The following is a 144179-nucleotide window of genomic DNA, read 5'->3' as shown; positions in this document are numbered from 1 at the left end:
TTTTAAATGACCCTCTTTATCCCTGGTAATTTTCTTTTCTCTGAGATCTACTTTTTTGGATACTATTATAGCTACTATATGTCACTTTTAAATAGTGTTATTAAAGTATAGTATAGCTTTTTCATTCTCTTATGTTTATGTCTTTATATCTAAAGTAGACTTCTTATAGACCATTCACATTTAATATCAGTACTAAATTGATTGCATTTAACTTTATTGTCTTGTTTTATTTTTACTTGGCCTACCTGCTCTTTGTACTCTTACTCATCTTTTTCTGCCTTTTATAATTTTGGGGATGAGTTTTATGATTACATTTTATCTCCTTGATGTCACATTAGATATAATTCTTTGTTCATGTGTGTGTGTGTGTGTGTGTGTGTAGATGGTTATTTTAGGATTTACTTATCACAGTCTATTGTTGTTGTTGTTGTTGTTTAATCACCAGGTCATGTCCGACTCTGCAACCCCATGGACTGCAGCATGCCAGGTTTCCCTGCCCTTGACTATCTTCCGGAGTTTGCTCAAATTCATGTCCATTGAGTTGGTGAAGCTATCCACCATCTCATCCTCTAGTGCCCCATTCTCCTTTTGCCTTCAATCTTTCCCAGCATCAGAGTCTTTTCCAATGAGTTGGTTCTTCGCATTAGGTAGCCAAAGTATTGGAACTTCAGCTTCAGCATCAGTCCTTCCAATGAGTATACAGGGTTGATTTCCTTTAGGAAAAGTCTACCATCAAGTAATATTATATCACTTCATATTAGTATGCGGCTAATACAACAATATACTTCTATTTCTCTCCTCCTGGTTTTTGTGCTATTGTTTTCATACATTTTATTTCTGCATATGTTATATGTTATATATATATGTATGTTATGCCCACAATATGTTATTATGTCTGCTTTAAATAACATTAAATTTAATGACATATTTGGACTGCAAGGAGATTAAACCAGTCAATGCTAAAGGAAATCAGTCCTGAATATTCATTGGTAGGACTGATGCTGAAGCTGAAGCTCCAATACTTTGGCCACCTGATGCAAAGAACTGACTCATTAGAAAAGACCCTGATGCTGGGAAAGATTGAAGGCAGGAGGAGAAGGGGACGACAGAGGATGAGATGGTTGGATGGCATCACCGACTTGATGGACATAAGTTTGAGCAAGCTCTAGGAGTTGGTGATGAACTTGTTAGCCTGGTGTGCTGAAGTCCGTGGGGTCGAAAAGAGTCAGACACAACTGAGCAACTGAACTGAACTGAACTGAACTGATGTCCGCTTTAAACAGTCAGTTATTTCTTAAAGAGATTTTCTAATAATAAAAAAATGTCTTCTATGTTTACTCAAATATCTACCATTTCCAGTGTTCCTCATTCCTTTGTGTAAATTCAGATTTCCAGTCAATATCATTTTCTCTTTAACATTTCCTAAAATGTAGGTCTGTTAGTGATTAATTATTTCAACTTTTATTTACCTGAAATATATTTTGCTTTCATTTCGGGAAAATATTTTCACTTGGTATAGAATTATAAGTTGATAGTTTCTTTTTTTCTGCTGCTCCACTATGTTCTGGCTTGCATTGTTCCAATTAGAAATCTTATGTCATTGTCATAAGGACATAAAATGTCACTGACATTCATTATGTCAATTGTGTTTGCTTAGTTGCTCAGTTGTGTCTGAGTCTTTGCGACCCCATGGACTGTAGCCCATCAGGCTCCTCTGTCTGTAGAATTCTCCAGGCAAGAATAGTGGAGCGGGTTGACATTCCCTTCTCCAGGGGATCTTCCTGACCCAGGGATCCAATCTGAGTCTTTATGTCAATAAAGAATTCCTTTTTTCTTCTGGACATATGTGTCTTTTTCTTACTGGATGACTTTAGGATTTTTATCACTGGTTTAATATTTTCTTGTGCTTATAATCTGTTGATCTTCTTGAATCTCTAGGTTTATTATTCTCAGTTATTATTTTTTTATTCCTTCCTCTCATTCCTCTTCTTTAGAGATTCCAAGCACATAATATATTAAACTGCTTAAATTTTCCCTGTTTGCTGAATCACTGCTGATTTTTTTTCAGGCTTTTTTTCTACCTGTGTGTATGTTTCCTAACACTACATTCCCGCAGACTGGGGCTTAAAACAACAAAAATCTGTTCTCTTATAGTTCAGGAGGTCAGAAGTCCAAAATCAAGATGTTGGCATAGTTGATTTCCTCTGGGGAGTCTGATGGAGAAACAGTCCTTTGCTTCTCTCCTCCCTCCTGGTAATTTCAGCAAATTTTGGCATCTCTTGGCTCGTAGATAGATGCATCACTGTGATCTCCACCTTGATCTTGATGTGGTCTTCTTGCCTTCTCAGGGCTTTCTTCATTTGTTTCCTTCTCTCAGTGATCATTATGCTTCACTACCTGATGTTCATTGTCTGAAAACTATATTCTCAGAGATTTTATTGTTTCTTAGTTGTTTCATCCAGGAGAGTGAATAGAAAGAGAGTGTGTTCTGTTCTCCATCTTGAGCAGAGGAAGGTGTCTTCTGCTAATCTTAGGAAGAGTTGGCCTCTGTATCCTTGGGTTCATCATCTGAGGATATGGAGAACCAACTGTACCGGCCATTTTATATAAGGGGCTTGAGATCCATGGATTTGGCTATTTGTAAGGGTCCTAGAACCAATCTTCCTCAGATACCGAGGGCGAACTATAGTATATAACTGGTGTAAATAAATACTCTCTCCATGAAATCTGGTATTTCTCCTGAAAATTACACGTATGTCTCACAAATTCAGTATCTCTTATATAATTAGATTGCTAAAGAAAAAGTCAGCACCGTTTATAATGATAAATAATTTGGATGATTATAGACTTATTCCTCTTTTGGACAATCTAATTTCAAATCATTGAGTTGTTAGAATGCACACCAACAATTTTATTCTAGGGACTTTACTCTATGGAATCCAATATACATAACTTCTCAGTCCCTTTAAAAATGAGGGGTGGGGGGAGCAGAAATTGGGTCCAAACAGTTATGTGTATTTTATCTTTAAACTCTTCCATTTTGCAAAATTTTCATTAGTGGTTTGTTTAGTTTCTCAAAGGCCCATGTGTCAGGACAACATGAAATTTGATACTAATAAATTCTGTGAAGTAGATATGAATTTCTGCTAAGGCACACTGGTAGCTGCCAACAGCAAGACCTTTTAAAGTCTAGTAAATGACAGAAAATCTTCTCTTAGGGCATGCCCTAAGCCCATCTCATCACAGTCTCTGTACTCTCCAAAGCCCCACCCCCCTAAAGTGTCCACTGAAGTGATTTATAAGAAAGGAATGGTATCATTTACTCTGATTTTCTTTTTCCTTCACAACATTTGTTGAGTGGTTTACCCAATGAGAAAACTAGATGCTAAGTTTGAATACTACAGATTTCCTGTTGGGGCGTTCAGTCAAGGAATACAAGGAGCAAGATTCTAGGTGTAAGAAAGCTCTGAAAGACGAATAATTCAGCATTTAATTCTAAATGATGTAACCAGACACCAGCAGGAGAGTCCTTACAACTCTACCCACACATGGTAAGCCTCCAGAGTATCTGTCCCTGCAAGCGCGAACATTCCTTCAGTTCCAGCTGCTTCAGGTAGTGAGACTGCTTGACTTGCCATGTCAGGGTTCTGTGTATTTGAATGGACATGGAGAAGGCAATGGCAACCCACTCCAGTACTCTTGCCTGGAAAATCCCATGGATGGAGGAGCCTGGTAGGCTTCAGTCCATGGGGTCGCTGAGTTGGATACGACTGAGCAACTTCACTTTCACTTTTCACTTTCATGCATTGGAGAAGGCAACCCACTCCAGTGTTCTTGCCTGGAGAATCCCAGTGACAGGGGAGCCTGGTAGGCTGCTGTCTATGGGGTCGCACAGAATCAGACACGACTGATGTGACTTAGCAGAAGCAGAACCATATATTATGCCCTGTCCACTAGGACTGGTCAGAGTAAAGACAGCGACAGAGCTTGTGGTGCAAACCATCACTGAATACCCTGCTTCTTCACCATGTTGGGAAAAGACTGTCAACTGGCACATGCAGCCTTTGCTAAGATTTGTGCAGTGAATGCCGAAAATGGAAATAGTGATATTCTGAGTCACCCTTATGTCAGGTACTAGACATTTAATCCTTCAGGAAATAAATTTTTCACTAGAAATTACTTCTAATTCCAAAGCCAAGGCTCAACCCTGTAGAAAAGTTTTCCCTCAAACCCAAGATATTTCTACTTCCAGCAACACTTTCAGGTTATTCAGGGAAGACAGTCTCTGACTTTTGTTATTATTTACATATTTGGGCTTCCCTGGTAGCTCAGTGGTAAAGAAATCACCTGCAGTGCAGGAGGTACAGGAGACCTGAGTTCAATCCCTGGGTCAGGAAGATCCCCTGGGGGTGGGCATGGCAACCCGCTTCCAGTATTCCTGCCTGGGGAATCCCATGGACAGCGAGCCTAGCGGGCTATAGTCCGTAGGGTCACAAAGAACTGGACACAACTGAAGCAACTTAGCATGCATGCATGAGATGATATTTACCTGCTGATGTGCTACAAAGGACATCTCCTGTTTATTTTGTTCTCAAAGAAAAACATTTTTCACCTTAGGTCTCTATTTTGAGTCAGTCTTTTGAGTTTGGTTGCCTGATAAAATTAGAAAAGCAATTCCTATTAGCACCTGAAGTTAGCCTCTCAACGTTTCCAATATAATTTTGAAGGTTTTGCATACTGGATCTCATTTGTTTCCTTATCTATTACATTTGATTAGAAATGGTGATACAGGTGATACTATATTTCAGTCTTTGAGAGGGACATATTTGTTTAATACTGTAAGACCTGGGGCTTAGCACCTTTTATCTAGAAAACAATATGAATAAAGCAATTATTAATAGCTATAATAACACTGACAATCAGATCCCATTTTTGACAGTGTTCATACTTACTTTGTCATTTTGAACAAATATGAATATGCTGGGCAAGTGCTATAATTTATCAAATCTATTGCAAAATGAAAATGTGGATCCATTGTTCAAAAATTCTTAAAATTTCACAACAGAGCATTAAGCCAAGCACAAGACCTTTTGAGGGCTTCCCAGGTGGCTCAGTGGTAAAGAATCCACCTGCCAATGCAGGAGACAGCTTTGATCCCTGGGTCAGGAAGATCCTCTGGAGAAGGAAATGGCAACCCACTCCAGTATTCTTGCCTGGGAAATCCCACAGACAGAGGAACTTGGGAGGCTACAGTCCCCAGGGTCTCAAGAGTCAGACACAACTTAGCAACTGAACAATGACCCCAAAGACCTTTTGAGTGCAGGGCCCTCTGTGACTGCACACTTCACACACACACTGAGCCAAAATCACTGTGAAGACCCCCTCACATTCTTTTGCTAAATTTTTCATCAATTCAGGTGATTGCATGAATCATTTTATGATGTTTTAATACCAATGCAAAGTTCACAGTCATTCTATTAAGGAAGAGGCAAAATAGATGTTTGTGATAAGGAAATTAAAACATTTCTACATATTTTACAAATTAGATAATAATCATTATTTGATCATTGAGTTTAATGGTATTTTGGGTCAGACTATTCAAAATGGGTTTTAATGTTTAATCCATGGTCCCCAACTGTTAAACTGTTTTATGAGTCTTAGAATTCCTCCATCTGAAATCAGTTAATCAACACTGAAACCAGCTTTAATAATGGGAAGCAAAGGAGCTGAGGTGGAACAGGTGAGAGAAGGCAATGAACTGAGGACATTAGCATTTTGATTTCTTATGACTGCAGACAGCAAAGACACTGTAACACCTCTTGTCTCAGTTTGGATGGCTACAGCAAAATACCATGGGCTGGGTAGCTTATCAAAACCAAAAATTTATTTCTCACAGTTCTGGAAGCTGAAAGTCCAAAATCAAGGTTCCGGCAGATTGGGTGTCCAGTGAGGAGGGACTGGTTCACAGAGGGCTGTCTTCTCACTGTGTCCTCACATGGCAGAAAGAGCCAGAGGGCTCCTGGGGTCACTTTTATGACAGCACTAATTCCATTCTGGGGACTTCACCATCATGACCTAATCACCCCGCAAAGGGCCCACCTCCAGTACTGAAACTGCTGTTCCTCAGGCCACACTTAGAAAACCATTGATTTCATCTAAACAAGTCAACCTCTTTGGACAGAAAGCAGCATAGAGAAGGGTGGAGAGTGCAGTTGGACAATATCCAGTACAGAAACAATGGAAGCAGGTTTGAAGACAACAGACTTGTTTGCTGTCAAGAAAACAATTGCCTCTGATGGTAGTTCTCCTGTTTGCTATCTCGTTTGTTTGTTTTGTTTTGCATGAACGCTAAAAGATTTATTTTGTTGCCTTGGTGCAAGCAAACAGAAGCTTGAAATATTTTCAGTATACCTCCCAAACAGCCCCTTTAAAGCCTTCAAACTTCAGACAATGACTAGTTTAGACTACCTCTCGTCAATCATAATTGGTGCCTGCAAAGAGGCTGTTGATGGGCAGAGCAGTAAAGATCCCTTGTTTTTTCTTTGTACCTGCGTTCAAGAGCCTAGGGTGCTCTCTGGAAAGGAAAATCTAGAAATTGACAGCTTCGATGCTAAATCTGTGACAGATGCTTACAAATTTCCTGACTATAAGAGATCATTATTAGGTTTTTGGTGAGTCAATCAAGACATGTAACAAAATATGGGCTGAAGTGCATGATCAGTTGTATATCAGTTGTAACTCAGGCTTGGCCATTACAGGTCTTTACTGTGTTTTCATTAAGAGTAAACAAAGAGATTGTGCTAAAGACAATGGGACAGAAACCTGAAAAAACTAAATAAAGACTATGGACTCCTTCCTATCAAAGCAGAAATAGGATATAAAACTCAAATCTTACTCTGTAATAAGTAAACAAAGAAGAGTATGTCAGAGTAATGAATGACCTACTTGGAAATACTTTAAGGGTTTAATCTGTTTGATAGTAGAAAGCTTGCATCTATTTCCAACAGAGATCTCAAAACACCTATTTTACATGAAAAATGAAAAGCTCTCAAAAACATGACAAGTCATTTATCCCCTCGGAGGCTTAACATTAGTTTTAGTTATCTACTCAATATGCACAGCATTTCTTTGTTTATTTTGTGTGGGATTCTAAAAATCTTGAAGATGTGCACAGTTTTCTTTCAACTTGACCTGGGGAGAAGCTGATGAGATGTCAGAGACAGATTAGGTTTAGCTCAGTTATTTAAGTCAAAACCCTAGTTGCTGGACCACATCCCCTTTAGGGGATCCTGGAGTCTTTTAGCAGGGAGCTCCATAGGGCATCCTATACCGTGGCCCTCTGCTATGGTGCACACACTTGAATTTTAGGAGAATAGATAGTTTTTGTAGCTTTTTTTTTTTTAATTTGGCAAGTAGCTGTTAAAGAAGATGGTTACCAGTACCCTGAAAAAGGGAATCTAACGCTGAAATTGTAAAATGATTTACTCCAAGATAAAGAACAGCACTTCTCACCCTTTCTCCCCACAAAAATCCTACATGTGCTACACTACTGGGGAGAAAGGAAGTAGTAATTATTAACCCGCATATGCTCTTTTTGTTTACTTATTTTATAGGCAAATTTCTAAGGTTACAACCACCTTAGCACTTTAATTTCAAATACCAGTTTAAGAATCAAACCAAAGAGTTATTCCAATCAGAAAGTTATCAAGTTCTATCAGTTTTTTTTTTTTTTGCTTGTTTGTTTTTTTACTGTTCACCGAGTTCATCTATGAAATTAGGCTTCCTTAACATTGTGTTCTCTAAAAGTTGGATAATAATCAAAATGATGCTCTGTTAAATGGAAAAAGAACATGTGCTGTGCTAAGTCGCTTCCATCGTGTCTGACTCTGCTCTCCAGGCTACTCCGTCCATGGGATTCTCCAGCCAAGAATACTGGAGTGGGTTGCCATTTCCACCTCCAGGGGATCTTCCCAACTCAGAGATCAAACCTGCATCTCTTATGTCTCCTGCATTGGCAGGTGGGATGGATGCACCCATACCCTCTAAAGAACACACGGAGTTGTATTATTTGGCCAAGTAACAGACATTAAGCTGGCCCAAAGATGAGTAATTGTAAGCGATTCTGTCCACAATGTTAGTTACCTCTTTCTCTGAAAACAGCTGCTTTGCTCTCATTGCACAGAAGCAGCACAGCCCGAACCACTGTCTTGGCCACTGTGAACCCGAGACATATTGGGGCCTCCACAGTGGGGTGGAATCTCAGACAGAATTGAGGCAAAGCGGGTGATGCAAATCTGGTCAACAGTCTCAATACCAGTGCCTGGGATCAGGGGGCTAACTCTGGGCTGTTGTCTTCTTCTAAGAGGGTTGAATAAGTAGAAGTGGCACAAAATGAGAGTTTCCAAACAGCTGGAGAAAAATGGTCATCAGTTGGTCAAATAGCAGTATCATTTTTAGAAACAAATAAAGTTAATTCTACTTGCCATAAATATGTCAAACAGTAATGAAGGGTATAAAGTGAAAAGTAAAAGTACCCTTATCCTTTATACTAGATAATTTTATGTAGCAACTGGCTTGAGTCACAGGGTGCCCTGATATTTGCTTAAACACTATGGGTGGGATTTCCCTAGTGGTCCAGTGGCTAAGACTCCATGCTCCTAATGCAGGGGGCCTAAGTTCAATCCCTAGTCAGGGAACTAGATCCCATATGCAAGCAACTAAGAGTTCCCATGCCACAGCTAAGATCCTGCATGCTGCAGTGAAGACTCAAGATTCTGTGTGCCACAATCAAGATCCAGCACAGCCAAATAAATAAATAAAAATAAACATTAAAAAAAAAAAAAACTATAGGTGTATCTGTGAAGGTGTTTCCAGATGAGACTGGCATTTTAATTAGAAGACTGAGTGAAGCAAAATGCCCTCCCTAATATGGGTGGGTATCATTCAATCAGTTGAGAGCCTGACTAATACAGAAATGTGGAAAAAGGGAGAAATCCCCCTTTCTGCCTGAGAACTTCAGCTGGGATATCAGTCTTCTCCTGCCCTTAGGCTGGGATTTATACCAATGGTGCCCCTGGTGCACAGGTCTTCAAACTCAGATGAAAAACTTCACTGAATTTCCAGGACCAATTTGCAGATAGCAGATTTGGGGACTTCTATCCCTGGTTGGGCTTCCCCGATGGCTCATCCAGTAAAGAATTCACCTGCAGTGCAGGAGACACAGGAGATGTGGATTCAATCCCTGGGTCAGGAAGATCCCCTGGAGGAGGAAATGGCAACCCACTCCAGTATTCTTGCCTGGAAAATCCCATTGACAGAGGAGACTGGTGGGCTACAGTCTAATGGGTCACAAAGAGTTGGATGCAACTGAGCGTGAGGGTGGCTAAAAAAAAAACAGCCTCCATAATCACCTGGGTAAATTCCTTATACCAAATATATATATTTATTCTCCTATTGGTTCTGTTTGGATAACCCTGATTAATATACCTGCTGCAGTGCCTAATCACATTTCCCAGAATGTTTTTCATTTGTAGACTTCCAGGCATTTTTCTACAAAAATTCAAAAATATAAATATAAATATTCTTTGTATATAAATGAAACCAAACTCTATACATTGATTTGCAAATTGTTTTTTCATTTAATGTATCTTACAGATTTTGTGTAGTGGTACATATAGATATAGCCTCTGGGTCTACATAAATGGCCTAGCCCTTTCAGTAAAAAGCTAGCCTTCTACCCCACCACCCTTGCTTGGAGATAAGGCATGCCCTCCCAACCTCTTCTCCCAAGATCAAACTCCTCTTTTCCTCATAACCATCACCAATAACTAAGGTCAAGCCTCAGTATAACCCAGAAAAGGAAGTGCCAGGCCTGCAAAAGAGGTGAGGTACTATAAGCTGAAGGAGCCAGAAGACCTAGCCAACACGTATCAGTAGGAGCTAGGAAATCATGTGTAGGATTGAATTCTGAAGGAATGGATCAGTGGAAACGGACTGCCCCATGTCCATTTGTCCTAGGAGCACTCTCCCAGGACTTAGCAACTTGGCATAAACTCAGCAGACAATGCTACCATGCTGACAGGATAACTCTTAGAGGCAGAAAAATCAGTGGCCTACATTAAAGTGGAAATGTCAGAACTTTCTTGGAGTATGTTGTAAGAGGTGCCTGAAATACTCAAAGGCCAGAATGAATATATCATGCAAAACCAGAAACTCAGAGCTAAATATGTTCCATGTGAGAGCCCAGAGGGGAACTTCTTTTCCAAAGTTGATGGGTGAAGCACCAGGGTTGACTATCCTCTACAGGCTAAAGCTGAGAGTAGGAGAGACAGTGTTACAGAACTAGTCCTAATGATGGCAACAGGGATGCTCAGTTCAGTTCAGTTCAGTCACTCAGTCATGTCTGACTTTGTGACCCCATGGACTGCAGGATACCAGGCTTCTCTGTCCATCACCAACTCCCAGAGTTTGCTCAGACTCATGTCCATCGAGTCAGTGATGCCATACAACCATCTCATCCTCTGTCATCCCCTTCTGCCTTCATTCTTTCCCAGCATTAGAGCCTTTCCAATGAGTCAGTTCTTCACATCAGGTGGCCAAAGTACTGGAGCTTCAGCTTCAGCATCAGTCCTACCTAATGAACATTCAGGACTGATTCCCTTTACAATTAACTGGTTTGATGTCCTTATGGTCCAAAGGACTCTCAAGAGTCTTCTCCAACACCACAGTTCAAAGGCATCGATTCTTCAGCACTCAGCTTTCTTTATGGTCCAACTCACATACATACATGACTACTGGAAAAACCATAGCTTTGACTAGACAGACCTTTGTCAGCAAAGTAATATCTCTGCTTTTTAATATGCTGTTTAGGTTGGTCATAGCTTTTCTTCCAAGGAGCAAGCATCTTTTAATTTCATGGCTGCAGTCACCATCTGCAGTGATTTGGGAACCCCCCAAATAAAGTCTGTCACTGTTTCCCCATCTATTTACCATGAAGTGATGGGACTGGATGCCATGATCTTAGTTTTTTGAATATTGAGTTTTAAGCCAGGCCCCCAAATTACAGAGGCCAACTGATGAAGCTAAGCTAGTAGAAGCAAGGTGAACACAGTTATCATAAGGAACAGCAAGTTCATTGAGGAAGTTGGCAGGTAGGGGGAGGTCTGAACCACAGAAATATATAGTTTTTTAATAGGGCACAGTACATGTGGGGCCAGATAAATGTGCAGGCAAGAAAAGTATTGCTTAATCTCAATGATGAAAAGAAATCAAAGATGGATGAAACAAGAGACTGAGAGTAACTACACCATTAAAAAAGATACAACCCCTTGGTTGATTCTAATAACTGAGCCGGTTCTCAGAACCAGAACTCACTGGTAAAAGGAGAAGCTAGGGTCCTGAGGATCCTAAAGCACCACAGCAAGTATACACAGGATACTTGTATTCAAGTATACACATGATTCTCTTGTTCTTTCCCAAAGACTAGAAACAATATAGGGCTTCTCTTATAGCTCAGTTGGTAAAGAATCCACCTGCAATGCAGGAGACCCTGCTTTAACTCCTGGGTTGGGAAGATCCGCTGGAGAAGGGCTAGGTAACCCACTCCAGTATTATTGGGCTTCCCTTGTGGCTCAGCTGGTAAAGAATTTGCCTGCGATGCGGAAGACCTGGGTTTGATCCCTGGGTTGGGAAGATCCCCTGGAGAAGGGAAAGGCTACCCACTCAAGTATTCTGGCCTGGAGAATTCCATGGACTGTATAGTCCATGGGTCACAAAGAGTTGGACACAACTGAGCAAATTTCACTTTCACTTTCAGAAGCAAAATAAATATTACTCAATATGGAACTAGCTGTGAAAAAGAATGAGGCATCTCTCTTTATATTTTTATGTAGAGATCTCCAGAAAATATCAGTAAATTAAAAGCAAGGTGCAAATCACTGTATATAGTGTGTTAACTTTTGTGTGAAAGGAAAGAATACTAAAATATACACACACTTGCTTTCATTTTCAACACGAATTAATGAAACGCTAAACTAAGGAGGAAAGTGTTATACTGCTCAGTCATGTCCTGATTCTTCCTGACTCAGGAATCAAACCCAGGTCTCCCAAAATTGCAGGTAGATTCTTTATCATCTGAGGTGGCTCAGGCGGTAAAGAATAGGAGACCTGAGTTCAATCACTGGGTGGGGAAGATCCCCTGGAGGGAATGGCTACCCACTCCAGCATTTTTGCCTGGAGGATCCCATGGACAGAGGACCCTGGTGGGCTACAGTCCATGGGGTCGCAAAGAGTAGGACACGACTGAGTGACTAACACAAACTATGAACAAATATAAAAGACATTCTGGGGATGGACAGGTTTTTTGCAACACAAGTCAAGCTTTATTGAAAGCTGCAGTATTAAAACAAATTATTTTTATAATAAACATGCTTTAAAATTTTTTAAATCTGAGCTCATCCACTCATCAGATTGAATAAAAAATTAAAATAGCATCAATTTGTGCACATTGGAATTGGTTCAGGATAGATGTCCATTCTTTTGTAATGAAAGGGCATGGGAACAGAATTTCTCTGTACTTTATTTTACAGCATCAAAAGGAAAAGGAGTCATTCTGAAGAGTTTTCACTGGACAAAGGACATTTTGAGCATGAAAAAATAATATTGTCTCCAACCAATTAAAGTCCAACAAATATATATAAATCCATCATTTCATAATTAAACTAATTTTAAAAACATCATTTGTTACCATTAGAGGTTTGCTAAGGCACACAAACTTATTATTTGAAAAAAAAAATCATGAATAAAAGGAAAGAACCAAGCACTTACCCTGCTTCCATACATAAATTCTATTTTAGAGAACCAAAAAATTGATAAGGGAAAGCTTTTCTTTATAGAATTCCAGCTAATCCATCACCATTTTGGAACCCTAGTGAAATAATGGATGTAAGCAACAACCATCAATGGGTGCTAACCTAAACCCTAGGTTAAAAGCTAATGGAAGTTTTCTAGTGGGTGGATCAGGCAAGCAGCACTAACAATAGGACAATTGTTAGTTATCTCCAGATGTGACGTAATAGGAAGCAAAAGACACCACCCAAGAAACATCCTCAGTTCAGTTCAGTTCAGTTGCTCAGTCTTCTCCGACTCTTTGTGACCCCATGAATTGCAGCATGCCAGGCCTCCCTGTCCACCACCATCTCCCAGAGTTTACCCAAACTCATGTCCACTGAGTCGGTGATGCCATCCAGCCATTTCATCCTCTGTCGTCCCCTTCTCCTCCTGCCCTCAATCCTTCCCAGCATCAGGGTCTTTTCAAATGAGTCAACTCTTCGCATGAGGTGGCCGAAGTACTGGAGTTTCAGCCTCAGCATCAGTCCTTCCAATGAACACCCAAGACTGATCTCCTTTAGGATGGACTGGTTGGATCTCCTTGCAGTCCAAGGGACTCTCAAGAGTCTTCTCCAACACCACAGTTCAAAACCATCAATTCTTCGGCTCTCAGCTTTCTTCACAGTCAAACTCTCACATCCATACATGACCACTGGAAAAACTATAGCCTTGACTAGATGGACCTTTGTTGGCAAAGTAAAGTCTCTGCTTTTGAATATGCTATCTAGGTTGATCATAACTTTCCTTCCAAGGAGTAAGCGTCTTTTAATTTCATAGCTGCAGTCACCATCTGCTGTGATTTTGGAGCCCCAAAAAATAAAGTCTGACACTGTTTCTACTGTTTCCCCATCTATTTCCCATGAAGTGATGGAACCAGATGCCATGATCTTCGTTTTCTGAATGTTGAGCTTTAAGCAAACTTTTTCACTCTCTTCTTTCACCTTCATCAAGAGGCTTTTTAGTTCCTCTTCACTTTCTGCCATAAGGGTGGTATCATCCGCAATATCTGAGGTTATTGATATTTCTCCCGGCAATCTTGATTCCAGCTTGTGCTTCTTCCAGCCCAGCGTTTGTCATTATGTACTCTGCATAGAAATTAAATAAACAGGGTGACAATATACAGCCTTGACGTACTCCTTTTCCTATTTGGAACCAGTCTGTTGTTCCATGTCCAGTTCTAACTGTTGCTTCCTGACCTGCATATAGGTTTCTCAGGAGGCAGGTCAGGTGGTCTGATATTCCCATCTCTTTCAGAATTTTCCACAGTTTATTGTGATCCACACAGTCAAAGGCTTTGGCATAGTCAATAAAGCAGAAATAGATGTTTTTCTGGAACTCTCTTGCTTTTTCGATGATCCAGTGGATGTTGGCAATCAAACCTGATTGTAAACAAGTCTCTATAACTTAATACCAGTGTTTAGGAAGTGCAGGATATAGAAGAACAAGTTAAATGACACCAGTAGGTAAAAATGTGCTGAATGCAGAAGATTCCACGGAGGAATGAACCGGTTTGTCCTACTAATCAGAAAAGACAAAGAAGTAGGACGATTACAGATTAAAAGAAACTTGGGAAATATAACCACCTGACGCAATACATAAACTTTGGATCCTGTTTTCCTATTGCTGCTGTAACAAATTAACTGAAATATAGTGGTTTTAAAACAACACAAACTGATTAGATTGGGCTTCCCAGGTGACTCAGTGGTAAAGAATCTGCCTGCCAATGCAGGAGATGCAGTTTCAATCCCTGGGTCAGGAAGATGCCCTGGAGAAGGAAATGGTAACTCACTCAAGTATTCTTGCTTGGGAAATGCCATGGACAGAGGAGTCTAGCAGGCTACAGTCCATAGTGTTACAAAAGAGTTGAACATGACTTAGCGACTGAACAATAACAACAACCAATTATCTTATAAATTTATTATCTTCTGAAGGTCAGAAGGCCAAACATGGGCCTCTCATGGTAAAACATCAAAGTGTTGGGACTGTGTTCCTTCTGGAGACTTTAGTGGAAAACCAGTCCCTTGCCTTTTCTAGCTTCTGAGGGCTGTCTACATTCTCTGCTCACTGGTACCCTTCCAGCAATGACATCACCCCAACATTTACTTCTGCCATCATCTCCTTCTGTGACTCTGACCTCTTACCTCTCTCAATAAGGACCCTGTGATTACATTGAGCACCCAGATAATCCAGGATAATGTTCTCATCTCAAGATCCTTAAGTTAATGATATCTGCAAAGCCCCTAGTGCCATGTAACACAGGCTCCGGGGTTTAGGATGTGCACATTTGATGGGGTGGGTGGCGGGGGGAGGGGGGGGTTGATAAAAAGGCACTATTCTGTCTACCACAGATTCTGATTCAAACAAAGAAACTGTTTAAAAAGGCACTTTTCACAGAATTGGAAAATATGACCATAGGTTGGGTACCATATATAGGAACTGTTAATTTTTAGGTATGATCATGGCATTTTGGTTATGTTTTTAGTGTAAGCAAACTGTTGGAGATGCTTACTGAATTATTTATAAATGAGATAACATGATATCTGATATTTGCAATAAAATGCATTCTAAAAGAATAAGAAATAAATGAAAACAGAAAAATGCAAAAAATTGTTAGAGTTGAACTTTGATGACATAGGATTCAGAATATTTTTCTCTCTACTATTGTATATATTTGAAAATGCCCACAATTTAAAAGGTTTTTCTTTTAATCAAAGATAATTTAATGCAGTCTAAAAGAAAAGGAATAGACAGAAAAAGGGAGAATTAAATGCTCCAGTGAAGAGTTTTTGTCTATATATCTTTGCATACCAGTGTGAATATATGGCAGGATAAATTCTTAGGCACAGAACCGCATTTAAGATGTTGATAGTAACCTCTTTACATGTATACTGAAGTTGAACAATTAAGCCACCAGAATGTGGATGAGCCAGGTTTCTCACTGTCAGAGATGGAAGAGGCAGATAAACAAGAAGGGAAGGATGGAATGAACCCTGTGGTGCTGGATCAGAGTCTGAGACATCAGTAGGAACTCATGTTTCAATTAATTTATGTACAGAGAGATAGATACAGACCAATTATAAGTGTATGTGCATACATGGGTTAGTAGGCATACGTATTAATATATTACCCAGCTCAGTCTACTAAGAGGACCGAGAAACAATCACACCTCCGCAGCAAAGAGCAAATGCAGAACCCACTTCTTGGTTTCCAAATACCATTTTCCAATACAAGGAACTAGGGATCCTTGGAAAAATGGTTAATTCTAGAGTGGGGGCAGGAAAAGAAAATAAAAGAGAAGTCTGGAGTACCTTGTAATAACAGAAAGTAAGGAAGCTGACAAAAAACAAGACTGGGGCATGTCAAAGCAACACAGGAGCCAACCTGAAATAGGTCCCATTGGCCAAAGCTGGAACTATTTGAGCACCAAAATAAATAACTCAGTGTTGGATTGTAATCCCAAACTATAAAATAAATATACATGAGTCACTACTAACATACATAAATGGTTAAATAAACACAGTGAATGCGGACACAAGACAAATTGTACTTATTGTGCATAAGTTTTTCCTCAATGAAGTTGAAAAGGAAAACGTAATTGCTGAGTCAATTTACCAGTAGTGTTTACAGCTTAAGTAAAACTCTTTAGACAGTTTGTATAAATTATATATTCAAATATTAACCCCAGGATATTGGAAAAATAGAGTTTTTACCTTTTTCTGTCTCAAGGAGTTCAGAGTGCTATTCTCCATGTATCTAGTGTGTGGACCTTTACTTAGCGGACATTAAATAGGAGTTTTGAAATCAGCCGGCTCAAGCAAAAATCAGGAACCTTTGCTCAAGCACAACTATAAAAAGAGAAATTGTGCTTGTGTGTAGGTTCCATTCTATAGTCCATGTCAACACTGTGGCCACCATGTTACAGAGGACTGCTAGTAGTAACATGAATACCAAACTCTGGTCTAAAAGCTACAGGATTATCAATCCTAAAATATCAAGTAAAAGTGATTTTGAAATTGTTAATTCCTCCAAAAACAGCTTTTTCACACAACTGAAGATATGTGCACTTATTTTTTAAAATGAAGTTGCAACATCATAGAGAAAGTCTACAGACACAACAGAATAATGTGTTTCACAATTAAGCTCAGATCAGTTACATTTGGTAAATTGAACAAAGAGGCAATAATACACATCCCCCAGTGTGTTACAGTCCTCTTTTTAACCAACAAAGAATTGAGCACTTTGTATTAAGCAAAACACTGAAATTCGAGTAAAGAGGCTAGCTGATTATTCACTATTTTTATATAGAGTTTCTAACATTTACAATGGAAGATGAAATTTTTATACCTTTAGACATGAAAGGAATAGGAATAATGAAATCATAAAATATGCCCTGTATTTACTGAAGTACACCTCGGTAAATGACAGAAAAGGGGGATCATGCAAAAAAAAAAAAAATCTAGAGATATGAATGACAGTAAGAAAACGGCTTGAAACTTCAAATTACACAGCTAGAAAATAGAAACTTTGATTAGTAATATCAATTACTGTCTTTTGCATTGAAGAGATGAAGTCTTTAAGTAGTCCCGTCCTCCTTTTCCCCTTCTCAGCTATAGCTTGCTCAGTGATCTGATATGCATACCGTCCTCATTCTCCAAGGAATAACATGAAAGTGATTGTTTGAAAATAAAATGAGGGTTTGAAACCTTATACTTCAGAAGACAGAATCAGTTACCTGACATTTAATCCCAGTCCTCACTGTGTTAAGCATGTCAGTGTTTCACATGCCCTGTTCAGGAAAAAGAGTTGTTTCAGTACACGCTTCTGTGGTTTCATTCAGTTTGGTTACACCTCAGGGAGTTTAATTTCATGCAAAGCTTTCAGATAGTGCTTTCCAGTGATAGGAGCAAACACAGTATTATTAGGCAGCAGTTGGAAGTTTAGAAAAAAGCGAAAGCAACCCAGACTGCTAATGCTTGATGAGAACTTTGGCCTTGTCCTGGAATTAGCCTTCAAGAACTGAGGAAGATGCGGAGCGTCGGCAATTTCAGAGATAATAAAAAGTGTAAACATAATGGAAAGAAAGACAACCTGGTTGTATGTGGGGCTTATCTTACGGCTGTAACGAGAAATGGCAGTGAGAAGTGGATGTCAGAGATTTGACTTTACTGATTTCATGCGAGGCTTAAGAATCAGCCTGACTGGAAAAAGAGCCGTAAAACACCTGCGCTACTAGTCCACACACGAACAATGCGTTTATTTTCAAACAAAGAGCAGATAATGCTCAAGCTTTCGAAGGGGAGATCCATTCTTCAGAGAAAGTGTGGACACCTGAAAGAAACACAAGGAGCATTGTGTTTAGGAATGAAACATGTGATCTAGGGAAATGCCAGTTTATCCAAGCTTTGGCTGGGTTACTGCTTTGTTAAGAGAAGGGACCTATTTTTGAAACAACGGTGATTAACTGAGTTTTAATGTGCCTTCTTGTAATTACCTATAATTTTCAAAGATTACATTGCAGCTTGTAAGCCTGGTTAAAGAACAAATCAGGTGATGTTTTCTTAAAAATACTTCATATGTGTTTATTGTCTAGAATTTATCCCCAAACACAGAGGAACTCTTATGTTTTGCCATTACTAATTTTATTAATACAGTAATTTTGTTGATTCAATCTGGTTTCTCTCTCTGCCTTTGGTTTCTTAATATGGTCATATTGCCATCAGTTATTCCATATTTCTCCAAGTTTATTAATCATGCTACTGCTGCTGCTGCTGCATCGCTTCAGTCGTGTTTGACTCTGTGCGACCCCATAGATGGCAGCCCACCAGGCTCCCCTGTCGCTGGGATTCTCCAGGAAAGAACACTGGAGTGGGTTGCCATTTCCTTCTCCAATTACTAAAAAAATCATTCTGCACGATTGTGATTTCAAGTAAAATAAACTTTCACAATTTATCTTGAGTGGGTCTTTTTAAAATTTATTATTATTTTTTCCTGGCTGCCCTGGGTCTTCATTGCTGCTTGCAGACTTTCATTGCGGTGAGTGGCATCTTCTCATTGTGGTGGCTTTCCTTGTTGCAAAGCACGGGCTACAGGACATGTGGGCCTCAGTAGCTGTGGCACACAGCTCAATAGTTGCAGTGAACGGAGTTTAATCGCCCCAAAGCATATATAATCTTCCCAGACCAGGGATCGAACCTTTGTCCCCTACAATGACAGGCAGATTCTTAACCACTGGACCACTGGGGAAGTCCTAGTGGGTCTTCTTGCTCCATGTTCTCCTTAATTCAAAGGATAACACCTGAGTGAGTTTTTCTTATACATTCTAGAGCTCATAGACACAAGAACTCTCTGAGTCACAACTTAACTCAAAGCCTGAACATAGACTGCTAGCACTGCTTTTTAGATCTCATGCTATTTGTGGACAAGGGAGTGCTCTTCTGGCTCTAGTCTTCTGCAGCTGTGTGACTTCATGCAAGTGTGATACCTCACCTCTCCTCCCCTCCTTTCTCCAGCTGTAAAAATGGAGAGCCAACTATCATACAGGAGTATTCTTAATATTATATTTTTACAGTTAGCACTTATAAAAATTTGCCAATACATTTCACTCTTTTCTTCTGCATTCAGTTGTCTTCTGACTGAAGTACATTGCTCAGTGTTCTGTCACCCATGCATATCCCATGGGACTGAAAGATCTCTGCTTTAACCTAGTCCTATTCTTGTTCCAAACCACCTGATATTTGTCAAAGATGTGTTTCAATTACAACTCTAAAGGAAACAGTCCACTGCCTTGAACCAGTTCTAGCCTAACTTGCAAGAGCAGCCCCAGTGCAGAGGAATCCTAGAAATGTCCAAAAGTTGCCTTTGCTTCATTACCCTGCTAAGATCTCTGCCCAAGGCCTTGTATCTTGCTAGGCATGGTATCTTCCTTGCACATTAGTGCCATATGCAATGGAGCCTGAGGGACTTCATGTGGCCCAGCTATTTCTGGAAATCTCTACTCTCTCCCTCAATTTCTTATGACACATCTGCCTTTTACCCCATAAAATACCCCACTTTTCTCCCTTCTGGGAGAAAGGGTCTTTAGAGCATTAGCTCTCCCTTCTCCATTCCTTGATCAATGAATAAAGCTTCTGCTCTGCTTTGCCAAACCTGGTCTTGTTCAATTGGCTCAACTGGCACCAGGCAAGAGAAGGACCAGTTGGGGTCCACCTGGTCTGAGACAGTTGATAACACTTTCAAAAATGATCTGTAACTATACATGATGATGGATGTTAACCAGACATATGGCAATCATTTTGCGATATATATAAATATCAAATCACCATATTGTATACCTGAAGGTCATATAATGTTATATCTCAATTATACTCCAATTGAAAAAAAAAAAAGCAGTACATGGTTCACAAAAGATGCTCAATAAAATATCTGCTGAATGAAAAAACTTAAATCTAATCAACAAACCTCTGCCAAGTTCTCACTAAGTATAGAATTGCTAATACTATGAGAAAAAGAACATACAAGACTAACTTGCCAGAGTTAACCTCACTCACTGAATAATACTTGCAGAGGACTGTCTAGAAAGAAATGTGATGGATGTCTAAGTTTCAACTTGATGTCAAAAAAATTTTTAATAAAAACAAGAGAGATCTCTAATCAACAACCTGTGTACAACTTACTGAACTAGAAAAAGAACAAACTAAATCCAAAGCTAGAAGAATGAACAAAATAATAAAGATTAGAGCAAATATAAATAAAATAGAGACTAGAAGCACCATACAGAAAATCAATGAAACCTAAAGTTGGTTCTTCAGAACAATCAACATGACTGACAATCTTTTAGCTAGATAGACTAAAATTCAATTAATAAAATGAGAAATGAAAATGCGGATATTATTACCAATTCCACAGAAACAAAAAAGATTATAAGAGAGTACTATGAACAAGTTCATAGCAGTATTATTCATGCTAAGACTCAGAAGCAATCCAAATGTCCATCGACAGACAAAGAGATAAGCAAAAGTGGATAAGTGTACAATGGAATGTTATTCAACCTAAAAGAGGAAGGAAATTCTGCAATATGCTACAACATGGATGAACTTTGGAGGCATTACACCAAGTGAAACAAGCCAGTCACAAAAGGACAAATGCTCTATGATTTCACTTCTATGAGATACTTGGACAGCAAGCAAGGAAATGGGGACTTCAGTCATACGACCACAAGAAACTGAATTCTGCCACAGCCATATGAGCTTGAAAAAGGATCTCAGCTCTGGATGAACAGATAGTCCAGCCAACACCTGGATCTTTAAACTTGTAAGGCCTTGAGTAAAAGAACAAACAAGAGAATGTGGCCTATAGACAAGAACAAAACTAAACAGTCAATATAAATCAATTTTTTTAATATAAGTCAATTTTGAGATGGACCAGATGTTGGATTTAATGAAGATTCTCAGAAGCTATTGTAAACATATTCAGTGATGTATAGGAAAATATATTTAAAGGGAATATGGACTTAATATGTGACTAGATAATAAATCTTAGAAGAAAATATAAGCTATAAAAAAAATAAAATCTATCCTTAGATTAGGCAATGGATTCTTAGACATGGCACCAAAATCATGAGCAACAAAAGAAAATTAGACAAACTAGGAATGCTGCTAAGTCACTTCAGTTGTGTCCGACTCTGTGCGACCCCATAGACAGCAGCCCACCAGGCTCCCCCGTCCCTGGGATTCTCAGGGCAAGAACACCGGAGTGGGTTGCCATTTCCTTCTCCAATGCATGAAAGTGAAAAGTGAAAGTGAAGCTGCTCAGTCGTGTCCAAATAATCAAAAATAAAAAATGTTTGTGCTTCAAAGGACCCTATTAAGAAAATAAAAGATCATCTGCAGAACAGCAAGGTATAGGATTTATGAATCACATATCACTTTTAAAGTTTTTGTTTTATATTGGAATATGGTTGATTTATAGCTCTGCATTAGTTTCAGGTATACAGCAAAGTGATTCAGTTATTCATATACACCCATCTACTCTTTTCCTGTATAAGTACAGAATATTGAGTATAGTTACCTGTACAAATCATATATCTGATAAAGGATTTATATCTAGAATATATAAATATCTTACAACTCAATAGTAATGACAAATATCCCAAGTAAAAAATGGGCAAGGATCAGAACAGAAGATAAACAAAAAACCAACAAGCATTTGAAAAGATGCTCAACATCATTAGCCATCAGGCAAATGGAAATCAAAACCACAATGAGATATCACTCCACATCCACTAGCATGACTTGAAAAGTCAAAAAATTACTACAAGTGTTGGTGCGAATGTGGAGAAATCTGAACCCTCCCGTGCTACTGGTGGGAATATGAAATAATGTACCTGCCTTGGAAAACATACTTCCTCAAAAGGGTAAACATAGAGTTAGCATATGACCTAGTAAACGTAGAGTTAGCATATGACCTAGTAAACTTAGAGTTAGCATATGACCTGGTAATTCCACTCCTAGGTTTCTACCCAATAGAAATGAAAATATATATTCACCCAAAAACTTGTCCACAAATGTTTTAGCAATATATTCTTAATAGCCAAAAGGTAGAAACAATTCAAATGTCCATCAGCAAACAAATGAGAACACAAAATGGGGTATATTTATATACTGGAATACTATTTGGCAATATAGAGAAATGAAGTTCTGATAAACATTGCACCATGTTCAGACCTTAAAAAAAGAAACAAAAAACCATTTTGTGTTTCAATTTGTGAAATGTCCAGAATAGGCAAATCCATAGAGACAGAAAGTAACTTAATGGTCTAGGCTTTAGTGGGGTGGGGTGCTGGGGGTAATAGTTAAAGGATACAGGACTTCTTTTTGAGGTTTCAAAAATGATTGTGGTGATTAATGCACATAGTTTTGGTGTCATATCTAAAATCCATTGAGAGACTTCCCTGGTGCACAATGGATAAGAATCTGCCTGGCAATGTAGGGGACACAGGTTTGATTCCTGGTCCTGGAAGATTCCACATGCCTCGGAGCAACTAAGCCCGGGGCCACAACTACTGAAGCCCACGCACCTAGAGCCTATTTTCTGTGACCGGAGAAGCCATCACAGTGAGAAGCCTGTGCACCACATTGGAGAGTAGCCCACTCTATCTGCAACTACGAAAAGCCTGTGCAAAGCAACAAAAGCCCAGCACAGTCAAATATAAATAAATAAACAAAATTAAAATCCATTGAGTTGTACACTTTAAATGAGTGAGTTGCATTTTGTGAATTATTTCTCAGTAAAGCTATTGTTTTTTAATGGATTAAATAAAAAGTTCACAAAATGAGCATAACAGCACACTGGATAGGACAACTGAAAGAGTCAGTGAACATAAAGACAAATCAACAGCAATTATACACTGAGAAGAACAAATATAAAAATGATGTAAATACACAAAGTGGTTGAAAGTAAAAGAAGAGAAAATAAATGCTATGCAAATAGGAAATGGAAGAAAGCTGGTATGGCTATATTAATGTCAGACAAATTAAGATTCAAAGAATATTACAAGGGATAAAGTGGGAAATTTCCTGATGATAAAAGGACAGTTCAGGGGGACTTCCCTGGCTGTCCAGTGGTTAGGACTCTGCTCTCACTGCTAAGGGCCCAGGTTCAATCACGGGTCAAGGAACTAAGATCTCACAAGTCATGTGGTGCAGCCAAAATAAAAGGACGGTTCATTAGGAAGACCTATCAATCTAAATAAGTACATACCTACTAAGAGCTTCAAAATCCATTAAACAAAAATTAACAGAAATTTTTTAAAAAATTTGTTAAAGAAATAGACAAATCCACAAACAGTATTAGACATTTTTAATAACAGTCTCTCAGTAACTGATTAGCCAAGTAAACAAAAAACTCAAAAGGAAGTAACTGGTAACCTATGATTTACCAGTTACTTCCTTTTGAGTTTTTTGTTTACTAATTAACCTAATCAATGTTGATAAAACACTCTAGTCAATAACTACAGAATGCATATTTTATTCAAGTGTACATGGAAAGTACACTAAGGTAAGATATATAATAGGCTATAAATAAATCCTCAACATTTTCCAAAAGTTTAAAATCTTACACAATTAAATTAGAAATTAACTATAATAAGATATCTAGGAGACCCACAAACATTTTTAAATTAAATAACACAATTTTATGTAATATTAAAGTCAAAGAAAAAACTCACAGGGTAAATTTAAAACATTTTTGGTGTGCTCTGTGACACCCTTCTGCTGCCTTTTCCAGGGGCAAGGAAACAGTGGAGATAGGCTGATGAGGGTCTAATCTAAATTATCTTTTGCATTCTTTTAACCTTTCTTTTTAAATAATCACAGATTCACAAAAAAGTTGCAAAGGTAGTACTGCTGCTGCTGCTGCTAAATCACTTCAGTCGTGTCTGACTCTGTGTGACCCCATAGATGGCAGGCCACCAGGCTCCCCCATCCCTGGGATTCTCCAGGCAAGAACACTGGAGTGGGTTGCCATTTCCTTCTCCAATGCATGAAAGTGAAAAGTGAAGACGCTCAGTCGTGTCCAACTCTTAGCAACCCCATGGAGTGCAGCCTATCAGGCTCCTCCGTCCATGAGATTTTCCAGGCAAGAGTACTGGAGTGGGATGCCATTGTCTTCTCCTCCCTGAACCCTGGCAATCACTAATTTGTTATCTCTATCTCACAATTTTGTCATTTCCAGAATTTTATATAGCTGAAATTCTATAGTATGTGGCCTTTTAAGACTGATGCTTTTTCACTCAGCATAATGCACTTGAAATCCATCCAAGCTATTGTATGTGTCAATAATTCATTCTTTTTTATTGCTAGCTAGTATTCCCTGGTACAGATACACCACCATTTGCTTAACTCATCACCTATTGTAGGACATTTTGATTGTTTGGAGCGCTTACAAATAGAGAGCACTGTGAACATTTATGTAAAGTTTTTTGTGTGAAGATAAGTTTTCATTTCTCTGGGATAAATGCCAGGAGTGTGACTGCTGGGTTACATGTTAAATATATGTTTAGCTGGGTAAACACAAGGTGGATATTGAGCCGGGCAGGATTTGGATAGGCAAGTAGCAAGGAAAAGCATTTTGAGCATATAGTGTTCTATGTACTCTATTATTAACAAACTTTAAGGAGAAAAAGGAAAAAAAGAAATTTTAAGGAATGCAGCTTCTTTCTTAGTCAAAAATGTATAACCAAAATAAAAGATAAGGAGATATGAAGGACAGGCCACACAAATTTCACATAGAAAACCCCCTGAAAAGGTCCTTTATTAATCTATTTCTCCCAAAACTCACTCCCTCTAGTAATTGCCATATCTTTTCAAGCTCTACTCCTTCTCTTCTTCTCTGTAGCCCTTACACATCAATCTCTCTTCTCCTTTATAAAAAGGAGAGTGTTACTTCCCTAACTCCTCCCAAACTCTTCTAACATCAGTTTACAAAAAGCAAAAGGATTATATCATAACTTTCACCCTTAAATGTTAGGAGAGGAAACAAGTTGTGTATGATATGCGAGGTAACCTGAGGGAGGAGCAGAAGTTTTACAGACAGAAAGAGATTTTTTTTTAACTAGATTTCAGTATGCTGCTGCTGCTGCTGCTGCTAAGTCACTTCAGTCGCCATAGACGGCAGCCCACCAGGCTCCTCTGTCCCTGGGATTCTCCAGGCAAGAGTACTGGAGTGGGTTGCCATTTCCTTCTCCAATGCATGAAAGTGAAAAGTGAAAGTGAAGTCGCTCACTTGTGTCTGACTCTTTGAGACCCCATGGACTGTAGCCTACCAGGCTCCTCCATCCATGGGATGTTCCAGGCAAGAGTACTGGAGTGGGTTGCCATTGCCTTCTCCATATTTCCGTCTATACATGCCTAATTGAGCGCATTTATGGATTACTAAACATAACCCTCAAATGATGGCTTTTAAAGGCAAAGGAAAGGCAAAATGAAGATAACACTAACAAAGCAAACACAAAACCAAACAAGGAAGCAGATAAGTCTCTTCTTCATCAGCCTCAGTTCAGTTCAGTTTAGTCGCTCAGTCGTGTCCGACTCTTTGTGACCCCATGAATCGCAGCACTCCAGGCCTCCCTGTCCATCACCAACTCCCAGAGTTCACCCAGACTCACGTCCATCGAGTCAGTGATGCCATCCAGCCATCTCATCCTCTGTCATCCCCTTCTCCTCTTGCCCCCAATCCCTCCCAGCATCAGAGTCTTTTCCAATGAGTCAACTCTTCGCATGAGGTGGCCAAAGTACTGGAGTTTCAGCTTTAGCATCATTCCTTCCAAAGAAACTGCAGGGCTGATCTCCTTCAAAATGGACTGGTTGGATCTCCTTGCAGTCCAAGGGACCCTCAAGAGTCTTCTCCAACACCACAGTTTAAAAGCATAGATTCTTCAGCGCTCAGCCTTTTTCACAGTCCAATTCTCATGTCCATACATGACCACAGGAAAAACCATAGCCTTGACTAGACGGACCTTTGTTGGCAAAGTAATGTCTCTGCTTTTGAATATGCTATCTAGGTTGGTCATAACTTTCCTTCCAAGGAGTAAGCGTCTTAATTTCATGGCTGCAGTCACCATCTGCAGTGATTTTGGAGCCCAGAAAAATAAAGTCTGACACTGTTTCCCCATCTATTTCCCATGAAGTGATGGGACCGGATGCCATGATCTTCATTTTCTGAATGTTGAACTTTAAGCCAACTTTTCCACCCTCCTCTTTCACTTTCATCAAGAGGCTTTTGAGTTCCTCTTCACTTTCTGCCATAAGGGTGGTGTCATCTGCAATATCTGAGGTTATTGATATTTCTCCCGGCAATCTTGAGTCCAGCTTGTGCTTCTTCCAGTCCAGCATTTCTCATGATGTACTCTGCATATAAGTTAAACAAACAGGGTGACAATATACAGCCTTGACGAACTCCTTTTCCTATTTGGAACCAGTCTGTTGTTCCATGTCCAGTTCTAACTGTTGCTTCCTGACCTGCATACAGATTTCTCAAGAGGCAGACCAGGTGGTCTGGTGTTTCCATCTCTTTCCGAATTTTCCACAGTTTATTGTGATCCACACAGTCAAAGGCTTTGGCATAGTCAATAAAGCAGAAATAGATGTTTTTCTGGAACTCTCTTGCTTTTTCCATGATCCAGCAGATGTTGGCAATTTGATCTCTGGTTCCTCTGCCTTTTCTAAAACCAGCTTGAACATCAGGAAGTTCACGGTTCACATATTGCTGAAGCCTGGCTTGGAGAATTTTGAGCATTACTTTCCTAGAGTGTGAGATGAGTGCAATTGTGCAGTAGTTTGAGCACTCTTTGGCATTGCCTTTCTTTGGGATTGGAATGAAAACTGACCTTTTCCAGTCCTACCTTCATTTAAAAACAAAACAGTATAATCAAATCTCGCAAGAGGCCAGCCAAAATAATTTTTAAATTACTTCTTCAATTATTTAAATAATTCCAATTATCATTAACAATGAATTTTATTATGCACTGAGATTTTACTAGTAATACAGCTACATGTATATAGTTTATGAATAAATAAAGACTCTGATGGTGGAAAAAATTGAAGGCAAGAGGAGAAGGGGGCAACAAAGGATGAGATGTTTGGATGGCATCACCGACTTGATGGCCATGAACTTGAACAGACTCTGGGAGATGGTAAAGGACAGGGAAGTCTGGCATGCTGCAATCCATGCGGTCGCAAAGAGTCAGGCACAACTCAGTGGCTGAACAGCAACAACAAAGATCAACAATCAGAAAGGTTTAGAGACCACTGTGCTAGCACCATTCTCTCCAGCTCTCTTACCCTACCCTACTCCCACATTAGATTCATTAGAAGCTTTCAAAGATCCTTTGTTGTTGTTCAGTTGCTCAGTCATGTCCGACTCTTTGTGACTGCAGCACACCCTGTGCTTCACCATCTCCCAGAGCTTGCTCAAACTCATGTCCATTGAGTCAGTGATGCCGTCCAACCATCTCATCCTCTGTCGTCCCCCTGCCTTCAGTCTTTCCCAGAATCAGGGTCCTCTCCAATGAGTCAGCTCTTCACCTCAGGTGGCAGAAGTATTGGAGCTTCAGTCTCAGAAAGATCCATTGATTTCCTAAGTTTCTCTATTCCCTCTTCCCACAAGGTGCCTGGAGGAAGTCTGGCGTTGGGTACCAACTGAACAATCTGACATCTGTTTGTCTTTGCCTCAATTCTAGATAGGTTGCCTGAGCTTCCTTCTCACATTCTAGCTCAACTTCCAAAGCTGGGACCAGAGCCAATCTTTTAAGTTTATATGGTTCATTATTTTGATACCCACCTGGCCATCCTCTCCCTGGTACCTAGGAAAGAGCCTGGCAGCCTGTGCGGCTGGGACAGATCTCGGAACAGGGCAAAGAAGGACAACACCTATAGTTCTAATGAGTCATTTACGATAATTTACTCTTGGGATAAAGTTCTTAAAATCTAAAGATAAGAATAAACTTTATTTACAGGTGCTTTTAAAAATAATCATGTAGCCTTAATGGGAAAACTAAGAACCAACTGTCAAGTACCAAACACCTTCCCTATATAAAGATACATTTACACTGATACTTTCAGAGTCTCCAACTCTGTTGGTCTGTGTTCCTTCAAGATGGGGACTGTGCTTCATGCATCTTTGTTTCCCCAGGACTAGCACTGAAAATAATAATTAGTATTATTTGTAACTCTTGCTACTACTTTTAAAACATTGACCTCATGCCAGACTCTTGCTAAACACATTGCAAATATCCCATTTAAGCTTTTTAATAATCTTATTATCCCTCTTCATGGGTGATGTGACTAATCTCAGAAGCCCAATAATTTACCTAAGAATTAAACAACTAACACAGGGTTGAACAGGGATTTGAACCCAAGCCTTTCTCATTTTGAAGCCCAGATTCCTAACAACTGCACTATAAGGCCAAGGAGGAAGGACCTGAAGTCGTAGGAAGAGAGAAGTTTGCCACTGCCGTCTAAGCCAGAAATAAAAGCATGGTGCTGCTTAGAAATGTTACCTCCAGCCATGTTTCCAAACTAATTATAACTTCTCTGGCAGTAAAGACACTTGGTCAATATACTCTCAGACGTTGGAAATCTCTTTCTAATATGTGTCACAGCAAAAAATACACAGGCATAAAGTAAAAAATATATATATATATGATATATGAACTTTTATAAAGGTGGCTGAGGTTACCTTTCCTTGGTGAGTCTAGTAATTACTGCTGGCACGTAAAGTGAAGCTATTTGCAAATTCATATCTCTTAATTTGGCACAAGGTAGCAATTTAAAGGAAAAAACTATGGGTGGAAAAAAAAAAAATCACTGCTTACAGCAGCATTTAGAACCACAGTGATGCAATTTTCATTGCATGTCTCCTCAAGTTGGAGAATTCATTAGCACCTATGTAGTACTTAGGTAATTTTGTACAAACCAAGTTGCAATATTTAGCCATAAGTTCATCTTGCTTTGTAGTTTCATGACTTCACATTAGAAGTTTAAGTACACCAATTACATCAACATTAAATACAGATATAAAATACCCAGTTCACATTCTTTCTCTTTTAAGTCTTGATCAATCATAAAATGTTCTCACTAATAAATTCTCAAGGGTTTGTTCTATTATTTAAGTTAGTTTTAGTCATAAAAATTGGAACATATACAATATTGCCCTTTTCAATTCCAAGTACATTTTAATTTACACTATTTATGCTGGTTTTTAATGGTTTTGTTGTTGTTCAGTCTCTAAATCATGTCTGACTCTTTGCAACCCTGTGGACAGAAGCACACCAGGTTCCTCTCTCCTCCACTGTCTCCTGGAATTTGCTCAAATTCACGTCCATTAAGTCCATGATGCTATCTAACCACTTTATCCTCTGCCACCTCCTTCTCCGTTTGCCTTCAGTCTTTGCCACAAACCACAGTCATTCAGGTAGGCAATGTTTTCACATCTCTTATATCTTGTGTTTTTTAAATTTTTAAGACTTTATTGAATGTGTTACAATATTGCTTCTGTTCTGTGTTTTGGTTTTTTGGCTGCAAGGCATGTGAAATCTTAGCTTCCCAACCAGAGATAGAACCCACACCCCCTGCATTGGAAGGCAGATTTTGGACCACCAGGGAAGTCCCCCTTGCCTTCAGTCTTCCCCAGCATCATAGTCTTTTCCAATGAGTCAGCTCTTCACATCAGGTGGCTAAAGTATTGGAGCTCCAGCTTCAGTGTCAGTCCTTCCAATGAATATCCAGGGTTGATTTCTTTTAGGATTGACTTGTTTAATGGTAGATAATGTTTAAGGAGACTGTCTGCTGCTGCTGCTGCTGCTAAGTCACTTCAGTCATGTCCGACTCTGTGCGACCCCATAGACAGCAGCCCACCAGGCTTCCCCGTCCCTGGGATTCTCCAGGCAGGAACACTGGAGTGGGTTGCCATTTCCTTCTCCAACGCATGAAAGTGAAAAGTGAAAGTGAAGTCGCTCAGTTGTGTCCGACTCTTAGCAACCCCATGGACTGCAGTGTACCAGGCTCCTTTGGCTCCTAACTATTCTCACTTTGCTGGTCTCATTGGTCTCTGGTCACCCACGATGGGCCCCATCAGCCTGATTTGTACTAAATAATCTCATGCTGGTCAATGCTGACTGATCATGGATGGATATGTTCATAATCTCACTTCTGTCAATCTGATCCTCGGGATTTAGAATTGGAACCCAATTCCAATCAGATAAAGCTGTTGTTTAAACTGACTTCCTATAAGCAGGACTTTTTCCCCCAATAAATGCTAAGAAGCAAAAGTAACAAAGGTAGAAATTATACTATTTTAGAGACAAATACCAGTGCTATGAGCTGATTTGAGTCCCCTACCCCATGAGCTCAAACTCGTGTGTTGAAATCATAATTCTCTGTACCTCAGAATGTAACTGTATTTGGAGACAGATCTTTAAAAAAGCAGTTAAGTTAAAATGAAGTCATTAGGGTGGGCCCTAATCCAATATTATGGGTGTCCTCATAAAACCACGAAATATGGAAAGAGATACGTACAAAAGGAAGGTGTGGGGAGAAGATATCCATCTACTAGCAAAGGAGAGAGTCCTGGAACAGATTCTTCCCTCATGGCCCTCAGAAGAAACCAAGCCTGCCTACAGACTGAGAATAGAAATGTCTGTTTTTTAACTCACCTAGTCTGTGCTATCTATTATGGCAGCCCTTGTTGTTCAGTCGCTAAGCTGTATCCAACTCTTTGTGACCCCATGGACTGTGGCCCACCAGGCTCCCCTGTCCTTCACTGTCTCCTGGAGCTTGCTCAGATTCATGCCCATTGAGTCGGTGATGCTCTCTCACCATCTCATCCTAGCAAACTAATAAAACCATAAAGGAATGTGTCTTTGTTTGAGTGGCTTAGGACAGAGCATAAAACCCTGGAACTTCCCTGGTGGTCCATTGGTTAAGAATCCACCTTGCAGTGTAGGGGATCCCTAGTTCGGGCACTAAGATGCTATGTGCCCCCAGAGCAACTAAGCCCACACACCACAACTACTGAACCCACACGCCACAACTAGGCAGTCCACAACCAAAGATCCTGCAAGACGGAATGTGTCGGCTACAACTGGGACCCGACACAGCCAAACAAATACATGTTTTTTAAGAACCCTGAGGGAGTAAGTATCAGAAGAGACAGAAACAAAAGAAATAGTAAAGCTACTAGGCCTGACATCAGAAAAAATTACTGCCTCCTGAAAAGAGATGGAGAAAGAATTCAGCAGCGGAAGTTTGAAGTGGAAGGACTATGGTGAGTGAAGGGCCAAAGGAAATTTCTGCAGGAGTGGTTCAAGGTAGGTATTCTGAGCAAACAGTACTGATGATATTGCTGTGATGTAAGCCACCCCCCAGTCTTCAACAGAGTCTATGACATGTGGAAACAGGGGCCCAGAGCCAGGGGTCACCAGGAGAGCATCAGTCTGACATTCCCCAGCCCCTTATCTCACTGCCCCTCACTCAGAAATCGATAGAAGTCACATGGAGGCCTCCAGAGTCTCCACTGGTGCGGAATGTGGTTCATGCCAACAGTATCTAAATCTCAGATCCTGGGATACTCTAGCTGACATTTGGATCTGCGAAGAAAGAAAAATGAGGCAGATAAGTGAAGAAATGAAAGATCATGTGCTCCAAAGAGGGAGAAAATGAGAGTCATGAGGCTTTCTATTTCCTGGTTCAAATTCCTCATTTGACCAGACTGACTCCCTGCTTTTGAAATATCTACGTTTCTTTATTCTTCTTAGGATACCTTTATAACCTCAAAATAAATCTCTGCTTTTTTTTTTTTTTGGCTTAAAGTATCTCTAGTTAGTTTCACTTACAACAAAAGAATTTTAACTAAGATCTGTAAAATCTTAGGGCCATGAAAAATATACAGCAAAACCAGGTAGGTAATCATGGGAGATTTAAATCATGCCTGCTGCTATTCCAGGGAGAATATTTGATGTTACAGCAATACAATGAGTAATGGTGCTGTCTCATTTTTCCAAACTAGTGCCCCACAGACTACTTCACACAGTGGTGGGTAGGAGGTTAACAAGTATGATAGTATGCTATAAAAAAAGTATTCTGAGGTCAAATATGTTTGGGAAATACTAACACAGAATAAATAGCATGTAAGCAGTAGAAGAGACTTTTTTTTTTTTTGAAGGGGGTGAATATAAAACCTTTCATTCCTACTAATTGAGTGGCAGAAAAAAAGAAGGTATGTTATTGAAAGGAACTTTAAAAGTAATTATCTCCTTAACAATAACAAATATAAATAAAAGTAGCTAAATAATAGAAAAATCAATTTGAGGACCAAAATCTAGTTCACCTCTAAGGCAGTAAAGTGTAATGATTAAACACATGCGTTCTGGCAATAAGCTGCCAAATTTCTCTATTTCCTCATTCTAAGTAACATGTTTGCATGCTAAGTCAGTTCAGTTGTGTCCAACTCTTTGTGACCCTGTGGACTGTAGCCTGCCAGGTTCCTCTGTCCATGGGATTTCCTGGGGAAGAATACTGGAGTTGGTTGCCATTCCCTTCTCCAGGGGATCTTCCCAATCCGGGGATCAAACCCAGGTCTCCTGCATTGCAGGCAGATTCTTTACTATCTGAGCCACCAGTGAGGCACTCCAAATAATGACTAATTTAAAATGTTTTACGTTAATTACTGAGTTACTATATAAAAATTGCTTAGAAATGGCAAACATCCTAAAATATTAGTTGTGATTATGAAAAATTTATAGTCCCAATACAACATCGAAGGAGAACGAAGTTGGAAGACTGACACTTTGTTGTCGCTGTTGCCCAGTTGCTAAGTCGTGGTCAACTCTTTGCGACTCAGTGGATTGCAGCAGGCCACGCTCCTTTGTCCATGGGATTCTAAAGGCAAGACTACTGGGGTGGGTTGCCATTTCCTTCTCCAGGGAATGTGGGATCTTCCCGGACCAGGGATCAAACCCATGTACCCTGAATTGCAAGGTGGATTCTTAACCACTGGACCACCAAGGAAGTCCCATGGTAGTTTCTTAATGATTCTTAGGATTTGTTAGTTTTAATGTTTCCTTTTTCACTTCTGATTTTGAGTGGTCTCTTCTTTTCTTAGTCTAGCTAAGGGTCAGTCAATTTTTTTTAATCTTAAGAAAAAATAGCTCCTAGTTTCATTGATCTTTTATATTGCCCTTTTAGTTTCTATTTGCTTTATTCCTGCTTTGATATTTATTATTTTCTTCCTTTTGTTAACTTTGGGCTTTTTATAGTTCCTTAATATATAAAGTTAGGTTGTTTTATTTGAGCTTTTTCTTTTTCCTTAATATAAGTGTTTGTCCCTATAAACTTCCCTCGTAGAACTCCTTTTACCACGTCCTGTAAATTTTGGTATTCTGTGTTTCCATTTTCATTTGCTTTATGATTTTATAAGTTCCCTTTTGAGTTATTCTTTGAGCTGGAATGATTGTGGGACTCATTTGTTTACTCTCTCTCCAGAGATAGCTGTTTTCTGTTGACTGATGTACAATGTCTTGAAAACCATTGTTTTATACATTTTACCTCTTTTTTTTATTTTAGATAGTAAGGGTAATTCTGATTCCTATAACTCCATCTTGGTTGGAAGCAGAAATCTTAATCCTTCACTTTTAATGTTTTAGCACCTACAACCTTCTTCAAAGGCATATTCTCAGGTTACTAGAACCACTTCTAGTGGAGAAATAAAAGTGCCTGGAAGTCTACAAATTTCTGGAGCACCCAGGACCCGGTGACTGGTTCAGGGGTATGAAAGCCTGTTCCTTTGCCTCTAGGTAGGATAAACTCTTTCTTTACAATTTATGCTACAGAATTCCCTGGGCCCAGGCTGATGCTGAAATCATACACTTGCTTTTCTTATTCTCCTTTCTGGTCCTGCCTTCCTGTCTCCCTAACTAGCTTCATATCGGAGCACATTTCTAATAAATCACTTGTACGTGAGTACATACTTAAGTGTCAACGTTTGGAGAAAACATCCTAAAATTAAACTGCATTTTTAAATTGCTCTTCTGTAAAATGTCTCCTTGATCGGTCTATCTTGCTTTTGCTCTCACACTTTGTGGATTGTTCACTTGCCCCAAAGAACTTTAGAATAAAAGTGTTGAGTTGAATAGATACCTAGAATATATCCAATCAAACTCGCTCTTTTAATAAACAAAGCAACTGAGGCTCAGGATGTGAAATAAATAACTAACCCATGTTTCCATACTCTAAGGACAATTGAGGCAAGTTTCAAAATCGGGTTTCCTGATTTGGTCTTATACAAGTAAAACATGCTCTTAATTTCACTGTGATCAGGTTTTACTAGCTGTTGAATAGTATGTTGCAAGCCTTTACTTATGAATATTGGCAGATATGAATGTTTGTGCAAACTTTTTCTGCAGGTGCAGGTTTGTACTTGTACCAGTTTGCCTGCTTTCCTCATTTTATGATCTGTGAATATTAACCCTTCGTAAAATGTAAAGTGACTACTTGCATTTAAAGAAATCTTTTACATTTAAATCTATAACCGAACACTAATCCTCAGATCTCTTTCTCTCCTCTTCTCCCTCCCTCTCTCTGTCTGTCTCTCTCCCTCTGGCCCTCTTCCCTTTTCTTCCCTCAATCATAGGCAATGTGAATTTGAAGTGAAAGTCATGGAACCTTCACACTTCAAACTTACTAGTGTGCTGTGGTCTTAGAACTGGTAGTTGGCCATGTTGAACTTTAAGCAAAGAGAAGAAATGGAGCTACTTCCAGATTCCATATTTTCACTTTTTCCAATTTATTATTTTGTGACACATCTTTCAGTACCTTCTTAATTTTACTTTCTGGTAGATTTCCTTAACTGTATCTTCCAACTCGTGTGGACTTAATTTCTGCCATCATATTTTTACTTTCCAGTATCTCTTTTTTAGCAGTCTATTATTTTTTTTTAAATTGGATCATAATTGCTTTACAATGTTGTGTTAGTTTCTGTTGTACAACAATGTGAACCAGCTGTATGTTTATATACCCCCTTCCTTTGTGAGCCTCCCTCCCACCCCCATCAACTGACTCCTCTAGGTCATCCAATATCTCTTTTTTATCCTCCAGAAGTTCTACTTTTAGATAAGATTCTGTTCTTATTTCATGTAATCAATAGCTCCTCTTATTTCTTTGAAGAAATTAATATAGTAGATATTTAAAATTATTACTATTCTATTCCCTACATTGACTATTTTCTGTAAGTTCTTTTTATCTACAGGTTTCTTTTTGTCTCCTTCCTGTTAGATACTCTCTATATCTTAGAATGAGGCACAAAAATGCTGATTTGCAAATTTGTGTGCCAAGGCAGGACTTACTTGTTTATATTAGGGTGGTGTTGACTGGTAGGCTTAACATTAGAGTAGAGTTTCTCACCTTTGGCACCACTGACATTTTGGATCAGATAATCACGTGAGGAGGTAGTGAGGGAGGTGGAGGATATGCTGTCCTGTGCATTGTAAGATGTTTAGTAGCATCCCTGGCCCCCATCAGATAGATGCCAGTATCATACACCTCCCCTACGTCCCCTGTTGTTGACAATAACAAATTTCTCCAGATATTGCCAAATGGCACTTGGGGGCAAGATCATCCCAGGTTAATGACCCCTGGCTTAGGGTGATGAATTCTTAGGCAAGAATACACAGAAGAACTGTACAAAAAAGATCTTCACGACCCAGATAATCACGATGGTGTGATCACTGACCTAGAGCCAGACATCCTGGAATGTGAAGTCAAGTGGGCCTTAGAAAGCATCACTATGAACAAAGCTAGTGGAGGTGATAGAATTCCAGTTCAGCTATTCCAAATCCTGAAAGATGATGCTGTGAAAGTGCTGCACTCAATATGCCAGCAAATTTGGAAAACTCAGCAGTGGCCACAGGACTGGAAAAGGTCAGTTTTCATTCCAATCCCAAAGAAAGGCAATGCCAAAGAATGCTCAAACTACCGCACAATTGCACTCATCTCACACGCTAGTAAAATAATGCTCAAAATTCTCCAAGCCAGGCTTCAGCAATATGTGAACCGTGAACTTCCTGATGTTCAAGCTGGTTTTAGAAAAAGCGGAGGAACCAGAGATCAAATTGCCAACATCTGCTGGATCATGGAAAAAGCAAGAGAGTTCCAGGAAAACATCTATTTCTGCTTTATTGACTATGCCAAAACCCTTGACTGTGTGGATCACAAAAAACTGTGGAAAATTCTGAAAGAGATGGGAATACCAGACCACTTGACCTGCCTCTTGAGAAATTTGTATGCAGGTCAGGAAGCAACAGTTAGAACTGGACATGGAACAACAGATTGGTTCCAAATAGAAAAAGGAGTACATCAAGGCTGTATATTGTCACCTGTTTATTTAACTTCTATGCAGAGTACATCATGAGAAACTCTGGACTGGAAGAAACACGAGCTGGAATCAAGATTGCTGGGAGAAATATCAATAACCTCAGATATGCAGATGACACCACCCTTATGGCAGAAAGTGAAGAGGAACTCAAAAGCCTCTTGATGAAAGTGAAAGTGGAGAGTGAAAAAGTTGGCTTAAAGCTCAACATTCAGAAAACGAAGATCATGGCATCCGGTCCCATGACTTCATGGGAAATAGATGGGGAAACAGTGGAAACAGTGTCAAACTTTATTTTTCTGGACTCCAAAATCACTGCAGATGGTGACTGCAGCCGTGAAATTAAAAGACGCTTACTCCTTGGAAGGAAAGTTATGACCAACCTAGATAGCATATTCAAAAGCAGAGACATGACTTTGCCAACAAAGGTTCATCTAGTCAAGGCTATGGTTTTTCCTGTGGTCATGTATGGATGTGAGAGTTGGACTGTGAAGAAGGCTGAGCGCCAAAGAATTGATGCTTTTGAACCGTGGTGTTGGAGAAGACTCTTGAGAGTCTCTTGGACTGCAAGGAGATCCAACCAGTCCATTCTGAAGGAGATCAGCCCTGGGATTTCTTTGGAAGGAATGATGCTAAAGCTGAAACTCCAGTACTTTGGCCACCTCATGCGAAGAGTTGACTCATTGGAAAAGACTCTGATGCTGGGAGGGATTGGGGGCAAGAGGAGAAGGGGACGACAGAGGATGAGATGGCTGGATGGCATCACTGACTCGATGGACGTGAGTCTGAGTGAACTCCGGGAGTTGGTGATGGACAGGGAGGCCTGGAGTGCTGCGATTCATGGGGTCGCAAAGAGTCGGACACGACTGAGCGACGCATCTGATCTGATCTGATTTAGGGTGATGAGAGTTTTGATTTTTGGAGGGAAATTCTCCAGTTTTCTGCTTTCGGAGTGAGGAACATGAACCTGGTCATCAGCATTCAGAAGCCAAGCGGAGGAATGGATCTGGGCATCTCACCACTCAATAGAGAAACTTTGACCTAATCTCTAAGGGAGGCAGAAAAATGGTCTCTCAAAGATGTCCACATCCTCATCCTGGAACCTGTGAATATGTTCTATCACACAGTAGAGGAGAATTAAGATTGCAGATGAAATTAAGATTGATAATCAGTTTACCTTAAAATGGGGAGAATACACCAGAATATACAATTGGATTTAAACATGAAAGAGGAAGGCAGCAGAACAAATGTCAGAATGATGCAATGTAAGAAAGACTGGACTGGCCATTGCTAACTTTGAAGATAGAAAAAGGCCATGAACCAAAAGCACAGGCAGCCTTTAGGAGTTGGAGAAGACAAGAAAACAGATTCTCCCCTGGAGCCTCCAGAAGAGAACTCAACCTCGCTGACTCACTATACCTTAGAATGTCAACCCTGCTGACTTCAACCCAGTGAGACCCATTGTGGACTTCCAACCCCCAGCATTGTAAGATAATAAATTTGGGTCCATTTAAACCACTAAATTTCTGGCAATTTGTTACAGCAGCCATAGGAAACAGATACAATCTCATTACCATTCACCCTCAGCTCTGTCTGCTACTCTTAAGTCCAAAACCAACCTGAGACAATCTCTTCCAGCATGATTCAACAAATGCCGCCTATTGTTCATCAAGGTTGAAGAGGGGCAGTCTCCAGGCTTCTGGACTGGGAATGGATCTAGGGAGCAAACTGTTCTTTAAGTATATTTTCAACTAATCCTCCATTTGGAGTGTGCCCCCCCCCACCTATACCCCAAACTGTTTAGAAGTACCTGTATCTCCAACTCCTGAAGGTTTCCACGATTTTGCAGAGGAGACGGACTTGCTTTTATTATTGCAAGTAGACTTCCTCTTTCTCTATCCTATTATATCAATGACCACTCATCTTCATTCCTTCATTCAAAATTTATGGACACTTCTTGCCTGTTACTTCTCTCATTCTTCTTGATCCTTAAGAGTTTATGCTGCTTTTCTATGTGTGGTGTTTTTTTTCTACTGCCCTGGGTCTGTCTTTGTTGGGATATTTGCACAGGCTTTCTCTAGTTGAGGCGAGCAGGGGCAACTCTTCATTGCAGCTTTCGGGCTTCTCATTGCGGTGGCTTCTCTTGTTGTGGAGCACAGGTTCTAGGCGCGAGGGCTCAGTAGTTGCGGAGCATAGGCTTAGTTTCTCTGTGGCACGTGGAATCTTCCCAGACCAGGGCTCAAACCTGTGTCCCCTGCATTGGCTGGAAGATACTTATCCACTGCACCACCAGGGAAGTCTGAGTTCATGCTGTTTTGATTCTTTACTATCATTTTATCAAATTTTATGAAATAATGGAAATAAACATCCATGTTCAACTACCATGTTTAACTGGTCTTATTTTTAGCTGACTTTTATTGGATCCTCACTGTATACTAAGCAAAGAGTCAGATATGACTGAGCACGCACACGTGCACTCACACACTGTGTACTAAATTTTTGGATAAAGCCTCACATGAATTATATTATTTGAACTTAACAGTAACCCTAAGGGCTAGTTACTGCCGCTTTCATTCACATATTATAAATAAAAGGGTTTCCTGGTTTAGGTGACAAAGCTAATATGGAAAAGAATTGGGATGGAATCCAAGTCTTTTTGACTTACAAGCCTATTTTCCTAACCAATTATGCAATCTTGCTAATTTTCACAAGTTACACTCTAGAGCAGGGGTCAGATCCAGCCTGCTATTTGTTTATAAAATTTTATTGGAACACAGCCATCCTCATTCATTGACTACCCTTTATATCTGCTTCTGAGCTACAATGTTAGATTTGAATAGCTAAAACAGACACAATCTGTCCCACAAACCCCAAAATATTTCATCTCTAATCCTTTACAGAAAAATTTGCTGACCCCTGCAACAGAAAATAACCTTATTACTAAGTTTTGAGGTCATGGTGTGCTCAGGTATCTACAACTTTTGTTGCTATATCAAAGGCATTCTTTTTATTGTTCCTTCAACCTTTGGTTATCCTGCAGATAGCAATCTTTGGTCATGATTAAAAAGGAAAGTCTCTAAACCAATCTCCTTTGTGAAGTCTTTCCCATACTCAGTCACACTGGCTCCCTTTTCTTTGTTCCTATCTTAATTATTCTAATTATTCTACTTAATGCAGTTTGATTCACATAGCACTAATTGTGATTCCCCCTAGGATCTAGCAATGTTGCCCCTGAGTACATATTTACTGAACAAGCATTTATTAAACACTTTCTAAGCATCTGTGCTAGACACCAGAAATATAAAGATGAATATGGCAACTTGTGATTAATATCTAATCTATTTAATTAGGTACAACAATATAAAGAAGCTGAGCAATGGAGGCTGAGCCTATATCCCTAAAACAACTGTAGCAGGATCACTGTAACTACTTTGGTAAATCTCTACTTATCAGACTCCCTGGAGGTGTAAGTAAGTGTTAGTTGCTCAGTCGTGTCCTGTTCTTTGGAACCCCATGGGGGAGCCTGCCAGGATCCTCTGTCCATGGGATTCTCCAGGCAAGAATACTAGAGTAGGTTGCCATTCCCTTCTCCAGGGGATCTTCCCAACCCAGGAATCAAACCCAGGTCTCCTGCATCACAAGCAGATTCTTTACTGTCTGAGCCACCAGAGAAGACGTAAGTAAGTAAGTGGTGGTACGGTCCAGAATAAACTTCAGATTATACTTTAGCAGGAATGTCATAGAATCACTCCATCAGTAGATAGGAAAAACTATTTCTAAATGTGTAAGTATTATGAAAGAGTAAGAACAAATCTCACATGATCTCCCTTAATACAAACTAATTTCTGTCAAGATGTGATCTCGTGTACAAATGAACTTAATTACAAAATAGAAACAGACTCAGAACAAACTTACAGTTACTAGGGTGGAAGAGTGAAGGGATGGGATAGCTAGGGAGTTTGGGATGGACATGTACCCACTGCTGTATTTAAAATGGATAACTAACAAAGACCTACTGTATAGCGCAGGGAATTCTGCTCAACATTCTGTGGCAGCTTGGATGGGAGGGGAATTTGGGGGAGAATGGATACATGTATATGTATGGCTGAGTCACACTGCTGTCCACCTGAAACTATCACATTGTTTATTGGTTATGTTGTTATTGTTTAGTCACTAAGTTGTATCTGATTCTTTGTGACCCCATGGACTGTAGCCCACCAGGCTCCTCTGTCCATGAAATTTTCCTGGCAAGAATATTAGAGTTGATTGCCATTTCCTTTTCTAGGGGATCTTCCTGACCCAGGGATTGAACCCGCATCTCCTGCACTGCAAGCAGATTTACCACTGAGCCACTGGGGAAGCCCATGAAAAGTTAAAAATAACACGTGATCTTGTGATCTTAGAAGTGAGTGTTGTTCACTTCTTCCATCCAAAAGACTAACAGACAAGCTTCACTGGGAACCTGGACATTTTCCCCATCTCTTACCAAATTTGTCCTTTTTCACCATTGCAACCCTGTACCTGGCACAGTCTGGCACATAGTAGTTATCAAGAATTTGCATTCAACTGTTGACTATCCAAAGTAAAACCTCTCTAAGTTGTCCTAGTACGTAGAATAGGATTTTTTCCAATTTTAGACTGGAATGGTATGAGGATCTTTGAGTACAAGGAAGATAACACCCCAAGCAAATGTTTGGTCCACCCATATCTTGTTTTCCTCCCTCTAGAAATGCTTCCTTCAAACTCTCAGGGCCACTGCCCTCCTGAGGAATATAAACAACCCCTCAAGGCTGAGCTAGACCAAGTGGAAAGGTCAGGCATTATGGATTCTTCTTCATTGTAATCTCTTTCTAGAGGCTTTAGTCCGAAGAGCCTTGAAGTGAATTTTTAAAAAGGATTACCTACCTCTGAGGATGAGATATACTCAAGTTATCTACAATGAGAGGTTTGTAACAATGGACTGTTGCTGTACCTGACACAGATCTTCCCCTCCCACTGGAACTCTGAATTATTTTGCTGCAGGCTACAACATTCTAAGCAGTGTGTTGGGAGTTGACGGGAGGTGGGGATAACTCACCTGTACGAGCTTAGCAGAGCTGAGCCGCTGCAGCTTGTTGGGCTAGCCTTTGATGCAGACTGGTTGGACGGGTTCTGGATCTACAGAAGAACCGGTCTGACTGGGCTGTTGTGCCAACATATTCTGGTTTGATTCCATGTTCCACAGACGGCAGAAACCTGCCCAGCCAGTTAAATGAAAGGCATATTAGGTTATCCATTGCACACCTTATATAGCTTAGATGCAGCAGAACTCTTCCACACAGCAGTGGTGTCTAGCAAACTCTAGCATGGTCCAGAGAGGTGTCTCCCACTGATTACTGTGTAAGTTCATAGCTTCAGGGAAAGTCCGCAGTGAAACACCTTCTGCTTTTGACCAAGAGCAGAAGTTTTCTAAATAAATTGAAGGGTAAGTTAATATATTTTTTTATCTTTCTCAATTTTCTATGCACTTTTAGAAGGTTAAGAAATTAAGTTTAAGATGATATCTTTTTAACATGGTAATACCTGCATTGTACCTTTTATATAAATTTGCTTAAATATTGTTTTATAGTACTTGCATACATATATTTTCATTGATTTGTTTGAATAAAGACTACTTGCCATATAATACATTTTCTATACTTTTTTGGTAAGTCATGCATGGCTATGGTCATTAAGAAAGCTCGGTTGAATAATTTTGCTAAATATATTTCACCTATTAATGTAATGATTCATCTTAAGCCATCTACTCCTTTGATAATATACTATTATGTTTTACAGGCTGTTGCTATATGGTAACATTTTATATGGCAAATCTAATTGTGGATAAAATAATAACTGCCTTTTTAAGGCATTAAAAAAAAAAAAAACAGTGCTATTCTTCTTGGTGATCCTCAGCACATTAAAAGAACAATTCACAGCAAGTGAGGAGTGCGAAAAACAAAGATTGTGGAATCTGGTAACTGATTAACTATTGGAGCTCAAAAGCCCTTGCTGAGCTGAATAGAAAGGAATGAAGACAGGTTTTGTCATGCCTATTAGGTCTGAAAACCTTTTTAGGTTAAAGAATATTTGGATCTTCTTTTAGTTTATTTTTTAAAATAATTCTTTTACCTCTCTTTTCCACTGATCCAATTAATTTATTTTAGTAATTTGTGTCATTTAAAATGAAAGTTACCAATCCCTTTAGATTTATGTTGGCATACCAACCTACTCCTTAGTTATTAGTATTAGATTGAACTGAATGCACACATCTTCTGGGCAATTTAATATAACAGCTGATATACGAACTTTATCGTGGAATTAAAAATTACTTTTAAAAATAGATTTATACTAAATACTTTCCTCTCAAAGACTATCTGCAGATCATCATATGACTCACCTTGAACTGAGCAAGACTGATGCATTCTTTTCATTGTCCCTTTAGAGTCTTCACTTTGTCATTATTTTCAAATTCAAAGGCTATAAGAGTTTCTTCAGGATGATACTAAATAATTTTTTTTTTAAGTGTTTAAATGTTCAGATGAGATTCAGTTTTTGCAGGGAAACCTTTTCGATGCTTGCCTACTCCAAGGCAATTCTGCGTAAAGCTTCTGATATTCAGCTGAATTTACAAAAAGCTATGTAATGTTGAATCTGCAAAAGGAATGTGCTGATTCAGCAAAGCAAAAAATTAATTTTATTCAGCATAAACTGTAGTATGACAATTTTTGAAGACAATAGGGATCAAAAATTTCAGTTGATTGAATTTTTCTCTTTTAAATTAGTTTTCAGGCTAAATATAGATATATGTCAATAGTGTATACTTATACTGTTTCTGGTAAATATATTATACCTAGTAACTTAAAATTTTAAAATCTCACTATATTTATAATACAGAGCTTATTCTTTAAAGATAAACTTAATTTGGGATTCCAGCTTATTTACTAGGCATTTTTTATGTTTATGGTTTTGAGGAAAGCTATTTAGGAAGTAGATATATATTTCATATAAAATTTGTGGGTAAAATTTCAAGTCTAATGCTACATTTTGGAGAGGGATCTGCAGTTTTCACTTTAATGGAATTTTAATTTCAAATATATGATTTCCTATTAAATATGACTTTTATATATTTTCCATAAATTGATTACTTTAAAATATTGATACAGTGTGATACTTTGATTAAAATTAAGGATATACAGATTTATCAATCAAATTAGGAATCTGTGTATGCACATATATTTTATATAGCCCTACATTATCTGAGGGCCTAGGTCAAAAACTGTTCTAGTCATTTAATAACCTTTTTACTCTCTAAGTCTAGCTGGGGATGCATTCCTTTATCTTTATTGCTGGCCATACAGTTTCACACAATGACTCTTGTTGTCAACCATGCTAGCTTTCTTAACACCTATAACCTCCTTCTTTCCTGAATGTATTCATGGGTTTCCTATCAAAAGCCCTTAGAATCATGACATTTCTGAGCTAGAAGGACTCTTTCCAAATGACTGATGAATTCATTTTTTAGTTGAATGAAAAGCCCCAAAATGTAGCTGAATAACATAGTCTAAGGGTAGAGGTGGTACTAGACCATCCCAGCTTCCTGATACCAGCTCAGACTAATATTTTTTCACCACTCTACATTGATTCTTCTGAATACTACATAAAATCTACTCTGTGTTCTAAAAGATTCATAAAAAGGTAAAATTGTATAAGTTATGTTAAGGAGTATCTGCTGAACCAAGAAACTCTTTGCTTTGGTATTTTAATCTATTTAATTATTGCCCCTGAACTTTTTTTTGGTATAGTGGCCAAATTTATGGGATTGCCATTGGTAAGGAAGATGACTACCTCTTCAAACCCTAATCTCATAAGGCCATCACAAAATGTTGTATCAAACTGATGAGTATCTCACATTACTCCATCTTTATCCAGATTATTTGTGGATACTGCTGTCATTTTAAAACTTATTATTACTTTATACTGTCTCAACTGTTTATTTTCTTAGTATGTGTATAAGTCTATATGTATTTTTGTATTGTTTTAGTCACTCTTACATGGATACAGTTTAGGATTTGCCTAAGAAGGTTGTACTTCTAAAATTTGGTTAAAACTGACAAAAACATTTCAAAAAGTAGATGAAGCCCAGGATTACAGGACTCAAAACCCATCTTAGAGATGATAGAACCTGTTATATAAAGGGTGATATCTTAATACAGCGCTTTGTACACAAGCGCTCAAAAATGCTTTAAGTGTTTTTAACTTGAGGAATTCCAAGGTAATAGGACCACAGAAAGCTCAAGAAAAAAAGGCTGAAATTTTTCAATTCTGATTCTTCAAGGTAAAAGTTAATTCTCCTAAGCTCTTTATCTTTTCACAGGTAAAATCTTACCAGGCGGATGTTTCTAAATTTGGTAAATTTAGTTCAGTCCAAGTGGACTCTGGAAAAAACTTTGTTTCTTATCTTTATACTCAAGAGAAAAGGTAGTATATTGAAAAACATATGGGGTTTTGGCCCAAACTGAGATGGATTTGAATATTCACTCTACTACAAACTAGTTTACCCTTGGGAATTATTTAATGCTGAGTTCTCTTTTCTCCATCTGTAAATGAAGAAAATGGAAATCATTCTCTAAGAGTAGTTGGAAGAATCAAATGAGATATTGTATGTAAATACCTAGGGGAGTTTCTAGAACATAGTAGGTATAGCAGTCAATATTCTTCCCACCTTTTTAATAGAATATATAATAAATTTCAACAAATACCTTGAGTAAGAGAAGTCAAAGCTTTAACTTAGAATATACATTTTTGTCAGAGATAAAATTTAATCAGCAATCTTGGAAAATATTAAGATTTAATATTTTAATCTTGTTAAATCTAAAAAATTAAAAACCCATATAATTGAACCCAATTAAAGAATCATTTCAAAGACACCTTTGTTAAATGTATTTTGAGAGCAATATACCAATGTGATTAAAAGGCTTGGATAATTTTAAAAAATTCAGTCATCCTTACCAAGCTCCTCTGTCCATGGGATTTGCCAGGCAAGAGTACTGGAGTGGGTTGCCATTGCCTTCTCCGTTTACCAAAGGAAGGATGTGACAAAGATAGTGCAAATTATGCCTTACTCGTACCTAGTATCTGTTCTTCAAAGGCATTTTACATCTATTTATATATATCATTTAACACGACATCAGATTAGCTGGCCAAGGATTTCTATGTGTTCTAAGGATTGTGCTTTCTATTACTGATTGAATTATTTCTTCAGGGCTATAGAGTATGTTTTTTCCTCCAAAAGATTCTCTGATGAATTAATTTACTGTAGGTTAATATGAAATTATATTGCATTCCCTTGATAGTAGATAATGATAGGAAGAGTGTGTCCAAAACTGGATGTAAGAAGTAAGATACAATAGGATTCAACAGGTTCTAAAAATAATATTAAATTAGCCACAGATTGATAAACTGATTAGGAAATGGAGCCAATGAACAAAGTTCACTAATGAGATATCTCATCTCATCAGTCAGAAAGGAGTTCAGAATAGTATGATAAAACATTTTAAAAGCTTATCTAATGGAAGTTGGGTCAATTGACACATCTTCCAATGTGTGAAGAAGGAACAGGAAAGAGATTATGACTTGATATTAAAATCAACAAATAGATCCATTTTATAACACAAACTGATCTTACTGGGCCTTTGCAATCAATTTTAACTTCCTGAAAGATGTTTAACTGCTATACAAATAAGCTTTATGGGAACAATATAATTCAAATTTATATCCATGGTAAATGCATTAAACTGAAAAGCTCATGTGTATACCTAAAAACAAAAAAACCACTTCACCAATTTAGCCCACTAACTATACATTCTTACTAAAACTATTACATCCATAAGCAATTTAACCTTATATGACTATTCATTAAATTAGCATTTAATTTCCATTTAGTTTTCATACATTCAAAGTGGATATTACTCTAAACAATTGAAAAGCACACACGTAATTTTTAAATGTTTCTCTATAAATAGTTAATTTGAATAATACAGGACTAACAACCAAACTTGCTATGCATCAAAAACTAACTGGGAATTAGAGAATGGTATAGCTCATTATGTTAAAGACATATAGTTTTAAAAATAATCAGAAAACTATTAACTTAGAAATTATGTATTATTGACAAAGTGGAAATACAACTTACATGGAAAATTTTTTTTTCAAAGTTCTGTCTCCTAAGTCTATTCCCTTGAAGGTTCTGCATCTGTCTCTACAATGATTTAAATTAGGAATGAGAAACACTTCCAACGTGAAAATAGTTTAAACTGAATGAATTTCTTGAAATGAATAAATGAATCTTGAAACATTAAGAAATAAGGTTTTGATAACTTTAATAACATTAAGAAATAATGATTGATAACTTTCTGTAGCTTGCAGTATAATATTCATGGACATAGAGCAATATTACAGAGTTCTGTGATGAGGAAAAAATTTACATTTAACATATACAGATTTTCCTCAACTTATGATGATTCGTCAACTTAAGTCTCCATGAATCCACTGTAAACTGAAAATATCACAAGTCAAAAATGCGTTTAGGGACTTCCCTGGTAGTCCAGTGGTTGAGACTCTGCTTCCACTACACAAGTTCAATTCCTGGTTGGGGAACAAAGATCCCTCATGCTACATGGTGTGGCCAGAAAATAATTTAAAAAAAAATTTTTTTTAATGCATTTAATACACCTAACCTACTACACATCATTGCTTAGCCTAGGCTACCTTGAATATGCTCAAAATACTTAAAATAGCCTACAGGTGTGCAAAATCATCTAACACAAAGCCTATTTTATAATAGTGTTGAATATCTTAAATAATTTATTGAATACTGTACTGAAAGAGAAAAACAGAATGTTGGTCTGGGTATGGAATGGTTTAAGGCCACCGACTGTTTACCCTCATGATTACATGGTTGAATAGGAGCTGCGGCTCAAGACAGCTGCCCAGCATCATAAAGACAACATCATGCTGCATATTGCTAACTCGGGGAAAAGATCAAAATTCAGAATTAAAATTATGGCTTATACTGAATGCATATGGTTTTCACAACATTGTAAAGTCAAAAAATCATTAAGGTCAAATCATCTTAAGTCAAGGACCATCCATACAGGTCTACATTTGGAGGTCTTCTAACTGAAAGTAGCTGAAATGCACTCTGAGATCAAAGGATTATTTGCATTTTTGAAAATATTAATATTGTGATCAATTTTCAATCATATATTATAATAAGTGTGCATGTGTGCTCAGTCCTCAACTGTGCCCAACTCTTTGTGACCCCACGGACTGTAGCCCATCAGGCTCCTCTGTTCATGGGATTTCCCAGGCAAGAGTAACAGAGTGGGTTACCATTTCTTTCTCCAGAGGATATTCCCCACCTAAGGATCGAACTTCCATCTCTTACATCTCCTGCAATGGCAGGTGGATTCTTTACCACTGCACCACCGGGAAGCCCCCCAAATAAGTACTGAATGGTAAATACACATCTACATAGAAGTTCAGTGAGCCCTTATCTTCTGCTCTAGTACCTGTCCAAGAACTCGTTTGATGAAAGTTAAAAGAGATAAATGTTGCTCAGGAACAAGTATGTCTTTTAACTATAATATAGAACCAACCACTGGAACTGACTATTGGCCAGGAACCTGAACCCTGGACCTGGAAACTGGCAATAGGCCATTCAGCATGAAAAGCTGTTCAGTCCATTTCAGCACAACAATACCAACCTCTTTTCCCACAGTTTTACTTGTTAAGATGAATGACATGTCATTCTAGTTCCACCAGTAGGTGTAAATTAAACACATTAGTGTAAATTCAATTCTCAGCAGTTCCTTTGGTACCACAACAAACCACATGTTAATACTAAATGTTAAAACCAGAAGTCAGATGAGGGCTGTCAGGTTGGACTGGACAAACTGCTGGCACTGCCATGACTGGAGCGACCTGGGCCCAAGAGGAGTCCAGATCCATTACAGAATAAATATGGTAAAACTATTTTTTCGTTAGTTTAACAATATATGTTTAACTAATACACTGTACAACTAAAATGGATTGTTTGAGAAATGAGTATAGCAATTTCAAATGGAAAGTGAGGAACTTTAGCCTATTTTTGTCTGATGTATTTGATCCATTCCCACAAAACCTGAGCTGCACGGAAACCTGATCTTCTGTGAGAAAGGTATTTTCTAATAAACTACATTTCATTTCCTGAATTTGGCTGCCAGTTTTTAAAGAGCCAAACAGTCACAGAATGAACAATTAGTATGTACTCTATAAATACTTTTATGTCCAGCATTGATCTGAAGACTATTGTTTAAGTCTACATTGGTAAAACTATAAACCTTGCATCCTCAAATAACACTTATTACTGTAGTAAAACACAGAATTTTGAATACTACAAGTTTGTCTTGGACTATTCTCAATAGGGTCCGGTTACAAGAACTAATTCATTATAACATTTAATGTGATCCTGGAGCATGGCTCTGAAAAATATGTTAGATGAAGGCTCTAATCAAGTTCATTAAAAATAGAAAACTGAATAGCTAGTTATATGCTCTAATTGAGTAAATACCATATTTGTTTGCATAAGGATAGAAACTTAGCTTAGAGAAAATGAGGAAGAAATAGGTACAATTGAAAAAGAAATCTGATTAAAATCATATCCTCTTTTCATTTAATTTGAACTATGTCAGAATAGAATAATTATCTGAATTTTTTAAAAACAACTCTTTCTTAGAAAGTGGTTAAATTAGCTACTGAACTGAAAAAGGGAAACTAGACTGAAGAAGGCATTGAAATAAGAAAAAGTGGGAACATAAACTGCTGAACAAAGTCCAATAATAGCAGATACTATTTTAAAAAGGAGTTATCAAATGTACTCAGATCTTCACTAAATTAGCTCAAATCACAATCAACTTGATCCCAATGTTCCCTTTCCCAAGAAGCTGAATAGATCATAAATCTCTGTTAAATAAATGATTCCTTACAACAATCAATTTCTGAAATAAATGAATAAATTAGTTTCCCCTTTCCTTACAATTCTGCAGTTGGGCAGTTGTTAAAAACCCCCTAGAGAAGAGAATGGCTATTCACTTCAGTATTCTTGCCTGGAGAATTCCATGGACAGAGGAGTCTGGTGGGCTACAGTCCATATGGTCTCAAAGAGTCGGTCACGATCGAGTGACTAACACTTTAACACTTAGAATATAACAGAAATAATAATATAATAACTACCTGACTATTTAACTACCTGACTTATTTAAACTTAATCATTTGAATCAAGTAAGATATGTAATACCACTTAATAAATTATTATTTAATCCCTTCTATAGTTATAAATCTCTCACAATTTGCATACCAATTCAACAATTTCACTACAATTACATAACATTAGCAATTGGAAACATCTTTTTGATTAGCCACAGCTCTTAAATTTATCTATTATTAACAGTTTCTTATAGTATCTAAATACCTACATATAACCAGTCAGGCTTCCCTGATGGCTCAGTCAGTAAAGAGTCTGCCTGCAATGTGGGAGACCTGGGTTTGATCCCTGGATTGGGAAAATCTCTTGGAGGAGGGCATGGCAACCCACTCCAGTATTCTTGCCTGGAGAATCCCCATGGCCAGAGGAGCCTGGCAGGCTATAGTCCATGGGGTCTTCAAGAGTTGGACATGACTGAAGCACAGCACAACACGTATAACCATTCAGTCCTTAACAATCCTGTGAAATATCCAAGGTATGCATTATGATTGTCATATCACTGATAAACAACTGAGGCACAGATAGGTTAAATTACTTGCTTTAAAGAGGATTATAGTTAAAAATTATAATTCATTCAAAAAACTAGGTGGAGCTGCTGCTGATTTCCCACTATCAACCTATACAAATACATTGCACGCGTGCATGCTAAGTTGCTTCAGTTGTGTCCGACTCTTTGTGACCCTGTGGACTTAGCCCACCAGGCTCCTCTGTCACAGGGATTCTCCAGGCAAGAATACTGGAGTGGGTTGCCATGCCTTCCTCCAGGGTATCTTCCCAACCTGTGTCCCTCATATATCTGGCATTGGCAGGCAAATTCTTTACCACTAGCGTCACCTGGGAAGCCCACATAAATACATTATGGTACACTTACAGTTTCCACAACTCAGCGATTTTCCATAGCAGAACGTTTGCACATGCCTTCTGCCTAGAAAGCCTTCTACCACTCTGTTCCCAATAGGCAAGCTGCTTCAAACTTCTGTGATGTGTTCTCTAAGACGTTTCACAAATAATGTCTCATTTTTACAACAACCCTTTTGGACACAGTAAGAATGAGTATTCTCATTTTCCAGTTGAGGAAGTAAGACTTGACTAGGAATTATACAAATAACCTGAGGCAGGGCCAGAGCATAAATCCTGGTCACCTCTCAGCTCAGGACTCACACAGTAACACAGGCTGGGAATATGGCCATATGCCATCAATGACTGTAGAACAAGGCTACAGCTTTTTGGAGCACTTCCTACTCTGGTCCCTTCTGAGGTTACAACATAATTCAAGGCCCTTCAATCTATTTAGTTTTCAAATAGATTGAAAAATCTTACTACATGAAAAATCTAGCTAGGAAAGCTAGAATAAACACTTATCACTAATTCCATTAGAAATCAATTTATATTCCTCTTTCAAATGTCCACGTCTATTGTAAGCCAAGTGAAAGAACACATGTGCCAAGAAATAAAATTGTTTTTGCAAAACAGTCTTTAAAAACTGAGATAAAAGTGCTTCACTCCTACCCTGACCAAGAGAACCCTGTTTATTTTCCTTTTTCTCAATGAGACTTAAATTGCTATCAAATTTAAAAGTCCTTTTAGTAAACTCATATCATGTAAATCTTTCTGAAGTAAATAGAAAAATGCACTGGAACTGTAAATTAGCATTTAGGTAATAATAATTTCTGAATAATTTTTCAGAAACTTTATTTGGTTATTTTCTCAAAACTATTTTCTAAATTAAAAACAGAAAAGCACAGAGTAAGTTTCATATAGAGTCTATTATTCAAAAATAGCAGAGTGTACTGAAAAGATCATAGATAAAGGACTCATGTCCAGAAAACTTTGGAATCTTGGGTCAACTTATCTACCAGTTTGTACATATAGTGCTAGTCACGCCACCTAATTTATCAACTTCTCTGAAAAGATGAAAACTGCACCTGTTCTACCTTTATGACATAATTATTTTTAGGTTCAAAAGAGAAGATAAGTAGGAACAGTACTTTGTATTTTTATCATCATAAACTTTTCTTAAATCCATTTTCTAACAGAATTAAATAAACCACTTCTCAACTAATGGGAATTTCAAAGTACTATCAATAAATCAAAAAGTGTAATTCTTTTATGGCTTACATTATCTATATCACAATATTCTTTAAAACAAGTTTAGATAGATCTGTATATAGTTGAGAAGGAAATATTCCTGCCAACAAAGGGTCATTTGAATCTTCCCTTTTTTATTATGCTATATTTCAAATTCCCTAAACCTTCTGACCATTTGACTTATCACTCAAACCAGGATATTTTTTAGAGTAAATGGGAGCCCTGTTAATAGCTAAGCCAGAAGAATAGACATTAACCAGAACTGTTGATGGTAAGCCAGGCATATGAGCATTGTATATAAGAAGTGTACTAAATTTGGGAAGAGGAATTCTATCTATCCTAAATAGCCTGCAAAAACAAATTGTCCTAAAGGGTGAGAAGTGAATTAAAACATAATTTAATTTCACTTTTCATTTATAATAGTTCAGATTATAACTTATAAAATTTAAAAGTATTGGCTAAAACTGAAGGTCTCTAAGAGCTGAATTTTGAACATAAAACATTTTTGGAATGGTAACAATCAAAGCTTCCTTAACCTATGACTAACACATGGATTAGGAAAAGGAAAAAGACATTATTTTTTTTAAAGTCTATTTTTCTCAAACATAGTTAGAATAGGGAAAATATGTGGGGGGGAGTCAGCCAGTGTGTTTGAAGACATATCTGTAATTTGTGAGGCATGAACACATTAAAGGTCACAACTATTTGCCATCAGTGAATAAATTCACCAGTTTACTGATGTGAATCATTATATTTTTAGTGGACAAAGCAATGACTATTAAATGTGCTTGCTCTTTTGAACCTATCAAGGAATGCTTTAATTAATAGACTCCAAGTGTCAGTGATTTGTTCCTACAGTTCATATTATTTTCCACTTACATTACTGTAAATAAGTATTGTTCCCACAGCTGCCATCATGGTAGCATTACACACACACACACACACACACACATATATATACACACACATTATATACGTATATATATATTTGTATTTTTATCATCATAAACTTTTCATAAATATATGTGTGTATATATATATGTGTGTATAAATTATACATAAATATGTGCGTGTGTGTATATATCCACACACAGGACAATGTTGTATAGAACAACATCTGCTGAATTAAATATTAGTTTTTCAAGATTCCGAAAATACAATCCATTTGTATTTTGATCTCTATAGATCACCCTACAGTCTTAGTGATCACTCTTAAATTCTTTTATCATCTCTGTAGCAGTTGCGCTCTGAGGTTCTTACAAATGTCAGTGTTAAAAAAAGGGTCTAAGGCCTATCCAACAAAATTTCTGGGCTTTATAAATCCGTATGCAGAGATATAAAATATTGCCCAAGCAGCCACTATATAGAAACAGATGATCTGGAAGAAAAAGACACCCCTTTCCTTTGACAATAAATCACTTTGCAGTACCAGATCATAAACATTCTTGATCAGCCCACCATCATTTAAACCTATGCCAACAGGCAAGCACATGGTATACTGTATAAGACTATCAAGTATAAAGAGATAGTTCCAAAATTGGGAAAATTATGTATCTAATAAAACTTTGCCCATTGCTGATGTGAAATGAAGTAGCTAAGTACTTAAAAACACAAACAACTTTAATAGCTTATCATGGGAAATGAAGATGCTCTATGTAGCCATAGTGATAATCAAAATAAATAAAGCTTCTTTACCAAAATAAAGTTGGAAGTTGGCTAGACTAATGAAGCTAATTTTTCTAATTAGAAAGCAATGTATAATCTTTAATGTCTGTTATAAGCACTTTAATGACCACCTAAGACTATCAAAATAAAAACTATGATACTGACATCCTCCATGAATGTTAAATATATCTTTAAAACAATTACAAAACTGCTCAACCTAACTGGAATCTTGGCACCATCCACTCAAATCATGAAACATTTTGGCACTTGGGGCAAGATCACTAATTGATGTATACCCCTACCCCCAAACAACAGTTCATAATTACTGTAAACAACTTTTTAAAAATTAAATCAAGTGTTCATTTAGGTTGACATAAATTTTGACAGTTAACATAATTTTCTATTATGTTAATACTTCTCTCCCCTCTTACCTCTCTTATTATACTTAACCTCATTATTTTTATCTCTCTCTGTCTTATTATCTCCTTTGTTTTGCTCTTGAAAATAGTTCTGACTCTAGGGATACAGCTCACCCCTAGTATTGTGTGTTCACGTTAGAAGTGCTGGACTTTATTGTAAACAATCATAATGGGTTTAATCACTAAATTTTTTGCCTGGGGATACAGGCCTCAGTGCTGGGAGGGGAGGAGAAGATGATGTATAGAGAGGGAGAAGAGATGGGAAATGGCCAGAACAAATAGCAGAAATAGACTATGAATCAGCTCCATCCTGATTCATCAGGTAAACCATAGAACCTCATTTATTCATTATATATGATAGTCTTGGGCTATCCAATATGGTAGCCACTAGCCACATGTGGCTTTGAGCACTTGGAATGTGGCTAACCCAAATTAAATGTCCTATAACAGTAAAAGACACATCAGGTTTTGAAGACTCAAATTAATGAAGAAAATTAATGTAAAAGGTCTCATTCATAAATTTGTACATGGATTACATGCTGAAATAATATTTTAGACAAACTAGGTTAAACAAAATATATTAAGTTAATCTCACCTGCTGTATTTTACCTTTTTAAATGTGGCTACTAGAAAATTTTAAATCATATATGTGGCTTTATTAGATAGTACTGTGCTAAGACTGGAGAAGGGATAGGCTACCCACTCCAGTATTCATGGGCTTCTCTGGTGGCTCACACAGTAAAGAATCCAACTGCAATGTGGAAGACATGGATTTGATCCTTGGGTTGGGAAGACTCCCTGGAAGAGGTCATGGCAACCAACTCCTGTATTCTTGCCTGGAGAATCCCCGTGGACAGAGGAGCCTGACAGGCTATATAGTCCCTGGGGTCACAAAGAGTCGGACACAACTGAGCAACTAAGCACACACACACACACACACACACACACACACACAAGACTTTCTGGTAAGAACTAGGAATACTGAGAAGAATAAAGAAAGCACAGTCTCTGCTATCAAGGAACCTCTTGCAGTCTAGTTGGGTAAAAGCTTTAAAAATAATTACAATATAATGGAATTAAATGCAGTGATAAAATACATACAAAGAGGAGTATGGGAGAATGAGGAGGGCTATTAAAGGAAGAGGGTAGGAAGGAGCAGTGATGAGAGACCTTAAGGTAGTCTCCTGGAAGCTGCACTGCCTGAGCTAAGTCTTTAAAGGCTAGGTAGAAATATAAAGTATCTGGGTGGAAGTCATTTCAAGAGAAGAGGGTTATATGAACCAAGACAAAGAAATAGCAAGGAGCTGGAAGGAGGAATATAAGCAGTCTCCCTAGTTGGAAGGCATCACCGACTCAATGGACGTGAATTTGAGCAAACACCAGGAGACAGTGAAGGACAAGGAAGCCTGGCGAGCTGCAGTCCATGGGGTCATACAAAGTCAGACACAACTTAGCCACTGAACAACAACAACAACCTGTTTTAGAGGGAAAGAATGATGTGGTGGTTAGAGGTGCAAGGTTAAGAGGGACTTCTTTGACATTTTTTTAAATTGTCAATTTTATTTTTTTTTAATATTTATTATTTATTTATTTGGTTATGTTGGGTCTTAGTTGCGGCACTTAAGATCTTCAATTCTTGTTGAAGCATGTGGGATCTATTTCCCTGACCAGGGATTGAACCCAGGCCCCCTGCACTACAAGCGTGGAGTCTTAGCCACTGGACCACCAGGGAAGTCCCCGGGATTGAATTTTAATCTTTAGGTAATAGGGAGTTTCTGAAGGGTTTTAAGCAAGGGAGTGCCAAGATCAGAAACAATAGTTGGGTTCTCTGGCAGCTGTGTGGAAACGACATTTAGGAGCAAGACTGGAAGCACGGTCTAGGTAAGAAATATCAGAGCCCAAGCTAGGGCTATAAGAGTGAGGAGGAAAGGAAAGCACTAGTTCAGGACTCTATTTAGAAGATAACATCAGTAGAATACAGTAATTGACCTGTCCTGATTCCATAGAAAGGGAGTTGCTATTATTCTCAAGTGATGGAAAGACCTTGGAATGTCTTAAGCAGGGGAGTGTCATGTTCTGACTTAGGTTTTAAAGAATCATTCTGACTGCTATTGCTGAATACACTGTAAAGGGAAAACAGCGTAAGTAGAAAGATAGATGACACTGTAAAGGGAAAACAGCGTAAGTAGAAAGATAGTTGTTTTTTTTAAAGGAAGGCTATTGCTGCACAGGTGGCTCAGTCGTTAAGAATCCACCTGCAATACAGGTAGGTTCAATCGCTGGGTCAGGAAGAGCCGCTGGAGAAGGGCATGGCAACCCACTCCAGTATTCTTGCCTGAGATATCCCATGGACAGAGGTACCTGGCAGCTTATAGTCCTTGGGGTTGCAGAGTCAGACATGAGTTAGCAACTGAGTATGTATTGCTTTAGAAAATGCTTGAGATGATGGTGGAGAGGCCCAGATTGGATACAGACAAGGTGATGAGAAGCAATTGGATTAGGGTTGCAATTTCACTGCAAAATGGTATTGCCTAATTCAGAGTTGAGAAAGGAAAAAGAAAGTTCAGGAAGATCACACTTGTAGAGACTAACTGTCTTGTTTAACCAGGAGGTGAAGGTGTTAGCTGAGAGTGAGTACTCTGTAGAGGCTTGAGGAAAACAGTGAAGGTTTGGAAGACAGCAAAGGAAACAGAAGGAACTGAATAAAGGCTACCTGAGAGATTAACTGGTGCCCTATATGAGGTCTGAAACCATGTAATTTTAGTGATGTCAGTCTAATCTGTTATGTGATTTTTCCTTCACAACCCTCAACTACCCAGCTATAGGAGTTAAGCAGATTGTAGAATGAATCAACAAAGAGTTTCAGTTGTAAAACGGCTTGAGTTAGATGACTCCAGGGCTTCCCTGATGGCTCAGTGGTAAAGAATCCACCTGTAATGCAGGAAATACAGGTTGCATCCCTGGAAGATCCCCTGGAGGAGGAAATGGCAACCTGCTCCAGTATTCTTGCCTGAGAAATCCCATGGACAGAGGAACCTGGCAGGCTACAGTTCTTCGGGTTGCAGAGTCAGACATGACTTAGCAACTGAGCCTGCATGAGATGACTTCAAAATCTACAGTTTCAAAAGTGTACACGTCTAAGAATCCTAGAGTTTTTAGTGCGTGATTTTTCTTATTTCGATTAAATGTACATATATGATTTAACCACGTTCAGTTCAGTTCAGTCGCTCAGTCGTGTCCGACTCTTTGCGACCCCTTTACACACTTTAAAAATCAAGCATCCTAAGTGCCTCTAATAGATTATACATATGCTAAGTCACTTCAGTCGTGTCCGACTCTGTGCGATCCCATAGACGGCAGGCCACCAGGCTCCCCCATCCCTGGGATTCTCCAGGCAAGAACACTGGAGTGGTTTGCCATTTCCTTCTCCAATGCATGAAAGTGAAAAGTGAAAGTGAAGTCGCTCAGTCGTGTCCGACTCTTAGCGACCCCATGGACTGCAGCCCACCAGGCTCCTCCATCCATGGGATTTTCCAGGCAAGAGTAGGACGTTAAACTCCCAGACCTCAAGGGGGCAGTGCTGGGCGTGAGGTCGCTAGAATCCTAATTTCTGTTGCTCTGGGTGGAAGCAGTCTGATCGGTTTTACAATAGATAATACAAGTATTCATTTCCCAGGTACCCAATAAGCTTGGAAAGCATTGTTTTAAGCCATAAAATTTGTGAAACGCAAATACTACAAAGAGTTCAAGTATCTGCTTCTCTGTTAAAGAAGTTTTCTCAGAGATCTTCAGGATTTCGTAATTTATTCCACCATGCGGGTCTTAAAGCTCCTTATTGTAGGCAAAGATCTAGAGTATGCCCACTGTTTCCACCGTTAAAGTTATTATCATAAAATTCCATAATGAGAATCTAAGGATTTTGAATGGATTCAAAGATACTCTCTGCTTAAATAAAAAGAGGAATCCCTCAACGGATGCCCAATTCATTCATATTTACACGGAGGTTGCCTCTCTGGCAGGTACTGAGTTAGTTTCTGGTGATTAAAAAAAAAGTGAACAGGATGTGGTTTTGATCTTAGGAAGCTTAAGAGTCTGGTGGAGAGACAGAATTAAATAATGAAAACTGTAATAAGTGTCAGTAGTACAGGGTGCTGTAAGAGGACCTAATCAAAAAGATTAAAACAAGATAAAATTTGGAAATGAATGAGAGTTGCTTTAACAGGGTAATGAATGTTCAGCAGCCCCAAAAGCATTTGCTAGCATGCTACAGAAACGTCCTGTTATGCTCACTCGCAAGGAGTAAGCCGCGATATTCATCCCTTATGACTGGGAAAGAATGAGAAAATTACCTTTACGTTTTATACCTATGATTTCCTAAATACAACTTTTTTTGTTTTTTTGTGTGTTTTTTTTACAACTTAACTTTTTTAAGTTTATTATGTTATCCTCTGTGTTCCTCCCAGGTCTTATAAGTGTTAAAGTACTTAACTAGTTTAAAAGATATTGTGATTCTTGCCTATTCTGCTTATTTTCTTCACCTTTATTTATAGAATTTCTGATACTAAAAACGCTTCTTTTGGAAACCAAATAGGAAAACATACTAACAATTTCAATGTTTACAAACAAGCACCGACAGAAAACGTCGACTTAAAAAGATTATCTAACAGCATGTTCATGTTGTTCCAATAAACAATGCGGAACTTCTGATTCCGTCTCATTCCAGGTTCGTCAGAAACCGTCTTGAACCTGAGCATAATATACACTGCGTTTATTTTGCTACACGGCCTCGCCACCCAGTCCTGTCACGTCGCATCACTAGACTGTAGGTAAGAGCTACGTGGCGGAGAGCGACGTTAGACTGATACGTGTCCCTTAACTCAATTACCTTTAACTTTCCATTTGGTACAGACCAAACATGCTTTCCCAGAAACGGACTTAAGTCCGACGTATCTGAATATGCCTCAGGAGAACTCGAAGCTCCGCAGTCAGAACAGCGTGAGCTTTCTCCGGGGTATCTCAAAATCGCTGTGGCGGCCGCCAGCTCTTGGAGCCCCTTCCGACCGCTCGGAGGCGGCGCGCCACTTCGCCAGTCACCGCCCACGGTGGTGGGACTGCTCGCCGACCCGCACCCAACCTGGGAGCGACGCCTCACACCGCCGAGAGAGGAGGAGGAAGGGGCGTGACGTCGCGGGAACTCCCACGCGACGTTGCGTGACGTCACGCGAGGCCCGGGCGGGGCGAGCGGGGTTGGCAGCCCTCGGGCCCTCCCCCAGCCCGGGAAAGCGCGGGCTGCCCCAAGGGGGCGGCTTGGCCGCCGCCAGTTTGGTAGGTTAGTCAGGGAGCGAGGAGAAAAGCAAACGGCCGTCTCAGACTTTCCAGTCTCAGAGCGTGTCTGCTTCCCAGCTGGGGGCGTCGGAGAATCTCGAGGCCGTCTTGTAAGCTGTGAGTAGAAGGAATCCCTTTCCCCCGACCCAGAGCGCTGGGTCCTAGCGACTACTTCCGGTCCGCAGTTGCGGTCTGACCGAAGGCGTTTGGCCCCGGGGTGAGGATGGCTGTTTGGTCATCGGTCTGAGTCGAGGAGCGGGCTGGGGCAGGCCTAAACTCAGGGGAGGTGGACCTGAGTGCTGACGGGGTACCGCTCGGTGCAGTTCTGGGTCTCCTCACCAGCTGAGAGCTTGACTGCCGGCGCCGAGCCCGCCCCGCGCATGCGTGGACCTGCGCCCGGGGTGGCCTCGCGCGGTCTAGGCGCCAGTCCTGTGGATCGCTTCAGTGAGGGCGGCCCACCAGCCCTTCGAGCCGCGGGAGAAGCGGCTGATGGCAAAGGGTGCTGCGATGGGAGACTCTGGATCTCTGCTCTGCCCGCGAGAGGACGACTCAGAGTCCCTGTTCAGTGTGTTCAGAACCCTTGTGTGACCCGAGGCGCCGCTCTTAGCTCACCTGTGTAAGCATATGCGTGGTGTGACAGGAAAGAAATCTCTTGAGTACATTCAGTGTGGTGATTTATGATTTACACTGCAGCAGGATGCATAGAAATGTGTTAAATGATTGCCGACCATTCAGCCCAGAATGCAACTTGAGAGGAAAGATGCACATTTCTGAGAAATTGAAGGGCAACGTCGTGCCAGTAAATAACGGTTCAATATCAAAAGAGATGCCAGCAATAAGGGCTAAGCTTGCAAACTAGAGTGGAAAGGGTTTTGTGATCCAGACTTTGCAAGTTTAGTATTGATACATTGTTATGTGCGGGGCAAAAAAAAAAACAACCTTTTTACTATCTCTGAAGATAGATATATTTATTAAAGGAAGTTTTATTTTACACTATTGGCTTTAAACCATTTAATACTAAAATATACAATTTTAAATTGTTCATTAAAGTAACAAATATTGATTTGAACTTTTTGATTAATAGAAGTAATTAACTTACTTTTTTTTTTTTTGGCTTCTTAGAAGTATTTTGGAGTTCACTGACATCACAACTTGAGTTCCAGCCTTGATGTAGCCTCATAGTGTGACCTTGGGCAAATCATTTCATCTCTTAAGCCTGTTTTCTTCAACTCTAAAATGAAATTAGTAATAGTGGCTGTTTCATGCAGTTGCTCTGACGATTAAATTAAAAGATAATAGAAAATGACACACTCCATGGTATATGCTGCTGCTGCTGCTAAGTCGTTTCAGTCGTTTCCGACTCAGTGCCACCCCATAGAGGGCAGCCCACCAGGCTCCCCCGTCCCCGGGATTCTCCAGGCAAGAACACTGGAGTAGGTTGCCATTTCCTTCTCCAGTGGTATATAGTGAACAGTTAATAAATGGTGGCTTATATTGATGATAGAAGAGACCCATTGCTTTATCTTTTAGAACAGGCCTCTGAAGATAAAGCTGTATTAATTCAATGGACCCACTTTTAAAAACTTTATTAATAAATCATATAGTAATGCATTACTATATTATAGTAATAATATATATAATACTTAATATGATGTATATTATGTAAATAATAATAATACACACTAGAAAAACACTAGAATTATGAAACCTTCATATACCTATCTGGTTGCCCAGCTTCAATAATTGTGATAGTTCAACCCTTCTTGATTTATCTGTCCACCCAACATTTATTTATTTTCGCTGGAGTATTTTAATGCAAGTCCCAGTGAATCTTCAGTTTACCTATAGAGACCACAGTATTTATCACTTTAATAGATAAAGAAAGGGCTTTCTTTTTATCATATACAATAAAATTAAAAAATTCTTAACATTATCTAAAATCTAGTACTTGTTCAGTTTTCACTATCTTTAAAAAGTGTAGTCACGATTTTGGAAAGCCTTAATAAATGTATTTTTATTTCTTTAGTGCTTTATAGTTTACCAAGTGACTCTGCACATATATTGCTCCCTTTGGAAATGGCCATTGCTTATCTTAGCCTCTTCATCAGAGACCTCAAGAAATAGCAAGAAACACTTAAATCTATTTGGGCACTTGTTGGCAATGGTAAGGCATTGGCTAAGGAGCAAGATGTGAGGTTTAGTAGACTTGTTAATCATTTAATTTTTTTTAGTAGTAACTAGCTAATGGTTTCAGTTTAAGAACACATATTAAAATATTTATTAATTCACTTGAATTTCCTAATAGCCTTTTGCTTCCTTCAGGGGTTACACAAATAATGATCATTCACCTTTACTCTGAGAGGCACAAAATAACTTTTCCCTAGTTGCTTTATTATTAGTTGTTTCTGTCTCCATAGATCTTTGCTGTGTTTCTTGCTCACGGATTTCTCTTACAAAAAAGCTGTTCAGATACTTGTGTTATGTCAATCATCTTTCTTGCTCTTTTAAAGTGTGCGTGTATGTCTAGATGTGAATGCCTAAGTCAAGAATACTTCAGAATGCTTTCCATTTTTTGGTTCAAAATGTTGTATTCCATATCAGCTCAGAAGTTTAAGAAGCAATAAATTCTTTAAGAATGGTGAATTGGTTCTGACCATGAATGATTACAAACCTCTCTATGTAAGAGTCCTTTCAATATAACACAATGTAGGTAATTGCTCCTTTTTTGGCAGAATAAGAAAAAATTCACCTGAAAAAAATTTGCATGACTTAAGGCCAGATAACTGAAATTGGGACTTTTCTCTCCATAATCACCTTTTTTTCCTAACTTCTGCACCTCAAATTCTAAAGTGATTGATCATAGGTTAAGAAGGAAAACTTGAGAATAGCTGGCTGGGCTTGAAGTCATCCTGGTTTCAAATTACATAAAGATAAATGTAGAATTCATTTACCTTGTAGTCTGTTGTTTCAGGTATTTCAACTGGCCAAAGGCAACTTCAGATGTATATAATGTAACAGAAAAGGTTAGGAAACATTGACCAATAGAAGCGTGGAGCGTATTAAGCAAGATGAACCTCTCAGGAAGCAGTTGTGGAAGCCCTGGTTCTGCAGATGTATCTAATGATTTCAAGGATCTTTGGACAAAATTGAAGGAGTATCATGATAAGGAAGTACAAGGTAATTTTTTTCTTAAATACCTATAGCATTATTCTGCTGAGACATAGTAGTAATAACTAGTCTGTGTGACAGTTCAAAGATCTCCTTCTTAAGGGACCTTTACTGTTCTAATTTTGGGGGATTCATATTTATGGTTGAGTTGTTGATTTTTGACTACAGACAACTACCATAGGATGTAGCTCTTGCACAACTTGTAGTTACTTGTGTTAATGTGTATGGTGTGGTGGAAGGGGCATAGAAATGGTTGATTGAAGATCTGGATTTGAATTCTGATTTCATTTATCTACATGCTCTGTGATCTCAGCCAAATTATATAACCACTACAGTTAATTTTCTTCTGTGAATTTATTTACAGGATTTTTTTATACACTTCTTAAGTTCAACAAACCTTGAGAATTTGTTTCGCAGTGCTTGGGTTTGCCACCAGGCCCTGTGATCCAAAAATTAATAGCAGTTTGCCTTCAGAGAGTCTGCATTTTGGTAGAGATAAAGTCATGTGAACAGATAATTACAGTGTAATAAGAACTAAAACATTTATATGAAATGTAGTGAGCATACAGACGATTGAGCTGTTGTGGTTGGATAAGTATATAAATATTACATGTGATTGTGAAAATGTACTATGAAAGCTGATCTCAAGTTTGATATTAAACCTTAGTATACCTATCTAATTCTGTGACTTTAATGTAATACATTTGTCCCATGTGTGGAAATGCTTTGTTTTACTCGTATTTCTTGATTATGTGTTGCCACCATAGGTTTGCTAATACAGTGCTTTGTAAGTCACATAGCTTTTTCTTTTTTTAATTGAAGTATATTTAATTTACAATTGTGTTGGTTTTAAGTATACAGCACAGTGATTCAGTTATATGTAAATATGTATTCTTTTTCAGGTTCTTTCCCATTATAGTTTATTATAAAATGTTAGTCACCTGTGCTACACAGTAGGTCCTTGTTGTTTACCTGTTTATAGTATATATAGTAATGTATATATGTTAATCCCGAACTGTTAATTTAACTCACCCCATCCATCCCCTTTGGTAACCATAAGGTTGGTATTTGTGTCTTTGACTCTATATCTGTTTTGTATTTGTATCATTTTTTTTTAGATTCCACGTATAAGTGATATATTTGTCTTTCTCTGACTTATTTCACTTAATATGATACTCTCTAGGTCCATCCACGTTGCTGCAAATGGCACTGTTTCATTCCTTTTTTATTACTGAGTAATATTCCATTGTATATCTGTACCACATCTTCTTTAACCATTCATCTGTCAGTGAACACTAGATGCTTCCGTATCTTGAGTATAGTAAATAGTGCTGCTATGAACATTGGGATGTATGTATCTTTTCAAATTAGTTTTCTCCTGATGTGTGCCCAGGAGTTGGATTGCAGGATCATATGGTAACTCTTTTTTTAGTTTTTTAAGAAAACTCCATACTCTTTTTATTTCCCTAATGATTAGTAATGTTGTTTTTTCATGCTTATTGGCTATATTATCTTCTCCTGTTTATTGGCTATTTGTGTACATTTGAAGAAATGTCTGTTCAAATTCTTTGCCTATTTTTTATCAGATTGGTTTTTGTTGCAGTTGAGTTGTAGAAGTTCTTTGTATATTTTGGATATTAATCTCTTATCTGATACATGCTTGCAAGTATTTCCTGCCATTCTGTGAGTTGCTTCTTCACTCTGTCAATTGTGTCCTTTGATGCATAGAAGTTTTAAATTTTGGTAGAGTCTAAATTATCTACTTTTTTCATTTGTTGCCTATACTTCTCTTTTGTTCCAAGAAATCATTGTCAAATCCATTGCCATTAAGCTTTTCCTTTGTGTTTTCTTTTAAGAGTTTTACCGTTTTAGCTTTTATGTCTAGGTCGTTGATCCATTTGAGTTCAAGTTTGTATTTAGTGTAATGTAAGAGTCTAACTTCCTTCTTTTGCTTGTGAAATTTCACTTGCCCAGCACCATGTGTTGAAAAGACTGTCCTTTCCTCTTTGAATGGTCTTGGAACCCTTCTCAAAAACCATTTCATCATATCTGCAAGAGTTTATTTCTGGGCTCTATTCTCATTGGTCTATATGTCTGTCCTTGTGCCAGTACCACATTGTTCTGATTATTGTAGCTTTTTATTTTGTTTTGAAGTCAAGAAATATGTGGTGTCCAACGTTGTTCTTTTTCAAGATTGTTGTGGTTATTTGGAGTCCCTTGAGATTTCATAAGAATTTTAGGACAGATTTTTCTAGTTCTGCAAAAAATATCATGGGGATTTCAATACAGATTACATTGTATCTGTAGATCACATTGAGTAGTGTTGACATCTAAACAATGTTGTCTTCTGTTCCGTGAACATAAGATGTCTTAACTTTTAAAAATTTCTTCCAGCAATGTTTTGTAGTTTTCATCATACAAGTCTCATCTCCTTAGTTAAGCTTATTCCTTAATTTTGTATTGGATGCTACCATAAATGGAATTTTCTTGATTCCCTTTTCAGATTGCTCATTGTTAATATAAAGAAACACCACTGATTTTTGTGTGTTGACTTTGTATCGTACAACTTTACTGAAACTATTTATTAATTGTAGTTTTTAAATTTGTGGCTGAGATAAACATTAAAAACTCTTTAATTTTATTATGAAAGGTTGGAGTTTCAATACATCTTCCAGTTCACTTGCATACTTTACTGCTCTGTTATGCTCATTCTTTGATAAATTATTCTGATCTGTTTCCTTTAGAGCTCTCTTTCAGCATATTAGGATTGCTGATATAGTCTAGGTACATTAGTGTTCATTTAGAAATCCGGGTATCAGTGGAGTTATTCTTGTTTTACTGTGTTTTTTAATTATTATTTAAACTTTTTTTCTAAAATTGTCAAAGTACAAAATAAACAGTAAAAATTTATCCCTCTCCTCCCCACACACTAAAGGTAACCACTTTTTATTACCTTTTGTGTTGTTTTCTATTTTTTTTTAATTTGAATTTTAAGACTAATTTTAGGAAATATTACCCACTTACAGAAGTAAAGAAAATTGTATAAAGAACCCCATCACTCAGCTTCAGCCAACATGGCCAGTCTTTACCCATATTCCATTTGCATCTTTATCCCTCTTCCACTCAATTATTTTGAAGTTTCTGACATAATTTCATATATGAACATTTTAGTATATTCCAGGAGTCTTTTTTAACCAGAAAATACCATTATCACACTAAATAAATTCTTTAATGTCATCTCATACCTATTAGGTGGTCATGTTCAGCTTTACTCAGTTACCTAAAATGTCTGTTTATAGTTAGTTTGTTCTAATCTGTATCGAAAACATATCTCCATGTTGTATTTTATTAACATATCTACTGAAAAGTGTAGTTTTAATTTATATTTCCCTTATGAGTGAAATTAAGCATCTTTGCTTATGTTTGAGGGTGGTTTGCATTTCTTTTTAAGAACTGTTTATATACCTGATTATTGGCTTGTTGGCCTCTTCCCTGTCAATTGATAGGAGCTGTTTATATCTGAGGCATGGTATTGACTTCAAATATTTAAAAATTTAGAAATTCAAATTTGTTGTTAATGATAAAGATCTGATTTTAAAGTGATTATGCTTGTGGTCATATGTCCAGGGACAAATATGAGTATTTTACATTAATTCTACTCTTCACTTGACTACACTATTTCCCCCCAGAAAATATATTGTGAAACATTGAGGAAGGATTCTGAATTTTAGTACTGACTTGCTATTCATTCAGTGAGTAGTTACTGAATTATATACTGGGAATCATAGCAGTTGCTGACAATATAACCATGAAGAAGATACAGTGGGTTTGGGGAGCATTGTATTCATTTCTCCTTAGGAAAATACTAATACAGTATAATTATATAACGAAGTGATAACAAAAATAAGCCAAATATAAAACAGTCTGTCTTGGTTACACATAATAACAATATAATCAGCTGCATGAGCTTTTAAATCTGCAAAGGAATAATAACATCTCCCAACTTCTGTTGAAGAGCAGCCTTATCTTCCTCTTGGTTTATTATACTGTGACCCCACCATGCAAGTTTACCTGTAGGAACAACTTGAAGTTTAAACTATTATAGGAGCAATACACTATATAAAAGCTTATTCTTTGTGACCTGGAGGTAAAACAAGCATAGTATCTCCAAATGATTTAAATAGGACCAGACGTACTTGAGTTTTTATTAAACATTTGATAGAGAATTAGCATTATGCCATCTTCAAGCATAAGGCTAAATTCTTTATCCTTCAAATAATTACTTTCTGTTGTATAACTGCTTTTTAAGATCATTAAAATTTTATCATACAGAGTCCATATCTTACTCATCTTTCTACTTGCATTTCCATAGGTAAAAGTGCTTGGCATGTAGTAAGAAATTAGTAAATGGTATCTGAATGAATTGCATAGTTTATATCTGCATCAATGGAGCATTTTCTTGAACATAAGTTTTCAAAATCCCATAAGAGAATTCCTTGGCAGTCCAGTGGTTGGGACTCAGAGCTTTCACTGCCGTGGCCTGGGTTTAGTCCCTGGTCAGGGAACTAAGATTCCACAAGCCTGTGGCATGGCCAAAAAAATTTTCCATAAGATATGAAAATATCAAAATTTTTTGTCTCTGAAACCCTAAATACTTTACTACTCATTTACTTTAAATTTTTTATTTTTCGATGATACTGTAAAAGCATCATTTTATAAGAATGACAATTGTCTATTCTTTTCTAGTTTTAAGAGAAATGTATGTAGCTTATTGTATTGTTGTGATCCATGTACATACTGTTTTATGTGTGACTTATTTTTGCTGTTATTATTAACCGAACTGCTTGTTTTTCATGTGGCACATAATCATCATCATTTTAGAATTTTTATGCATACCCATTTAAAACTGGGACAGTTTTATTTTTTAGGCTCATAACAGGGATAAAATATTTGTTAGATTTCTTCATGTTTCTTGGTGTGTCAGATTCTTCAGGAAACTCTATTAATATCTGTGCTTTATGAATCATTTGATATACATGATATATCAAACATATCTAACATTGGATATATGTTTGAGTTGAGAGAAGATAACTTCTGGCATATTTTAATATATTATTAGGCAACTTTTACCAATTTCAAGATTACTTATGGATTCTTAAAGATTTTAAATGATCGAGCACTATTTTTAAAAAATTAGTATTTGGGCTTCCCTGGTGGCTCAGACGGCAAAGAATCCACCTGCAATGTGGGAGACCTGGGTTCGATCCCTGGGTTGGGAAGATCCCCTGGAAAAGGGCATGGCAACCCATTCCAGTATTCTTGCCTGGAGAATCCCATGGACAGAGGACCCTGGCAGGCTGCTGTCCATGGGGTCACAAAAAGTCAGACACGACTGAGTGACTAAGCACACATATGTTATTTAAAAATATTTTGGTGGGGCCTGGCAAATTTGCTGAAAGGAAGACTCTTGACAGTCCCTTGTCAGTGTGTTCCACATCGTTCTGTGTAAAATCAGGTCCTGTGACTCTTACTATTACATCAAAGACATGCCTGAAGGATACTTTATTTTTTTGTTTGAAAGTAGAGGATCCATTTGGAGAAACCAGTGTAAGAGGCCACTTGAAAGACATCAAACATGGACTTGTCCAGACTTCGCAGGTTTTAAAGTATATACAGGAATCAAAATTGACTCATTACTTCTAAAACTTCATGTCCAGGTTAAAAAAAATGGAAGTTATTAATGTAATACTTGAGTTAGATAATTTTTCTTAGATATGCATACAAACTTAAATACATTTGAATTCATTTGAATGCAGGGGTTTTGGGGTTTTTTTTCACGTTTTAAAATCCCTGTCAGTATCTGGTTTATTATTTTAAGAGCACAAGTTGTAAGATGAAATTTAGAATATTTTTCAGAGTGCTACCATTTTAATAAATAGTTTTTTGTCCATGCTACATTCTGTCATCAACATCTCATAATATTTTCTGTATCTGGTAAATATGGTAATCAGTTTCATAGAAAGTGAGGCAGATTTGTGAGGACAGAATTGGACCCCTTTGAAGAAACGGAAAGTACGGAGGCTCTAATATGACAGGATAAATATGTCTTGATTCACTTTTGGATTGCTCCATTTATTTTCCCATGTTTCATCAAAAATTCCAAAAAGATAAAATTCATACTAAGACTTACAAATTAGCAATGAAAGGAATGACAAGTAATTTTGGTCCATAACATCAGTGTCCTGTTCATTATTATGACAAGCTAGTCATCAGGAAAGTGCAAATCAAAAGGGCAATGAGACATCACCACATACATGTCAGAATGACTTATAAAGAACACAAATAACAAATGTTGGTGAGGACGTAGAGAAAAGGGAGCTGTCATACACTGTTAGTGGAAATATAAATCAGTGCAGCTACTGTGGAAAACAGTATGAAGGTGTCTCAAAAATCTGAAAGTATAACTACCCTATGACCCAGCCATTTCACTCCTGGGTATATATTTGAAAATAAAAACACTAATTTGAAAAGGTAAATGCACACCAGTGTTCATAGCAGTGTTATTTACCATCGCCAAGATATGGAAACAATGTAAGTATCCATCAGCAGATGAATGGATAAAGATGTGTGTAAATACACACACACACACACACACACACTGAAATATTGCTCAGCCATGAAAAGAATGAAACGTTGCCATTTGCAGTAACATGGATGTGCTTAGAGGGTATTATGCCAAGTGAGAGAAGTCAGACAGAGGAAGGCAAATACTATATGGTATCACTTCTATGTGGAATCTAAAAAATTAAACAAATGAGTGAATATGACAAAAAAAAGATGCAGACCCACAGATAAAAAGAACAAATCAGTGGTTACCAGTGGGGAGAGGTAAGTGGGGGTCAATATAAGATAAGGGATTAAGAGGTATAAACTATTAGGTGTAAAATAAGCTACAAGTATTTATTGTACAACACATGAAATACAGCCAATATTTTATAGTAACTATAAATGGAGTATAATCTTTAAAAATTGGGAATCACTAATTATACACATGTAACAACAACAAAGAACATAATATTGTACATCAACTATAATTCAGTTTAAAAAAGAATACTGTCATTAACTGTCACATGTATTATTTTCCATTTGTATTAACATAAATTCAATAAAATCTGCAAAAAATTAATTTACCCATTTTGATATAATTAAATCTTAAAAGTAAACTAAACACACCCTAAAAGTAGCTGCATTTTATAAAGACAAATGTCTTTACTTTGGAGTTGAAATTGATTAGGCAGTTATCGAAATAGTAATGTTTTTGGTAGAAGTTTAATTATTTAAGCCATATGTAAAGCCACCGTTTGTCAAGAAAAATATTATTAGACTTACAATTTATCATTCAAAACCGTAAATACTTTTTTTTACAGTGACAGTATATACATAAATGGTTTGTTCTCAGTAGCAAATGAAAATGAGTATAAATTAACATAGCAATGATTTTGTTTATGACAAGTTGAATTCTTGCCTTATTTCTGAATTCTTAAATTTGTTTCTTCTGGTATGTGAGTACACGTGTGGGCCCTTAATTGTTTCATTTTGTCCAAAATTCATATGCACGTGGTTGTTGGGTGTACAGTGCTTTTGGTCTTTTGAGCACTGTTTTCTCATTAGGTGTCTCAGGTTTCCAGTGTTAACAATCCCAAATACTTTTTTGAACAGACTGCCTGTTCATACAGGAGCTGCCTTGTCATATAGCCTCATTCCTTCCGATGGGTGTGGAGCAGGATTAAAGCACACTTTATAGGGGTTCTAATTGTGGATGCCTAATTGACTTGATGAATAGCAAATGCTAAAATTTAAACACACATACACACACATACAAACATAAACCTGCTTCAGGGCTGGTCTGCATGACAGAACAAATGCCTTGCAGGTGTTGAACGCTTATAAGATAAAAGAGTAGTCTTTCCATGTTTCCCAAGAATTTTCTTTTGAAGTTTTTTAGGATTTTCTATCTCATTGTTCCTTTTCATAAAATGGTTCATAGCAATAATCCATTTCATCTTGGGTGCTACTTTTCACTTCTAAAGGCAGACCTGAGTTTTAGAAGTCAGCCAAAATTAAATTTTCACACACTTTGGGGAAGGTAGAAGAAAGTGGAAAACTGCTGACTCTAGTCTTTGGCCTAGTGGGGTCACAAGTTCTTTTCTTAATTCTTCAAAAATGAGTTAATGCTTTACTAAGTACTTTAAAGGTCTTCTGAGTAGTCATCATCACCTGAAAAAGAAGAAATCTTCCCCAGCTAGGGAACTAACTTGACAGATGGAAAAGACTTTTTGAAAATCAAAAGATCATACCAGTTTTTATTTTTAACATTAAAAAATTTTTTCCTTTTATTATAATGCTTTACATTTTCACAGTGTTCCAACTCTCTCAATACTTTTCCATAAATTTTCTTTGTTTTGAACTTATTATAGATTCACACTGTATGTATACCCTTTACCCAGTTTACCCCAGTGGTAATAACATCTTGTATGGGCTTCCTGTGTGGCTCAGTGGTAAAGAATCCACCTGCAGTGCAGGAGACGCAAGAGACATGGTTCCATCCCTGGGTCAGGAAGATCCCCTGGAGTAGGAAATGGCAACCCGCTCCAGTCTCTTGCCTGGAAAGTCCCATGAACAGAGGAGCCTGGCAGGCTACAGTCCATGAGATGGCAAAGATACGACTGAGCACAGCACAGTAGCATAGGGAGTAGTTTTATATTTTGTTATCTGACTCAAAATTAAAAATACATATAACACATGTAATACATATCTTGAACTAGATACAGTAGTGCCTTTTGTTAAGTACCTTGTCAGCAGTTGTGTTCCTAGTCCAGGACTTCCTGACACAATCTGTTTTAATCCCAGAAGATTTGAGTCTATATAAGCAGTATTGCTGTTAGCAAAATACATAGGCTATGCCAGAACATAAACCTTCATTCATAATGAACATCTAATTATATGCTTGCTCATGCTATTAGGAAGTAACTTTAGGTGGAGAAAATTTCATTCTATTTGGCTGTCATACAATAGACTCGGAGCAACAATGTTGCAGATATTTTGTGACTTAAGGGTGCGAATAAGGGAAGTATATTCTTCAAACTAATGGGACTTGGCTCATTGTTCAGAGGCCAGACTCAAGTGATTTAATAGTGTTGTATTAGAGTCATAAAGAAACTTAGATTAACTACTTTAGAAATAATAAAATGTATAAATAAAATACTGTGGGTTTTTTATTCTTTTTCAGGTTTACAAGTGAAAGTAACCAAACTGAAAAAGGAACGAATTTTGTAAGTATCAGTATATATAATACTGGTGTCTTATTTATAAGGTGACTGATATTGATGTCCTATTTGACCTACTTAGTGTGGACCTTGTATGCTGCTGCTGGTGCTGCTAAGTCGCTTCAGTCGTGTTCGACTCTGTGCGACCCCATAGACGGCAGCCCACGAGGCTCCCCTGTCCCTGGGATTCTCCAGGCAAGAACACTGGAGTGGGTTGCCATTTCCTTCTCCAGTGCATGAAAGTGAAAAGTGAAAGGGAAGTCGCTCAGTCGTGTCCGACTCTTAGCGACCCCATGGACTACAGCCTACCAGGCTCCTCCGTCCATGGGAGTTTCCAGGCAAGAGTACTGGAGTGGGTTGCCACTGCCTTCTCCCAAAATTCTAAAGGAAAAATAATAATAATTTATCAATAATTATAAGTAATAAGAGTATAGCCTTAGGTATTATTTTAATATATTTATATTTTAATATAATTTTAATATATATATATATAATCTTTTTCCTTATACTTATTAAGATGGAAACTGATCTATATATCATTTTGATCTGTTAATGGCATCTTTTTTCTCACCTATGGTTAATACCTGGAATTTAAGATACTACAAGATGGGGAGCAGAATAATTGTGGGATTTCTAACTCATAAGAAATGGAAACTAAATGGATATTCTGAGACCCCTTTTAACTAGTTTGAAATTCCCAGCAGTTCCCCTGAATTGTTTTGATTATTAACCCCAGAATCAGATCTGATTTTCTAAGTCAGGAGCAGATTTTACTCCTGGTTTTTTAGAACGTCTACATTCAGAAATCTGAAACAGATGGCGTAGTGGAATATTATTATTCATGACAAAATTTAACATCATTGTGATTAATAATATTGTACTTGCTTTACAATATATGTACCAGTAGGTCTCATTTCTTTCATATTCCTGAATCTTCCAAGGCTTTAACCAGAAGCTGGAGTTACCAACCGCTCATCAAAACATGCCTCACTATTTTTTCTATTATAATCTGAAATTGGAAATTGTGAAGTTTTCCATTACAACTAGAAAGTGATGTTTGGAAGATGACTTACAGAAATATGAAATCATAAATTTTTAAAAGTTTTTTTTAAAAATAATTTTATGATTCTTCTTGATTAGTGGCACTTTTAAATACTTTGCATGTTGAAAGTCAACATGTTCCTACCTTAAAGATGTCATTTTAAACATTTAAATTTCAGGATGTGTATCTTATTAGTTAGGATATATTTTTTATACAAGAGGTATTTTTCCACATGTCTAACCAAACAACCACATGAGAAACCTTAAATTTGTAAATGACTGTTGAATATTACTTTCTTAAAAGTCACCTATAACATTTCTAAATCTATGCTTTACTTCACTGTATGGTTCACAGTCATTTGATCTTCTTAGCAGCCTTTTAATATATATTGTGATTACTCTGCCTTGCCTACCTTAGGTAACTTGGGGTTACACATTTTGGAAGCACGGGTAAGTAAGTAAATCCCTCTGAGTTATCAGAGAAGTAAAAGGATGCTTCATTTTTCAGAAGGCTAGGTCATTTCTTTGTGGGACCAGGAACTTGGATTTAACCCCCCTGTCCAAGTATATTTTACAATAGACCTCCATGGTACAGTAACAAGATCTCTGGTCTCCATATTGTTAGAACAGCTTTATTTGTAAAATATCTCAGTCCTTAGGAATTCCCACCTAGAAGAAGCAGTTAGAAAAGAAATCAATAACTATAGTATATTTATCTATCATGTAATTGCTTTAGGCCTGTGTTTTGATGTTAAGTTGTCTCTGTACATAGCTAATGCTTCTCTTTTACACAAAATCATTTACAAAATGATACATGTAGAAATGTTGACTGTTGAATTTTTGTTGACGGCTTCCAAAATAGGATCAGTGAAAACCTAGTGCTGCTTCTGAATTAAATATACTTTCAAGAAGTATTGGAAGTTTTTTGATTACTAGTTTCAGCTCTCTGTTACTTCCAAAATTTAGTATCTATACATATGCTACCAGAACAGTGTTTGTTGTATAGCAGGAGACCACTCTCAGATGTATTGGTTTGTCATTCAATATCAAATATTCAACCAATATTTAAGACATACCCTCATTGGTATCTGACATTTTGACTTAGTTGTTTTGCTCATCTGTTTTTTGCTCATACTACATTCATTAGCAATTTCGATACCATCATATGGACATCTCCTTTTTTGTCACCTTTATTTGATTTGATATTTTTGACCCTTGAGAGATCTTGGGGAAGGTGTTTGAACCACTCCATTATCTTGTATTTTCAGCTTCCACATCACACAGAGAATCCCAATTCAGTTTCTAATGGGTTTTCATAAAATAAATGCATATTTTATATATGTGGTTTCTTGTTTTCTGAAATGTAATGACAGAGGGGTAAAATATGGCACAGCCTTGGAAAATAACTAGATAGTCTACTAGAAGAAAATTTTAGATGTCTTTGTTTTTTCCTGACCATAATCAAAATGGTAAATACTTAAATAGAGTTTACTATTTGCCAGCACTGTTCTGCATGCTTTATATTCATTAGTACTTACTTCGTCCTTGCAGATGCCTTATGAGGTAGATACTAATGTATCCACATTTTTGGGGGTACAGAGAGTTTAGGTTACTTGCACCAGGTCACACAGTTGGTACCTGGCAGCTGAGATTCAAACCTAGGAGGCATCAGAATAGGGTTGGTTTGCATCTACTTCACAGTAGACCCTGGCTTAAAAGTGATACCAGGTAAAAGTTTAAGCAACACAAAACTTCGTAAAAACACAAAGTATCGATTCCTCATAGTTGGAATAGAAGCAATGTGAGTAGAGTTACCTGCTATTTATATTGATAAATGTATGTGAAATAATAAAAATAACCAGTAAGTGTACAGTTTAATAGCACTTTTGACTATGTTGAGTCAGTGGTGGCATCAGAATTCACTCTGTGTTCCATCCAGCATTGTGTAATGAATATCTGGTGCTTAGGAAGATACTTCTATAGAACATAAAAATACTGCAGAGCAAATTCTAGTATAATTTGATCTCAGATTAACAAAATATTCAAATCTCACCTTTTGTGTTTGTTTTGATACAACAGATTCATAATATGTAAGTCGTGAGATCATGCTTTGGAGTTCTAAATGACAGAATAGTCTTGTTAAGAGTGTTTTTCCCTTAAAAAGGAAAAAAACAACTTACTGCTTGACTTTCAGAGATGCACAAAGACTAGAAGAATTCTTCACCAAAAATCAACAGCTGAGAGAGCAACAGAAAGTCCTTCATGAAACCATTAAAGTGTTAGAAGATCGGTGAGTCTGGTTCTTAGGGTCCTCTTGAGTAAGAGGTGATTTCCCTCTTAATAGAGAATATACATTGGTGTTCATTTGTAATCAGTTCTGAGGCTTAATTAAAGTGATCTTTTTTCCAACTTTAGGTCAACTTTGGATAAATAGCTTATGAAATTAAGGATATTCTCTTACAGGTTTGTTTTTTCATTAATTACAGCAACCACATCTGTTTATCCTTTAAATGACGTTTCTTTATCTGGTGTTTGATGTAGGACAAGCTCAAGGGTAGCAGTGTTCTAATGCATTTGATGCTTTAATTCCATTTTTACTTCTGAATAAGTGGCAACTGCTTCACAGTTCCATTCCTATCTAACTCCTGTCCTGCCATTCTCTTTTCTTCTTTGCATATTTCTCCACTTTCAGGCATTCTAGGGATTCTTTTTACTGAGAATTCCCAAGATACTGCTATTTCACCTCCACCTATCAACTTTCTTTTTTCCCACTTCTATGAAGTTAACACTACATTAGAAAAGACTTTGAGATTTTGCTGTTTTCCCTTGTCTGAACTGTAAGTGCTATTCAGGACCTTGAACTACGTACAAAAAACCATGTCTCTTCTTGCTTTATTTATAGTTAATGTTTTTCCTTTATTATCATTTCTGTGTATGTTACAAGAGGGCTGGTGGTTTGATTTTGCTGCTGTGCCTTTACTGGTGGAATAATCTAATATTTCGTATGCATGCAAACTAAAGTTGAATACTCTGTCATCTACGACTACTATTTCTGTGGATGTACACTTACTTACTGGAATAAGCAGCCTGTTCTGGAATATATAAAACTCCATATGCTTTAGAATCAGAGATATGAATTTGAATTCTAATTTCACACTGTAGCCTTAATTAAATTTAACAATAAATAGTTGAGCCCTGTACCACATTCTAGGTGTTGCTCTAGGGACTTGGAATAATACCATCCCTCTAGGTATACCAGATCAGATCAGATCAGTCGCTCAGTCGTGTCCGACTCTTTGCGACCCCATGAATCGCAGCACGCCAGGCCTCCCTGTCCATCACCAACTCCTGGAGCTCACTCAGACTCACGTCCATCGAGTCAGTGATGCCATCCAGCCATCTCATCCTCTCTTGTCCCCTTCTCCCGCCCCCAATCCCTCCCAGCATCAGAGTCTTTTCCAGTGAGTCAACTCTTCGCATGAGGTAGTCAAAGTACTGGAGTTGCAGCTTTAGTGTCATTCCTTCCAAAGAAATCCCAGGGCTGATCTCCTGCAGGATGGACTGGTTGGATCTCCTTGCAGTCCAAGGGACTCCCAAGAGTCTTCTCCAACACCACAGTTCAAAAGCATCAATTCTTCGCGATCAGCCTTCTTCACAGTCCAATGCTCACATCCATACGTGACCACAGGAAAAACCATAGCCTTGACTAGACAAACCTTTGTTGGCAAAGTAATGTCTCTGCTTTTGAATATGCTATCTAGGTTGGTCATAACTTTCCTTCCAAGGAGTAAGCGTCTTTTAATTTCATGGCTGCAATCACCATCTGCAGTGATTTTGGAGCTCCCAAAAATAAAGTCTGACACTGTTTCCACTGTTTCCCCATCTATTTCCCATGAAGTCATGGGACCGGATGTCATGATCTTCGTTTTCTGAATGTTGAGCTTTAAGCCAACTTTTTCACTCTCCACTTTCACTTTCATCAAGAGGCTTTTGAGTTCCTCTTCACTTTCTGCCATAAGGGAGGTGTCATCTGCATATCTGAGGTTATTGATATTTCTCCCGGCAATCTTGAGTCCAGCTTGTGTTTTTTCCAGTCCAGCATTTCTCATGATGTACTCTGCATATAAGTTAAATAAACAGGGTGACAATATACAGCCTTGACGAACTCCTTTTCCTATTTGGAATCAGTCTGTTGTTCCCTGTCCAGTTCTAACTGTTGCTTCCTGACCTGCATACAAATTTCTCAAGAGGCAGGTCAAGTGGTCTGGTATTCCCATCTCTTTCAGAATTTTCCACAGTTTATTGTGATCCACACAGTCAAGGGTTTTGGCATAGTCAATAAAGCAGAAGTAGATGTTTTTCTGGAACTCTCTTGCTTTTTCCATGATCCAGCGGATGTTGGCAATTTGATCTCTGGTTCCTCTGCCTTTTCTAAAACCAGCTTGAACATCTGGAAGTTCACGGTTCACGTATTGCTGAAGCCTGGCTTGGAGAATTTTGAGCATTACTTTACTAGCGTGTGAGATGAGTGCAATTGTGCAGTAGTTTGAGCATTCTTTGGCATGCCTTTCTTTGGGATTGGAATGAAAACTGATTTCTTCCAGTCTTGTGGCCACTGCTGAGTTTTCCAAATTTGCTGGCATATTGAGTGCAGCACTTTCACAGCATCATCTTTCAGGATTTGGAATAGTTCAACTGGAATTCCATCACCTCCACTAGCTTTGTTCGTAGTGATGCTTTCTAAGGCCCACTTGACCTCACATTCCAGGATGTCTGGCTCTAGGTCAGTGATCACACCATCGTGATTATCTGGGTCGTGAAGATCTTTTTTGTACAGTTCTTCTGTGTATTCTTGCCATCTCTTCTTAATATCTTCTGCTTCTGTTAGGGCCATACCATTTCTGTCCTTTATCGAGCTCATCTTTGCATGAAATGTTCCTTTGGTATCTGATTTTCTTGAAGAGATCCCTAGTCTTTCCCATTCTGTTGTTTTCCTCTATTTCTTTGCATTGATCGCTGAAGAAGGCTTTCTTATCTCTTCTTGCTATTCTTTGGAACTCTGCATTCAGATGTTTATATCTTTCCTTTTCTCCTTTGCTTTTTGCTTCTCTTCTTTTCACAGCTATTTGTAAGGCCTCCCCAGACAGCCATTTTGCTTTTTTGCATTTCTTTTCTTTGGGAATGGTCTTGATCCCTGTCTCCTGTACAATGTCACGAACCTCATTCCATAGTTCATCAGGCACTCTATCTATCAGATCTAGGCCCTTAAATCTGTTTCTCACTTCCACTGTATAATCATAAGGGATTTGATTTAGGTCATATCTGAACAGTCTAGTAGTTTTCCCTACTTGCTTCAATTTAAGTCTGAACTTGGCAATAAGGAGTTCATGGTCTGAGACACAGTCAGCTCCTGGTCTTGTTTTTGCTGACTGTATAGAGCTTCTCCATCTTTGGCTGCAAAGAATATAATCAGTCTGATTTCGGTGTTGACCATCTGGTGATGTCCATGTATAGAGTCTTCTCTTGTGTTGTTGGAAGAGGGTGTTTGTTATGACCAGTGCATTTTCTTGGCAAAACTCTATTAGTCTTTGCCCTGCTTCATTTCGTATTCCAAGGCCAAATTTGCCTGTTACCCCAGGTGTTTCTTGACTTCCTACTTTTGCATTCCAGTCCCCTATAATGAAAAGGACATCTTTTTTGGGTGTTAGTTCTAAAAGGTCTTGTAGGTCTTCAAAGAACCGTTCAACTTCAGCTTCTTCAGCGTTACTGGTTGGGGCATAGACTTGGATTACTGTGATATTGAATGGTTTGCCTTGGAAACGAACAGAGATCATTCTGTCGTTTTTGAGATTGCATCCAAGTACTGCATTTCGGACTCTTTTGTTGACCATGATGGCCACTCCATTTCTTCTGAGGGATTCCTGCCCGCAGTAGTAGATATAATGGTCATCTGAGTTAAATTCACCCATTCCAGTCCATTTGAGTTCGCTGATTCCTAGAATGTCGACATTCACTCTTGCCATTTCTTGTTTGAGCACTTCCAATTTGCCTTGATTCATGGATGTGACATTCCAGGTTCCTATGCAGTATTGCTCTTTATAGCATCGGACCTTGCTTCTATCACCAGTCACATCCACAGCTGGGTATTGTGTTTGCTTTGGCTCCATCCCTTCATTCTTTCTGCAGTTATTTCTCCACTGATCTCCAGTAGCATATTGGACCTGTCAAATATCCATATATCTAACCCTTTTGAAAAAAAAGGGAAAAAGGAAGGTCTTAGGCTGCATTGTATTTTAGAAAAGGTTTGACAAGGCCAGTGGGGGGTTCTGCTCTGCTCATTCATTGGCTGGCTTCTGACTGAGATGCTTGGTGTGCTCACCTGTCTGAACAGGTGAAGGATTTCAGAGCACAACAGTTGGAGCCAGTGATTTTACTTCCTATAATAGGAGATATGTTTTCGTGGTTGCCACACTCGAAGACTGATTGTATTTATTTCCAGCACTCTTTCTGTTTAGTTGATCATTCACAAATTGCTTAGGACTCAAGGTTAGTACACTGAAGAAAAAATCACAAGACAAAGTTTTCATTATGTTTTGCATGAATTGGCTTAATACAGTTGGCTCTCCATTTCATCCCCAAGCTATGGTTGTCTTTCATTTTAGCTTTTGAAGATATTCCTTTGTAACATATTCAGAACATTTCTTCACTTTGTGGTTTAAAGTTTTTGCTTCTTTGTTATTCTTTGCATCTTGTGCTTCTTTTCTTAAGCCAGTTGTTCTTCTCTGGGCTCATTCTGAGAAGAAATGACAGTGGATGAGTGCCCCTTTCCCAGAGAAGTATTTTCTACATTACTCTCCTTTATTTGGTGAATACATTTAATTGTTAAAATTACCATTTTTATTCTGCAGTTTTTAAAAATGATTCTTTTCTGTTTATTGGCTGTGGTAACTGATTTCATGTGGGTGTTACACTTCTCCACTGTTTCTTATTCCTAAATGTTCTTGTTGCCTTTCATTCTGATCACCATTACATTTTTAGGCAGGTGAACCTATAATTCACTACGTTGTGTTAATTTGGGGGTGGGACAAGGAGGGTAGCTCATTCCTTTATTCAGATGCTTTTTCTCTCCTTTCTTGAACTCTAAAATTTCCTTCTGGGATTATTTTTAGGTTTGTCCCTCATTTTATGAAGCTTCATTTAATGAAACTGAGAATGATCTAGATCTGACCATTATTTTTTTAATGTAGGATCTGATAGGTTTGAGGGCTCACGTTATACCCAGGTATCCAGCACTTGATCTTCACCTTCACCCTGTGAGGTAGATGATAAATCAGTTTTACAAATGAGGAAGCAATACTGAAAAAGAGTTAAACTTTCCCAAGATCACGTAGCTAATGAATAATTAGGTTAAATTTGATCCCCAAACTTCTCAATTTCTACTGTTTGATATGTGTTGTCTTAATTTTATCAATGTTGTATAAATAAATCACAACTTAACTGATTATCTCAGAGTATTTGTGTTTGATATCAAGTTACTAAAACAAGTACTCTGAAATATTAAGTCTTCAATATTGCCTGTTATCATAGTCTTGTTTTATTGGAAGGTTGGTTTGTTTTTGGTTATTTTCCTTTTAAATTGCTACTAACTAAATGCTACTTTTAAATGTCAAAGTAGGTACCATTTAGTAAAGTTCTACTTACTTAAAATTTTACTTTAATTTTATGTCATATGTAAGAATGAATGATAGTCTAGAGCAAGTTTTTCGAGACCTTTAAAAAATAACATGTATTTCATTAAAATTTCTTAATGGTAATTCTGCAACTTGCTGTTTACTCTTCATAAGATGAAGTGATTCTTACTTCTTAGCCTAATATTGTGAAAACAGCAAGAGATGTTTAGATGAAAGGAATTAATACAATAAAGATAAATTAGATAATAAAATGTTCTAATTTAATGTGGCTTGCTTGTTTGTGTTTTACTACTACTGTTATTATATTACATTTATAGACTTTCCTTCAAGGAAGCAAAGTATTTCCCTTAATCTAAGGAACAGTCACTGTGCTAAAGAAGTAGATAGAAGATATTTTTTTAAAAATCTGAACTAAGCAGTTAAACCATGGTTGTCTGATAGATTTTAATATCTTTAAAAGCTCTTTTGGCAGTCATAGGAAACGCATGTTTCAACTGTTGTTAAAAGGGAAAATCGGTACTTATAATCAGAGGATTTGTGGTTCTCTAGTTTTCAAATACTGAACCAAATGTCTTCTTTTGTCTTGCTAAGTCTTCTTACTCATAGATTTGAATTTAAATGTATTCCTCAGGAGACCTTCCCTGACTTCCTAGACTAGGTTTAGTTCTGCTGTGTGCTTTCATGGCAACCCACTCCAGGACTCTTGCTTGGAAAATCCCATGGACAGAGGAGCCTGGTAGGCTGCAGTACATGGGGTCGCACAGAGTTGGACACGACTGAAGCGACTTAGCAGCAGTAGCAGTAGCAGTGCTTTCATAGTATCCTGTATTTCCACTTTAATGTGAATCCTATGTATGCGTGTGTGTGCTCAGTCGTGTCCAATTCAGTGTGACACCATGAACCGTAGCCCACCGGGCTCCTGTGGTTTTCTAGGCAAGAATACTGGAGTATGTTGCCATTTCCTGCGCCAGGGGGTCATCCTGACCTAGGAATCGAACCCACATCTCTTGCATCTCTTGCATTGACAGGTGGATTCTTTACCTCTGTGCTACCTAGTCATGCTTTATTTTAAATACTTACTATTGTCTGTCTGTTTCTAGTGGACTGTAAGCCCTTCTTTAAAAGAAGTGACATTATCTTGGTCACTGTTGTATTTTAGCACAGACAGTACTCATTATAGGTGTTTAGTGAAACCCTTTTGAATGAAATGAATAAATCTGAGGAAGTCTTTTTAGGGTATAGCAAACAATTGAACATACTTGTTTATATGGTAAGTTTTACTGCAAAGTGAACGCTTTTATTTCTTCATCTCTATGAACAAGCTGGAATATAACTCAGAATGCCTAATGCTTTTCGGCCGTTAAAAGTAGAATTACTCTTCTTTCCCTTTTCACCTGCTTATAGCTACTGAAATTGCATTCTTCTGTGAAATTGAGGCTGTTTTTTCTTTCTCTGAAGCAGCAGTAAAAGGTAGGCAAGAGGAAAGAAGTGGAATCCTACTGATAGAAATAGGAACTATCCTATTTTCTCACATCCATTTAAATTTAAGCTAGGATCAGTGAACGATCAGGAGTTGACTCTTTACAGATACTTTAATATTAAAAGTGGCAGTAAACTGGAGAAAACTAGAAGTAATAAACAAGCCGGGGAATATTGCTTCATTTTATAACTGCCTATACCAGTGACATTTTTAAGCTTGGAAACTAAGGGTTTCAAGAGGTGGTGTTCCATGATATCTTATGACATTTTAATATATCAGAGTTGAATTCTTGGAAACAATAAGGAAAATGGTAGGGTAATGTTTAAAAAATACTTTGTTAGAATTGATTAATGCCACTTAGCTCCTTCAGTGTTTTTTGGTGACCTTTCAATGCCAGTGCTCTTTTTGGCCTCTAGATTTAATAGTTCTAGAGTTTAATAGTTTAGAGTGAATAAATTATTTACCTGTAATCAGAACTATTTGAATGTTATTGCATGAAGCCCAAGCTATTAATTTGAATAGATGTTGAAAGAGAAATATGAAATGTGAAGTATTTTTTTTAGTTTCTATTTGTCTACCAGCTCATTGCTTTCAATTTGTTTGTTTGCTTTCTTTCCCATTTTCCGTCTTCATTGTCTTATGTCTTTAAAAATATATATGTGTGTGTGTGTGTCCGTGTGTGTAGTGGGATTTGGGGAGAGAGCCATAATAGATGCAGATGTTCACTTTGTCATCTTTTCTTAGATCTTAATTGTCCTAATTCCTGTCTCTAGAATCTACTCCAATTAAACCATGACGCTCAGTTCTTTATCCTTTGTTCTAGACATTTTAGTCCTATTAATGCAACCTATGATGTCTAATCTTTATTTTTTATATCCATATCAATACTTGTTGATATGAGTTTTACTTTTACATAAAAATCTCTAGGTTCTTTTTGTTTCAGTTGTCTAGTTTTCATGTTTTTATCTCCTTGTTTTAAAATTCATGGCATGTCCTACAATGCTATTACTTCCATAGACATTTATGTATATTTAGTATCTTATTAAGTTATTGAGTTAAAATTATTATGTAGAATTTATATTTGCTAAATTCCTAAAGTGGAATGTGTGTCTTTTTTTTCAACCATATTTTTTCCTGGTTATATAAATAATAAAATTAGAGAAATTTTGAAAAATAAGCAAAATACTAAGAAGAAAATCTTCTGTATTATTGGTACTTATGAGATAACTATTAGTAACATTTTGGAAAACACCTTTCTTTTCATCACCCACCCCTTTCATGTATGTATTCCCTCTTCCCTCCAGCCCTCAAAATAATTACTAAAATCTATTTTGTAATCTAACATTGGATTCTTTTATTATTTATTTATTTTTAATATAAATTTATTTATTTTAATTGGAGGCTAATTACTTTACAATATTGTATTGGTTTTACCATACATTGACATGAATCCACCCTGGGGTACACGTGTTCCCTATCCTGAATCCCCCTCCCACCTCCCTCCCCACCGCGTCCCTCTGGGTCATCCCAGTGCACCAGCCCCGAGCATCCCCTGTATCATGCATCGAACCTGGACTGGTGATTTGCTTCACATATGATAATATACATGTTTCAGTGCCATTCTCCCAAATCATCCCACCCTCGTCCTCTCCCACAGAGTCCAAAAGACTGTTCTATACATCTGTGTCTCTTCTGCTGTCTCGCATACAGGGTTATCGTTACCATCTTTCTAAATTCCATATATATGCGTTAGGATACTGTATTGGTGGTTTTCTTTCTGGCTTACTTCACTCTGTATAATAGGCTCCAGTTTCATCCACCTCATTAGAACTTATTCAAATGTATTCTTTTTAATGGCTGAGTATACTCCATTGTGTATATGTGCCACAGGTTTCTTATCCATTCATCTGCTAATGGAAATCTAGGTTGCTTCCTGGAATCTTTTTAAAACTGAAAGAACATAACTTTTTTTTAAACTTTGTATTCTTTGACCCTTAGTATTCATTCAACTAAAAAAGTTGTTGAACACTCACTATGTGTGATATGCTATGCTGGGCAAGCAGATGCAAGTTTGCATCCAGTCCATTGGTACTGGACTGGGTGCAATTTTTGGGTCTAATAAATTAAAAAACAAGGTCAATTTTTTCAATAAATAAGTTCCCCTCGAATAGAGTTTAAAATTAGCAGATTTTTATAGAATTGCACTCAGAATTGCAGCCTGTAGAAAATGATATAGCATGATTTCAGCCTATATGGGAATATGTGAAAGGCATTATAACTAATTAATTTTCTCTGTATTTTCCAAGTCAATTCTTTAATTATTCCTAAAGTATAAAAATCCTGAAATTAATATATGGAGCAGTATCTTTTAGTAGTTGAAAAATGTTTTTTATTTCAGTTTAATTGAGGCATAATTGATAAATAGTTTTTAAATGTTTATCATGGTGATTTGATAAATGTATACATTGTGAAAGGATCCCTGCTGCTGCTGCTGCTAAGTCGCTTCAGTCGTTTCCGACTCTGTGCGACCCCACAGACGGCAGCCCACCAGGCTCCGCCATCCCTGGGATTCTCCAGGCAAGAACACTGGAGTGGGTTGCTATTTCCTTCTCCAATGCATGAAAGGGAAAAGTGAAAGTGAAGTCGCTCAGTCGTGTCCGACTCCCAGCGACCCCATGGACTGCAGCCTACCAGGCTCCTCCGTCCATGGGATTTTCCAGGCAAGAGTACTGGAGTGGGGTGCCATTTCCTTCGGTAAATTAATACATCCATCACCTCACATATTTTTTATGTTTATTTTTTGATAAGAACATTTTAGTTCTATTGTAAAAATACTTTGTTTTTGTTTCATAGATTAAGAGCAGGATTATGTGATCGCTGTGCAGTAACTGAAGAACATATGCGGAAGAAGCAACAAGAGTTTGAAAATATTCGGCAGCAGAATCTTAAACTTATCACAGAGCTTAGTGAGTTTCCTTTCTTCACTTGCTAAGTATTTAAAACATAGTATGCTACTATGTTTTATGCTATTATTATTTTATGCTATTATTAAATTGGTTACAACCGGATGGGTTGTTTACATGTTTTCTTCATTTAGACACAAGGTCAGATGTCATTTTTTCCCCTTTTTGTAGATTTAATCTCATGCTTATTTTAGTGAGAAATAGGGTATAGATTGTTTGTTGTTTTGTGATCCCATGGACTGTAGCTCCACTGGACAGACTCCTCTGTCCATGGAATTTTTGAGGGTGTAGAAAGGTTGTACAAATACTGTCCATGTTGGCCTTAAAGTCTTACCAGCTGTAAGACAAGAAGCACATTTTCTTTGTATATATCCATATTTGCTTCTTTGGTTTTATTTCATGTAATTTGATTATTTATATTTAGTAAATATAGACACAAAGCAGACAATGTAGAATTCTACAAAGATGTATACTTTCCTGATTTTCACTATTTTTTTACACACTGTTACACTGTTACAAGTATATCATTTTCCTATTAGTCTACTTACCCATTTCATGTAGGATTTTCTTACATTTATCTTCCTTTCCAAACTAATTCCATATATTGACTTTATTTTTTTTCTATTAATTATAGTGCTGTCCTCTGGTTACTCAAGCAGAATATATGAATATATGCTCATTATTATAAAATGAGATAGAAAAAACATAGTTTTGTTTTGCTCCCAGAGGTAACTACTATTAAGAACATAATAAATATCTTTCCAGGTCCAAGTTTATCTATCTTTTGTTTACCTCTGTCCCTCACTTTATCCCCTCCTCTCTCTTCTTTTTTAAATTTTAATAGGATCATCTCCAAAATATTCTTATTGTTCTGACATATGTTGTTTTGGACTGTAAGAAATCTTTACATGTCTATATAGTTCAGTTCAGTCACTCAGTCGTGTCCGACTCTTTGCGACCCCATGAACTGCAGCATGCCAGGCTTCCCTGTCCATCACCAACTCCCGGAGTTTACCTAAACATGTCCATTGAGTCAGTGATGCCATCCAACCATTTCATCCTCTGTCATCCCCTTCTCTTCCTGCCCTCAGTCTTTCCCAGCATCAGGGTCTTTTCAAATGAGTCAGCTCTTCTCATCAGGTGGCCAAAGTGCTGGAGTTTTCAGCTTCAACATCAGTCCTTCCAATGAACACCCAGGACTGATCTCCTTTAGGATGGACTGGTTGGATCTCCTTGCAGTCCAAGGCACTCTCAAGAGTCTTCTCCAACACCACAGTTCAGAAGCATCCATTCTTTGGCACTCAGCTTTCTTTATAGTCCAACTCTCCCATCCATACATGACTACTGGAAAAACCATAGCCTTGACTAGACGGACCTTTGTGGGCAAAGTAATGTCTCTGCTTTTTAATATGCTGTCTAGGTTGGTCATAACTGTCTTTCCCAGGAGTAAGCATCTTTTAATTTCATGGCTGCATTCACCATCTGCAGTGATTTTGGAGCTCAAAAAAATAAAGTCAGCCACTGTTTCCCCATCTATTTCCCATGAAGTGATGGGACTGGATGCCATGATCTTAGTTTTCTGAATGTTGAACTTTAAGCCAACTTTTTCACTCTCCTCTTTCACTTTCATCAAGAGGCTCTTTAGTTCTTCTTCACTTTCTGCCATAAGAGTGGTGTCATCTGCACATCTGAGATTATTGATATTTCTCCCGGCAATCTTGATTCCAGCTTGTGCTTCCTCCAGCCCAGCGTTTCTCATGATGTACTCTGCATATAAGTTAAATAAGCAGGATGACAATATACAGCCTTGATGTACTCCTTTTCCTATTTGGAACCAGTCTGTTGTTCCATGTCCAGTTCTAACTGTTGCTTCCTGACCTGTATACAGGTTTCTCAAGAGCCAGGTTTAGACCCATAGATTTTGTGGTGTGTATGAATACTTGTATGCATGCATTTATTTAGGAATATAAGGTTATCAGTGAGTAGAAAAGTATTACATTTTCATTTATGACATTGAATTCTTGAAGAAGTAGGACTGTTTTCTAAAATTATGCCACCCTCTGAATAATCCTCATCATTTTCTTTACCTTGTTTATTTCCTATAAAATAGAAATTGGATCTGAAAGTTTGGTAGGTCCAGATTAAACCTTTTTGACAACCGTACTTCATGGGTAAAATTGTCTACTTTATATTGCATCCTATCAGGATATAGGTATTGTCAGGTTCTTCCACTCTTTGGGGGTTGATTGTTAGATTTCTCCATTATACAGTTGAATCTTCCCCTGGTACCAAGTAGTCTGAGTTGGAAGGATGGATGTGTGATATTTTGAAATCTTGCAAAAATACAGTTCTCCCTCAATCTTTAATAATTTTAGTATCCATTGGTGATTCTGGCCTGAATCAATTATTTAATTACAGATTACAAAATGATAATTTTCCATTTCTGTTATTCTTCTTACATTCATCAGATGACATTTTTTTGTAAACAAGAATTCTCCCTCATCAGTTAGGGCTACTGTTTACCGTAGGATGTAGTTCCTACTAGAAAGGCATGATACATCTTAATATTTTCCCTTTAATTTCCAGTTTTCAGAATTTGATCTTATATATTAGTTACCTACAATGGTGACAAATGAGGTGTTGTGTGTTGCGTATGTTATGTTTTGTTTTGCTTTGGAGGTGAGTGGGGCTTTCTCTGTTTTGAGCATAATAGACACTTGGAATTTTATGTATTTAGTGTGTCAGTTATGTTAATTATTATATCGATACTGATTACCTCAGTCTTGTCTGCCTGCTCTCTTTTGGTAATCACTTCTATCATGTTAGTTCGAGGCCCTCCGTCTTTTAAATCTTTAAACATTTTATTATTATGTAAAGTAATGCTGTTATCTGAAATACTTGGGAATCTATATATGAGTCATTTTCTACTGACTCTAGTGGTCATTGAATTAGGATCACTCTGGCTCCATTCCAGAAGTTCAGGCTTGAACTGGAAATTTCAAGTTCAGTTCCTCCATCAATGCTGATACCAACAACTGCTTGCTGACTCTGCTTGGATTTCACTCACAGTTTGTTTTTGTTGTTGATTGTGGCAGTGGTGTGGGAGTCTCTTGGATGTCTCTTTCTGTCTCTGGCTCAGGTGTCCTCTCGGATCCTTTCCTGATTTTCTTAACAGGCCAAAGTAAACCTTTTTTTCCTTGGAATTTCATTTAGTATTTTATCTGTGCTTCTTTTAACACCTTTGTTACTTTCAGCAGTTTAAAAAAAAGTTTATATAATATCTTGTGTCTTATTAGACTATACTTTCCTTTAGGTCACTGTCATATCTTAAGGTTTTTGTGGAGTTTTTTCCCCGATCCTCCAAAGGAGGCAGTTTAGTAGCCCTCACATATTGTATATAGTCAACAAATTTTTATTTACTCAATGTAAGAAAATATGTTGAGATTTTTAAACCACTAAATTATTAACAGATTTTTGGAGTGTGATTAACTTTATTTATTAGAGGTTAATTGTACTTATTCTGACTTGATCTCTTTGATATATTCCTCCAAGTAAAACACATGCTTAACCAGTGACATAATATCAAGGATTAATAAAAATTTTGTTCTGGCAGCCAAAGAAATTATAGCTCCAAACTGAGTTTTTGCTTTATAAATAAGGATGGATAGGAAAATTTAGTCAAGGTAGAGTCAAACAAGGAGATGCTACTTCAGTGGTATATTAAGTTATTGATACCATAATTATTCATGCAACATAGAGTATGACTAAGGAAGAAAATCTACTTAAGTGTGCTTCTGTTATAAAAAATTATACTGATATTCACTGTTATATTTTATGATTAGATTTATTTTGAGATAAATGACTCACTAAAATGGTATTTGAAATTAGTAGGATTGAGTAACCGGGTGGAATGCTTTCTTGTCTTCAGTATGAATAATTAAACTCTACTGCCCAGGACATGAGGTCCTCTTTCTTTTTTGCCCACAAGCATTACATAAAATTATCAGTTAATCATTTATGTGAAACTGGCATAGTGTGAGGTGTAGTAATCACTACCTAGTAACAAATTAGTTTTGAATAGTAGCATTAACCCTAACATACAACTTAGAATTTGAAATCCTAATTTCTCCATGAATGTTGAAATTATTGAAAGAGCCTGACATGCATCCTAATATAGCTATAATTTATGCTTTCTTTTCATATTATATTTAAGTGAATGAAAAGAACACTCTACAGGAAGAAAATAAAAAGCTTTCTGAACAGCTGCAGCAGAAAATTGAGTAAGTATTTTTTCTTAATTGTGGCAGAAAATTGAGTATTTTCCCCTACCTTCTCTTTCTTCATTTTACTTAGCTATGCAAACTGTAAAGGTATAGTAAGAATCAAAGATTTCTTTTTTAAAAATTATAAAGTATTCTGCAGTTGAAAATACAAGGAAAATCACTGTATTTTTGTTTCAGAAGTATATATGAAGACTTTGTATGCATCTCTTATCTTATACTCTTAGAAGAGTATAAAGTATATACTTTAAAGAGTATATACTATAAAGAGTATAAAGTATGAGTATACTCACAAGAGTATACATGTGAATGTATAAATTATCAAAACATTTTAATTTAAAGCATTTTCATTTTTATAACTTATAAATTATTCAAATAAATTATTTGAAATACTTCTATTTTAAATAAATACTGAGTTTTGTTACCACCTTTCCAGCTCTGTCCTAGAAACTTAATAAAAGTAATATGAATGATTATTTCCTCTTACATGTTTCTCAGGCCTGGAGAACTTCCTCCTTTCCCTCTCCCCCAGTTTTTGTTAATAAAAATAATAACTTTTATCCTGTATACCAGTTACTCTTCTTTGTGTTCTATGTTTATTATTTCTAATCCTCACTGTGATTCTTCAAGGTAGTTTTATTGTCTCCACTTTATGGACAAGGAATCCACATCTTACAGAAGTCAAATAACTTGCCGTGGTCTCAAAACTAGTAGATAACGAGACATCACTCAGAACCCCATCTTCTGACTTAGAAGACTCTGTTCTCTCCATTATTTGACAGTGTCTCAAAAAAAGAATCTGTTTTTCTGGGTCTAGTCTGATACAGAGCAAGAGATATGGCCAGTTCTTAGTTCCCATTTGTGTCAAGTTTATGTAATATCTTTTTAAGAGTTACAATTCAGGGTAGTCTTAATGGTTTCCAAGGTTTTTAAAGACTGTTGAATTTAAGTGGACATCTGCAAAAACTTTGCTAAACTATGTAGACATAAGATGATTTTGCCTTAGTTATTGTCTTATGTATAAACACATCTCACAAGTGGAATTAGCATCTTTAATCATATCAGTGCTTTTTTTAAGTAGTTGGTGTCCAAAAAGATTTTGATATTTTTGCCATGTTAGCAGTCCACTGAACATTGGTAGCCAAGGAGAATTTTGAGGGGGGATAACAAATGAGGAAAGAAGGATTTGGGGCCAGACTGAGGTTATTAAACAAGTGTGTATGAAGATGTCAGCACTTACTGATTTTACTTGTGCTGAATATTGAAATGAGGCTAGAACACAAATTCACAATCATTTCTATATGATTCCAAAGCCTCAAATGGTTTTTTTGAAATGTTACAACATACCCTCACCTCAACTGACAAGATACTTTTTATTATTGTTGTTCAGTTGCTAAGACACATCTGACTCCTTGTGACCCATGAAATGTAGCCCACCAGGCTTTTCTATCCTTCGGATTTAGCAGGGAAGAATACTGGAGTGGGTTGCCATTTCCTTCTCCAGGGGATCTTCCTGACCCAGGGATCAAACCCACATCTCCTGCATTGGCAGGCAGATTCTTACCACTGAGCCACCAGGGAAAGCCCAGTTTTTATTATAGTCTTCCTTGTTTGTCCCACTTCCTGTAAGCATTCCTGTGCTTTACTGTGATAGTGTCAGTGTGCTTGACTGCAGGGTGATACCTCAGGCTCCACTGAAAGTGTTTTGTAACAAACTATATATTCTCTGTATTACCCTTCATTTTTAAAAAAAACTTGAGTTCTGAATTGCATCTGGTTCAAAGATTTCAGATGAGTGGTGGTTGACCTACATTAATTTATGTTCTGTGATGTAAAGGTCACCCCAATCATATCAGTGAGTTTAGGGCATGTATCTTTTATTTAGTACATGCCTTCCTCAGGACAGTATAGGGGATAATCTGTTGTGTCTTTCAGTTCTCTCCTGAAATTTAAGACATTTATTCACATAAGCCAGCTTATTCTCCTCAAACATATTCTCTTTTGCTTTCAATTGGAAAAAAAGTAAGTATTATCTTGTCTGAAGTTTCTCTGAACTTTAGAAAAAGTATTATTTTATTTATGTTTTTTCTTGCTAAATGCAGTAATTCTGATTCACCTAATCTGGGTTAGATGTTACAGATACCTTTTAAGGTAGGACAGTTGTTCAGTGACAGTATAATAAATTATTCAGAAAAAGGTTTGCTGTTATGAAATTTAAAATATATATTCAACTGTACCAGTTACAGAAAGAAAATAATTAAGTTTTGAGGACATGACTCACTTTGTTTTGGGAAATGAATGTCCTGGGTGAGTGAAAGTCAAAGGAGTCTTTTTTTTTAAAACCCTCACCCTCGGCATTGAAAGTGCAGAGTCCTAATCACTGGGCCAGGGAAATTCCCTCAGTGTTCTCTTTTAAACTGAATCCCTTGTATAACTTAAAGCACCATTATTTAAATACCTTTTATATAGGTTCGCTGTCTCCCAAGTGTATTTAATTTTAGTGAGATGATACTGTTAGTAAGTTCTAAGTCTGGGTAGAGATCACTTTACGGAGTGATACTTGCTGAGTCTGATTTTAATTTCTGGGACCATCTGGAACAAGTTTACCCCTCCTTCTACTTGATGGCCCTTTGTGTGCTTTAAAGATAGGTATGGGGCCTTCCTGAGTCTTCATCATAAGTAGGTAAATATGCAGAGTAAATATTTTCTGTTCATTAACTATTCCTCATGAGACGTTACTTGAAGACTCTTCAAATTATTTCTCTTTTAATGTTTCGGTTTGTCAATATTTTAATTAAGTCAATCCTCTAGGTATTGTCTGACCAGTAGAGTAGTACTGCCTACTCCATTTTTCTGTATCTTTTTACTTACATTGTATGTGCTGCATGCTCAGTTGTTCATTCATGTCCAACTCTTTGCAATCCCATGGACTGTAGCCTACCAGGCTCCTCTGCCCATGGGATTCTCCAGACAAGAATACTGGAGTGGGTTGCTATTTCCTCCTCCAGGGGATCTCCCTGATGTGGAGCTCAAACCCACATCTCCTACATTTCCTGCATTGAAAGGCAGATGCTTCACCACTGACCCACCTGGGAAGCCCTAATACTAATGTAGTCAAGATAGGTATATTTTGACCTTACTGGGTTTACTGCTAACTAGAACCTTCAAGTCAAAGTCTTCCCCTATCCTCTACTTGTAGACTTTTTGTGGTGGTATAAAAGTACAGGACTTTAGAGTCATGACTTTGTAGTAGTTGTTTGTGAAAACCTTACATCAAAGGAGTCTTCATTGTAAAATAAGGTGCAATATTGATTAAATACTATTTTCTGGGCATTGCATTACGTTTTTACATATATCATTTCTTTCAAATTTTCCAGAAAAATGAAGTAGGAAAGTACAGTACTGTATCTACTTTAATAGATGAGGTAACTGAGACTCAGAAAGGTTAACTAACTTACCCAACATGACTAGTAAGTGTGGCTCAGATGGTAAAGAATTCTCCTACAGTGCAGGAGACCTGTGTTCAATCCCTAATTAACCAAAAGGTGTGGCATAAACTTTTAACTTTTCTCAGAAAATCAGAATGAGACGAAATGCTTTAAAGAAGAAATTTAATGAAGATATGGAAAGTTGTATTTTTCCCTTTTTCTTTTATGACAAAGGACAAAGGAGGACAAAGCCAGCACTTGTTTACTTAGTTTAGATACCTCTAGTTAGAGCTGGTTTTTCTTGGGTCGGAGGGGGTGGGTTCCCTTTTGTGATCCCAGCTACTTCTAGATTGACTGCCAGGAAATCAGTTTCTTCTCGTGACTCATTCATGTTTCAGGTTGAATTTTTATGACTAATAGGCAGGTAGCCTGTGACGTGATTAGTTAAAGCAAGGTCAGATAGATTTCACACTCCATTAATTTGTAAGACTTTCTCATATGACTTTAGCTTGCTTTGTTTTTTCCAGAATAAAATGGTAATTGTAGGTAGATATTAGCTCTAAAGATTTTCCTTGGAATGGAGCATAGGATTATAGACCACAATAATACTGATATTATCTAGAAAATTAAGATATAAATCTGTTAGGAAAAATTAATCTCAATTAAAAAGACTTGGTCATAGTTTATAAAAATCTCATTCTTTGGAAATACATAGTCATACAAATTGATAGGACTATATTAGAAAAGACTGGTTTTGTCATGTAAAACTTAAATGCCTGACAGACTGATAAAAATTATTGGCAAATAAGGTCAAAATGGTTTGACATGGGAAAGTCAGTTGAGTTAAAATGAATTTATTTTACTCAATACCCACAATTCAATCATAACCCAATCTTTGTGTACCTTCAGTCTTGAATTGAATTGGGCAAGAACGTATGTCTAGATCAGCATGAATTTATTTTTCTAGTGGAATCAGGAATCTTCCATATTCATTCATTCAACAAATACTTATTGAGCATGTACCAGGTACCCACTGTTGCAGATACTCTTGATGTATCAGTGAGCCAAAAAGAGGCTTAGCCTTTTGGAGCTCACAATTCTGGCCAATGCGCAGTAGACAAATCAATTATGTACTAAGTTAGAAAGCAGTAAGTGCTATGGATAAAGTAACAGCGGAATACTAATAAGGAATGGGAGTACTAGGGTGTGGGAAGGGGGTTGCAGTTTTAAATAGCATGTTTAAGGCAGGCAATGATGAGAAGGTAAAACTCCAGCAAACACTTGGAAAAGATGAAATAATTAGCCTTGTGATATCTGGGGCTGGGCATTCCAAGCAGATGGGACAGCTGGAGCAAAGAACATAAAGTAGGAATGTGCCTGGTGTGGAGCCTTGGGGAAACGAGGGTGGCTAGAGTAGAATATAATTTGAAAGGGGTCAGATGGGTAATAAGGGGAGGGAGATAAATCAATCATTGTAAAGACTTTGGCTTGTGTTTTCAGTTAAGTGGGAAGATGTGGCAGGTTTTAATCAGAAGAGTGACATAGTATGACTTGTTTTAATGGAACTGTTTGAGTCCTACTTGTAGTCAGTCATTAGTTCCATGGTCTATACCAAGGATAATAGTATTGTCTTTGGGAGTCTGGCTGCCAGGGTTTAGATCTTGTTTCTGTTACTTACTTTTATTTTAGTAAGTCACTTAATCTCTATATCTTAATTTTTCCTTTTGTAAAGTGAGAGTAATACCTTATGCTTAAACTGATACATGTAGCACTTTGAAGAGTGCCTGCCATTGCAAGCCTGTAACTAACATCGGTGCTATCAGTGTTGGTATTACTTCAGTTCAGTTCAGTCACTCAGTCGTGTCTGGCTCTTTGCGACCCCATGGACTGCAGCACGCCAGGGCTCCCTGTCCATCATCAAATCCCAGAGCTTACTCAAACTTACATTCATTGAGTTGGTGAAGCCATCCCACCATCTCATCCTCTGTCATCCTGTTCTCCTCCCGCCTTCAATCTTTCCAGGCATCAGAGTCTTTTCAAATGAGTCAGTTCTTCTCATCAGATGGCCAAAATATTGGAGTTGGAGCTTTCAATGAATATTGAGTACTGTTTTCCTTTAGGATGGACTGGTTGGATCTCCTTGCAGTCCAAGGGACTCTCAAGAGTCTTCTCCAACACCACAGTTCAAAAGCATCAGTTCTTTGGTGCTCAGCTTGCTTTGTAGTCCAACTCTCACATCCATACATGACTGGAAAAATCATAGCTTTAACTAGATGGACCTTTGTTGGCAAAGTAATGTCTCTTCTCTTTAATATGCTGTCTTGATTGGTCATAACTTTTCTTCCAAGGAGCAAATGTCTTTTAATTTCATGGCTGCAGTCATCATCTGCAGTGATTTTGGAGTACAAAAAAAATAAAGTCTGTCACTATTTCCATTGTTTCCCCATCTATTTCCCATGAAGTGATGGGACCGGATGCCATGATCTTAGTTTTTTGAATGTTGAGTTGCCAACTTTTTCACTCTCCTCTTTCACTTTCATCAAGAGGCTCTTTAGTTCTCCTTTGCTTTCTGTTATAGTGTGGTGTCATCTGCATATCTGAGGTTATTGATATTTCTCCTGGAAATCTTGATTCCAGCTTGTGTTTCTTCCAGTCCAGCATTTCTCATGATGTACTCTGCATATTCGTTAAATAAGCAGAGTGACAGTATACAGCCTTGTATTATTTAAGACACTTAATCTCTCATTTGCCAATCTTATTGATGTATGCAGGTCAGGAAGCAACAGTTAGAACTGGACATGGAACAACAACTGGTTCCAAATAGGAAAAGGAGTACGTCAAGGCTGTATATTGTCACCCTGCTTATTTAACTTATATGCAGAGTACATCATGAGAAACACTGGGCTGGAAGAAGCACAAGCTGGAATCAAGATTGCCGGGAGAAATATCAATAACCGCAGGTATGCAGATGATACCACCCTTATGGCAGAAAGTGAAAAAGACCTAAAGAGCCTCTTGATGAAAGTGAAAGAAGAGAATGAAAAAGTTGGCTTAAAGTTCAACATTCAGAAAACTAAGATCATGGCATCTGGTCCTATCACTTCATGAGAAATAGATGGGGAAACAGTGGCTGACTTTATTTTTTTGAGCTCCAAAATCACTGCAGATGGTGACTGCAGCTATGAAATTAAAAAGCGTTTACTCCTTAGAAGGAAAGTTATGACCTAGACAACCTAGACAGCATGTTAAAAAGCAGAGACATTACTTTGCCAGCAAAGGTCCATCTAGTCAAAGCTATGGTTTTTCTAGTAGTCATGTACGGATGCGAGAGTTGGACTATAAAGAAAGCTGAGTGCCAAAGAATTAATGCTTTTGAACTGTGGTGTTGGAGAAGACTCTTGAGAGTGCCTTGGACTGCAAGGAGATCCAACCAGTCCATCCTAAAGGAGATCAGTCCTAGGTGTTCATTGGAAGGACTGATGTTAAAGCTGAAAGTCCGATACTTTGGCCACCTGATGTGAAGAGCTGACTCATTTGAAAAGACCCTGATGCTGGGAAAGATTGAGGGCAGCCAGAGAAGGGGAGGACAGAGGATGAGATGGTTGGATGGCATCACCGACTCAATGGATGTGAGTTAGGGTAGACTCCGGGAGTTGGTGATGGACAGGGAGGCCTGGCGTGCTGCAGTCCATGGGGTCGCAAAGAGTCGGAGATGACTGAGTGACTAAACTGAACTGAAATGAAAACTTACTGGTTCTCTTGTCAGTGTTTAACACTGGTCCCTTTCTTTCCATACCTATCTTCAGAATTCCAGCTCAAACCTGCAGATGCTCCTGCCTAGACTATTACAGCCACTGCCCCCTTTCTTTCTGTCCCAGCCAATCTTGCACAGTCCTGCTGCTAGACTGTCACATTACTGCCATCTCTAAAACCTTAATTCCTTTCCTCTTGCTTTCTAAATGATGTGCATACTTAACTCGAGGCTCTCCTTCATGTAGTTCCAACGTGTCCCTCTCTAACACAAGTACACGGTACTACTGCCTGCCCTTCTCAAACTTGCAGGATCCTCTGTGGATTTTCTCTGCTGTTTAAAATTCTTTTAATTTTCGCCTGAAGTACCACCAACTACACTTTCTACTTCACCTCTCACAATAATATTTTCCACCTGGTATTCTAGTCATTTGAGTATATCTCTGATCCTTGTATTTAGGAATGTTAGATGCAAGGAATTATTTCTCTTCCAACTTCATACCTGTGTTTGGCTGCTGTTGTTTATTCACTCAGTCTTCATGTCCTACTCTTTTGCAGTCGCATGGACTGCAGCCCACCAGGCTCCTCTGTCCATGGGAGTTTTCAGGCAAGGATACTGGAGTGGGGGTGCCATTTCCTCCTTCAGAGGATCTTCCTGAGAGTGTTCTACTATAGCTCATACTATGTGGCAAATGTTTTAATAAATATTTATTGAACTGATTTTCTTTTAATTATCCTTATTTTCCACTAGGAATGATCAACCACATAAAGCAACTGATCTCGAATCTGAGGAAGATGTTATTCCAGATTCACCAATAACAACCTTTTCATTTTCTGGCACTAATCGGCTACGAAGAAAGGAGAACCTCCGCGTCCGATATATAGAGCAAACACATGCTAAACTGGAGCACTCTGGCTGTGCACATGGTGAGGATTAGAGTTGTAGCTTAGTTACCCAGTTCTGTTTTAAAAAAAAAAAAAAAAAGTTTTCGTCTATTGTTAGGAAGATAGTCACTGTTCAGGGTAACGTACATTACAACTATAACCTTAACTTCCATCAGTGAAGTGACTGGGAAGGTATCTTCTGCCTCTGTTATGTATAGACATGATTTGCTCATCTGAATATGTAAACACTCAGCATTTTACAAATGTAGGGAATAGTTTTTTCCTTTTTGTTTAAAAACTATCCCTATGTGTATATCTGAGTGGGATACAATGAAAGAGGAAGGTAGGCTAACATTGAGTTCCACCTCCTGTATGGTGGTTATTATGCTGAGTTATTTGAATACATTGTTACTGTATTTTATCTCTCAGGACAGGATTGTGGGGTAGCTTCTAGCTTCTTCGTTTTATAGATGAGGAAAGATTTGTTCCTAAAAGGACTTAAATAGACTGTCAAGTGGATGAGTCAAAATTCAAATATAGATCTTCCTGCCTCTAAATTTTTGTACTTTGGAAGTATTATCCATAGCTACTCCCATCAAAGCATTCACTACCTATTTTTAATTTTTCTAATGTGTAGCACTTGGTGGTAAATCAGGAAATGGTTTTATAATGTTTCTAGATGGTGGCTTATCAGTGGCATATTTCTTAATTCGAGGCGCCATTTCTGGCAAATGCTTTGAAACTACATTTTCATGTAGTCCTGAAATTTATCCTGTGGTGTGTCACAGTGCTCATTCCTTTTAATATTTATTCTAATATTATTTCTAATATTTATTCTAGTTTAATATTTATTTAATATTTATATTCCTTTTAATATTAAGTAAATCAGTAATTAGAACTTCCATCTTTAACCTAAACTCTTTGTAACAAGGAAAGCATTTGAGGAGAAGGAGTATATCTAGTCTTAGAGTTATTTTTATAATGCAGATAAATTGTTGACACCAGCTCTGCCTTTAAAAGAAAATAGTAGTCTTAATTTTTGATATTGGAAAATTGACACCGTTTTTTCCCATTTTATATGAGCTTGCATCACCATCTAGTGGAAAACAAAAGCATTGTTAAAAATCTTATACGTAATTAGGAGCTAAAGTAAAATGTAACATCTTGGATCTAGAATGAACATTTGTGGGCCTTTTAGTCTGGTATCATACAGGACATGAATAACCACAGATAAGCATCAGCATAGTTTAGATCATGTTTAAATCTATCTGAAAGAATATCCAGAAAAACAAATCACAGCAATTTTCTTTTTCAGGAAAGTCATCTTGTACAAATGCTCTTGGTTTATCTTTGTTATATGAGAATAACTTGTAACTGTTTAAAACCATGTCAGTTTTAATCTTGTTCTGATCATTTTTACTTGGACTATGAAATTTTGGTTTTAAAATATCACTTTTGAGCCATGCAAATTATTTTAAAACTAATTTAATGACTAATTACTCCTTTTCTTTGTCTAATACCCATGCTTGTTTATTTTAAAATGTGTGTTTGTGTGTTAACCACTCAGTCGTGTCTGACTCTTTATGGCTCCATGGACTATAGCCCACCAGGCTCCTCTGTCCATGGAATTCTCTGGGTGAGAATATTGGAGTAGGTTGCCATTTAGTGCTTTTTAGGATAAGTTCTAGTTATAATTAGTAAAAATCTATTCCCCTTTACTTTGTCCTTCTTTTGGTTTTCTTTGAATTAAATCCTTAAATAGTGGAATGATTTCTGATAAAGTATGTTTCAGATTTCCTTCCAGAAAATGAAAACTCTGAAATAAAGACGAAAAGCAATATGATGCAGTATTCATTGCAGATGAACCCACTTATTTCCACAAGGAAAGGTCACCTTAAAATATTACAACACTAGAAGGCTTAGGTCAGAAGAAGTTTATCTGTTCCAGTCCTCTCCTCCCCCACTGTCTTAACTTCCAACTTTTTTTCTTAGTGAAACTAAAGGAATAACCTCTTTATTAGACTGTTAAAGTTATGTCAATAAAATAAACTTCCAGTGCATTTAAAGATAGATTTGTATTGGCATGTTAATTCTATCATGATTGTTTGTTTATTTATAATCTCTCCTGTTTTTTTCCCTTAGAATTGAGAACAGTACCAAAGTCTTCAGCTCATCCACAACATAAACCTAAGGAAAGTGAAATTCTAGTGGCTGACACTTGTGATCAGAGTCAAGCTCCAGTGGCTAGTAAGCAAGATACTAAGATTATAAATTGGTGGGCAAGAGTGGCCAACCATGTGAATTTAGACAATATTTTAAAATATTTTCCATATAATTTTGTTTGTATTACTTGTTTAGTAGTCTTTTTCATATTGGAAAGTAATGTATCCTGTTATTAGTTCATATTAATATCCGTGGGCTTCCCTTGTGGCTTAGATGATAAAGAATCTGCCGGCAGTGCAGAAGACCCAGATTCGATCCCTGGGTCAGGAAGATCTCCTGGAGAAGGGAATGGCTACTCACTCCAGTATTCTTGCCTGGAAAATTCAATGGACTGAGAAGCCTTATCCAGTTTAATACAAATTGTTAGTAATTTTAAGTAAATAAGGCTTTACTATGGTTTACTCATTCATTCAACAAGTATTTGAGTGCCTACTGTATACCAGGCACTAAACAAAATGTTTAACCTTATAGAGCTTACAGTCTCGTTGGGGGAGAATGAAAGTAAATATGTGTTAGAGGAAACAGGAGTTCTAAAGAAAAATAAAGCAGGGTAAGAAGAGATTTTAGAAAGTTTCACATTAAAAAAAAGTAACATTTGAGCAGAGACTGAGGGAAGAAGGTGAGTCATGTGGATTTCAGGGCAAAGGGCATCCCAGGTAGAGACATCAGTGAGCACAGAGGCCTTGATGTGAGGGTGCTCTTTGGTTTGTTTGAAGAACATTAAGGAGCTCTTTGTGGGCAGGGCAGAGTGAGTGAACGGGAGATTGTTTTGGGCAACTCAAGAGGAAAGAGACTGGTAGCTGGAGGTTTGCAGGATGGAGCTGAGGGTTGCAGGATGGAGCTGAGGGTTGGTTAGAAATCAGGAGTTTGTTTTTGAAAATATATTGTTTCAGATACTGAGTAGACATTCAGGTAAATATTTTGATGGGTAGGTGAATGTGAATATAGATGAGTCTAGGATAGAGGTTGTTAGCATGTAGGGGAGATCTGAAGCCATGAGACTGGGTGAGATTGCCAAGCAAGTGAATGATGATGGGAGAAGTAGTTCCAATACTTAGACACAAGGCTCTCCATCACGGAAAGGAGTGATTCTCAACTGTATTGTATTTTCACTCCCAGTCTAAAAGCCGTTTTAGACTTTTTTCCCCCCTCCAATTACTTTCTCCATGGAATTTTAATATAGCACAAGAAATCCATTTAATTATATATTTTTAATGATAATTTTTTCAGTGGCAATAAGCCTGCAACGTACTGCAATTTATAGTATTTCTGGCTTTATAAAACAAAATTTTTAAAATTGTTCAGTGCCATTTTGTAAAGTGGTCTTTTGAGCTTTTTATTTGCTTTTTTGTACGTTTTCATATGGCTAGTTTCTACAATTGTATAATTGTGTTTTTTTTCCTTAAACTTAGAACCACATGGAAAAAGCAGTTATCCTCCTGATAATTTAGCTACAGTAGTTGCTGAAACGCTTGGACTTTGTGTTCAAGAAGAATCTGTAAGTAATTGTTTAGTTTGGTAATAAATATGAATTAATTAGTGTCCTTTGAGGTCAGTTTTTAGAGAATTAAGCAAGAGAAAAAATTTTTTATCCAAAGATTATTAGATAAAGAGAACAAAATTGATGTCACTAGAAAAGGCCCATTTATATTATTCACTCCAGGCAGTTGCAGAAAACTCTGCAAGTCTTTAGAATTCTTGGGATATAGGTTATGGGTTGAGTCAGAATTTATAGGGAACTCTGCTCAGTGTTATATGGCAACCTGGATGGGAGGGGAGTTTGGGGGAGAATGGATACATGTGTATATATATGGCTAAGTCCCTTTGCTGTCCACCTGAAACTATCATAACATTGTTAATTGTCTATACTCCAATAAAAAGTTAAATAATGAAAAAAAACTTAGCTTAGAGGGTTTAGCTAAACCTCTTCCCTGTCCTCTCTCCTCCCTACCCTGTTCCAACTTAAAGAGAAGATTTAAACCTTTAGATTGAGTTCAGAATTTATTGGGTCTTTTTGACATCCTTTAAACTGGGCTTTATTTGGAAAACAGACTAAATTCTTAGGTCTACTACAAATGTTTTAATTCATCTTTGTCCTTACAAATGCCAGTGCAGTTAGACCACATCCTTAGGGATTGAGTCAGAAATTAACCCCATGATTTTCTTTTCATTATTTAGTGCTTCCTTACATCAGATACATTCACTATTTTTCTTAACCAATCTCTAAAAAATGGAAGCCTTGATTTCATCAATCTTAAGGAAGCTTCATTTTGATACAGCTTTGAAACATATCCCTTTGCTTTAGTCAGTAAGTGTATATAGGCTCTTATAAAGTTTTCTTGCTGTTGAATTTCCAAAATTGAATTGACTTTTGACTACATTTGAATTTTTTTTGTGTGGGGGCGGAGTGGGATGGGGTTCTTTCTAGTTTTAAAACTGACTTCAAGTGATGGTGGTTAGTTTTTACCCTTTGAACTCTAAACATGTTTTAACTTTTTAAAATCCCCTCCTACCAATAAACTTGGCATGTCAGTAGTTTAGACACCAAATCTATTGAGGGAACTGCTCTCTAAAGATTTGCTGCTCAAAGTGTGATCCACAGGCCAACAGCATCTTCATCCCTGGAAATCTGTGAGAGAGAGAAAATCTTAAACCCAGCCCAGACCTACTGAAAGAGAACTTATGTTTTCATAGGACCCTCAGTTGATCTGTGTGTATGCAAAAGTTTGGGAAGCACTGCTCTTTAAATATCCTTTTAAATTCGTCTCCTATAAGTATAAATAATCATCTCTGTTCCCTTCCTTTCATCTAACTAATCTGGTTTTTTAGAATTAGCAATTATCAGTCTGCTTTCTGTCCTTAAGAATTTACATATTCTGGATAACTTACTTAAACGGAATTACATGTGTCTTTTGGGTCTGGTGTCTTTCACTTAGCCTATTTTCGAGTTCATCTGCATCACAACATGTATCAGTATTTCATTCCTTTTTAAGAATAATCCTCCATTGTGTTTATGTACTTTATATTTTATTACTGAAGGAATCTCGAGGCCCTCAGAGCCCTCTTGGTGATGAGCTCTACCATTGTCTGGAAGGAGATCACAAAAAACAAGCTTTTGAGGAATGTAGAAGAAATAGTGAAGATAATTTAAGGTAATTTGGGGCACTTTGGTAAAAACTTATAAACTGTTAATGAAATTCCATTGCAGCGAGTTCCACAGATTTAAACTGTTTCTCTCCCTCAGCTTGTTATTCTGGTTGTATTTTTATTTAAAAAAAATATTTCCCCCAGTTTATGACCTGTTGAGGGCTTTTTGCATTACTATAGAGATCGGGATGTTACTATTAGGTTCTTTCTGTACTTCTGTCAAGCAGTGCCTCAGAGGTCCCAGCCTCATCTCTTTTTAGGATCCGGTCATCCCTCCTGGATTTGTATTTTCTAAAACTGAATGTTGTATGAAATCCATCATTAGCTCTGATGAACATTCAAGATTGGGATACACTGTTGCTTTTACTAATTTTAGAACATCCATTAACTAACAGTACTATATTTATGTAGCATTTTGCTTCTTTTTTAAATACATACATCACATTTAATTGTCATTATACTAAGTCATTAAAGTAGGTTTTATTACCCCCATATTTTACAGTCAACATAAATGCAGCCGCACAGAAGTTAAATGTCTTTAAGGCCACACAACTATTAAGTGGGCTTCCCGGGTGGTGCTAGTGGTAAAGAACCTGCCTGCTATTGCAGGAGATGTAAGAGATGCGGGTTCAATCCCTAAGTCGGGAAGATTTTCCCTGGAGAAGGGCATGGCAACCCACTCCAGTATTCAGTATTCTTGTCTGGAGAATCCCATGGACAGAGGAACCTGGTGGGCTACAGTCCATACGGTCACAAAGAGCCAGACATGACTGAAGCGACTTAGCCTGCACGCACAACTATTAAGTAAGAAAGTTGGGGCTCTTAGCCATTCCACTTCTTCAGACTTAACCCTAATGATCTTTCTACTACCCCAGATGTCTCCTCTGCTACAGGCAGGCTGGGTCATGAGTTATGTTCTGTAGTATAAGAATTTTGTTTCTTGGAGTTAACTCTTGATAAGATTTCATAACAACAAAAGAATTTGAGATTTGTTCAAATATTTTCTTATATAGTGAATTTATTTAAGTTACTTAGGAAAAATATTTATAGATAGGAATATCATGGTTATTGAGATAGGTTTGCTGTATCATTTCCCTCTGCTTTCTGTCAGCCAAATAAAGAGAAGCCAGCAACTGTATTGTATCTTAAATTTTGGTCAATGATCTGCTTCTAATATGTGGATAAAACCTTACTGTTAATAATTCTGTATTAGCAAAAGTTTTCTCATTATGCTTATCTTTTAATTTTTACCCTGTTTCTTTAATAGGAAAAAAGTTTTACCACTCTTTATTTTTTTAGGTTTTCAGATTCAAAGACTCCTTTTCAAGAAGAATTGACTACTCGGGTATCATCTCCTGTATTTGGAGCTCCCTCTAACGTGAAAAGTAGTTTAGGTTTGAATACAAGTTTGTCCCCTTCTCTTTTAGAGACTGGGAAAAAAACCCATCTGAAAACAGTGCCCCTCAGCAATACTTCTGCCCCTGGACCAGAGAAACCTAGATCAAAATCTGAAGATGGAACCCTTATCACACATCATCTTCTTGGGACTGAAGTGAACAAGATCCCTAGTCAGTCATCTTCTAATAAGCAGATGCTTATAAATAAAAATACAAGTGAACCTGTAAGTGAGCAGGATAATATTGGTCACAGTAAAAATACTGATAGAGATAAACATGTGGTACCCCTGAAGTCACTGGGAGGCAGAACCAAAAGGAAGAAAATTGAGGAAGAAAGTGAAGATGAAGTAATCTGTCCCCAAGCCTCCTTTGATAAAGAAAATGCTTTTCCTTTTCCACTGGATAGTCATTCTTCCATGAATGGAGACTATGTGATGGATAAACCTCTGGATCTGTCTGATCGCTTTTCAGCTATCCAATGTCAAGAGAAAAGCCAAGGAAGTGAGAACTCTAAAATCAGATTTAGGCAAGTGACTCTCTATGAGGCTCTGAAGCCCATTCCAAGGGACTCTTCCTCAAGCCGCAAGGTCTTGAGCGGGAGCTGTGGGCTAACCAAAGACTCCCCAGAAGAGCCCTGTTTACAGGAGTCCCTTTTCCAGTCCTTGAGTAAATCTCCAGATAATAAAACACTGTTACAAATAAAGGAAGAAAACCCAGTATTTAAAATCCCTCTTCGTCCACGTGAAAGTTTGGAGACAGAGAATCTTTTTGATGACACAAAGGTATGTGTTCAATATTCAAAGATTTTGATTAAAATGGTAGTTTGTGATTTTTCCTAGATGCTAATAATTTTTTCTGTTTTAGGGTGCTGGTTCTCATGAGCCTATAAAGATAAAAACCAGATCAGTCCGTGGAGCATGTGAAGTTGCATCAGTTCTTCAGTTAAATCCATGTAGAATTGCTAAAACAAAATCTCTACAAAACAACCAAGGTATGTAAACTATAAATAGCATTTCCACTCTCTTTTTAATGAATTTATATTGAGTATTGTAATTTATTATTTACATTCTTTGGATAGATTTCATTGTTTCTGGAAAAAATAGTTTATCTCTGTGTGTTTCTGTGTTTATAGCACAGTTCTTACTGGTTTCACCTTAAAATTTTCCTGCTCTTCTACTTTTTGAAAAAATAAATTGATTTTAATAAATTGATTAAATCTTTAATAACCTACTTTTATAGGTGATTTTATAGATTTAATTCTTTTATGTAGTTGTTTCTTGTTTTCTTTACAAAAAGAAAGCTTTAAAAATTTAAACTATACAGATTTTTAAAATATAAAAAGTAGAAATTTATCATCCAAACCTTGTTCCTCACCATATAGATAGCCAGTCCTTTTTTTGTATTTACATATATATATCTCTTAACTAGTTGTATATACAAATTTATATGGGTTTTTAAACTTGTTGTTTGAAAACATTGTTTGCCCTTTCATAATTTTGCTGTGTTTTGAAGTCTTTTTGGTTTTTTTAGCTCCCAAATATTTCTGTACTTCATATGCAGTATTTATTCCTTATTGGAAACATTGCTTCATCTGCGTTTATTTTCCTTTTTTCCTGAAGCTCATTCTTTAGTAATTCTTAAAGTGAGGGTTTCAGTCTCTATATGAAAACATTTATCCCTGATTTTTTTTTTAATCTTTTTGTTTTTATTTTTATTTTTTCCATGGTTGCTCTAGGGATTGTGGTATACTTACTTAACCTTTCACAATCTACTTTTGAGTTTATACTGTACCACTTTATGCTCTATAACTGTACCTTATGTAGTTGTCATGTATATTAATGTACATTGAAACCTCCTCCAGTGTTACAGTTTTAACTTAAAATTTTTTTTTATTGAAATAAAAATCAGTCATTAAAGTGTACAATTCGGTGGTTTTATGTAGTCACGATTGTGTCAGCATCACTGTACTCTTAGGTTTAGAACATTTTCATCACCATACAAAGAACAGTACCTGCTTGCTAGCAGTCACCTTCCATTTCTCTCTCGTCTTCCCCAGTCCTAAGCGGCCACTTAATCTACTGTCACTATAGATTTGCATATTCTGAAGTATTCATATAAATGGAATTGTACAATATATGGTATTTCATGACTTCTTTCACTATTTCAGTTTTTTCACTGTTACAAGTAATGCTGGTTTGAACATTGATATATAATTTTGTGTGGATGTAAGTTTCATTTTCCTTGACTTATACCTAGAAGTAGAATTGGTGGGCCACATGCTAACTCTGGGGCTTCCCTGGTGGCTTAGACGGTAAAGAATCTGCCTGCAATGCGGGAGACCTGAGTTAGGAAGATCCCCTGGAGGAGGGCATGGCAACCCACTCCAGTATTTTTGCCTGGAGAATCCCCATGGACAGAGGAGCCTGGTGGACTACAGTTCACGGGGTTGCAAAGAGTCAGACAGGACTGAACGACTAAGCACAGCACATGCATGCTAATTTCTTTTTCCAGAGGAGCTACATCAGTTTATATTCCCACCAGCAGCATGTGAGAGTTCCTGTTTCTCCATATTCTCACCAACACTTGTTTTCATTGTCCGTCTTTTTGATTCTAGCCATCCTATGGGTGTGAAGTTATTAATATGTCTCAACTGTGCTTTTGGTTTGCCTTTTCTTTGATGGCTAATGATGTTGAGCTTCTTTTCATGTGCTTACTGGCCATTTTCATTTTCTTTGAAGGATTGTCTATTCATATCCTTTGCTTATTCTCAGTCGGAGTAATTGTCTTATTATTGAGTTGTGAGAGTTCTTTATGTATCCTCAGTGCAAGTCCTTTATTAGACACATGATTTGGAAATATTTTTCTCATTCTGTGAGTCCTATAATGTTTTAAAGTGATGAGAATTTTAAAAATCTGTTTTTAATTGTGTGTTTTTTTCTCCTTATCTAAGATGTATCCTTTGAAAATATCCAGTGGAGTATAGATCCAGGAGCAGACCTTTCTCAGTATAAAATGGATGTCACTGTAGATGATACAAAGGTGAGTTAGAAAGTAGAACCAGAGCCCATGTGGTTATTCCAGTGTGTTGTTAGTCACCCTGCCCCCCGATTCATTCTGTGACCTTGAGACAGTCACACACCTCCTATAACCTTCATATATTTATTCAGAAACGTACAAAATAATAACATTTATTTTCCAATTTTATGGTATTTTTGAATGGGTAATAATACTTTCTGACTTTTTAGAGACGTTTGCTGAAAATTATAGTTTTAAAATAATGTCAAATGCTAATTACATATTAAATAACTTTATTTTTTATCAAAATAATCTATTGTATGCATTGATTAACTTAACATACCTTGAAGAAGTAAATTTCATTTTTCCTAGTTGGCTGTTTCTTTAAATGCTGTGTATTTTCTTTTGAGTTAAAATTCATAGCAGAAATTACTTTTTTGGCTTGTATTTAGGTTCTACATAGTTTGAGAAGTTCTCTTGCACATGGTAGCATATTAATAAAATATTTAACAGTTGCTAGAGTAAGAGAAAAGGAAAGATATAAGCATCTGAATGCAGAGTTCCAAAGAATAGCAAGAAGAGATAAGAAAGCCTTCTTCAGTGATCAATGCAAAGAAATAGAGGAAAACAACAGAATGGGAAAGACTAGAGATCTCTTCAAGAAAATTAGAGATACCAAGGGAACATTTCATGCAAAGATGGGCTCGATAAAGGACAGAAATGGTATGGACCTAACAGAAGCAGAAGATATTAAGAAGAGATGGCAAGAATACACAGAAGAACTGTACAAAAAAGATCTTCACGACCCAGATAATCACGATGGTGTGATCACTGACCTAGAGCCAGACATCCTGGAATGTGAAGTCAATTGGGCCTTAGAAAGCATCACTATGAACAAAGCTAGTGGAGGTGATGGAATTCCAGTTGAGCTACTTCAAATCCTGAAAGATGATGCTGTGAAAGTGCTGCACTCAATATGCCAGCAAATTTGGAAAACTTAGCAGTGGCCACAGGACTGGAAAAGGTCAGGTTTCATTCCAGTCCCAAAGAAAGGCAATGCCAAAGAATGCTCTAACTACCACACAATTGCACGCATCTCACATGCTAGTAAAGTAATGCTCAAAATTCTCCAAGCCAGGATTCAGCAATATGTGAACCGTGAACTTCCTGATGTTCAAGCTGGTTTTAGAAAAGGCAGAGGAACCAGAGATCAAATTGCCAACATCTGCTGGATCATGGAAAAAGCAAGAGAGTTCCAGAAAAACATCTATTTCTGCTTTATTGACTATGCCAAAGCCTTTGATTGTGTGGATCACAATAAACCGGAAAATTCTGAAAGAGATGGGAATACCAGACCACCTGATCTGCCTCTTGAGAAATCTGTATGCAGGTCAGGAAGCAACAGTTAGAACTGGACATGGAACAACAGACTGGTTCCAAATAGGAAAAGGAGTTCGTCGAGGCTGTATATTGTCACCCTGCTTATTTAACTTATATGCAGAGTACATCCTGAGAAACGCTGGGTTGGAAGAAGCACAATCTGGAATCAAGATTGCCGAGAGAAATATCAATAACCTCAGATATGCAGATGACACCACCCTTATGGCAGAAAGTGAAGAGGAACTAAAAAGCCTCTTGATGAAAGTGAAAGTGGAGAGTGAAAAAATTGGCTTAAAGCTCAACATTCAGAAAACAAAGATCATGGCATCCGGTCCCATCACTTCATGGGAAATAGATGGGGAAACAGTGGAAAAGGCAGAGGAACTAGAGATCAAATTGCCAACATCTGCTGGATCATGAAGCAAGAGAGTTCCAGAAAAACATCTATTTCTGCTTTATTGACTATGCCAAAGCCTTTGACTGTGTGGATCACAATAAACTGGAAAATTCTGAAAGAGATGGGAATACCAGACCACCTGATCTGCCTCTTGTGGAAACAGTGTCAGACTTTATTTTTTTGGACTCCAAAATCACTGCAAATGGTGACTGCAGCCGTGAAATTAAAAGACGCTTACTCCTTGGAAGGAAAGTTACGACCAACCTAGATAACATATCAAAAGCAGAGACATTACTTTGCCAACAAAGGTCTGTCTAGTCAAGGCTATGGTTTTTCCAGTGGTCATGTATGGATGTGAGAGTTGGACTGTGAAGAAAGCTGAGTGCCGAAGAACTGATGCTTTTGAACTGTGGTGTTGGAGAAGACTCTTGAGAGTCCCTTGGACTGCAAGGAGATCCAACCAGTACATTCTGAAGGAGATCAGCCCTGGGATTTCTTTGGAAGGAATGATGCTAAAGCTGAAACTCTAGTACTCTGGCCACCTCATGTGAAGAGTTGACTTATTGGAAAAGACTCTGATGCTGGGAGGGATTGAGGGCAAGAGGAGAAGGGGATGACAGAGGATGAGATGGTTGGATGGCATCACTGACTTGATGGACGTGAGTCTGAGTGAACTCCGGGAGTTGGTGATGGACAGGGAGGCCTGGCGTGCTGCAGTTCATGGGGTCGCAAAGAGTCGGACACGACTGAGCGAATGAACTGAACTGAGACTAATCCATAGCCATCAAGAAGTCAAATTTGACTTACGAACTTTTCAGTGAACATTGATGTTCATTTCTGTGAAGCAGATTAGGGAAGAAAGGAAGCTTCAGGGATTTTGGTAATATACAGTTCTCTCTTCCTTGGCAGCAGTCCTTTTCCTGGACTTGAGAGATGATGCTTGTATATCAAAGATAATACATTAGGTTTAAATGCCTGTAAAATGTAATATATCTATATTCCTTTGGGTAAAAGTAAATATTACTTAATGCTACTAAAGTGTAAGTGTTACACTTAAAAAATGGTTAAAATGGTAACATTTATGTTACGTATATTTTTACCATCCCCTCCCCAAAAATATAACTATAAGGTCATAAAGGGATAACAGTTAAAATTTTGAATTTTTAAACATTTATTCAGGATGGCAGTCAGTCAAGATTAGCAGGAGAGACAGTGGACATGGACTGTACGTTGGTCAGTGAAACCATGCTCTTAAAACTGAAGAAGCAAGAGCAGAAGGGAGAAGAGAGTCCAAGTAAGATTTGGTTTTGTTTTTGTTTTTGTTTTTTAATACAAAGTGGAAGGAAGTTTATAGTCATACCATTGCACTGAAGAGCATAAATGACCTTTTCACCATAAACCAGTTTTTCCCCTGTTCTACTAATAGTAGACTTCTCTTTAGTAAAGCTTAGTTTCCATATTACAGCAAAAAAAAAAACTTTAGTAAAAATAATTTTTATTTTCAAAAGAATTCAAGTTGTGTCCAGGAGTCAGCAAACTTCAACCAGCTGCCAGTTTTGTCAGTAAACTTTTGCTGGAACCCAGCCTCACTCACTTGTTTAATTTATTGCCTATGGCTGCTTGTGTGCCATGGCAGCAAAACTGAGTAGTTTCTGCAGAGACCTTATGGCCCCACAGGCCTAAAATATTTACTGTCTGACCCTTTAAGAAAAAGTTTCCTGATCCCTCGTTAAGATAATTTTTTCATAAAAGTTGTAAAGGGAATCTTCAGAGTCCTGTTTTAGAACTATTATTTTCCAAAGCAATTTGATAAGGAGAAAAAGGGGGGATTCTACTGAGAAGTATTAGTTGTTGTTCAGTTGCTAAGTTTTGTCCACCAACTCTTTTGAAAAGTATTAGTACAGATTTGCAAATAAGCAGTAAACTCAGACTAATAGTGTATATGATGAGTGATTCTGCCATTTTCTTTTTCTGTAGAAAAGATTTGGCTAAACTAGGGGTCTACAGCCCTTTGTAGTAAGAAACTGATAATTCTTTATCTAAAGCCTTGATTTTCTGAAAGAGGTGGGAACGTGGAAGGATTTGGGTTGGCACCACCTTAGCAGTGTTTCTGACTATAGAGGCGTGTGACATGAGATCAACTAGACTGAATAGTTGTCACTCTTCACCCTCACGTGTTGAACAGTTAGGACCTGCCACATCAGGATGCAAGGCTAAAAGCAGAGGCATTTTCCAATGATCCTCTGTTAGAAACTGAGGACACTCAGACTGTGTGTGCGTTTCCTGTATTCTGCTGCGAATTCTCCAGTCTACCTGCTCAGGGTCCCAGGTCTTGTTCTTGCTTCTTTTTGTTGTTGTTCTTGCTTCTTATAAAACGCCTTATTTCTCACTGCAGTAAGTGCAGTAAGTGAGAGAAAATTTTAACAGCCTTTTCCTTAATTCTTTGTTCTTTAGTAACGAATAATTATCTATACAATCAAATAGCTGGCTGCCTACAGTGAAAAGGACAATAGTTATTAAAAGGAGAACCTTAACAGTGATTTAGACTTTTTATAGTGAATGACACATAACTTTTTTTTTAAGAAGATGACTTTGCTTTTAAGATTATTTTGTTCCTGGTACCAGTTCCTGATGTTTTCCTATTTTGTAGAAAAGGGCAAAACTAAAGTATGGCAGCTTTGGCTTCTAATTTATCTAGCTAATCTAAGAAGATGATAGCTTCCCAAATATATTTGAAACAAGTAACTTAAGGAGGTGAAATTAGTACTTAAACTAATGAGTGGAGATAATTTTGGTAAATAAGGCATAATGAATACTGTTGCTGCACAGTAGGTCACTCCAGTAAATCAGAGGATTAGAACAATAACAGTTTTTTTTATCTTTCATAGTTTCTGTGCCTCAGGAATTCAGGAAGGGCTGGGCTGGGTGGTTCTATCTCGGTCTCATACAGATGGTGGCTGGAGCTGAACAGCAGAGAACTAGACAGAGGGAGACTCTTGGCTGCTCTCTCATTCAGTCTCAGGGTTTCGCCATGTAGTCTTTACATGTGGGCTAGTTTGAGCTTCCTTACCGCACAGAGACTAGGTTCCCAGAGTAAGCATCCCCAAAGAGCAATGTAGAAGTGCACAGCATTTTGATGATCTGGACTCAGTAGTTGCTCATAGGAGGAGTGCCACTATCACATTTATAAGAACAGCAAGGTGGGATAGGAGATATTGTTGAGCCCATACTTAGGAAAAAACAGTCTGCACATTTCACCCATAAGGTAGATTTTTTTCATACTTAGAATTGATGAAATATAAACTTAAAGATGAAACATAACATTAAATGGTACTGCTAATATTCAATTCAAAAAAAATTTTTTATATCTGTGTTCAACTTATTAGATGCTATGATAGATATATATCCTTATATATCAAAAAAGAATGTAGTCCGTCCTCAAGCATTTTACAGTCAGAAGTCAGCAACAAAAAGAAATCATTAAATCATTAACTTACTATGATTTATTGACAGCATATACAGAATGCTTTGGGAATGCCTAGTGCACAGGAATTATTTTTACTAAATTTGATCCTCAGAATGAAAAATGAACAAATGTTTCATCATTCAGTAATTACGGAGACACAATTCTATATCAGGAACTGGAGCAAATAGTAAACAAAAGTACCTGCCTCTTATGGAATTTACATTGTAATAGGGGAGAAACAAGTATTGTGCGCTAGATGATGGTACGTACTGGAGAAAGATAGAACAGGGTGAGGTGCTAGAGCATCTGCACTGGGGGAGGTGGCTGGTAGTGATTATATAGAGTAATCTTGGCAGCTTCCAGTTTTGTCACATTTGTTAGCCAACTGAATTTCTTTCTATTTTTGGTAAACTGGTGTTTTAAAAAATGTGATTATACAGTGGAAATGTATTAGGTTGGCCCAAAAGTTCATTCGGGTTTTTCCATACCATCTTACAGAAAAACCCAAACAAATTTTTTGGCCCACCTAACAGTTAGTACTCTGAAGATGAAATTAGCATTTGCATATCAAATATAGAATTGAATTCATTATTTCTATAACACTGAACTACCAAGTGTTCATAATAATGCAAGAAAATACTTTTCTGATACATTAGAAAAATAAAGAACTAAACAAAACTTTATAGAGGTTTTATGTCAGTTATTTATACACAGATTATTTAAACTTCATATTTATCACCGTTTATTATGCTGTATTTTCTCTTCCTCACAATTCCTTTGGTAGTTCCTTTTGGTTTACTATGAATTATACATGAGCTGATAGAAAAATATGTTTTAACATTTATAATGACAGTAACAAAAAAACCAGCATTCTCAACACATAAATAAAGGACAGTTGAAGGCATAACATTAAAAACCTTTGGAAATGTACAGTAATTACCCAGACTTGGGGTTTATTCTTGCCTAATACACATCTAAATTATTTTGCGGCAGTTCTTACAAGTTTCTGTATATTAGTCTACCTAGAAAGCAAAACGCTTACTTGTGGCCTAAGCCGATGCTCTTTCGCATAGATGGAGAAAGAAAGATGAATGATAGCTTGGAAGATATGTTTGATCGGACGACACATGAAGAATATGAGTCCTGTTTGGCGGAGAGCTTCCCCCAGGTAGCAGATGAAGAGAAGGAATTGTCAACTACTACCAAAAAACCAAACAGTAAGGCAGTTTTCTTTCAAATTGTGTTTTTTTCCCATTACACTGAATTTAGTAAAGTAAGTTATCAATCTTATTAACAGAGGCCTAATGAGGTATCTTAACAATTAAAAAAATGTTTATTGAATAAATCTTTTTTCAGTTTTTTTAAAAGATAATTTCAGATTAATAGAACAGTTACCAAAAATAGTTCAGAGGGTTATGCTTCAATGAAAAGAAGATATTTGAATGGCCAGTAAGCACATGAAAAGCTGGTGAACCCTCCTGAACATCAGGGATGGTGACAATACTTCACAGCCACAGAAATGGTTGGATAACATGTATCTCTAGCAAGGGTGAGGAGCAGCTGCAACTCTCGCATTGCTAATGGAGTAGAAAATTGGTTATACTTTGGAAACCAGTTCAGCAGGGGGCTTTTTAAACAGCTTTATTGAGGTCAGTCAGTTTTTTGTAAAGTTAAGCATATACCTGTGTTGTGACCTAGCAATTCCACTGCTCAGTATATACCCACAAAAAATGAAAACATGTTCATACTACTTCACAACAAAAAGGAGGTAACTACTAGACTCAGCAATGTGGATTAGTCTCCAAAATTTGTTGAGCTAGACAAATGCAAAAGATGGAGAAGAATATATGGTATATCATCTCTTTGATATGAAGTTCTAAAACAGACATAACTAAGCTACAGTGATAGAAATTAAATGAGTGACTGTAGGGGAGGGAAAATAAGAGAATGTTCTTGTGCATGAGAGATAACAGAATAGGTAACTTGCATGGACATGTTCACTATCTTGATTTGGGTAGCAGTTACATTGGAATATACACTAGTCAAAATTCATCTCAGTGCACTAAAATAAGTATATGTAAATTATACCTCAGTAAAGTAGATGGTTTTAAAGTCTTCAGTGGTTTCCCAGTGCACTTAAAATTCAAACTCCTTCTTTTGGCTCCCAAGGCCCATCATGGTCTGGTACTTGCCCACCCAACATCTAACCCTGCCCCCGTCTTTCCCAACAGTTTCCTTTTTTGGCAGATTAATCACACTGTCCTCTTTTTACATCATATAATATACCAAACTTTTTGCCATTGAGGACCTTTACGTAGAACATTCACCATTCGTATTCTTGTCATGATTGACTTCTCTTTAATCATCAGTTATTACCTGAGATATTCAGGTAGGCTTAGCTGTCTGCTTGCTTAATGTCTGTTTCCCTCAGTTCAGTTCAGTCGCTCAGTCGTGTCCGACTCTTTGCGACCCCATGAATCGCAGCACGCCAGGCCTCCCTGTCCATCACCAACTCCTGGACTTCACTCAGACTCACGTCCATCAAGTCAGTGATGCCATCCAGCCATCTCATCCTTTGTTGTCCCCTTCTCCTCCTGCCCCCAATCCCTCCCAGCATCAGAGTCTTTTCCAGTGAGTCAACTCTTTGTGTGAGGTGGCCAGAGTACTGGAGTTTCAGCTTTAGCATCATTCCTTCCAAAGAAATCCCAGGGCTGATCTCCTTCAGAATGCACTGGTTGGATCTCCTTGCAGTTGCAGTTCAAGGGACTCTCAAGAGTCTTCTCCAACACCACAGTTCAAAAGCATCAATTCTTCAGTGCTCAGCTTTCTTCACAGTCCAACTCTCACATCCATACATGACCACTGGAAAAACCATAGCCTTGACTAGATGGAGTTGGCAAACAAATGTCTCTGCTTTTGAATATGCTATCTAGGTTGGTCATAACTTTTCTTCTAAGGAGTAAGCGTCTTTTAATTTCATGGCTGCAGTCACCATCTGCAGTGATTTTGGAGCCCAAAAAAAGAAAGTCTGACACTGTTCCCACTGTTTCCCCATCTATTTCCCATGAAGTGATGGGACCAGATGCCATGATCTTCGTTTTCTGAATGTTGAGCTTTAGGCCAACTTTTTCACTCTCCACTTTCACTTTCATCAAGAGGCTTTTTAGTTCCTCTTCACTTTCTGCCATAAGGGTGGTGTCATCTGCATATCTGAGGTTATTGATATTTCTCCTGGCAGTCTTGATTCCAGCTTGTGCTTCTTCCAGCCCAGCGTTTCTCATGATATGCTCTGCATATAAGTTAAATAAGCAGGGTGACAATATACAGCCTTGACCTACTCCTTTTCCTATTTGGAACCAGTCTGTTGTTCCATGTCCAGTTCTAACTGTTGCTTCCTGACCTGCATATAGGTTTCTAAAGAGGCAGGTGAGGTGGTCTGGTATTCCCATCTCTTTCAGAATTTTCCACAGTTTATTGTGATCCACACGATCAAAGGCTTTGGCATAGTCAATAAAGCAGAAATAGATGTTTTTCTGGAACTCTCTTGCTTTTTCCATGATCCAGTGGATGTTGGCAATTTGATCTCTGGTTCCTCTGCCTTTTCTAAAACCAGCTTGAACATCTGGAAGTCCATGGTTCATGTATTGCTGAAGCCTGGCTTGAAGAATTTTGAGCATTACTTTGCTAGCGTGTGAGATGAGTGCAATTGTGCGGTAGTTTGAGCATTCTTTGGCATTGCCTTTCTTTGGGATTGGAATGAAAACTGACCTTTTCCAGTCCTGCGGCCACTGCTGAGTTTTCCAAATTTGCTGGCATATTGAGTGCAGCACTTTCATAGCATCATCTTTCAGGATTTGAAATTCCAGGAACTGGAATTCCATCACCTCCACTAGCTTTGTTCGTAGTGATGCTTTCTAAGGCCCACTTGCCTTCATATTCCAGGATGTCTGGCTCTAGGTCAGTGATCACACCATCGTGATTATCTTGGTCGTGAAGATCTTTTCTGTGCAGTTCTTCTGTGTATTCCTGCCACCTGTTTCCCTCATGCAGTGTAAATTCCATTAGGATGGCAGACCTGGCCTCCCTGTTCTACATTGGCACAATGCTCAATAAATTTTCATAATTTGAACAGATGATAGCAATTAGCTATTTGAGTCTAGACAACTTGAAATTCAGGTCCCTGGGCTTTCATTCTTATTCTGTCACCAGTTTTCTAATAAAATTTTAAAATCATTTTATTTCCTATTTATCAACTACCTTAAAGTCACATTATAAAAATCAACACTACTAATAAGTGTACAGATTAAAACCTATCTTGTTATTGTCATTTAGAGCCAAATGATAATAGGCATCTGAGTAGTTCTTTTAAAGTCTAAAATACTTTTATGGTTATGATTTTCATCTCTTCAGTAATTCTGAGGTGAGATAATCAGCACTGTCCTTATTAGGCAGATGAAAAAGAAAGGAAAAAATTCATTACAGAGAACTTAAACTAATTGCCTAGGGCCTCGAGTATGAAATCCAATAAAAGCAGATGTTCTGGCATATGTTTTTTCTCCCCCCCAAAAAAAACCAAATTACTTTTCAGTAAGTTCTACATTAAGTTTGTGGTATGCTTGTTTTGTTTACAGCTCCTGGTGATAAACAAGATAAAGTCAAACAGAAAGCATTTGTGGAGCCATATTTTAAAGGTGATGAAAGGTATGTTGGCCTTGGTTAATACCAGCAATATGATTGGAAGTACAACAGAACTATCTTTGTCAGAACATCTCTGAACTGTGAAAATTGCTACTTTGGTTAAAATAGAATGCATATCATTTACCTTCCAACCATAACAAAAATGGAACTCAGGTATAAAAAATGACAAATTTTTAAAATAAGGAAGTTTTTTTTAACCATCACATTCTTTTTTGGATGGTGGTGACAGTTATTTTTTCTGCTCTATTATAACATGCTTTATTCTTACCCTATTTTATTGTGAACTGTATTTGAACTTCAGGAATTTGTTAAATACTGTAACTTGGGCTTCCCTGGTGGTGACTCAGCTAGTAAAGAATCCTCCTGCGATGTGGGAGACCTGGGTTCGATTCCTGGTTGGGAAGATCCCCTGGAAAAGGGAATGTCTACCCACTCCAGAATTCTGGCCTGGAGAATTCCATGGACTGTATAGTCCATGGGGTGGCAAAGAGTCGGACACGACTAAGTGACTTTCACTCACTAACTGGGTGGCAAACCTTAGGTTTGTGCTTCAGAGTTATTTTAGGAGAATTTTTAAATCTTAAAAAAAATTTAAACAGAAACAGATGAGATTCTGAGCAAAGGACATGACTAAATTCTGTATAAACTTAAGAGTCCATAAACTTTTTGAAAGAAAATATAGTTGTAGCAATATTGTTTTATCACCTCTTTCTCAGTCTTCCTTTTTAAGTTCACTGTTGATCCATAATTGAGAGTTGTTGGATTTAAGCACAGTAAGGACCTAGACTCTTAAACGTTTTGAAATAGAGCACTTAAAGCTTTCCTTTGAAGAACAGCACTGCCAACTATCAAAATACCTTAAAAGAGTAGATGTGATACCCACAAGTCATTTTAAAATATCTGTTTTTTTGACTCAGACTGATTAAATTCACTGGGGTTATTTCTGTTATAAACAAATTATGATGTTACATAAGTCTTCGCTTAATTATAAGTTTGGAGTTTTCTATATTGGGCTTCTTAAAGCAGGATACAAGTATATTAATAAAGATTCCTGATTGCTTTTTCTGACCAAAGTACCGCATACCCATTAATCCATAATACCTCAGTAGCTTTGACCCTTCCTAGGTTTCCAGTGGTTCACGGTAGGATCTGATCCATTTAAAGTGAAAGTGTTAGTCACTCAGTCCAACTCTTTGCAACTCCATGGACTGTAGCCCACCAGGCTCCTCTGTCCATGGAATTCTCCATGGCAATAATACTGGAGTGGGTAGCCATTCCCTTCTCTGGGGGATCTTTCAGACCCAGGGATCAAACCCAGGTCCCCTGCACTGCAGGCAGATTTTACCATCTGAGCCACCCAAGCACAAATGATAGTTGTGCCTAATGTTTTGAAGAATTTAAGGTGGACAGAAGCAACAAAAGAAACTGTTAGAGAAAATAGCAAATTACATGCAGACAAATGAATCTGTTCTTTGGGGAGAAGCAGGTTAGCCCTGATACCTGGTTTCATAGTTCTAGAAACTAAGTTAACAGAGACAGTGGTCTCTCTCAGTTATGTTACTGAATACCAGTTACCGAGTTTAATAATACAGCATTCCTTTTTAATTAGGTTATTTTATATTTTACCACACAACCTAATAACTAATTTCAGCCAGCCAGAGGCAAAAATAGGAAATAATAGTTATCTTTTTCAGTTAGAAAAAAGTATCTGTAAAAATACCTGATATGTAGTAGGCACTTAATATTTTAGTGAAGAGAGACTGAAGAAATGCTTTTGTCTCTCACATACTGAGGAAGCATTTCAAATAAAATGAATGAATGGGGATTATTTTTCCTTTGGATGCTCACGTTTGCTAATTTAAAATGTAAGCCAAAGGTCTCTATAGTAACAGATAAATTTATTTTTTCCCCAGAGAGACTGAATTACAAAATTTTCCTCATATTGAGGTGGTTCGGAAAAAAGAAGAGAGAAGAAAATTGCTTGGACACACATGTAAGGAGTGTGAAATTGTAAGTACAAATGTAAACTCTGTTATATGGGGTTTCTTTGAAGTTATGACTTCATGTACATGATTTTAAAATCATAGATATAAACCATATTTGTATCTAGAAACAAGCTTGAGCCAAGAATAACAGAGTAAGTACATAGAGTATACAGACTGGCTGGGACCTGAGAGAGAAATGGAGAGGAAAGCCTCCATTTCTCTTAGAGTCTCTGTAAGCGAATGAGGGGCCTCAGTACTGGTTCTTACTTCCGGCTTAAGACATTTACACCGTTTGTTTTTTCTCTACTTATTTGTATTTCTTTTAATTTTTTCCCCTCGTGTTATATTATAGTGGAGACTTTAATACATATATTATTGGGGAAATTTTCGATATTTCAGTCAGAAACTTTGCTGTAATATTTTTTACTTAAACACCAGCACTCTCAGGAAATGAGGTATACTCATAATTGTTTTTCTAAATAACCAGTACAACCATAAGCTCTTTTTTTTCTTCCCTAAACATTTTCCTTTCTAAAAATAGAATGAACAGATTCCACTTCATCCTTAGAACCCACCTGCATTTCCCCTGTTTACTTTGGGTGTCTTGGACTAGATGTATATCTTGAAGTAGATTGTACTAATTGTCCTCTTAGTGAAGAGTCCTAGGCAGGTTCTGTGTTTTTCTGAAACTTGCTGTTTTTGTTTATTCTTTTTGTTTCTTCCCTTGCTGTCCTTTAGCTGTTGGATACTTGTTTCCAGCAATGTATTTATTTCCCCCTTAAATTTTATTTTTAAAAACTAAAGCTAGAAAATCTCATGCACAGAGGAGCCTGGTGGGCTGCAGTCCGTAGGGTCACACAGAGTCGCGTGTGACTGAAGTGACTTTGTCTGCGTGCACACACACACACACACACACACACACACTCACACATTCACACAAGCACATTAAAGTTATGTGTGAATAGGTTACAGTGCAGGTAAGCATTTGGTGAGACAAATGCTCTCATAAACTTGAGTGAGAGTGTAAATTGAGATCACTAATTTGGAAAGCAGTTTAGAGATAACAAGCAAATGTATCTTGAGTATCAGTGTATCGTGAGTTTTCATAATACAAATTGAATATATCATGATTTCTTAACTAAGGAATGTGATCTATACTAACTGAACCTCCAGTTTTTATAACTAGAACTAAAATTACCAATTAGAAAAAACTCTTTCACTGGAAACTCTTACTTTCCTTCTCAGAAATCATTTTTTTGTGTGTGCTGTTATCCAGTGTCTGAAAACATTGTTTCATGCATTTTATTCTTTTTTTTTAAAGTTTTTTAATATAAAGGGTAAATCTGTTCCCTGTTATTCCTTCATGACCAGGAGTCAAAGTGCCAGCCACATGTATCTAAATACCGTCTGTCTGCTTACAGTTCTGAAATATTTCCTATTTCATATTCCATGTGAAATATTCAGTGAACACGCAATACACGTGTGGCTGTGTAATAGTCACCTCAAATTTCACATCATAAAGCGAGCATACACTTTTACCTCCAGTTCTCAGACCTTACCTCTAAGCCTTCTATATGTCCATTCTCCTAGTTGTTTAAGCCAGAGATCTTTTAGGTATCTTCTTTCATCTCTCATATCTCAGTAATGGATCTACCAGCAAATCCTATTGATTGTCTGTTCAACACAGCAATAAATGGTCTCTTCTTCCAAATGATCTTCTTAGAATAAAAGTTAAATCATGTCAGTCTTCTGCCCAGAATCTTTAAATGTCGTCTCCTCTAAGAAATGAAATCAAAGCCCTTATCAAGGACAACAAGCTCACACCCCGTGTCCTCTCTGACTTCATCTTCTGGCACTCTCCCACCTGCTCGCTGTGTTACAGCCACCCTCACCTACTGTTGTTTTGTCTGTGTGAAAGAGAAATATGTTAAAACCTTCATTTAAAAAAAAATTCTGATCCTAGTCTGCCACTTGCAATAGGTGATATCTTTGATAAAATATCACTTGGATTTTCAGTTCCTCAAGTGTAAAACAGAATTAGCTGGATTGTGTGATCCAGTCATCTGTGTTTTATCAAACTTTACACCATTGCTTTGTTTTCTTTGGATCTAGAGCTTGAAGACCTGTATAGTTTTCCCATAGAAGTTTTATCTTTCTTTGCACGAAGTTTAGGGTCTTTTTGGTCACAGTTGCAAAAAATAATATGCCTTTGATCCTAATTGATAGATCTAGTTTAAAAGGGCAAAGTCATGAAGCCTACAACCTTCAGAGCTAAACTTTTATTTTAAAAAATAGTGAAAGGAAAATCACTTCAAAACATACGCTATATCCAAATAACAGTTGAGAAATGTGCTGTTCAGAGCACAGACCTTGGCTTTTTTGTTACTGGTCTGAGAAAAATGAATAGTTTGTATGTATGTAAATCAGCTCAGTGCTTCACACTGAGCACACTCACTGTGAAGTTCAGCTGGCTTTTTTTTTTTAGTTGTAATACTATTGATGAAGGATACAGTATGTTGCCTTACACTGTGATACAAGCCCTCTTCTTTGTGGAGCAAACATTTCACAGACCACTAATTATTATCAGTAATTTATAGGTAGTAATTTACTGGTAGGTGGTATAACTTACTAATATTATCCATAGGAATTCATTTTCCTTAGCATGCTTAATACTTTAGTAGTTTTTTTAGCTTCTGGTTTTTAATCAGTAAGCATAACACTCCATTTATTATTCCTCAGTGGAAAACCTAACCAGTTTTATTATCAGTATTATGCAGATTTTCCAGCAGAAGAAAGAGAAAAGAAGTTGGCTTCCTGCTCAAGACACCGATTTCGCTACATTCCACCCAACACACCAGAGAATTTCTGGGAAGTTGGTTTTCCTTCTACTCAGACTTGTATGGAAAGAGGTGAGAGTATAGCTTATGACATTTTGGAACTTTTTAAAAAAATACTGTGTATAATATATATACCCAAGTCTAAACATTAAACTTTTTCTTCATGGTTCTCTACCTTCTGCTATAAGTTGAGAGCCAGTTTTGTGGCACAAATACAGTTTTCTAAAGATAAAAGGCTTACGTTTAACTCTTCAAATAACTTCATTGGAATCATTGTTTACAAGCATGTTAATGAACTGTGTATGTGTTACCCTTCTTTTTTTAATCATTCAAATTTAAGAAAGTAATTTCTCTTCTGTCTAGTCATCGAAATGGCTTTTAATAAAGTAACTTTACAAAAGTTGCCAAAGTTACATTGTTGAAAAGCATCTTTTTTTTTTAAGAGGCTGCTGTGAATTTGGATGTTAAAACTTCACTTATCAAGAATGCTAGTTATTTATAAACCATATTTGAGTAAAAAAGACTTTTGTTTGGGAAACTGTTAACATGCAACTCACTCCTTCAAATACAGCACTTACATTTAATAGAATCGAAGAACATATGCAGCTTTAAAGCTCCAGGTTTCTTAGCCGTAAGAAGCTTTTCCAGAAGATGCAAAGTCTATTACAGCTGTTACCATACTTCCACTTTCCCTTTAGCAGGTCCTCTTTGACGTGATGTCTCTGCTTGCTCATCAGATAGAATTAGTCTGGATAGAGCCTGTGTTTGCACCCCTGATAGGTTCTCAGGGTATGGCAGACACAGTCCTCCCTGAAAACTACATCATGGAGGAGACACCCTTAGGAGAATCAAATAGTCTGAAGAGTATAGGGACCATGTCATCGCATCTCATAGCTACTGGAAAAAAGTCTTCTTGATAAGCACCTACATTTATCCTAACAATCGAAAGATCATATTTAACACTTGTCCCCATTTGCACCCAATGGGAGGTAGAATAGGAAAGTGCCTAACAGCCCCAGTTCTGGAGTCAGATGTTGGCAGAGTCCCCACTCACTTGCTTCCCAGCTCTAGGAACTTGAGCGAGTTATCAGACTTCCCTGGGTCTCCATAAGCTCAGCTGTGAAATACGCGTAGTGGAAGCTACTGCAGAGGACTATGAGTTATCCCAGACAATGTTGTATACAGCACACTTGATAAATGTCTGCTGTTATTTTTAGTACAAATGAGAAAGCTGATGCTAAGTCATTCATCATCACAAGCGGCTAATAGAAAAATCATGTGAACTTAAAAGGCATGACATGAGACAGATGTTGACTGGATATATGCTAAAATATGTATGTTGCAAATATAGTCTAAATTTGTGATTTATTTTTAAGGTTACATTAAAGAAGACCTTGATCCTTGTCCTCGTCCAAAAAGACGGCAGCCTTACAATGCGATGTTTTCTCCAAAAGGCAAAGAGCAGAAGACATAAATGTTGAAGCAAAAACAGAAGAGAGGACAATTTTCTTTTTAGTTATTTAAAGTTGGTGTTAAACATTGATTTTTTTTGATCTCCTGTAAACTGGTTTATAAATCATTTTTCTATTGAAAGTGTTTTTAAATGGCATTTACTCATCACACAGACAACTATTTAAAAATGTGGATAAGTTTATGTTGTATTTTCTTGCTTTTGCACCTTGAAAATAACAAGGTGCTTTTATTTTGCACTCTAAATTAAGAGTTGTTTATTACTTTATTTGGTAATATGTAATTACAATTTTGAAAATACATTTGTTGTAGTCTGATTTGTTTCCTCTCTTCTTTTTACTCCATCTTCCCTTGCTGTTCACATTCAGCAGTGACTTCATGTTAACATTACAGATTTTTATTCTCCTATGTAGATCATTTTAATCCCCAACTTTCAAGTCTTTTTTAAAATGCTAAATTTTAATATTCCTTTAACTTTTCAACTTGAAGTACTGTTCTGTTGGAGAAGGAAATGGCAACACACTCCAGTATTCTTGCCTGGAGAATCCCATGGACAGAAGAGCCTGGTGGGCTACAGTCTATAGGGTTGCAAAGAGTCAGACACAACTAAAGAAATTTAGCATGCACGCACACACTATTCTGTAGTGAATTCCTTTCAAAGTGACTACAGATAACTTTCTTTCCTTTGCCATGTATTATAGATTAACATCCTCTGATCATAATAGTCCAGCCTCATCTTCCTCATTGATCAGGGTTAAATGACATCAGTTTTATGTTTTCACAGGATTAGAAATCACTGATATGTAGTATCTACTTATATGCTAGACCCTCTTTGTACATTGTTTGGCTCTGAATGTGATCTTAGTTCTTTTTATAAACAGCTCTATCATAGCTTCTATTCAGCACTTCTCTTCTCTTCCCTTCCCAGATTGTTTATCCTGTGTTTGATTTTTGTTCTCTGCTGGCAGTCAACTAATCTCTCCCAATAATAGCCACTCACTGGTCACCTACTATATGCCAGGAACGGTGCTGCACTCTTCACATAGTTTTTTTCTTTTAATCTTCAAATAATCTTGTGAATTTATGAATCAATACTAAGCTGTAAAAAAAAAAAAAATCAACCCCCAAATCAGATTAAATAACAAATGACTAGTTTTTTTTTTCTCATGTTGAAAAGTTTGGAGATCAGTGGTCCAAAGCTGGTCTGTGCCCTCGTGGTGGACCCAGATTTCTTCTGGCTTTCTGCTCTTTCATACTTTATATGTGGCCTCCATCCTTTTATTAGTTATGCCACCTCTAGCATCATGTCCATGTTCTAGGCAGGTAGAAGAGAAAAGAAAAAAAGCACACATCATTTGTTTTTGTCCCTCTTTAAAAAGTTTTCCAGAAGGCCCTTTGCAGTGACTCGGCTACCTCTAATAACAGGTGAAGTTCAAGCTCAGGGTTGCCTGATTGAAGAATCAGCTTGTTTAGCGCTTCTGACAGGCGGGAGTCAGAAACACCTGAGTTGGAACAGGGCACCACAGGATGAGCAGTTACAGCTGTATGTGTCTATAGTGATTTGGTTTTTTAAAAGGTAACATAAGCAGAGACAATAGGAGATTGTCTACCTGATAGTGGCTTGATAGCATTCCAACCCCTTAAGCAGCATTTTTCATTTCTCCTCAGTTACCCTGTGAGATTGGGAAAGCTGAGGTCTCTTTCCACTGTTGATCAGCTCTACCTTTAAATGAAGTAACAGACACTTTTTAAAAACACTTGTCACATACATTTAAATGGAGAAGTGCAGTTTGGTATTTAATATGTATGAAAAGACTGTCTTCATTTGTAAAGCATCATAGATGTTAAACAGTATTTTCATACAGACATGTATCAATCACTGTATGTAGTTACATAGTTTCAAGTTGCCCAGTGAGCTTTTCAAAGTTGAAGACCTGTGATTTAAACCTTTGAAAACATGCAAAACCTCTGTTGGCACTTAAAATTAGATTAACACCTTTCCTGCCTTTGACAGGCATTCTGATTAAACCATCTGAAACCTAAGGTTGTCAGAGGTAGCAATCTAAATGAGTTAATCATGGTACCCAGATACATACAGAAGATAATAACATGCTACCTAGAGAAAAGAACAAGTGAAGCAGAAGAATATTCCTAACACCTTTCATGTACTGAAAAATTTCCCCAAATCCAACTGGAAAGGCAGCTATTAGTAGGCTTAACATATTCGTAACTCAATTTAAATTGCATCTAGCTTATGTATTTAAAAAATCGGAGAACATTCTTAGGCCCTCTAAAACAACTCTGAAAGACTGCAAAGATTTTTCCCTAGGTCGTCTTTAATTCATAATGTAATTGCCAAAAAGAAATAGTGTTGCAAAAAGCTATTACATAACACTGGTAGGTTTATATAGCATCACCGACTCAGTGGACATGAATTTGAGCAAACTCTGGGAGATGGTGGAGGACAGAGGAGCCTGGCAGTTCACGGGTTTGCAAAGAGACACAGTTTAGTGACTGAACAACACGTTTCTTAAGCATTCATCAAAGCACTTTTATCTTTACCAGGTATAATACATACAAGTATTGCTACTGCTACTGCTACTGCTGCTAAGTCGCTTCAGTCGTGTCCGACTCTGTGCGACCCCATAGACGGCAGCCCACCAGGCTCCCCTGTCCCTGGGATTCTCCAGGCAAGAATACTGGAGTGGGTTGCCATTTCCTTCTCCAATGCATGAAGGTGAAAAGTGAAAGTGAAGTCGCTCAGTCCTGTCCGACTCTGAGCAACCCCCATGGACTGCAGCCTACTGGGCTCCTCCGTCCACGGGATTTTCCAGGCAAGAGTACTGGAGTGGGGTGCCATCGCCTTCTCCGACATACAAGTATTAGAATCAGGCAAATCTTGACAATTTTTTTTTCCAATGGGGCAAGTTTTAAAGAACACACCTGAGAATCAGTTACTCCTGACACCCTAACAAGCATGAGTTTAATTCTGAAAAATGCCACTTCAGAATAGGCATTTAACTCAAGTTTTACCATTCAGGTGTGTATTCTCAGCAACCCTAGCAGTTTAAAACATCTCAAAATCTTTCTCTTTGCTGAGCTGATGTTTTTAGAATGGTTCCTTAGAAAACTGAAGTGTCCTTGCACTTGGATTCTTTACTATGCTCTTAAGGAATAAGTGAAGAAGTTGTCTGCTGTCAAACCAGCAGAGGCCACAAGAGAGCTATTTTTGGAAAATAATGGGACCTACGGGCTGAACACTCATAGGAGAAAATTTATAGGCTAAATAGGATATAAATTAGAAACCTTTGGTACAGTAATGCGAGCTCACTTAGCAAAAAGCTTTCAGCATAGTTGCTGTTGATTAAACCAATGACAGGCAAATAATTCATGGTCCTGACAAAAAAATAACAAACATGTACTTACTAAGATCATGGCATCTGGTCCCCTCACTTCATGGCAAATAGATGGGAAAACAGTGGAAACAGTGAAAGACTTTATTTTGGGGGGCTCCAAAATCACTGCAGATGGTGACTGCAGCCATGAAATTAAAAGATGCTTGCTCCCAAGAAAAGCTATGACCAACCTAGTCAATGTATTAAAAAGCAGAGACATTACTTTACCAACAAAGGTCCATTTAATCAAAGCTTTGTTTTTGCCAGTAGTCATGTATGGATGTGAGAGTTGGACTATAAAGCAAGCTGAGCTCTGGAGAATTGATGCTTTTGAACTGTGGTGTTGGAAAAGACTCTTGAGAGTCCCTTGGATTGCCAGAAGATCCAACCAGTCCATCCTAAAGGAAATCAGTCCTGAATATTCATTGGAAGGACTGATGCTGAAGCTGAAACTCCAATGCTTTGGCCACCTCATGCGAAGAACTGACACTGGAAAAGACCCTGATGCTGGGAAAGATTGAAGGCAGGAGAAAGGGACGTCAGAGGATGAGATGGTTGGATGGTATCACCAACTCAAGGAACATGAGTTTGAGTAAACTCTGGGAGTTGGTGATGGACAGGGAGGCCTGGCGTGCTGCAGTCCATGGGGTCACAAAGAGTCGGACGCGACTGAACTGAACTGAACTTACACACTGGGCATTTATATACAAGAGATACATGACCTCAGTTATTATCCAGTAGAAGACCAGACATCAACATACAAAGATGCTCAAGAGGTCAAAGAAGCTTGGACTGAGTGCCAAAGAAATATTAAGGATAATTAGAACTTGAACCATACCTTCGGATGAGTTAACCTCGAGAAGAAGAGACAACACAATCTAAGTTGGGAAATGAACCCAAATGTGGAAATGCTAAAATACTAAGAAGCTCTGGACATATTTTGGTTCTGGCCCCTCACTTTGTAATGAGGAAAGAAAAGCCCAAAGAGAGTGACTTGCAAGGTCCTAACAGCCTGGAACAAGATTAGTCTGAGGCCTCGGTCTGGTGCTCTTTCACCTTGAAGCATACTGCCCACAGATAAATTGGAGCTTGAGAGGAGGGCCATGTGGCATTATTTGTGAAAGAGGCAATAAACATGTTTTAAAGGCAAGTCTTATAAATAGAGTTTGGACTTGAGTCCATAGTCCTGTGGTTTTCCAACTGTTAATAGCAGATCCCATTATTCAAATTAAATCAGTTTACACAGAATATCAGTAATCAGTATTTTAAATGCACATATTTATGTTAAGCATTCAAATCTGTCCTCTTATAAATCCAATCAGTGTGTGTGCACGCATGCACACACTCCATCATGTCTGGCTGTTTACAACCCAATGGACTGTAGCCTGCCAGGCTCTTCTGTCCATGGGATTCTCCAGGCAAGAATACTGGAGTGGTTGCCACTTCCTACTCCGGGGGATCTTCCCAACCCAGGGATCGAACCTGTGTCTCTTGCATCTCCTTGCATTGACAGGCAGATTCCTTACCATTGAGCTACCTGGGAAGCCGCAATCACTGAGGTTAGATAAACACAAAATTCTGAGATGAATTATGGATGGCTGGTTACATCAGCCTCAGCATCCATGATATCCTAGTCAAATGCTCCTTGTGCCCCAATTCCATTAAATCAGAGTATCTGGGGTATGGTCTAGGCATGAGTTTTCTGGGGTTTTTTTAAACCACCTTAGGTGATTCTAGTGTGCAGCCACATCTGAGAACCACTACCCTAAGTCACTGTTGCAGCCTAGTTACACTGTATTTGAACTTTAGTGTACATCAGAATCACATGGAAGATTTATTAAATCAGATTTCTCAACCCCAAAGTGAGAAGGTGCCCCAAATTTACATTTTCATACTGTTCCCGGATGATACTAATGCTGCTAGTATAATAACCACAGGTACCTAATTATGAAAGTCACCCAGATACTTAATAGAGATTCTTGGGCTTGTCTTGTGAGAATTTTGATTCAGGTGTAGCTTGAGCATTTTTTTAAATTCTCAGAGTATTATGAGTCAAATCTAAGAAATACTGCTTAAGACAACAGCAAAAACTAAATAGCAACGTGCTGAGCTTTCAAGCATTCTCTGACAAAAAGATTGAGTTGGGTAGTAATGTGTTCATTTAGATATAGTCATCAGGCAGCCATATACATAAGATGAGTTTGGTGAGGGACAAGGAGTGATCACGCACATTACTGCTACTGTTTGGTGTCCGGGTGGAAGGACTGAAACAAGCTCTAATACTTTGGCCACCTGATGCACAGAACTGACTCTAGAAAAGACTCTGATGCTGGGAAAGATTGAAGGCAGGAGGAGAAGGGGACGACAGAGGATGAGATGGGTGGATGGCATCACCAACTCAATGGACATGAGTTTGTGCAAGCTCCAGGAGATGGTGAAGGACAGGGAAGACTGGCGTGCTGCAGTCCATGGGGTCACAAAAAGTCAGACACGACTGGCCAACTGAACAACAACAACAAATTTAGTAATCTGCCAAGGAATCAGGCTTCCCAGGTGGCACTAGTGGTAAAGAACCCGCCTGCCAATTCAGGAGACATAAGAGACGTGGGTTCAATCCCTGGGTTGGGAAGATCCCCTGGAGAAGGCAATGGTAACCCACTCCAGTATTCTTGCTTGGAGAATCCCATGGACAGGAGCCTGGTGGGCTACGGTCCACAGGGTTGCAAAGAGTCGGACACAACTGAAGAGACTTAGCATGCACACCAAGGATGAAGAATATCTGGGCCAAGAACATGGCAGTAAGAATGGGGAAGAAATTTAAGCCACCACTTACTGGTTATTACCAGAACTTGGCAGTTGAGGGAAGATATGAAGATGAATATGACAGTTGCTCAGTGAGCTGATAACTAACTCAGTGGTAACAAGGGACATAACAGAATCAGTTGGATGGGGGTCTACTGGAAATGGGAAGAGACCCTAGCTTTACGTCATCTATATTGTGAAACACTTCAGTTCAGTTGCTCATTCGTGTCTGACTCTTTGTGACCCCATGAACCACAGCACACCAGGCCTCCCTGTCCATCACCAACTCCCAGAGTCCACCCAAACCCATGTCCATCGAGTCAGTGATGCCATCCAACAATCTCATCCTCTGTTGTCCCCTTCTCCTCCTGTCCTCAATCTTTCCCAGCATCAGGGTCTTTTCCAATGAGTCAGCTCTTCTCATGAGGTGACCGAAGTACTGGAGTTTCAGCTTCAGCATCAGTCCTTCCAATGAACATCCAGGACTGATCTTCTTTAGGATGGACTGGTTGGATCTCCTTGCAGTCCAATCTCAAGAGTCTTCTCCAACACCACGGTTCAAAAGTATCGATTCTTCGGTGCTCAGCTTTCTTTATAGTCCAACTCTCACATCCATGCATGACTACTGGAAAAACCATAGCCTTGACTAGACAGACCTTTGTGGACAAAGTAATGTCTCTGCTTTTTAATATGCTGTCTAGGTTGGTCATAACTTTCCTTCTAAGGAGTAAGTGTCTTTTAATTTCATGGCTGCAATCACTGTCTGCAGTGATTTTGGAGCCCAAAAAAATAAAGTCAGCTACTGTTTCCACTGTTTTCCCATCTATTTGCCATGAAGTGATGGGACCAGATGCCATGATCTTCGTTTTCTGAATGTTGAGCTTTAAGCCAACTTTTTCACTCTCCTCTTTCACTTTCATCAAGAGGCTCTTTAGTTCTTCTTCACTTTCTGCCATAAGGGTGGTGTCATCTGCATATCTGAGGTTATCGATATTTCTCCCGGCAATCTTGATTCCAGCTTGTGCTTCCTCCAGCCCAGCGTTTCTCATGATGTACTCTGCATATAAGTTAAATAAGCAGGGTGACAATATACAGCCTTGATGTACTCCTTTTCCTATTTGGAACCAGTCTGTTGTTCCATGTCCAGTTCTAACTGTTGCTTCCTGAACTGCAAACAGGTTTCTTAAGATGCAGGTGAGGTGGTCTGGTATTCCCATCTCTTTCAGAATTTTCCACAGTTTATTGTGATCCACACAGTCAAAGGCTTTGGCATAGTCAATAAAGCAGAAATAGATGTTTTTCTGGAACTCTCTTGCTTTTTCCATGATCCAGCAGATGTTGGCAATTTGATCTCTGGTTCCTCTGCCTTTTCTAAATTCAGCTTGAACATCTGGAAGTTCATGGTTCACATATTGCTGAAGCCTGGCTTGGAGAATTTTAAGCATTACTTTACTAGCGTGTGAGATGAGTGCCATCGTGAGGTAGTTTGAGCATTCTTTGGCATTGCCTTTCTTTGGGATTGGAATGAAAACTGATCTTTTCCTGTCCTATGGCCATGGCTGAGTTTCCCAAATTTGCTGGCATATTGAGTGCAGCACTTTCACAGCATCATCTTTCAGGATTTGAAATAGCTCAACTGGAATTCCATCATCTCCACTAGCTTTGTTCGTAGTGATGCTTTCTAAGGCCCACTTGACTTCACATTCCAGGATGTCTGGCTCTAAGTGAGTGATCACACCATCGTGATTATCTGGGTCATGAAGATCTTTTTTGTAGAGTTCTTCTGTGTATTCTTGCCACCTCTTCTTAATATCTTCTGCTTCTGTTAGGTCCCTACCATTTCTGTCCTTTATTGAGCCCATCTTTGCATGAAGTGTTCCCTTGGTATCTCTAATTTTCTTGAAGAGCTCTCTAGTCTTTCCCATTCTATTGTTTTCCTCTGTTTCTTTGCATTGATCGCTGCCCTTAGTCCTCTCAGTTCATCCACCTTTAGTCCGAAGGCTAGAGAGGTGGTATAACAACCAGCCACAGGTTAATATTGTACAGTGGCACCTTTCTCCCAAAGTGGACCTAGATTATTTTAGCAGTCATACGTGGGGCCAAGTAGAAGACAGGTGAAACCTGTAAGTCCCTTTCTAATCCTCTTCCTCTGGGGCAACAAACACAAAGCACTGGCACTTACCTGTCAATCCCAAGGCCACTTTATAACATGTTCCCCTGGGGGGTAGGCCTACGGCGAGGACAAAGGTAAGATATGGTCCTGACCAACAATTGGCAACAGTCCTTCAGTGGTCAACGGGTGATCTCGGCTTGTGTTGACAGGTTGCTTCTGGGTTAACGCCGTGGAGGCTGTTGCTCCTGGACTCTTGCTCCTGGGACACGTCTCATGTTGAGAGCCGGGCTCCTGTCTCATCAGTAAGTAATCAGTAAGCAGCCCATCCACTGCCTAGAAGCAGGGGGATGATATCAGCCTATTCCTGAACTTCATGGTCGGTAAAGTGGGTTCCTTGGTCCCTGTCTATGTCCATAGTGGTGGTGGTGGGTGGAGGGGGGTCCCATATGTCGTGCACAGCTGTTCTAGACCCCACATGGTGGGTTTTTGTGTTGCTCAACAGCTCAGGCAGGCCTTTTGTAACGTCTTTCACCTGTTGTGACACTGTAGGCAACACATGGCCATTGTTCCATCGCACATATTGCTGCTCTGCCCCATTTCACAAGTGGGACCAGAAGCCCGAGAGTGCGCATTCATTGTTTTGCCACTGCCTCAGGCCCCCACCAGACCTTTCTGGCCACACCCACAAGCCTGGCCCTGGGTTAATATCCCTAAAGCCAGTGTCTAATTGTTTAGGACTGGTGGGTCTGACAGGGTATGCCTGTCTCACCTGACCAAGGAACACCCAATTATTTGATAGACAGTCCAGATCGTTGCATTTGGTCTGTATTCGCCAGCCATCACCCTGCAGTCAGATGAGCCACAAGCCATGGTGCTGCTACTTTTAAACTTCAAAGAGACTCTGAGGTTAACAGGATATCATCAGTATAACGGAAGAGCTTTCTTTTCCATCATCTCCCATGGTGATCAGCTGCCACAGGGCCCCACATGCTAGTAGACGGCCACCTCAGGATTTCCCAGCAATGTTCCATTCCCCATCCTTATTTCCCACCATCTCAGGGTTTACACAAGTTTCCTCAGCCTCCCATTTGCTCACCAATTGTTGGGCTGCACCCCAAAGGTCTGAAAGCCTTATGGTTGCCCAGACTTGAAGCTAGAGAAAAAGCCCAGAGATAATGACTTATCAGACAGGGGGATCTTACACGTCCAAAACAAAGGGTCCTGGAGTGACTCTCCACCCTCTCCGGGCAGGCGGGCCATGGTAGCAACCTTTGCCACCAGGGGGAGGAGGCTACCATTTATTTATAAGGGGAATTGACCTCAGATCGGCTCATCAGTTACCAGGGCAAACTACCAGGGCAGGTCTCTCCCAGCCCCTAAGGTTAACCACCATCACAAGGGTAGATATTTCCCTTTCAAAAACTAGCAGGTGGAGTTGTTCTGGCCTAAAGACCAGAATGATCACTAGCCTGGGCAGAGGGCAATCCCATTCATGTGAGCAGGATGCTAGTCCGTACAAAGAACAAGACAACAGCCATCTTGAGTGGCCTGACCATACAGACCATACGATCTACTTCAGTAAGATAGCTGAGAGGAAAAAAGTGGACTCAAAATAAAGGGTGAAAGGGGTTTCCAGTAATCCAGGCAATGGTTTAACAAACCTCAGTCAGTAATTCTTGGAAAAAGAGAGAAAGGCAAGCTAGGGAAATCCTCTACATTTAAATGAGAGAAGGGAATTCAGGTTTCCAAGTGGGACAGTTTGGAAAACATACCATCTCTAAGTGCCCTAGAGCTGCTGAAGAGACAATGGCTGAAGATACTAAGGTTTTAGAGAGATGAGATGCCAACAGGGGAGCTGCATTCTGCTATCTGTGTTTCCCTGGGGAGGAGGCTGAGGCCTCCAGGCCTCGCCAACCAGAGGGTCCCTTCCAGGAAGAGGGGAGAGCCCAACAGGACCACCGGGGGTCTCCCAAGGCTGCAGTGACAGAACTGGAGGCCGAGGAGCCTCCTTCAGCTTCCCCTCAAGGTGTCTGTCACATGTTGAAGTTATACTAGAAGGAGGCTCAAAGCTGTGCTAAAAATCTTAAGTTAATGGCTAAAATGGTAGCTTTTATGTATCACAATAAGAAAAAAAATTTTTTAAGTTTTCAACAGACTATCTTTGATGCTAATTTGTGGTTATGGTTGTTTTAACTGCAAAGTCATATCCAGCTCTTTGTGACCCCATGGACTATAGCCCACCAGGCTCTTCTGTCCAGGGAACTTCCCAAGCAAGAATACTGGAGCAAGTCACCATTTCCTTCTCCGAGGGATCTTCCTGATCCAGGGATCAAACCTGTGGCTCCTCCACTGGCAGGCGGCTTCCTGACCACTGAGCCACAAGATGCTAAAGAGACCAACAAAGTCCAGGGCTTCCCGTGGCTCTTAGTTGAAACAGTTATCTAACTTACCAGATTAACTATCTACCATACTCTTAGTTGGAAAGCCTGGTGGGCTATGACATAGGAACAGGGGCTGCGAGGGAAGGCCTTGCTGAGAAGATCAGAAAGAAGAGACGTGAATGCGGGAATCTCTGGGAGAAGATCTTCTCAAACAGAATAGCGACATGAAGCCCATGCGGTAGGGGCATGTTGTTGGCATGTTCAGCTCTTACCTGGAGCAGAGCGAACCAGGGAATCTAGGGGGAGATGTGGTCAGAAAGAAAAGCAAGGACAAGATGATGTGGTGCCTTGTGCCCAGAAAGGGCTTGGTTTTAGTCTAAGTGATAAATGGAATCGTAAGGAAAGAGGACGTGATTTGACCTGGCCTATTTTAAAAGGATTATTCAAGCTGATATGAGAAAGGGCTGAGATAACGGGGCGGGGGGGAACAGTGGGAGCAGAGAGTCACAGATTACTGCAGCTATCCTGAGCAAGATGGTGGTTTAAGAGTTGGTTATTTGAAGGCTGAGCATCAGTAGGATTTACTGGTGGTTCAGTCACTAAGTCACGTCTGGCTCTTTGAGACCCCATGGACTGTAGCCCACCAGGCTCCTCAGTCCATGGGATTTCCCAGGCAAGGTACTGGAGTAGGTTGCCATCTCCTTCTCCAGGGGTCTTCCTGACCCAGGGATCAAACCCAGGTCTCCTGTATTGCAGGTGGATTCTTTACCGACTAAGTTACCAGGGAAGCCCAGAATGATTTTAAAAGGTGGCATGCTGCGGTTCATGGAGTTGCGAAGAGTCAGACACGACTGAGCGACTGAACTGAACTGAACTGAAGGTAAATCAAGAGTTAGTTTTTGTTGTTTAGTCGCTAAGCCATGTCCAACTCTATGCAATCCCATAGACTGCCACACGCCAGGCTCCCTTATCCGGAGTTAGGGGTCACTCCAGAGTCTTTGGCTCCAATGTAGCTGCTGAGTGTGAGACAGGCCGATGACCAGGGTTCCACACTGGGGTATCAGTGGTGCATGGCACTTCTGCACAGAGCCACACTCAGAGGAGGCGGGGGCTTCACTCAATCCCCGTTCTAAGGTAGCTTTTGGTATGGCTTCATTAAGCTCACAAAAGGATCCCCAGAGAGCGTGCAGCAGGAAAGACACTCAGGGTTCAACATAGTGCCTTAAATGTGGGAGGATTCAATATATGTTTGTTGAATGAATAAATGATGAGCAAGACTGAGAACCAGAAAAACTGTAAAATGAGAAGAGTGGGCAATATGACCTTGGCAGTCCCACTAGCTTCATCGGCTTCTCACAGTGAAACGACTGACACTTTTCAGGAGGGCAGACTGAAGAGGCGTTAAAAGAATGGCCTTCAGAGCCAGACAAACCAGGGCGGGAGTTACAGCTCTGTCACTTAGACTATGACATGGCCAGTGCATGCAAATTCTCCAAGTTTTCTGCACCTTCAAGGTACAAGGTTATTGCAGGGATTGAATGAGATGCTACAGGAACTTACTACAGGGCCTGGTACATAGTAACTCTTTAAATACTGAGACCTGTTATCATTATTGTCAGTATTGCACAGGTGGTGGTGATGAATCAGAAAGCCTCTTGGAGAAGTCAGAATTTGAGCTGAGCCTTAACAACTAGGTAGAATTTAGAGGGGGCTTCCCAGGTGGCGCTAGTGGTAAAAAACCTGCCTACCAAGGCAAGAGATGCAGGAGACATGGGTTCAATCCCTGGGTTGGGAAGATTCCCTAGAAAAGGGCATGGCAACCCACTCCAGTGTTCCTGCCTGGAAAATCCCATGAACAGAGGAGCCTGGCCGGCTATAGTTCATGGGGTCACAAAGAATGGACACGACTCAGCGAGTGAGCACGTGTGCACACACACACACACACACAGGATTTACAGAGAACCAGGGGACCAAGATGGGAGAGAGGGGTCATGCAGGGGAAGGTTCATGGAGGCAGGAGAACAGGAGGGGTATTTCAGGCAGTGGTGGGGGCTCCAAGGAAAAGAGAATTACCAAGTAGGAGAGACCAAGGAAGTCACAGCCCATAGGCCACATATGGGTGCTTAAGCTGCAATCTCTAAGGAAAATTGCACAAAGGAGGCTCTGTGACCCCAATACTCTCTAAGCCACTGGATCCTCCCCACTTCCTAAATGTTCAAACTCTGGAGGATAGATACAGAGCAGATGTCACTTCTAAGCCATAGAGTCATTTCAAATGCTGACATTTTTGAAAAATTTATTTAGTTCTATAAACCTTATTCCACAGATATGAACTGACCACTACTCATTAGCTCATATTAAAGTCAGCAGAGACCAAAGGCAAAAGTGGAAATGTCTTCCCAGGCCCAGATGAAAAAGACCAAAGTAGCACTTTTAGAAGAACATACACAAAGGGATTTTCCAAAACGTGTACAACCTTGTTTTATAATTCAGGGCTTGAAAGAGAAGCCAGGTGGCCTATCTGCAGAAGCAGCACTCAGGAGGCTGATAACTCAGCCCATGGGTGTGCATTTCAGGTACAAAGTGTCTGCTGGGGTGCCCAGGAAAGTAAGGTGGGGGACAGGGGTAGCCAGGTTAACCTGACACAGCTGTTGAATTATCCAAATGCTCCCTGGCACAACCCTAGCCCCCTCTTTCGACATAGAAAACAGATGAAAACCTCCTCATCAGGAAATCTACAGTGGGAGGCATGTCAAGGAGACTTCCCCCCAAAATACTAAAACATGATCTATGTAAGTAACGTCCAAACACCTCCAAGGGCTTCCCTGGTGGCTCAGATGGTAAAGAATTCACCTGCAATGCAGGAGACCTGGGTTCGATCCCCAGGTTGGGAAGATCCTCTGGAGAAAGGAATGGCCACCCACACCAGTATTCTTGCCTGCAGAATCCCATGGACAGAGGTGCCTCGGTGGATTACTACCCATGGAGTTGCCAAGAGTTGAACACAACTGAGCAACTAGCAAAAAAAAGAAACATCTTCAAGGGAAAACGGTGTGGAAATGTTAGAAATATGACCACCCGGGAAATCAGCTCTGTAAGTGAAGACGCACATCGTGGATCTATGCATCCTTTGACCATGTAAATACTGCATGTTTTTCATTCATTAGCGGCTGAAATAAAATCCTACGGCCTTTCATCAGAAGGAGATAACCCACTGCTACGTGGATTTTTTTCTCCCTCCTCCAATCATTTAATCAGTCAATTCATCTGACTTGCTCTCAGCTGTCAGACCCTTGATGTCACTTCAGGGCTCCAGAATCACCCCCATATGCCTGTGATCCTAGTAAACTGCTCCTCGTCACAGAATTATTTCTTTTTGGTCGATTTTCTACAGAACTCCAGGAGGCTCCTGTTCAGATGTGAGCGTGCCTGCCTCCCACACTGAACATTCTAATGGTCATTCTCACCTGGGCAGCAATTCATTTCTCAGGTAACTAGCTGCCACATTGAAAAAGGAGAGAAGTGTCTTGGGGCAGGGTTTTCTGGACGGTGACAGCTGAAGAGAAGAATACGAGGTCCGGTGTACTCTGTGGAGCAGTGAGATCAGGGAGTTACCCAGAAAATGCAGTGGAGTGGAATCCAGCCCCAGAGCGGCAACTCTTGAGCCCGCATTCCTAGAGCGCATGCTCCACAACAAGAGCTTCCACTGAAGTGAGAAGCCCTCACACCACCACGAGAGAGCAGGCCCTGCTTGTCACAACTACAGACAGACTGCACGCAGCTAGACCCAGCACAGCCAACAATAAACAAACAACAAATTAATTTTTTAAAGTGTCCTTGCTGAAGCAGTAAAATATCTATATTAATTGTATTAAATTTTATCATCTTTGTAATATTCTGTATAGGGATGGTTGTCTTGAGGTAAAGCACTTGTACAATTGAATTACAAGCCCAACTGTCACACTTAAGATTTATGCTCTTTTAGTGAAAATTGTAATGATATAAGTGTAGCTTCACATGCAGTTGTGAGAAAGAATACACAGAGATCTCATGAACACTTAACTCAGGATCCCATGATGCTACCATCTTGCAAAACTATAGCCCAGTATCACAGCCAGGATACTACCTTCAATACTAGCCTCCCATCTTAGTCAGATCTCCCCAGTTTCATCTGTACACCTGTGTGTGTGTGCATGTGTGTGTGTGTGTGTATTTAGTTCTACAGTTTTATCATCTGCTCAGGTATCCACCACAGTCATCTGACAACTGTTTTCCATTTCTAAGCTTCTCTCATTTCAAAGATGTTACATAAAGTGGAATATATAGCCTGTAACACTTTGGGATTGGCTTTTTTCACTCAGCATAATTCATCTAAATTGTTGCACGCATCAATACTTCATTCCTTGTTATTGCTGACTGCTGTTCCACGGTGTGGATGTACCACAGTTTGTTTATCCTGTTGAAGGACATCTGGGCTGTTTCCACTTAGGGGCTATTACAAATAAAGCTGCGATGAACATTCACGCATTGATTTTTGTGTGAACACAAACTTTGATTTCTCTGGGAAAATGCCCAAGGGTGTCATTACTGGATCGTATGATAATAGCATGATTTGTTTTGTAAGAAACTGCCAAACTGTTTTCTAGAATGGTTGTAGCTTTTACATTCTCATCAGCAATGTATGAGTGATCAACTTCTCTTCATCCTTGTCAACAACACCAAACACCAAATCGTTGTCACTATTTTAGGCACTCCAGCAGATATATAGTGATAGCTCATTGTGGTTTTAATTTGCATTTCCTTGAAGGCTAATGATGCTGAACATCTTTTCATGTGCTTATTTTCCATCTGTATATCATCTGTATTCAGAACAGCTTTTGCCCATTTTCCAATTGGAATTTTCTTTTTTGACTGTTGAAAATGATTTTTATTGAAGTGGAAATTTGCTTACTTTTCTCAACAGGAAGTCCATCTTGTAAAATTCATTTAACTGGAAGTTAGCTTTACCCTAGAGCAGTTTCAGAGGTGGTGCTGAGGGTTGTTTATGCTCGCTTGGTAAGTACTAGGGTTTTTTTTTAATCTTTTGTTTCTGGCTGCGCCGTATAGCCGCACAAGGGCTTTCTCTGGTTGTGGTCCCTGGGCTTCCCCTTGCAGTGGCTTCTCTTGCTGTAGAGCGTGAGCTCTAGGTTCACGGGCTCAGTAGTTGCATCCCCGGGCTCCAGGACTTGGGCTCCATGGCTGCGGCGCAGGGGCTTAGCTGCTCTGTGGCACGTGGGGTCTTTCCAGAGCAGGGATTGGACCCATGTCCCCTGTAGTGGCAGGCAGATTCTTTACCACTGGACCATCAGCGAAGTCCTAGTACCAGTTTTTAAGATAGGATCAGAAAACAATAAAGCATGTCGACGCCTTAGATGCTTAGGTTTTCCTACCTTCTAGAGATAAAGATTCACACACACACCCTTCCCACGACTGTGCTGATTTATACCCATTCCTCTGAGCAAAAGGGTGCCAAGCCCAGGTGAAGATAGAGACTGAAGTGGCTTGTTTCCGCCCAGAGCACCTGCCCACTCTGTTCCACAGTGATGGGCTTGAGGATCACCTGGACACAGCTGAGCAGGTTCCTCCTGGGTGATCACTAGCTCACTCTGTAGAAACTGGGCCCAGAACAGACTCAGTTTCCAGAGTCACATGGCCAGGGGGTGTGGACAAGAGTTAAGGAATGGACGGCAGATGCCTGTAAACTCAGGGTTTGGAGGCTAGGAATTGGAGAGCAGTCAGCGAGGAGGAAGGTGACTGGTGTGTATTATCCGACCTTAGTCAGCAATCCCAATCCTTCAGTTCTCTGCCACTACCTACTTTATCAAGGCTCTTAACATATCAGCACCAACCAGCACTCCACAACGTAGAAAGCTTTTCTAAGCCTGACAAAAGACCTTAAAAATGTATCTGGAAGTACCCTTCATTGCAAGCTTTGATTCCACTGTCCACCCATCCTTTGATGTCACAATAAAAGATTCGTCACGCTGACCTTGTCCTGCTGAACACGACTCTACCACTTGCTCAGAGGAACTGAAGATGTCTGCTTTCTCCTTCAGAAAAAAAGAAGACAAAACTTTTCCCATTTGCACTCTTTTTTCAGTTCCTCTTAGGAGATATGTGGACAGGGAAACACCCTGATTGGTTATGCTATTTTTAAAAGAATTTCTAATAGCAAATAATTTGTTCCATCTGGGAAAAGGCCGATGGCATGTTCAACAACCAAGCATGAATCAGGATGGGTTATTTCCAGCATTAAAAAAAAAAAAAGTTTATTTAGATCCACATTGCACTGGTCATTCAGTGTCATTGGCATTTCCTGACCCTAAAGAGGGGCCAAGCCCTTGGCTGCTCTTCTCATCCCTTGGGGCTTCCTTGGTGGCTCAGTTGATAAAGAATCTGCCTGCAATGCAGGAGAGCCTGGTTTGATTCCTAAGTCAGGAAGAGCCCCTGGAAAAGGGATAGGCTACCCACTCTAGTACTCTGGCCTAGAAAATTCCATGGACTATACATCCATGGGGTTGCAGAGTCAGACATGACTGAGCGACTTATAACCCTCAACCCTTGAGGCCACTTGCCTATCACAATAATAAAGACATTTCATTCACCACCCCTCCACTCCTCCGTGGTTTCTGCCAGCAGTTTCAGGGTGGCCGTGGTGGGGGCCATGGTGGTTCACAATGTGGGGCTAGTGAACTTAATCCAGCCATCAGCAAAGGCATGAGGTGGTGTCATGCCCTAGTGGCCAGGCTTTTGGCCTCTCTGGGTGCTGTTCCCAAAGCACACAGCCTCTCACTGGAGAAGAGGGAGCAGAAACAGCCAGCAAGAATATAGGGAGAACAGAGATAAGATGGGTCCTGGGGCCTCATTCTGACCCATCCAACTCTCCTCTGCCCTCCAGGGCCTCCAGAATTAAAGGCATTCATAAAAAGGAAGGGAAGAGCAGTCACGTGTACACTCACGTTTATAGCAGCATATTCACAGCAGCCAAAAGGTGGAAACAACCCAACTGTCCCTAAATGAATGAAGAGATAAACAAAATCTGCGGTGTAACTGTCGGTGGGAATGTGGATTGGTGCAGCCACTATGCAGAACAGTATGTGTGCGTGCATGCGTGCTAAGTCACTTCAGCTGTGTCCGAATCCATGCAACCCTACTGTACCTCACCAAGCTCCTCTGTCCATGAGATTCGCCAAGCAAGAATACTGGAATGGGTTGCCGTGCCCTCCTCCAGGAGATCTTTGCAACACAGGGATCGAACCTGCATCTCTTATGTCTCCTGCATTGGCAAGTGGGTTCATTACCACTAGCGCCACCTGGGAAGCCCAGAGAAGAGTGTGGAATTCCCTTAAAAATCATGATTCAGCAATCCTTTTCCTGGGTATATATCCAGAAAAGATGAAACTCTAATTTGAAAAGATACATACACCCCCGTGTTCATAGCAGCACTATTTATAATAGCCAAGACATGCAAACAGTGCCCTTCAACAGAAGACTGGGAGATGTGGTATAGATAGAAAATGGAATATTACTCAGCCACGAAAAGAATGAACTATTACCATTTGCAGCAACATGGAAGGACCTAGAGAATATTATACTTAAGTGAAGTAAGTTAGAGAAAGACAAATATTATATGACATCACTTACATGTGGAATTTAAAAATAATACAAATGAATCTATATTCAAAACAGAAATAGTCACAAATTTATGGTTACCAAAGGGGAATGTGGAGGAAGGAGAGGGTGTAACTCAGTGGTAGAGAGCATGCTTAGCACCCAGAGGTTCAACTGCCAGCACCTCCAGGTTTGATTGATAAAAATAATAATAACTTTGGGACTTCCCCGGTGGTCCAGTAGTTAAGACTCTGTGCTTCTACTGAAGGGGTCACAGGTTCAATCCCTGATCAGAGAACTAAGATCCTGCATACCACACAGCACAACCAAGGGGAAAAAAGAAAGGAAAGTGGAAAGTGGGGTGCACAGGTGAAATAGGGAGTATGGAATTAACATACAACTACTATCAGTTCAGTTCAGTTCAGTTACTCAGTCGTGTCCAACTCTTTGCGACTCTATGGACTGCAGCACACCAGGCCTCCCCGTCCATCACCAACTCCTGGAGCTTGCTCAAACTCATGTCCATTGAGTCGGTGATGCCATCCAACCATCTCATCCTCTGTCATCCCCTTCTCCTCCCGCCTTCAATCTTTCCCAGCATCAGGGTCTTTTCCAATGAGTCAGTTCTTTGCATCAGGTGGACAAAGCATTGGAGTTTCAGCTTCAGCATTAATCCTTCCAATGAATATTCAGGATTGATTTCCTTTAGGATGGACTGGTTGGATCTCCTTGCAGTCCAAGGGACTCTCAAGAGTCTTCTCCAATACCACAGTTCAAAAGCATCAATTCTTTGGTGCTCAGCTTTCTTTATAGTCCAACTCTCACATCCATACATGACTACTGGAAAAACCATAGCTTTGACTAGATGGACCTTTGTTGGCAAAGTAATGTCTCGGCTTTTTAATATGCTGTCTAGGTTGGTGATAGCTCTTCTTCTAAGGAGCAAGCATCTTTTAATTTCATGGCTGTAGTCATCATCTGCAGTGATTTGGGAGCCCAAGAAAATTAAGTCTCTCACTGTTTCCATTATTTCCCCGTCTATTTGCCATGAAGTGATGGGACCAGATGCCATGATCTTAATTTTCTGAATGTTGAGTTTTACGCCAACTTTTTCACTCTCCTCTTTCACTTTCATCAAGAGGTTCTTTAGTTCTTCGCTTTCTGCCATAAGTGTGGTGTCATCTGAGTATCTGAGGTTATTGATATTTCTCCCAGCAATCTTGATTCCAGCTTGTGCTTCTTCCAGTCCAGCATTTCCCATGATGTACTCTGCATAGAAGTTAAATAACCAAGGTGACAACATATAGCCTTGACGTACTCCTTTCCCTATTTGGAACCAGTCTGTTGTTCCATGTCCAGTTCTAACTGTTGCCTCTTGACCTGCATACAGATTTCTCAGGAGGCAGGTGGTCTGGTATTCCCATCTCTAGAAGAATTTTCCACAGTTTGCTATGATCTACATAGTCAAAGGCTTTGGCTTAGTCAATATAGCAGAAATAGATGTTTTTCTGAAACTCTCTTGCTTTTTTGATGATACAACGGATATTGGCAATTTGATCTCTAGTTCCTCTGCCTTTTTTAAATCCATCTGGAAGTTCACGGTTTTGAACTTCTGGAAGTTCACAGTTCACGTACTGTTGAAGCCTGGCTTGGAGAATTTTGAGCATTACTTTGCTAGCATGTGAGATGAGTGCAGTTGTGCAGTAGTTTGAGCATTTTTGGCATTGCCTTTCTTTGGGATTGGAATGAAAACTGACCTTTTCCAGTCCTGTGGCCACTGCTGAGTTTTTCAAATTTGCTGACATATTGAGTGCAGCACTTTCACAGCATCATCTTTCAGGATTTGAAATAACTGGAATTCCATCACCTCTACTGGCTTTGCTCATAGTGATGCTTCCTAAGACCCACTTGACTTCACATTCCAGGATGTCTGGCTCTAGTCCACTGATTACACCATCATGGTTATCTGGGTCCTGAAGATCTTTTTTGTACAGTTCTTCCATGTATTCTTGCCACCTCTTCTTAATATCTCTGCTTCTGTTAGGTCCATACCATTTCTGTCCTTTATCGAGCCCATCTTTGCATGAAATGTTCCCTTGTTATCTCTAATTTTCCTGAAGAGATATCTAGTCTTTCCCATTCTATTGTTTTCCTCTATTTGTGCTGATCACTGAGGAAGGCTT

General features: G+C 38.4%; 2 protein-coding genes and 1 long non-coding RNA gene across 8 annotated transcripts; 1 reads left to right on the top strand and 2 right to left on the bottom strand.

Moving 5' to 3' along the window:
• The first annotated feature begins 42036 nt into the window (after window positions 1–42036).
• Window positions 42037–123957, top strand: RBBP8 (RB binding protein 8, endonuclease). 6 transcript variants are annotated; one of them, XM_055558946.1, is made up of 20 exons: window positions 42037–42271; window positions 59027–59129; window positions 62600–62805; window positions 72086–72128; window positions 75358–75453; window positions 85188–85300; window positions 89511–89577; window positions 97507–97682; window positions 99783–99887; window positions 101276–101361; window positions 102903–103015; window positions 104310–105189; window positions 105272–105398; window positions 107358–107446; window positions 110379–110493; window positions 113739–113882; window positions 117297–117366; window positions 119277–119373; window positions 122116–122257; window positions 123562–123957. In XM_055558946.1, exons 3-20 carry the CDS (start codon window positions 62697–62699, stop codon window positions 123657–123659), a joined length of 2670 nt encoding a protein of 889 aa, XP_055414921.1. In that variant the 5' UTR covers window positions 42037–42271; window positions 59027–59129; window positions 62600–62696; the 3' UTR covers window positions 123660–123957. The 6 variants fall into 6 exon arrangements, with proteins under 6 accessions (XP_055414921.1, XP_055414922.1, XP_055414920.1 ...); XM_055558947.1 differs by lacking the exon at window positions 42037–42271 and having other exon boundaries at window positions 58804–59129; XM_055558945.1 differs by lacking the exons at window positions 42037–42271; window positions 59027–59129 and adding an exon at window positions 59608–59745.
• On the bottom strand, window positions 77494–121466 carry LOC129635779 (craniofacial development protein 2-like). Its single transcript, XM_055558952.1, has 2 exons — window positions 120908–121466; window positions 77494–79956 (listed from the first exon to the last, which is right to left on the bottom strand). The coding sequence occupies exon 2, from the start codon at window positions 79328–79330 to the stop codon at window positions 78029–78031; it is 1302 nt and encodes a 433-aa protein (XP_055414927.1). The 5' UTR covers window positions 79331–79956; window positions 120908–121466; the 3' UTR covers window positions 77494–78028.
• Window positions 123958–124074: 117 nt separating the features above from the next.
• Window positions 124075–125481, bottom strand: LOC129635780 (uncharacterized). The gene is made up of 3 exons (XR_008706448.1): window positions 125266–125481; window positions 125069–125157; window positions 124075–124970 (listed from the first exon to the last, which is right to left on the bottom strand). It is a non-coding gene; the product is annotated as an uncharacterized LOC129635780 (long non-coding RNA).
• Window positions 125482–144179: the final 18698 nt, after the last annotated feature.

Source organism: Bubalus kerabau, chromosome 21 (assembly GCF_029407905.1).
Source record: "Bubalus kerabau isolate K-KA32 ecotype Philippines breed swamp buffalo chromosome 21, PCC_UOA_SB_1v2, whole genome shotgun sequence".
NCBI lineage: Eukaryota > Metazoa > Chordata > Mammalia > Artiodactyla > Bovidae > Bubalus > Bubalus kerabau.
This window is presented reverse-complemented; position numbering and strand designations above follow the sequence as displayed.

Bases quoted from the DNA above. Each gene is read 5' to 3' on its own strand.
- RBBP8 (XM_055558946.1), top strand. From the start codon at position 62,697: ATGAACCTCTCAGGAAGCAGTTGTGGAAGCCCTGGTTCTGCAGATGTA. The intron at 101,362-102,902 runs GTAAGTAATTGT...TTATTACTGAAG, and splicing joins TTTGTGTTCAAGAAGAATCT to GAATCTCGAGGCCCTCAGAG. The intron at 103,016-104,309 runs GTAATTTGGGGC...TTATTTTTTTAG, and splicing joins AATAGTGAAGATAATTTAAG to GTTTTCAGATTCAAAGACTC.
- LOC129635779 (XM_055558952.1), bottom strand. From the start codon at position 79,330: ATGGAGCCAAAGCAAACACAATACCCAGCTGTGGATGTGACTGGTGAT.